This window comes from Photinus pyralis, unplaced genomic scaffold (assembly GCF_008802855.1).
Source record: "Photinus pyralis isolate 1611_PpyrPB1 unplaced genomic scaffold, Ppyr1.3 Ppyr1.4_unclustered_Scaffold19, whole genome shotgun sequence".
Classification (NCBI taxonomy): domain Eukaryota; kingdom Metazoa; phylum Arthropoda; class Insecta; order Coleoptera; family Lampyridae; genus Photinus; species Photinus pyralis.
The window spans coordinates 8,988-149,552 of NW_022171100.1; the positions used below are offsets into that span (position 1 = coordinate 8,988).

Genomic DNA, 140,565 nt, shown 5'->3' on the forward strand with positions numbered 1-140,565 from the left:
ATATTTGACAATTTTTCCGTATCTCGCCAAATACAAGATATATTGATGTGACTCTCTTATCCGGAACGCACTGTAGGTATACTACCTAGGAAGTACTATGCGATCAAAAATGAGTTGCTGTGGAGTCACCTTTGGAATTTTTGTTTCTGAACTTCCAAAGGCGACTCGACAGCAACTTTTTTTTAATCGCCCGTTACTGTTGCTTATTCATGTAGGTACCATACATCAATATCCCCTGTACTGGCTAGCGAGACTTAGAAGGTAGACAGTAGTAGCACAGATCTAGAGTGTTTAGATCTGTGGTAGTAGTGTAGAAAACTTAATGCCATTTAAACAGTCCTTTTAAGCAGTACCATTGAATTTAATGGCAGTACTAGACTAGGTACATGGTACTAGCTTCCAAATAAGTAACAATTTTTTTACTCAAACTGTACTACAGAGTACTGATGTACTGGCTACCTTTACGCACGCTTGTACATGGAAGCGTCAAATATGGAGTTCTTATATAATTTCTTTCTAATTGAACTTGTTGCAAACTCTCCATCGTTTCTTTTTTAGCGAATTTTTTAAGAATAAAAAAATGTGTTATTGTTTGTCCGTCCGTCCGGACCCACTTCTGCCGTTTCGAACTACTTCTAGGGGAACTAAAGTCCTGGAATTTTTTGCAATAGGAAAGGGGGGGGGGGTAAACACACGTTCTATCCTTCATGGTATTCTAATGAAAGGTCTCATCGAAATAAATTGGTTTGTACAAACTATAACTTTCTCGTACGACTCTTTTTCAAGATCAGTGAGCGACGGGGTCTTGGGGGGGGGGGGGTTAAAAATGAATTGTATCTCTCATTGTATTCTAATTAAAGGTCTCAACGAAAGGAACCGTTTTCTACCAACTACTACCCTTCTTTCTGTCCTTTTATAAAAGTACGAGGGGGAGGGGGGGGAGTGGAACTAGTTTTATCCTTCATGGTACTCTAATGAAAGGTTTCAACGAATTAATTTCTACCAACCATAGCCCTCCTCCTCGGTCTCTTATCGTGATCGGGTACATTCCCTTATACCTCAAGAACGGATTGTCCGGAAGAGGGTACTCACAAAGGACGATTGAGACGTCTTCATGCATTGGTGATGTCAAAACAAAACTAGTTAACAAAAATGCGCTTTATCTGCACAAGAGTTGTGCACAATTTATACTTGTTTTTTCTGTTTTTCATTGGGCTTAATTAATATAGCGGAAATGAAAACCGACAAGCGTATGGAAGAAAATGTATTGTGTGTCTACGCAATCCTAGGAAAAGTAACTAACAATAAATTATCTAGTGCATCTCAATGTTAAAAAAAAACCTCTTTGAAATACCAAAAATGCTTCGAAATTCCTACGAAGTGTACATCTAAAATAGCCTCGTTCTTGTAAAAGGGCTCAATAATCATTTTAATAGTAATACTGAAGCACTAGGTCTCTTAGCCACTGAACGTCGTGCACATGTTTTTCAGCCACCATTGGCTAGTATTTCTACCAATAACGTCTAGTGCTTCAGCTTACGGCAGGGAAGGGATTTTGAGATGTACTCGAGCGCGCCAGATTAAAGTAAGGTGGGTTGACTAGGTGTTGAAAAGTGTGCATTTCAATAATCTGACGATTTGAGCGCGACGTGAGGTCACAAAATGGTTTTAGACACGTTGATCTTCGCCTTTATCTCTGGTTCTGGTAGTAAGATATTGATGGCTGTAATTTTTTTGACTTACAAGTCAACAACTTAGCATAGCTAATAAAATCAAGTCACATGACTTGACTTTCAATTTTCAGACTACTTATTACACCCCTAGTGTACTTATGGGTTTAAGCTATTCACTTTAAGAAGTTTTTCCGTATGTTTACTAGCAAAACCTTTTAGATGAATCTGGCCCCTTTGTTGAAACAGCTCGGAACCCAAGCGGAGCCCCTTGTCAAATTGAACTATCTGTACTACAGTCCCTGCGTTCCAAGAGGATAGTGCAATGCTTATGTGACGCCTGTCCGCAGATGAAAAAGAACGGCGTGATCATCAACATCGAATATCAGCTGACTTTTCTGGAATTTTACGACACCTTGCTCAAGTGCGGGTTTGCCGTCGTCGAATTGAAGAGGAAAAATGAAGAGAGACTTCGCAATAAAGCCGAGTTGCTAAAAAGTATGGAGTCGATCAAATCGGGCTGCATTAAATCTAGTACCAAACTCAAAAAGTCTGTAAAATAATCGATGTATTTGCGTTACAAGTACAAATCTATTTAGTTTTGAGCGCCTCAGTCTCCCTCCACAACCACTGCTTGGCCTCGATCTGGTTTTGTCGGTCGAGAACCTCGCCGATCACCTCCCTGCATTTCTGATGGTACGAGTTAAGCTGCAAGATTTCTTCTTCGGTCAGCAAGCTCACGTCGATCATTTTCGTCTGTTTGGGCACCAAGGATAGAGTTTCAAACGTTAAAAACTCGGTGTGATGGGTGTAGATTGGTGTCGCGGGTACGACGACCACGAGGTCTTCGATTCGTATACCGAACTTGCCATCTTCGTAATATCCGGGCTCGTTTGAGAGGATCATGCCCTCCTCCATGCCGGGGTCGTCCGGGAACGGTTTGTACGAAATTCCGATGGGACCCTCGTGCACGTTTAGGTAGGAACCGACACCGTGGCCGGTACCGTGCCGGTAGTCGAGACCGACGCCCCACAGGAATTCACGTGCAAACGAGTCCAGGTAATTGCCCTTGATCTTTTTGGGAAAGATGCTTCGTGCAAGTTTCAGTTGGCCCTTCAAGATTCTCGTGAAGCATTCCTTTTGGTATTCGGTCGGAGTTCCCATATGAACGGTGCGTGTAATGTCGGTCGTTCCGTCCTTAAACTGGGCGCCGGAGTCGCATAGGTACAGAGTGTCCTTAGTGATTGGCACGTCGCTTTTCGGTTCCGGTTTATAATGCATGATTGCTCCATGCGCCCCGACACCGCTTATCGTTTCAAAGCTGAGCGACATGATAGACTCCTGTTGAGCCCTGAACTGCGCCAACTTATTGGCCCCCGATATTTCTGTGACGGTTCCCGTTTCTACCGCCTTCTCTAACCACGCGAAATAGCAACAGACTGCTGCCGCGTCCTTAATGTGCGCATTTCTCATACCTTGAATCTCGGTGTTATTCTTGATAGTTTTCAGTAGGGCGCAAGGAGTTATTTCCGTTTTTAGTCGCTTGGGGGGGACTATGCTGGTTAGCGAGTAATTGGCATGATCCGAAAACCAGATAAACCCATCAGTGACCTCTTCAACTGCCGTTTTTACAACGTGCCAAGCCGAGCTGTATAAGCCTACTGTGATCTCAATTCCTGGCGCTTCCGCCTTGAAATGCTCGTGAAGGATGGGCGTGTCCTGACTGGGATCTATCAGTACGGCGACTGATTGCGGCAAAATGATTACAAACGAGAAGAAGACTGGATTAAAATCCACGTCGCTTCCACGCAGATTTAGGAGCCACGCAATTTCGTCTAGTGCTGTGAGAACAAGCACGCTGGCGTGCTTTTTCTTCATTTGATCACGGACTTCGCTCAATTTTGTTTTAATCGGTTTACCACTGTACTTCAATTCCAGTGGTACAATGGGATTTCGTACCATCGAAGGTCGGTCCCGTTCATTCCACACCAAGTCGACCAAATTCGTTTCGACCGGCACTAATTTGTGGCCGTGAGCTTCGAGCTCGTCTTGGAGATGCATCCATGTATTGTGACCGATTACCTTTGAGTCGACACCGATGCACGACTTAGGTGGAAGTGCGCTAATCAGCCATTCAGCTGAAAGTATTTTGTTTTATTGCAAAATAAAGAGGTAGGTGCCTAATACCTTGAGTAGGAGTGGAAGGTAGCCCTTCCTTCATTAGGGTCCAGTTGGCGTCCATTTCTTGGGACGCTTGCAGAAAGTAACGTCCGTCCGTCCACATACGGGCATCGTTATCGGTAATAATGGCGCTTCCTACGCTACCAATAAATCCGCTTATAAATCCTCTGCGTTTGTCACATTCCGCAGGATACTCGCTGTTGTGCGAGTCGGTCGAGGGTACAATATACGCGTTCAAAATTTCCGAGCAGTACCTCCCTTCGCTCATAATTGAACGCAGATGTTTCAGGAGATACGTCGTATCCTTCGGGGACATGATTGTCTAAAGAAATATACAAATAGTACCATAAGTTAACACTCCGCTTCCCACTTACGTTTATGTTTAGTGCACTGATTTAATTGAAGTAGATAGGTGATGGCTTTCAATTTTAAATATGTCAGAGACGCTATCAATCAAGTGGTTATATTCGTTCATTCACATTACGTGACACTTGACTCTGTACACATATAGGTGGTAACAAGATAAGAGGATAAGATAGCATTGCATTTTGCTATACATTTACAAAAAAAATAACGTTAAATTATCTCCTTGAAAATCCTCTTGGGGATGCTCTTCTCATGCTATACCTACCACTTATGAATTCGTTTGGCATGAATTCGAAGATTTTATGGCATAAAAGTGAGATGCGCGTAGACTGAAAGATCATCATTTCTCATTGATAACCGCATATTAATGAAGATGACCTTTTAGTCAACCGAGGATAGAAGTAATAAACGAAAAACCGATTTTTAAAAGAAGCAAGGATTGTAGTCTTTGCCTTTACAATCGAGCTACCGGAAAAGACGACCGGTGCAGTGAAAGCTACCCTTAATTAAAGAGTCTCGATTTAATGATGCACTACTTTCAATAAAAATAAATGAAGTGTTTGTTTAAAATATTTTAAAAAAATGTTCTGTCGCACGAGGTGCGTCGCCTATCATTGTATTTCAGCACTTTCATGCTACGACAAAAAATGATAAATTCATTGTAAAACACTTCAATTAAAACAGAATTTTTTAACAACCTAACATCAACCCCAATTAGAGAAACGTGTTAATCATTTTGAGCCCGGAAAAAAATTTTATCATGGAATGTGGCCTGTAGAATCCATAATTTCAAACAGTTCCAAGATTGGGCTACTAGTTCAAAAGTTACAGCCCTTTGAATTTTTTTTCGAAATTGGTTTCTAGTCTATAATTTTTGATTGAGAAGTCTGATCGAAAAAGTACGAATTGTTTTGGATTCTACGCACCAAAATTAATAAGAAAAAGTGTTTTCCCGAGAAATTTTGGTGTTGTCGATTTTTGGTAAAAAAAAAGGAAGGTTATACACTGCCTTTTTTTGAGGCCCGCAACAAAAATTGTCTCAGATCGACCCGGAAAAAAAATTTTCTTATAGAATGTGGCCTGTAGAATCCATAATTTCAAACAGTTCCAAGATTGGGCTACTAGTTCAAAAGTTACAGCCCTTCGAATTTTTTTTCGAAATTGGTTTCTAGTCTATAACTTTTGATTGAGAAGTCTGATCGAAAAAGTACGAATTGATTTGGATTCTACGCACCAAAATTAATAAAAAAAAGTGTTTTCCCGAGAAATTTTGGTGCAGTCGATTTTTGGTAAAAAAGGAAGGTTATACACTGCCTTTTTTTGAAGCCCGCAAAAAAAATTGTCTCAGATCGACCAGGAAAAAAATGTTTCTTATAGAATGTGGCCTGTAGAATCCATAATTTCAAACAGTTCCAAGATTGGGCTACTAGTTCAAAAGTTACAGCCCTTTGAATTTTTTTTCGAAATTGGTTTCTAGTCTATAAATTTTGATTGAGAAGTCTGATCGAAAAAGTACGAATTGATTTGGATTCTACGCACCTAAACTAATAAGAAAAAGTGTTTTCCCGAGAAATTTTGGTGTTGTCGATTTTTGGTAAAAAAGGAAGGTTATACCTACGTTCCTTTTATGTCTAAGAACTGTGTACCAAATTTGGTTTAAATCGCGGTTCAATTGTTTAGCCGGAAATGAGAGTACCGACAGACAGACAGATCGATCGACATCTTCGAAATTTTATTTGTTCGGATTCCTGGTACTTCAAAATATGTATTTTCGTCAAAAAAGTGGAGGGTCATTTTTTACCTCACTGCACCACCTCCCTTACTAACTTGCAGGTAGTAAAAACGGATCGAATGCATGAAATACACGGTGTCCATCTTTCGAGTACCACTATGGGGATCTCACTTATCTTAAAAGATAGAAAGTAGGTTAAATGGGGACAAAGTTGCCAATTTTCGTGCTGAATAAGAATCTGAATAGAAATTTGAAATATCTTCAATAGTTTTGAAGATATCGCAAAAAACGACAATTTCTGATTTTCGTTTTTAATTTCTTTATGATAAACTAATCGTAGTAGACACTTCTAATTAACACATTAGACGGACACTTTTTAATTGAGATTTCAAATATGGCATCCTGTTTTTAATAACTTTCAATATAACGGAGAAACACGTGGCAACGTTAGTTTTTCTCACAGAGTTGTATATAAGTAACAACTCTGTGGTTTTTATTATTGGCGCCATTTTGAATTTTCACATTTTGAGATTACGTCTTTTTTTCTCTTTACAACGATATATCACACACATGGTGGTTCAGTATCATATTTTTCCTAAGAATACCATTTTTAATTTTTTGAGAAGAGCTTGAGAGTGCTTCTCTGACAATGCTGCAACCAGACAGATGGATCAAACTGTCAAACTTTTGTTTACAACAAAAGAACGTTTTGTTTTTCCAAAGCACTCTTCTCAAAAAATTAACAATTGTATTTTTAGAAAAAAATGTGATACTGAACCACCATGTGTGAGATATCGTTGTAAAGAGGAAAAAAAACGTAATCCCAAAATGTCAAAATTCAATATGGCGCCCATAAGAAAAACTAACGTTGCCACGTGTTTCTCCGTCATCTTGAAAGTAATTAAGAACAAGATGCCATATTTGAAATCTCCATTAAAAAGTGCCCGAATAATGTGTCAATTAGAAATGTCTACTACGATTAGTTTATCCAAAAAAAATTAAAAACGAAAATCAGACATTTTCATTTTTTTGCGATATCTTTTAAACTATTGAAGATATTTCAAATTTCTTTTGAGATTTTTATTCAGCACGGAAATTTGCAATTTTGCCCCAATTTAACCAACTTTCTATCTCTTAAGATAAGGGAGATCCCCATAGTGGCACTCGAAAAATGGACACCGTGTAGGTATATTGCTATGATAGGCAACCAACTCTACACGATTTTGTTTTAAATAATAATCTGAGTCTGCTATGGAAACAGTAGGTAACTTGATTATTTAATGTCAAATTGGGGTTAGCCATCGAGGGTTACCTACAGCAATCTATTCCATGCCGTGATACCTTCATGCGTTTGATCCATTTTTACCACGCGGACGTTATAGTAAGGGAGGTATTGCATTAGGGTAAAAAAATGACCCCCCTCCACACTTTTGGACGGAAGTACACGTTTTGAAGCGCCAGGAGTTCAAATCAACCAAAATCTCGATGATGTCGGTCTGTCTGTCGCAGCAAATTTTTTTAAAGTATAGGTACATTAGTCCATGCCCCATCAGTCCAGGCAAATTGGACTCTACAAAAGAAAATTAGTAATGGAACTTTGTCAAGTGGATGTGTTAAAATGGTAAAAAAAATAAATACGTGAGCAGGGTAGGGGGACTAAGTTTGGGGAGGGTGAAAAGGGGCGAAAGTCATATGACGGCCTTTCCGGCAAAAGTTGAGATCAGAGACAAAAGTGTTCAATGGAAAAGTTGTAGATGGTGAAAAACTCTACAATTTTCTTTCTCAGATAAACCTCAAAATAACTGAAAAAATCAAAGAAAACAGTGTTTTTTGTTTTTTATTGTTCGTTTCCGCAAAAACAATTTTCTTTTAACGAGACTTTGTTGAAATATACTTTTTTATGATTCAAATAACTACACATTTTTTCAATATAAAAATTAAGAGGTCAAAAAAAGAAAAAACTCCGAAAACGACTTCAGTAAATTGAATTTTTGAGTATATGTTGATTTGTTCAAAGTTTCGAAATTTGTCAAAAAATGATTTTAGCATTCGATTCTACGCGAAAAAATACAAAGAAAAGTAATTACAATTTGATTGCATCGAAAACCAGTAGGTAAACATTATATGTCAAGGAGTTTTAAACTACAAATCGCAGCGGGCTTTTCGAGCTGAAGAAGGGCGCTTTCTGCCAATATGAGATAGGAAGACAAACAAACAAGACGGGTAGTGAATAGCGCTGCCCATAATATATCCAACATCTGACACGGCGGTAATCGGATATTAAATCTGTAACTAATACTAAAAAAGAATCAATAATTCAAATAACCTTACACTAAAAAAATCCAAAATTTTGATCAACCACGGGTTACCTTTACAACATCTATATAATATAAGCATAAACTAGACGTTAAATTCAAGAAAAGTACTTTACGATGCTGAATAACTAAACTTTTATTGATCTAATCAATTCAAAAAGAAGGGATAACATTAAGTGCAGAAAAGTAGAAAGCGTGTACTCTAGTAACAAGACAAAGAAGTACCATAAGAAACGTATAACACCAGGATAGCCTCTAACGGCAAAACAAAGAACATCGTAAAAGAAACCTATACTAATATAATAACAAATTTACTACAGGAATTAACTTACGCCCAGTGCCCGAAGAGTTTATGATGGGTTTAAAGAAATAAATCTTTCCTCCAGCGTGAATTTGAAGGTAGGTACCTGTACCGACTGAAAATTTTGAATACCTCCGTTACGGCTTGAAGTATATTTGACATAATTGAAAATTAATCTTGATTCCTCCCGTCCATTTTCAATTTAATCTTACTATCTGGCTTAGTATTTTAAAAGAGGACAGACAGACAAAGTAACATCGTTAGTGCTAATAAATTCAAGACCACCAACTATGCAAATGAATTAAACTATGGAAGCGCCATATTGAGGTAGAGGTTATAGTCCAGGCGAGGAGGAGACCTTCCTCCTTTGAGACCTGAAGTTGAAATTGATCTCTTCTTGTTTCTTTCGTTCGACAGTTTTTTTTGAATATCCAACGAAGAATGCAAAATGGGAGATAGGTACAAAAAAGGGCCCAACTGTGGTGTTCAAATTTGGATACTCGAAACCAAAACAAAATAAAACGTCGTGGTAGCCGGAGTATTAAAAAATCAGAGACCAAGAGTTAGCGTGTTTTAGATAACAACGTCTTGGTATTCCTAGCTGTATAAATACCGACAATTTTGGCATTCTGTCAAAGCGGTCGTCTAATATTAGATTTAGCGTGGCCATAGTCATCAAAAGATCGCCGATCGTTGCTCTGGTTGCAAGATAGTGCTCGAAACGATTTTGATGTGCATTTTGGTGTAACCGCTTGCTTTCTCTACCGATCATAAGGATTATATAAATACACACCCGGCAGCAAATGAACGTAAGTTTTTCCCCTCGTGCATATTTTTACGTTTCGGTCGGTCGTAAATTGCGATTGTAAAAATTGGCCAAAATTTTAAAATCCGCGTTAGATCAATATTTACACAAGTGATCACCGACCTCATTACTTAAAGTGCCGTTTTACGACACTTTAAACAAGCATTGGCAAAAAATCAAAATAAAGCGGAAGTAGGTACCCCCCGTAGGCGCAAATGTACCTGATGGTCATATCATGGACCCGAAGGGGGATAGAAGCGCGTGGGCTTAATTTTCAAGGCACAAATTTTAAAACATTTAATAAATGTAAAATAATCATTATATTTAGATACCCAAATATACATTTTTGTGCGGAAGAACTATTTATATACTTACATCAACTACTCTATAAATAACCGGCTTGTAAAACTAATTTAGTTTTAAAATTACGCACTTGAGTTTTTGGAATTTAATTGCAGTTTTTGAAATGCTCTACGTGAGGGCGTCTGGTCTATGTTGACCCAATCAGCATAAGAACTTTCATCTACTCGCTGCTCTTAAGTTGCTGAAACGTTATATTTGATCTAGATTACTTCCTTTCAATATCTATTCCACTCAATAATTTATGAATTCTAAGCTTCTTTGAGAAGGGCTACAAATTAACTACAGTGAGACTCTTTCAGAATTTTTGCACATACTAAACCATTAGGGAAAGCAGAACTAGAGAGACTTGCTACAATGAGTGGCACAAAAGACTCGGAAGCTAGGGAAACGCGAAAAAATAGGTAACGTTTTAGGAAAAATCCTTGCTAAACCCCAGAACTGGACGTGAATTGAATTCATCATTTATAATTTAAAAAAAAGTTCAGTTAATTATTATAAATAGCTGTTTCAGTTCATAATCAAAATAAAAAGCTTAACCTTTTTTGTGTCTGCAACCGAATATGTTTAAAGGATCTACAAGCAAGTCTCGCAATACAATACAAAATCAAGTCTATCTCTTCAACAAATTACATTATATTGAAAACAAAAGAACAGTGATGTTTCTTAATACGTGAAATATTTACAGAAGATGCTCTGTGTGCCCTCCTTCCACTTAAACACAGGCAGTTCAGCTACTTCAGTCAAATGCAGGAAAACAAAAATATTCAAATAAGACACAAAATCAACTCTATCTCTGAAACACTTAGTTTACGGACCTATGATTATTAAGACTTTTTTGTTTCTTTTCATGAGTACTATGCGTGGATAAAATATTGGACTTTTTTTGAAACACCCAGTACCTATACAATTTGACCCCGAATAGCGAATGCCCTAAAAAATGACAGACCACCCAGCAGACACTTTACGTTTAAAAACAGTTGGCGCTTTAAAAGGATAAATTCGGTATTGGTAGTTTGGTATACGTTTTTGTGTAGACCGATTTTATACCTATGCTTAAAATACGATTTTTCTACGTTGATAATACGTATAATCGTTTTTTAGCACTCGTTTTATAAACGTATATAACACCACTTTAATACACGCATATAAATCGTATATTAATGTGAATAGTGCGGGGGTTATAGGTTTCAACCTTGCATTTTGTGATAACTTTATGAAACTTGCTGTGTACGGTATACATTGCAAAACTTTCAGAGGATGTTCTAGACACCCTAAGGTTCAATTTCAGCTATGCCGCCACCCCCCGCAACCCCGGACGGCACTTGCTATAGCGGGTTTCTTAAGTGCAAGGTAGCATTTCAATACCCGCTCATAAAATGGGTCAAAAATGTATATCCAGGGTTTGTTTTGTACTTTCTTACATCTAGGAAGGTTGAAGGGAATTGTCAAATCCCCAGGGAGAATTTATGTAGGGTATTTTAGGTGGTTTACCTATTTTTAAGGCGCTTTTAACAGTGCAAGATAGGGCTCAATAATTTTAGCGCCGTAGATATTGTTAACTTTCCTTTCAGCATTGTAATGTCTCAATAAATACTTTAGAGCATAGTTAACTATATAATATTCAATAGAGCAGCCAAAAGAGGTCTCCGTCACGATTTTACTGTCCGCACTAGCAAAGATCTAGTATGATCTTTGGCACTAGGGAATGCAATACCGGGATTGCGGGATCCCGCAGCATTTTTGCGAGATTAATCCCGCACATAAATCGAGGGATATGCGAGACTGAGGAATTTGTCGACCAAGGTGACGACTCTGTTTACTTTGTTAATGAAACTGATAACGGCGAATTATTTTTTAAATAATTGTTAAACTTTTTTCGTTAAAAATGATTTTTGAGGCACTTTAGAAGACTTTTTGTGCTTTACAGGCAAGGTTTTTTTGAGTTCTAAGTTAGGCCGAAGGTACTTTTTTGTTAAATATTGTGATAATTAGCGATTTATTTTAATACAGAAGTTAACCGCACAGAATTGCTTATTTGCCAATTTATTTAAAGTTTTGCGAGATCCCGCAAATTCCGGGATCCCGCGGGATTAACATCTAACAATCCCGCAAATACCGGGATTGAGATTTTGCTGCGGGATTGCATTCCCTACTAGAAACCAATTTCGAAAGAAAATTCAAAGGGCTGTAACTTTTGAACTAGTAGCCCAATCTAGGAACTGTTTGAAATTATGGATTCTAAGGCCACATTCTATAAGAAAAATTTTTTTCCGGGTCGATTTGAGACAATTTTTTTTTTCGGGCTCAAAAAAAAGGCAGTAAATAAATTCTCCCTGGGTATTTGACAATTCCCTTCAACCTTCCTAGATGTAAGAAAATACAAAACAAACCCTGGACATACATTTTTGACCCATTGTATGGGTGGGTATTGAAATGCTACCCTGCGCTTAAGAAACCCGCTATAGCAAGTGCCGTTCGGGGTTGCGGGGGTGGCGGCATAGCTGAAATTGAACCTTCGGGTGTCTAGAACATCCTCTGAAAATTTCATAAAGTTATCACAAAATGCAAGGTTGAAACCTATTTTGGCTCTTAACCCCTGCACTAGAAATAATAAACGCATAATATTCCTACAAGAATACAGCGAACATTATTATGCGTATTATATACGTAGGGTTTTAAGTCTACAATAAACGCTTTTTATACGGAACTGTGTTGCTAGGGCAACGGCAAATTTGAAGACATCTTTTATCAACAGGCTGTGGGGCAGAATTACATAACACATTGAACTTTTTCTGGCATACAGGCAAAAGAGCAGTAGATAAATTTAAAACTTTGTGGTGCACCAACAATGGGGTGTCTGATCATGGAGTAGTGAATATAGTAGCATGATAATTTTGTAGGTACCTACTTCCACATTATTTTCTAAGCTCTTACTAGACGCATTGTCAGTTTTAATAAATATAATAATAATACAATCTATTTGTGCTTGTTTATATCAATACTTTTAATAGCAATAGATGGCGTCACATGTAACGATATTGTAGAGTCACAGTATATCCTGTGGTAGAGTGGTAATATAAATAAAATGAAATTGTAAACAGAAAGTTCATCTGGCCATAAGATGAAACTAATTAATATGATATAACTACTTTCAATAAATGCACTTCTATTATTTATAATTAAATCAGTTTTGATAAATTACCGGGCCCCAGCGGCGGGCGGGGGAGTTATGCAACAGTCTAACACCACGCTAATGATTAAACCGGAGGGTATCCAGGTATCTTTGGGCCTGTTTTATTCAAATATACCCTATGATTATCTAAATGGCCCACGCCAAGATTGTCAGATGACCTTTATATTGTTTGATCTGCGCCGTTTCATAGAGTGCGCATGCGAAAGAAACATAATGTGATGGACTAAGAACGCATTTTCCGTCATCGCCACAGTCCTCTAAATTTAGCTAGTAGTTTTGTTGGTGCGCCCTGTATAAACACTAATTATCTGACGTCATAAGTCTGTTCATGGATTCTCCGCTTGTTTGAAATATTGAATTTGTTTTGATTGTTCCTGTTCTACTTGGTCACATTGTATTTGTACACGATTTTTCTCACTGTGACCAAAGATCATATACTACACTCTTTGACTGACTCAAAACGTCACTAGACTAAATAAAAATAAATTTGTTTATAGCCGAAATGACGATAATTTATGAAAAAAGTTTGTAAAAATATTTAATATACTAAATATCAAAGACAGTGTATATAAATGAAATTCTAACATCTTGAATTACAGAATAAGGGCGATAACAAGTGGCGCCCAATGGCGATATCGAACCCCTCCACAAAGCTGAGACTTGCGCGCAACATGCCCCAGTGGGTGGTAAGTAAATAAAATTAAATAATACATAAATAATTATTGCGACATCTTTAAATAGAATATATAAATTCATCTTTAATTTACGATTGCTTTCTTGCAAGGAACAGTCGAAAATAATATATATTATACAAAATACTTTACACTATAAAATTTATACTCCTTTAATCACAAACGGTTAGCTCTCGTAATTTAAATTACGGCGATGTATATAATAGCGGTCTAGAGATAAAGATTTGTGATGCTAGAGAGTGTAGGAAAGAACGATAACATAATACTTTTGAGGTTACGATCTAACATGTGTATTATTTACACAATATTAATACAAAACGAAAGCTCTTCTGTAAAATATCTGCATGTCTTATTCTAAATGTTTGTATAAATAAAAATATGGGTATAAAAAAAGTACAAAAGAAGATCTGTGTAAAAAAGCAAGTGTGTTCAAAGAAAGTGTCATGAAAATTTTTTGTAGCATTTTTTGAGGTATATACAGTAATATATCTGTTTTGCCCTGAGGTACGTTACAAAGATTTTGAACACACTACATTTGCAGGTATAAGAACAAATTAATAAATATCTTTGCTATTCTATGTACATCTCGTTTGTCAGTACGTACAAATTCTACGGTGACAATTAAAATAAAATCACCTTCGTTATTTAAAGCTCTAAATTAGTCAGTCCGTACAAGTATTTCATGATGTGCTTGATGTGATGTAAAGATAATGTAATGTCATGGATTCAGTGGTGCAATTTGACCCTTATGATGTAATACTGAATTAAACAATAGCTATAAGTTCAAATAAACAAAATTTTCCAAGACCTGCTTAAGGAAAAAAACATTGATCACCTCTGTGATTAATTACATAAATCGATCATAAATAAGAATACTGTTTCCCATAGTCTCTTTCAATTAGTCACAGCCAATTTGATCTACTTAGCTTGTAAACAATCGAAAGTCGACAATTGCAAATTTGTATGTACTGACTTCATAACCTACTAAGCGGACTTAGAATCTACTTCTACCATTGCATTTAACACTTCTGCGTTTTTGCTCGAATGCGTCTTTCTAATGTGTGCCATTAAATATCGTTTCTTTTTAAATTTGCTAGGGCAAAGCTCGCACGTGTACTTTCGTTCGTTTGCCGGATCCTCCGAATGGCATTTGCTGTGATTATTTAACTCCTGCTCCGCGGAAAACGTCGTATGGCAAATGTTACACGCGTACATGCCGCTGTGCTCGACTAGATGCCTCGAGAGATCGCGCGATTCCTTAAACTCCTCGGGACACAGATGGCACCTGTATGTAATGGTCTTGTCGTGCTCGTGCATGTGCTCGCGCAAATATCGAATTCTTTGAAACGACAGGCCGCAACTGCCGCACTGGGAGAACGCGTTGTTGTCGTGCGCCGCGGTTATGTGAAGTTTCAGGTCGCGGATAATACTGTACTCCTTTAGGCAGGTGCCGCATCGTACGAAGCCGTTGTGCTGTCGCAAGTGTCGCGTTAGTTGGAACGCTTCGTAAAAGGGCGTCTGGCAGAGGTGGCAAACGTACTGGATTGCCTTTAAGTGGATGTTGTTCAGGTGTCTCTTCAGGTCGTGCTTTCTTCTGTATAGCTTGAGACAAAAGACGCACTGCTGCTTTCCGTTCACCAGTTCCGGTTTTATAGGCGGCGGCGGAATCTGAGGCAAAGCCTCACCTGTAATTGATTAATTCTGTGTAGAATATAATTTGAAAGTGAAGAAATAAATGTCATTTCAATGGTACAACCCAGAACATGAGATTAAGTTATTCCGCCCCTAACACATCTTTCATTTTTTTAAACCGGTGAGTTACGATCTTTTGTTTCATGGCTGCTGAGAGCAAAATAAAATTAAAAGAGACACATTTTGAAGCTTGGGGGGGGGGAGGTAACACCCATACTTTTTTATTTGGAAAGCATTTGGTGTCATCTACCTCTCAATTCCATTCTTGCATGTTGCACCCTGTATAATATGTAGGTATCATTTGTCACAAGTCATCAGATGTCGATGTTTTAGATCATGTTAAGAAACTTTTAAAGAATAAAATTGTTTTCCGTTTGTATGTACAGGGTGGTCCAACTTGGGCACTTTCTTTATTTTGAGACCTCAATTTTGAAACAATCGCTGGCGCAAACAGAATTCAGCTATCTTTAATTGTTTGGCCGCTAGAGGGCGTTTTTTCGAAATTTGTCGATTTCTTTAACACCCCATAACTTTCTTACTAAAAATAATTGATTTTGGCAAATTCTTTCCTAGAAGACTTTTATGTAGAATCAATCGCGATACACAGTTTTTATACAGGGTGTTTAGTTTTTTTATACGACCCTAAACTACATTTTTCAGATGGACCGCCCTATATATTTTGGCGTTTTTGAAAAGAGCGTAAAATTATGATATATCACTTGTGATAATTAAATATTATTTGGAATATTGCATTTTATACATTGAAATATGTTTATTGCAGACATCTAGGTTTCCATGGCGAACAAAAGATGGCAGGATTTTTTAAAACCACAATGTCTTGGGCTCTCTGGAAATTTTTATTAGTTCCAAATATTGTTCATTTCAAATAACACATAAACAAAGAACGTGAAAACTTATATGCATAAAACAAATAAGTAATATAATATACAGGGTCGTTATTAAAGATGGAACCAAAGCTCTCACATTCAAACCGTTTGAGACATAAACATGAAAATTAGAATGCTACCATTTGAACCATTTTTTTAACCTTGAAATATTTGAAATAATTTCAAATATTTCAAGGTTAAAAAAATGTTTTGGACGTGGTTTTTGAGTGCGACCGCCATCTTGAATTTTTTTTAATGGCAATATAGGTCATGAGATAAGTCATTAGAAAGCTAATTTTTCTCTTTTTCATACTATCTTAAACATGTATGCTGTTAAATTAGAAAATACTGCATAAAAAATTGACCTTGCCATACGATTAGCTAATGCATTGCAGTTTAAATAAACAGAACGTCAAAAATTAACAAAAAAAAAGCAATCAGTAAGTGACAGAAACACAATATATATGGTTTGCTTCCTTATTACATCAGAAATAAATCTTAATTTTGTAAAATATGAAACATTTGACAGTTTTTCTCCATTATTTCTAATTTAACACCACTCATGATTAAGGTAGTAAGAAAGAAAAAAAATAAGCTTTCTAACCACATGACCTATGTTGCTATTTAAAAAAAATCAAAATGGCTATCGCACTCAAAAACCATGTGGCAAAAAAATTTATAACCTCAAAATATGATAAATAATCTCAAATGGAAGCTTTCTAGAGACTCCCCTCTTTAAAATTCATTTATTAAGATCGGTTCACACGTTTGGTAGATTTGTTCATTCCCATATAGTTGCGATTTCACCTACCACTACTAGACGCTCCCCTTAATCGACGTTGTATCTCTTCCGAGATCCTAATGGGCACTATATGCTTAAATCCAAATTGCTATCACATGTATAGGGTGAGTCAACAATTGCGCGGAGTAACTTGAAGATAAGATTTTTCGATAGTGGTTTTGTATTATGATATGGTTGATTACTCTCCACATTTTAAAATATTTGGAATTATACAGGGTGCGCCTACATAGTAGGGCGCCAAAATGGTACATTTTTTTTAAATGGAACCCTCTGTATTTGAATGCATTTTTGAATTCTACGTGTACGTATTTTTTATTATAATTATGGTTAATATCCGAAAAGCCAGTAGTTTTAAAGATAATTCGGTTTTTAAGAAAAATTGGGCATTTGCAAGCGTTAGTATATTGTCAAAATTATCACTTAAATTTTGATTCCAGGTTTTATATCTTTTATCCTGGATTAAGTAAAAGTACTATAAAACGTTAAAAAAAATAGCTTAAAGAGTGTTTTTGTCTAGATCCAAAGTTACAAAACTTCATATTAAAAATCTCACTGTTTTTAAATGGAACACCCTGTATATTGTTCTGTCATCTTCTAGCTCCTCCAAAAACCTTCAACTTTTGATAATAATGTCCTATACCAGGGGTCGGCAACCTAATGAAACGGACGAGCCAAAAATTACAATTTACAAAATTTCCTAGTTTTGAAAGAGCCACAAAAATTTTTTGATTCAATATTATAGTATTTGGCTATATACAGGGTACCTGGTAAAAAATATTGGTGGTTGCGGATCTACAGAAATTATTTTTGAATGTACAGCGTGTCCCATTTTTACGATGTCAATAAATAACTGATCTTTTTAAATAGAACATCACAAAAGTACCTACTCATTAATTAGTTACGTGTTTATACATCGGAGTAGGCTGCTATAATAAAAAAACATAAGAATGCCAGAAAGTAAACAAGTGTCACGAATTAGATTTCCAAAATTTCCTATATACTTTCAAGATTTCCCCCACACTTCCATGTTTTAGATAACATAATAGAAAAACATACTGTGCAGCGACGTCGGAAGTATGGGTCAGACGCCCCCTCAGTTTTTACACAGGGGGGGCCGCGCCCCCTCTAAGAATGAGTAGATAAATCACTCAAAAGCGACTAACACGTCTTCTACTGCATGATGTGCATGCAGAAATTACAAAAAGTGTAGAAGTAGAGGATATACAGGGTGTTTACGGTCTTCTCTGTATCCTTTTAAGGGGCAGCAGTACAGCTCAAAAGGAATCGACAAACCCCAAAACACCTTAGTAAAAAATAATTTAAGTGGACAATGCTGATTGAGTAGTAAGATTGCTAGATTTGTACGCAGTTGTACAATGTTGTTAATGTAAAATGTTAATGTGAAAAATAAAACAAATATTATCTCGCTTATTAAATAACTTTTACGTACTCTTTGCTTTTACTAAGGTGTGGGGTTTGTCGACTCCTTTTGAGCTGTACTGCCGCCCCTTAAAATGATACAGAGAAGACCGTAAACACCCTGTATTGAAAAGATTTGACAGCAAAACTGCGGAAAAGCGGAAAGTTTTTGGATATATTTAATTTTGTATACTTGCTTTTCTTTACAATGCTCAATAGTGCAATAAATAGAAACAACATTTTTGTAACTTTTCTAGTTCTTCATTATTTTTTAAATAAAATATTAATGATCTATGGCTATGGTTTTCTCAATCGAGTCAAGTGTCTCTAAGTTGCTCATTTGCATATAACTATAGACATCCTCCGACACTTTTTTAAATTTTTTTTAAAACTTTTCCTTCAAAAATACATTATTTGATTGATTAAATAAGCAGGTTTCAGGGTCACTTAAAAAACCCACTGCTTTGCATTAATTCGTACACAACTTTGCATGGGAGGGACCTTTCAGACTCCATGGTCGCTGATTTTTGCCCCCCCCCCTTCCGTTATTCACTTCCGACGTCGCTGATACTGTGTGGTACGTACAGTCATTGACAAACGTAATGATCGCCTAATAGATAAACTCCGCATAAGTAACCAATATGCCTATCAGATCAGGCTCAGTCGGTTTATTCAAGTATTAGCATTATGCGGGTCACTTTGTAATTGGGCAAAAGCCTGTTGAGGGCCCAGAACAAGAGAGGGACAATAAATAAATAAAATTAAAAAAAAATAAATATTGGAAAGACAAGTAGGAATCGTTGTCTATTTAATGTGATTTATTTAGTTTAATTCTCTTTTTTTATGTTATATCATGTTGTTATATTGAGGAATAAAATATATTATTATTATTAAATACCTTAATTTGTTGGGTTGCATTCCCAAGTGGCCCATTGCATTCAAATGGTTGGGTGCGTATGGTGCAGGATTTACATTCGGCGATCATTACTTTTGTCAATGACTGTACATCATTTTAAACATAAAAAATAAATCCTGCTATCCAATTAATTTACAGTCATGCATACTTGTATATCTACGATTGATTCTTAAAATCGCATGGGTCACCCTGTTTCCCCCTTTTAATAACACAATCAATAATTAAATTTGGGAATATTTATTGAATCTTTTTATCCTTGTGTGGATGACTATACGATTTTGGGCGTCTCCTAAGGAGTGGGGGGGGGGGGGTTTTTGAATTGTTTACACGCAACGCTACCTACCTTTCACGCTATCATCACCTGACCCCTGAACTTCCGGTTCACACTCCATATTTACGTCGGTTAAAATATCGCTTTTGCTCGAATCCGCGTCGGACTTGCTTCCGCCTAACTTCAAGTCGGCAACGTCTTCGTCCACTTCCATCGACGTTTCACTAACTACCGGCTCTGAAACCTCTTCGGCCTCCCCTATTTTTTCCACAATCTCGTGCGAATTTTTCAAATTTCTTAAATTAATTTTGATTTTCAATCCCTGTCCTTGGGACGACTTCGCCTCGTCCACGACTTCCTCCACGATTTCATTCGACTCGCCCGACTTATCACAATTTGGGTTGGTTTCCGTTGACTCGTCCTCGTCCGGCTGCGTCTCGGATTGCTCCTGGTTTTTCTCCCCTCCGTCCTCCTGCTTCTCCGTAATGTACTTGTCTTTATTAAACACCTTTAGTCTGTAGTCGTTTTTTCGAAAATGCAACTTGATATGTAACTGTAGATAGGATTGCGTGGAGAATTCTCGATTGCAAATATCACATTTGGCGTTCTTCATCCCCTTAACGAAGTACTTCCTTCGCTGCGGCTGATGTCGTTTAAACTTGTGCCTCGAGAGACCGTGCGAATTGTGAAAGCTTCTCGGGCAGATATCGCACTTGAATTCGAGATTTAAGTTCGGTTCCCCTTCGTCGTCGCTCGCCTCGTGGTTGTTCGGCGACGCCTCGACCGACGCAGGGAATAAAATCGCCTCGTTATGCACCGAGAGATCCTCGAGCGTAATCATATCCTTCGAGAAGGCGTTGCTTTTGTGCGACGCGTGTCGTTTCATATGCGTTTCGTATTGGTTCTGCAACGCGTAGACGGTCGAGCAGTGTTTGCATCTGTACGGAAATTCGCCCGAGTGTATTTGTCGTATGTGAGCGTATAAGGATTTAATCGTGTCGCACATTTGTCCGCAAAGTTCACAGATAACCGATTTCACTTGGGTTTTGTCCGCCATGAAGTGGTCGAGATTTAAAAAGTCGAGATCCGGTAGCATGTAGTTCTTCTTCGGGCGGATGGGTACAAACGTATTTGTTGGAATTACAGGTGGTACAAAGGTCTTCTCGACCTTTACGGAGCTGTCCAGTTTCGTGTCGGGGAGAGGTGCAAATGTCTCAATGGTATCAGTCAGTTTCGCTAGCGAAGGTATCGCTTTCAGTTCAGAATCGGCGTTTACCTCATCACACTCCTTTGGAGTTTTACAGTCGTCTTCACAGTCGAAACACGTCGGATCAATTTCCACACTCAACTCTTCGGTTTTACTGTTCGTTAACAGATTAGATATGTTGACGTCCTCCTGTGTTCTTAGCGGTAATTGCGGAATTGACAGTTTCACATCATTTGTTGGCGATACAATGGGAAGAATCTTATGAAGCGTATTGTTGATATTTACAAACATATTCTGATTTAAATCGTTGGGTGGCAGTTTAGCATTCTTCGTGAAGGGCTTCGCAGCGGGAGGAGGAACTATATTTAAATAAACATTCTGGAATGGATTTGCTTGTGCTACATTCGCTATCTGAGGGTAAAACTGTTGGTACGACTTAACATTTAAAAAAAGTTGCTGTTGAAACTGTTCCAATTCTTTTTGGCGTGATATGTAATCTTCGACGTGTTCCTCGTTTACTTCAAACCCGTCAGATTCCTTTTCAGACTGTTTCAGCTCCTCTATGTAGTTTTCGAACAACTTCGTCGCTTGTAAACACTGGGTTTTGAATTCGTACGCTAAGTTTAAGTTTTGTACACAAACCGGGCACATTAGAATACTGCTGTTTGTTGGCCATTCCTGAAATCTCAGTGACAAAATCTGGGTACGATCTCAAATGCTACATACCACTTCGGACACACATAGCTTGAGTTTATTTATCAGGGGGTCTGATTCTGTGTCGTTCTTGGTGATATCTACGAGAGGATTTTCGTTTTTTAGGCATACTCGACAAAATTCGCTTATATAATACATATTATAATTCAAGTATCGCCTTAAATCCTCATCCATGAGTTAAATTTCATTTTAACCGATGCTATTTTTGTAAAGATTAGTTCTGACATTTTTCTCGTCAAATACCTAACCCAAAAATAAAGATCAATGACCTAACATTGACACCAACCGCTCACTGCTGCCAAATACGAATAAAATGAAATCCCTGCAAAAATTTGAATTTATTTTGGGAAAAAGTGCTATTATTAAAAATCGCTCATAAAAATATTATTTCGCATTCTTTACCAGAACGGTCATTTTTCTTGTTCAATGAATATGCGTGGAGGTATTTAACAACCTTTGGTGCAATTCGAGAGGGTAGCCCCTATGGCCATATACATGAACCTACCATTTATAGTACCATTGATTGTTGTGTGTATAATCAATGATAGTACTAATAGAAATATTCTTACCGATTGTTAACGAAACTCCCCCACAAAAATGATAACAAATTCAAAAATTTGTATAATTTCTACTGCTGTTTGTCACTACAGTTCAATCATTCCCTTTTAATGAACACATATTTTTCTTTTCTTTTTATATCAGAATTTTCAACTGGAGCACACCTGATGTACAGTTCTGTTTTATAGAGACGATGTTCTATATTCTCAGTATTTCGTGTTCTATGCCATTCCTTGCTCTTCGTTTTCGTTATGAGTTCTCTGATGTATACCTAATAAATGGGGTAGCTTGTTGAACAAGTGTTGTGAAGTCCTGAACTGCAGCATCCAATCGTCTGAATTTTTAATGCTTATCCTTAGGTTGACATTTCTTTCCATACCTACATGCACGAAAGGTGCCCTACTGAGTATTTCTTGATGTGGGGAAGTGATTTTTTGCATATCACGAGAGCTAGGGTTGCTAGAGGATTGGTGTATGATCTGAAGAAAGGTCAAAGTTAGATTCAATTTGGATATGATTAAGCCACACACTTTTTAAGGTGGTAAGTCAGGTATCTTGTTGGGCTCGCCTGGCCAATAAGATGGCTCTCCAATCACCGTCTGCGATGAACTTGTATCCTCGTAAGATATAGGGTGTCGTAGAGGACTAATACAGGGATATTCATGTAGAAGTAGACATAGGGATTTCCTATGTCTGCATTTAAACGATAAAGTCTTCTGAAGGACGCCTAATTTTATGCAACCAAAATAACTACCTGCAACAAATGAAGATCTGCCTGTCATATTAATTAATTTGAATATTTTCGCTTTGACTTCCGCATTCTAATTTTCGTTCGTGTGCGATATACACGGTGTCCATTTTTCGAGTGCCACTATGGGGATCTCACTTATCTTAAAAGATAGAAAGTTGGTTAAATGGGGGCAAAGTTGCAAATTTCCGTGATGAATAAGAATCTGAGAAGAAATTTGAAATATCTTCAATAGGTTTGAAGATATCGCAAAAACAGGATGCCATATTTGAAATCTCCATTAAAAAGTGTCCGAATAATGTGTTAATTAGAAATGTCTACTACGATTAGTTTATCATACAAAAATTTCTGATTTTCGTTTTTTTGCGATGTCTTCAAAACTATTGAAGATATTTCAAATTTCAGATTCTTATTCAGTACGAAAATTGGTAACTTTGTCCCCATTTAACCAACTTTCTATCTTTTAAGATAAGTGAGATCCCCATAGTGGCACTCGAAAAATGGACATCCTGTATTCAACTAAAGAAAAGGTTGATATTTCCAATTGGTATAGTGCCGGTAACAGTTAAAGGAGCTTAAGAGATTTATTTTCTGTGAAGCCAAAGCAACAATATTCAAATTAATAATAAAGATGACAGCGAGATATTTATTTGTTTCAAGAAGTTATTTTGGTTGCATAAAATTAGGCGTCCTTTAAAAGTAGGAATTTTAATGTAAAATTCATAACATGCGATTATTGGCTCCCCAAATTATTTTAGAGCAAAAATGTATTAAGGTTTTTTGTAGAAAAAAATTGTTTACGTCAATCAACCGTATTAGTTATCAATTTTTTGCATAATAAAGACGGAAATTGGAAAAATAAGCCCCGCATCTTTTTCAATAATACAAAAACTTCGCCAATATCCGTCATGCCATGGAATGTCTGCTACAAAACAAATTAAATTCTATCAAAAAGTATTATATTATTAGAACAGCAAATTCAACATATAGAAAGACCAAATTACTAAAAACGGTTTCCTAATATAACAATTTACAATAAATGTTCGAATAAGTCACCATTAACTGCAAGACAGTAACCAAGTCGATCATAAAATCCATTTTGAACTGCTGCTAATTGATAACTGGATCTTTTTGTTTTAGAAAATTCCATGGCATCGCAGATTATTGAAAAAGATGCGGGTTTTATTTTTCCAATTTTCCGTCTTTATTATGCAAAAAATTGAAAACTAATACGGTTGATTGACGTAGAAAATTTTTTTCTACAAAAAATCTGAATACATTTTTGCTCTAAAATAATTTGGGGAGCCAATAATCGCATGTTATGAATTTTACATTGTAATCCCTATGATGCGTTACACAAGTCACCACCCTGTATATTTATTTCCTATTATTTTTAAGTGGATGGCGTGTGTTTCTTGAACACGATGGGAATATTTTGAACAACCATTCGAAAAAGGTGGTTAAAAACAAGACTGGTAAATGCCATAAACTTTTCCAAATTGTTTATTGTTCGACCCCCCCCCCCTCTCCAATGTACTGTATTGTATGATACACAATGATATTAATATTCATGTACAGTGATTGAGTAATGATCGTAGAATAGGTAAATCACGCAGGGTACGCAATCAGCATTTGAATACCTTGTGCAGCTTGAAAATGTGAACCAAAAAATTAAGGTATCTCTTCCTTGAATAAACCGATTTGATAGGCATGTTGGTTACTTGTTAGGCAATCATTACTTTTGTTAATGATAGTACGTGCAGTACTATAGGTACATTACAGTGGCAAAATTACATAGAAATTCATGTTGTAAATGAATATGGTGAGAGTAACCTTAGCAATTCCCTTAAAAATGACCTCAGGGTTTCCGCAACCTATCGCCATGTATTAGACATATAGTAGTGAAGGGGAAAGCATAGAACCATAGAGCAACGAGCAGCGTAGAATAAAAGGAAATTAATATATGGCTGCATGCAGAATCCAATTTTGGTCTCGATGCCGGGTATTTTTGTACAGATCGATCGCGTTCGTTTTTTAAAAAAATAGGTACTAGCAAACCCCGGGAACCTCGTACCGCCTTTGGGAAATCACGTTTTTTGGGATAAGACATACACACCCGACGAACAATGGTAAGAAACTACCCACTAAATATACAAAAAAATTTCATAAAAATTGGTCGAGCCGTTTCGGAGTGTCTGTGCCACGAGATTTTTATATACACAGTGTCCATTTTTCGAGTGGCACTATGGGGATATCGCTTATCTTAAGAGATAAAAATTTAGTTAAATTAGGGCAAAGTTGCGCATTTTCGCGCTGAATAATAATCTGAAAAGAAATTTAAAATATCACCATAAACATTTCTTCATGGTAAACTAATCGTACTAGACATTGCTAAATAATACATTATTCAGAGACTTTTTAATGGATATTTCGAATATGGCATCCCGTTTTAAATATCTTTTAAGATGACGGAGACACACGTGGCAACTTTAGTTTTTCTTATGGGCGCCTTCTTGGATTTTGACATTTTGAGATTACGTTTTTTTTCTCTTTACAACGATATATCACACATGGTGGTTCAGTACCCATCACCTTTTTCCTAAAAATACAATTTTCATTTTCTGCGAAGAGTGCTTTGCAAAAACAAAATGTTCTATTGTTGTGAACAAAAGGTTGACTTATTTCAAGTAGTGTCATTAACGTTTGTGCTTCTTTTATTGTGCAAATATTATTTATTCTTATGTATTTTGTTCTAATTTGAATTATAATTGTCTTGCAAAACGATGGTTCAATTCTGTTCAAATGAAAATCGAATTCTCTCAACACAACTAGTTCCCTGTTACCCCGCCCACTCAAAAATAAAGGCAGCTAAATAAATAAATAAATAGCGCTGCAACCAGACAAATGGAAACTGTCAAACCTTTGTTCACAATAAATGAACGTTTTGTTTTTCCAAAGCACTCTTCTCGAAAACCTAAAAATTGTATTTTTAGGAAAAATGTGATACTGAACCACCATGTGTGATAATATATCATTGTAAAGAGAAAAAAAGACGTTATCTCAAAATGTCAAAATTCAAAATGGCTCGCATAAGAAAAACTAAAGTTGGCAGGTGTTTCTCCATCACCTTAAAAGTTATTAAAAACGGGATATCATATTCGAAATCTCCATTAAAAGGTGTCACAAGAAAGTTGGCATTGCGCATGCGCAAAACAACATTTTGAAAATGTTAATTTTACTTATTTACATATTTACATATAAAGTTTCATTTAAATATCTTCATAAATAAAAAAGTTAGCACTGCACATACGCAAAACCAAAAAATATGGGTATGCACGGAATCCCTAGACCAAGCCGTTTCAAATGAGCCCCATATCGCACAAATCGGTTCAGTGGTGTACAAGGAGTACGTGTGACGGACGGACGGACGACAAAATGCAATCAATAGCTATTTTTCACTTTGAGGAAAATACGCTACAAATAGAAAACACTTTCTTATTGCCACTTTTTGACAAGATACCGCTGAGAGATTTTCAATACAAAATTTCATTTCGGAAAAATTATCAACTTTATTTTTTATATGGATCGTAAAAAGTACATACTGCACCTATATTGAGTAGCATTTTTTATTACGAATCCAACGATAAAGGTATGTCATACACAAAAAAACAAAAGTTGGAAATTGTTGGTTTCAACAGGATGGTGCACTCGCGCACAAAGCTCTAATCGTGCAACAATACCCACCTATCGGACAAATTTCCTGCAAAATGAAAAAGTTATCCGATAGGTATTTTGGCACGATTAGAGCGTTATGCGCGGGTGCACCATCCTGTTGAAACCAACAATTTCCAACTTCGAATCCGTCTTTTCTTTAAAAAGTACAAACCCAAATCAAAGAATATGTTATTTATTGGATGAAAATGCTACTTTCTGATTATTCATTCTCATTAGCACTAGAATAAATGTATACAAAACGTTCACCAGGTGCACGAGTTGTCGATTTCATCTTATTCCAATTTGTTTTCAGAACAAAAGCGGTGGTGGTCCAGCGCCGCCGCCGATACCAGTCGATGAAAACAAAATGCACCAGAAATCGCACGATCCAGACTACGAAGTAATCGATTTTCAAAATCAGCAATACTCGAACACGCCGCCTTTACCAACAAAAAATCCACCAAAAGGTAACTGTATGGTTTCACATTAACCAATTAATAGTTGTTAGCCGCAGGTGGAGGACGCCATTGCGAATTGTGCGGCTCGTCGTCGGCCGCAGTCTCCTGCGACCAGTGCCGCCAGATCTTCTGCCCGTCGTGCGACGACATGTACCATCGACATCCGAAACGGCAAACCCACATTCGCAAGGCCGTGAGCATAGCAGATCCCATTCGCCCTCCGCTACCCCCAAAAGGAATACCTTGCCCCCCCGTACCGCCCCCTCGTCGTCATCGTCGCGCCGGTTCCGTCGGTCCCTCCCCATGTCCCAGCCCGATACCGTTTGGTAACAATCAGGTACCGACTTACGCAGTTTGTTTGTTTTCAAAGTGTTCAATGTTGTGAACACAACTACCCCAAATAATTTATTAATGCTTCAAAGCCTTATATAGTATGGTTGTCGAAAGCCCTCGTAAGTGGGCCAAAATCAATAACAATATTTACCCAACTAAAATTTTATCTGTGCCAAAAAGCATCTCGAGAAGTGAAGCGTTAGATTATTTCTCATTGCAGATGCCGACATCGTCGAGGAAGGACACTATTTTTTCGATCAAAGATCGATTTGGTAGTCTTAAGAAGATGATGGGAACCAGACCACTTCCACCGACCCCCAACAATTGTACGTTGACTTTCCGATAGCCAATTTATAATTGTTACCATTGCAGTTTATCCGTCAAATCCTCCACCTACAAGTGATCGATACCGTACACTTGCCAGTCCAAATCTCCAGCAACGATACAGGCAGCACCAAGCCGTTATGAGAGGGATGACTCCGTGTGATATGTCCGATCAGGTAGTTACGGTCATTACGTTGAGAAATCAAAGTCAGTGTGCGTTCTAGGCACTAAGTAGAGATAGTGGGTATCCCGACTGGGAGCAAGAGCGGTGGGGCAATCTGGGTCGGTCAGGAAGTACGTCGGGGTCCGAGGCTGGCCATCCGCGTTTGCAACGCAGAACCAGTCAATTATCTACTGGATCCAGTAGGGGGCATAGCGCGTCAGTCTTCGACTTGAATTCGCCAATGGATCGCCATCGACATTCACACGGGCCCCATATGCAGCAGGTAAAAGTTCATCGGCGAATCTTCCACTGTACAAATAATTATAGGCTCAATCTATGGCACATTTGAATTGCCCATCGTGCATGCAAGGAGCCTGGATGGATCAGTGGGGGAACATGTGCGACTCATCCTGTTCGGGCAGCAACCTCAGCTTGAATATGCCTCCGGGCGGTTACCCGATGTGGATGGGTCCCTGGCATGGTCATCCGCCAGCGGGAATGTATCCGTACCCCGTAGCCATGATGCCGCCTCCGGTGCCCAGAGCGGATTCCCCCCCTCACAGTGTTAAATCTCGCAAGTCGTACAACAGGCGCAAATATCGAGACGAAGACGAAGATACGGACGATGACTTCGACGAGAGAAGATCAATTCGTAGCGACAGGAAGTCACGAGGAAGGCCGCCCAGGGATACCAATTCGATACCGCGCGAGGTAAGACGAAGAGCGCCCGTCGAGAGAGGAGACCGCGTTTCTCTACCACCCAGGGGGAGGCGTAGCGTTCGCGAAACATCCAGCTCCGAGGAGTTTCCGGTTGACAGCCGAAAAGATACAACACCAATGGAAGAGGACGAAGAGGACCCGATCCGCGTGGAGGATTTTTCAGAGCCTGATATTGTCGAAATACCAGTCGATAGATGGGAATGTGAGCACTGCACTTACGTTAACGATGCAGGTACGCGCGTTTGTTCGATCTGTTGCAAAACGCCCACCTCTGCCGACATTAAAATTATACAAAGTAGCCCCAAAGGCAGAAGGAAGCCAATCATTGTAGAGGAAGAGGAGACGGAAGTGAAGACGCTTCAGCGTACCAGATCATGCGACGACCAAATGAAAGATTGTAGCGAAACCGAGTCGGTCTTGAACAAATTTAGCAAACAAGTGAGTTTGGTTGATAAACTCGAGGATATCGACATGATCGAAACGATAGACAGAAAAAAAGGTAGGCTTAATAAAAAGATATCATTTTGGCCGGGAACGAAATAACCGAATGCTTTTGTTCAGTTAATAGTGTCTTAAAATTTACTAAAAATTTGTGTGTGTTATTGGTGTGCGAATAACAAAATAACAAAGTCCTGTTGTTACAGGAAGTGAAACGGAACAGTTTGGAGCTAATTTAACTGTTAACTCACAAAGTGATAAAGTCGAAAGTGAACGCGAAACTGTGATTAATAATCAAAAAGTGTCTACTGCCACCGGGCCTTCTCCTCCTAGAGAAATTGAGCCGATTAAACCAGAAGTTGCGCTATTAACTACTATGTCCACAGGAACTTCACCTCCACCACAAACAATTTCTACTCAAGTAGGTTGTTTGCTGTGGAACGTTATTTTATAGTTTTGCTTTGTAGACGTACGACGTACTACCACTACCCGAAGCGAGGCGAGCTTCGTCACGCTCATCAAAAGTTAGAGCACGATCTTGCAGCCGAAACAGCAGAAGGCAGGAGTTTGTGCGATCTCATTCTTTGCACGCCGGTGGGAATCACGACTGGGGTTCAACCGAGTCGTTAGGTCGACAGTCGTTCTCGAGCGATTCTCAGGTACTCGTCTTGTTGTTGGTGAGACACTCGCTTTGAAGTCAGTTCCAGAGCCTGCCGGGTACTCCACCGAGGGTACTAACACCAGGTCGTTTCGATTACACCACCCACTTTGACCGAGGTTTTACAAAGGAAAAGCCCTACCACTTGGATTACCACAAACCCGACATCAACCGAAGAGCAAGTTACAGTGACCTTCGACACAAGGATTATAGGGTTTGACTATAATTCTTGTTCCATCATCTTCATTTTTTATTTTTTATTTTACATACTATGTAAGGCTTTGGTTTCTCATCACATACCATTAACAAACATCATCCGTTGCACTCTTTGGAAGGATCTAAACTAAAATCTTTTATAGAATGAGTATCACAATCGCATGGATTTTAATCACGACAACCTACAAAGACAAGGGTTCGAGCTGGTGAAACTACTGAGAGTAAGCGAACAATCCCATTTTTTGCTTTGATTAACATTGGAAACATAGGAAGCCGAACACTACAAGTACACAGCCGACGAGCTTCAGGCCGCTCTACTGCATTGCGGTGAACAAAATCCAGTCGACTGGCTTTGCCAAAATTGGCACGCAAAGATAGCGAGCGTTCAAACCCTGTCGACGCAATTAGGTCGCGAAGGTCCGATGAACGTTGTCGGTACGGTTTCTGAAGTTGAAGCCCGAGACGCCCTTTGTTTGCATAAGGGGAGTGTGTGGCCTGCTGTCACCGAGTGCGTCGAGCAAAGGCAAAGGAAGGTAATTATTTAATAACTTTAAATGTACCAATTTGTGTATCTCCCTTTTGTTTTAGTATACCGAGTTGGCTTCCAGAGGAGATTTTAGTCGTGAGGACATTGTGACAGTATTAACGGCACACCATGGCAACGTGGAGGAGGCTTTTTCTGAATTGAGCAAAACTCAAATAAAACCGTTCTTAATGCGAATTTGGGGACCGCCGGTTGGTACAGAGAATGAAGCTGGTAATGAGGGGGCCACCTTGCAACATATACGGGGGGAAGGTACGAAATTTGCTTATAGTAATATTAGTAATAACATCTGCTATTAAAAGAGTTTTTTTAATGCCTTTACTGCAATGGGCATTGTTTATTAATAATGACTTTAATACAGGGTGTTTTTTTGGGAGCTTTAGGTAAATATTTCTGGGAAAGTAAAATAGGTAGGTTTTTGAAAATTTGTACTTAGGAGCTCTGAAGGCCGAATTGATGTAAAATATTTTCAAAATGGCCGCACTTCCTGAAACACCGGAGGTATATGGTAACTTCGTTATTTTAAATGGCAACACCTATTTTTTATTGCATTTTTGGATTCTACGTGAAATTTCAGGTTTTGATACCAACATGTCGATATCTGCCATTTGTGGTTTTTAAGTTATTTTGACTTTAAGAAAAAAAATGGCGGATGCAGATGGTACCTTGATAATTGATTACTTGAAAACGGTTGTAGTCATGGCAACATGTTTTTAGCAGTGCATAGAGAATGAATAGGGCTTTCTCTTAGTGTACTTAAAAAAAAGTTAAGTTGCTTACACCTATGGAGATCCAAATTTAAGGAACTACAAAGACTAAAAACTCAGTTTTTCAAAGTGGAATGACCATGTTCTTACTATTGCATGAGATAGAGAATCTTTAACAGTTTCTGATTTATTTCCATTTCATTGAATTGATCTCGGAATTGATGCCATCTTTTTCGCATTTTCTTTTTAGTAGTTGGCCATGATTTTATAACAATCGAATTTTAAACAAATCAAGGAATGGATTCTTTAGTATCATTGATTCTAGTCTAAATAATTCATTAATAAATAACTAACTTGTTAAGGATATAGGACGGAAAATTTTTGAAAAATCTAGACAGAGTCGTTCAACTGAATTTCTCAAACAACGTATTTGTAAGTCTGGAAATTAAGAGAGGTAATCTGTTCTAGCAACAATTCCATACCAAAAATGTTTCAACGAAGTTTTTTATATTTTGCATTGAATTTATTTTGTTAATCTTGCATTTGCAATTCAATTCATTTTCTAAATATTCTCTTGTAGAGCTTTGTATCACTTGTGCTTCAACGGTTTGTAGTGCATTTGGGGGTACAACATTTCCAAAATTCATACAATTTCGTTACAGTGTTCGAATGAATGTACGGCAAGCACGTGCCGCGATTCTGTCCATTTCACCAAAAATAACAAGTCCAAAATAGGTGAAACCACTGCGAGTCATTTTTCGATTTTTGAAGAACTTATGTTAACCTATAACAGTAGGTGACGGATTAGTGTCACTAGATTTGTTTAAAATTCAATTGTTATAGAATCATGGCCGACTACTAAAAAGAAAATCCGAAAAAAATAGTGTCAATTCAATAAAATGGGAATAAGTCAGAAACTGTTAAAGATAGCTATAGGAACATGTATTGTCAAAATATGCCCATTTCGATTCTCTATCTCATCCAATAGTAATAAAATGGTCATTCCATTTTTAAAAAACTGAGTTTTTAGTCTTTAAAGTTTCATAAATTTGGATCTCCATAGGGATCGTACGCAACTTAACTTTTTTTAAAGTGCACTGAAAGAAAGCCCTATTCATTCTCTATGCACTGCTAAAAATAGGTTGCCATGACTACAACCGTTTTCAAGTAATCAATTATCAAGGTACCATCTGCATCCGCCATTTTTTTTCTTAAAGTCAAAATAACTTAAAAACCACAAATGGCAGATATCGACATGTTGGTATCAAAACAACTGAAATTTCACGTTGAATCCAAAAATGCAATAAAAAATAGGGGTTGCTATTTAAAACAACGAAGTTACTATCTACTTCCGGTGTTTCCGGAAGGGCGGCCATTTTGAAAATGTTTTAGATCGATTCGCTCTTCAGAGTAACTCCTAAGTACAAATTTTTAAAAACCTACCTATTTTACTTTCTCAGAAACGTTTAACTACAGCTCCCAAAAAAACACCCTGTATAGTCGACTACACGCTTTTATAAAGTAGTGGGTGTGTCGGTTTATTTTTACGCTCCTATTTATTTAATAGGTCATATACGCATCATACCAATGCTGATTTAGCACATAGGAATAGATAGGATCCGATAGGGAATACTCCCACACGCTTACCCTTTACCCTATGTATCGACCATACTTGATCAACTTCATGACGTTGCATTTGTTTCCACTACTCATGCTATCTACCTCCCTTAGTGAATTCCGTACGTAGGGTGCACAATTAGCCAGGGGCGGACTGGGTAACTGCGGGCCAGGTGGAATTGCGTAGGGGGGAGGGGAGGGGGGGGTTAGCTCTGAGGTGCACCACAAAAACATTTTAAAGTACTCCTTTCTCGAAAATAAATATACCATACATTTTTTTTTAAATTGCAGCTGATAATTACAAGTAACAAAATATACAATCCACACGAGGTGCGTCGCCTATCATTGTATTTCAGCACTTTCAAAATACCACGACAAAAAATGATAAATTCATTGTAAAACACTTCAATTAAAACAGATTTTTTTAACAACCTATATCAACCCCAATTAGAGAAACGTGTTAATACGAGTAATTCATTAATAGTGCGAGAAACTAAATACAGCACATACTTATAAATTTCCAACGGGCCATTATGATCTACAGGCTAGGTGGCAATCGCCACCCGCCCCACCGTGCCAGTCCGCCCCTGTGTAAGCAACTTAACTTTTTTTTAAGTACACTAAGAGAAAGCCCTATTCTTTCTCTATGCACTGCTAAAAATGGGTTGCCATGACTACAACCGTTTTCAAGTAATCAAAAGGTACCATCTGCATCCGCCATTTTTTTTCTTAAAGTCAAAACAACTTAAAAATCATAAATGGCAGATATTGGGTATCAAAAGAACTGAAATTTCACGTAGAATCCAAAAATGCAATAAAAAAATAGGGGTTGCTATTTAAAATAACGAGGTTACTATCTACTTCCGGTGTTTCCGGAAAATATTTTACATCGATTCGGCCTTCAGAGTAACTCCTAAGTACAAATTTTCAAAAACCTACCTATTTTACTTTCCCAGAAACGTTTAACTAAAGCTCCCAAAAAAACACCCTGTATAGTCGACTACACGCTTTTATAACGTAGTGGGCGTGGCGGTTTATTTTTACGCTCCTATTGATTTAATAGGCATATACGCATCATACCAATGCTAGTCATACCTAATTTAGCACATACCCTCATCTTAGGAATACTCCCAGACGCTTACCCTTTACCCTCTATATCGACCATACTTGATCAACTTCATGACGTTGCATTTGTTTCCACTACTCATGCTATCTACCTCTCTTAGTGAATTCCGTAAGCAGGGTGCACAATTAGCAACAAGTCCCAAATTAACTTGCTAGAATTGCCAGGTAATGGGTCATAATATTTATAATGGGGTCATCCCGCCTTCATTTTTTATTTCTAATCTACAAAGTACATTAAAAATAAAAAGACCCGTGTGTCCTCAATTTTTATTTGCGAGTAAAATAAACCCAAAATAAATTATTGAAAAGCTGTGTTTTTAGTCCGAATTTGAAACGCTTCAGTCTAAATACGTCACAAACCTACAACCAATCACGTAGAAGTGAGCCGGCAACCTTACGCGAGGGTCTGACGTTTGTCAGATTTGACGTTTTAAGAGGGATGTTTAACTGCATCTAACACGAAAGTGAACGACAAGTGACAAGTGCCTGTGACAGATGACGCAAGTTACAAATGACATTCTCCTGCAATATTGCCAAGTCGTTATGTCATCTGAATGGTTCTAGGAGCTGATTGGTTGGGCTTATTACGTCACAGAGCCCGCCACAATCATATCGTTTTGAATAAACCCTTAAAACCGCACATGTTCATTATTTTTTTGCTAATCGGTCTCTATTTTTAAATAAACTTTTACGGTCCAAAAAAATGTTTTATGGTTTCAGGTACACGCTTATTAAATTAGAACTGCGGAATTCAACTATACTGTAAAGTCCCCATCCGAGGAAATTGTTGCGTTATCGCTGCGGAAAAAGCGACTATACTGTCAGAACGTGCTCAAATTGCAATAATCCACTCTATGAGTCTTCAAACTTCAATCACCAGGGAAACGGGACTCGAAGTGTCGCCAGTCGTCTTCTCCCATTATGTCGACGACTTCTTCTTATGAAGGCAGTTCTCGAATTTTGTGACTTCTCATGCCCATGGTGATTAACGACCATATCTAAAAATCTCGATATTGGGCCGTTCTATTTTAGGACCGTTAGATTCTGGTGCAATATAAACGCTTGCTTGCATCCTGAAACTATAATCTGTACTGTAGCTAATGAAACCACCAGTAACAGTACTGGTTGTGTTGATGTTGTCATATAACAATGGAAATAGTGCCCGATGAGGCGAGATGTGGGGCATTTCTCAACAAGTTCAACGCCTATTACTACCCAGTTTCGCCGCAGCATTATTGAACCTTGTCCATGGTCCTCAGTATGCCTAGTTAAAAAAAGACCGACAGCGAAATGCGGAACAAAAAAAGACGCTTACCCTTTACCATATGTATCGACTATATTTGATCAACTTCGGGATGCTAAGTATCTTAGCTCGATCAATATAAAATACGCTTACTGGCAGGTGCCGAACCTTCCCGAGATTATACAGCCTTCACGGTAGAGGTTTGTACAGGTTTTGTAGAATGCTGTTTGGGTTAACCAATGCGCCAGTCAGATGGCAACCCTTATTGATAATGTGTTAGGTGCCGATTTTCAACATTCGGTACTCGTGTATTTAGACGACATTATGATTGTTTCCTCGGAATAAAGTCAGAAAAGGTTTTTTATCGTCTTCGAACAGTCGGCTTAATGGTCAACCAAGACCAACCTATTGCTTAGCGCAATAAAAATATCTGGGTTACCTGGTAAGCAAAGACGGGTTGCGTCCAGATCTCGAAAAGCTATTTTGAAAATTCTTTCACCTCAGAATGTTGCGAAAATTAGACGTTTTGTTGGAATTGCGAGTTGCAGCCAGATTTTAATAATAACCCTTTCATCCTGCAAACAGACGCTTCTGCTTATGGATCAGGTGCAGTTCTTTCCAGGGTGAACGCGTTATTTGTTGCCTTTGGGAAAATCCACTACCGAACGCGAGAGTTAGGGCAGTTATTTGGTCCGTAGAGAAATTACAACACTACTTAGAAGGTGTAGAGTTAACCGTAGTTACAGATCACCATTACCTTCTGTGCTTACAAGATTCTCAACGTCTCGATTAGCAGGGTGGGCACTTCGATTGCCACCACACTAATTTAAGATGACATCCCGTTTGGTCCCCGTTTCTGCCGATTCAATCACACCCCACAAATAGAAAATTCCAGGACATAGGCGGTCGGGCACTGGCGAGTAATCTAAATCAGAATTACGGCACAGGAAAACGGTAGGGATTTCCCAAAGCGGGAACGGAAGCACAAATTATCTAACGAGAGACAAAACAAAGGAAAACAAATCCCTCTTATAATTAACGAAATGAAAATATCGAGGAAAATATCAAACGCTTACCTTTAAAAGTAAGCGGTTCGGTAACATAAATCAAAATTCTTTTGAATACCGACCAATCGGTAAAAATGCAAAATTGACCACTACGACAATATCCAAAAAGATCGAAAGATCCCCTCTAAACCAAGCTCATACCTTTTATAGGAATCCCCAAATACTAGAAGGGAGCTCTTCTCGTCCAAAAACTAAAACTTCTTTATTAATTTCTCGGCTTCAGATCATCATAAAAATCCGGGACCAGCCCCAAAATTCATTCTAATTAAGCGCGCTTCGTTTGACACCAACCACGACTTATTTTGATAACGTTTGCTGCAACACTACGGTTAATTATACTCGCTTAAATAGCCGGACTGAAATTCCGAAACGCGGTAGTTCAGTTAATACCGATTGCGTCCTGGAATTTTGGAATTTTTTGAACATTATTACATAAAGTTTTCATTATTTGTCACACAAACCAAACTACATCTAACATTCAACTTATCATGTATTACAGGTAACGACAAAAATAAGGAAATACATCCACAAGTGATGGAAAATGCTAAAGCGGTGAGTTCACCTATTACTATTAATTTAGGACCGACGGAAGGCAAACAGGACGTACAACTTAATCAAATTTCTATAGATTTAGAAAACGGTGTGCCTCGATTAGATGTAAGTGACAATACAAGTACACCCTTACAAAAATTTCACCAATTAGAAAATGAACTAATAACATCCGTTGCAAATATCGAACTAATCGATAAAACAAATTCTAGTCAAAGTGAAGCGCGACAGGAAAGTGTAGAGGTGCCCGTGAATGAGAAAGAGAATAAAATTATCGTTGAAAAAAGTGGCACGGTTATACACATTATTGAAAATTCAAATAACTCCAATTCCCCCGTTACCGTGGTGAACAAATCGTTTGAGGAGGATACGGAATCGGAGTCGTCGAGTAGCAATGAGGAGTTTATTGACGCTGAGTATACAAACGAAGGTGTAATGATCGCAGAGTCGGCTAGCAAAAATTTAGTTAGCACACTAAATATCGTACTGAGCACAAATAGGGATGATGACGTAATTGTATCCGATGCAAACCCGATCATTAGTGATGATCAACAGTTGATAGTAACCACTAGTGAAGCCGTGCAGGAAAGTTCAACACAACATTCAGTAGATGATGAGATTGAAAGTGGAATTCCAAGTGAAGAGGTTGAAGTAGTTTTAGACAGTGGGACTTCATCCACAAATCCGCCTCCGGTAAACCAGACTGAAATTGCAATCACACCCGAAGAACAGGTTCCAAATTTTTCCCTTGAGACACTCGCCCCCAATGAATTTCACACTGAAAATGAACCGGAAGGATCTCGTAGCTTATCTCTAGAAGTCAATTTGTCCCCAAACCTAACCCCAGTAGAAGTGATTCCGAATCCATTAGAAGAGTTAACACTCGAGAGAAACGACGAGACTCGCAATACTCAGAAGCACTCAGAGAACGAGGAAATCATTCCGAGACGGAAAACGAGAAAGAAAAGACGTCGAGGTTTGTCGAAGACGTTAACAAAAACGGACACGGATCAATTAAAGACCCAACCTTCAAAGGGGGAGGAACAGCCGAAAACCTCCACAAAAATTCAACTGGCCCAAAATTCGCAAATGACCATAACGGCGCGACCGTCGAAAATTCCAATTTCTCGCCAAAGATCGATATCGAAAAACGATTCGAGTAAGTACAGCAAAATTCCGATAAGAACAAAAAGAAACTCGGAGCGAGTCGGGTCTTCGTCCGAGGACGAAAAGCCGAACGAGCAGCGCATCGAGGCGATAGCCGCCGAAATGACTCACGCCGCGAACGCAGTCAAAGAGCTCACCCGGCAACTGAGCAATCCCACCGTTGCGACTAGGAAAGCGAACTTTGTCGCGACAAAAGGCAGCTCGATTGAGTCGACCACAAGCTCCAAGCAGTGCTCGTACACTAAATCCTTGGGAAACGATAGTGAGTCGTCGGTTTCGGACAGTAACATTGAGGATTTACTGTCGGGGAGCAATGAGGACTTCGATGACTACGAAGAAGAGCGAACCCATCACTTTATCGAGGAAACCTGCGAGACCGATCTCATATCGGAAGAGGAAGAGCAACCACCGCCCGTGGCTAATAATGACCCTCAAGTGCATACCGAAATTTTAACCCGTGACTTGCATGTCGAAGTAAAAACTCCAACGGCCCTTGAAGTTATGGAGGTAAGCATTAACTTCCAACGGGGATTACGCTAACCACTTCTTCGTCTAATTTCTGTTTATTATCCCATAAAACAGAGACAGGCCCGAAGACTTCTAGCCGAAGGACAGGTGGCGTCGTACCAACAAGCCGAGCTCGCTGTCTCCTTAATGACGTCGAAATTTTCCACTGAAGAAGCGGTGGAAGCTGTTAGGGAGTGCAACTCGTTGGATTCGGCGATTGCGTACTTGCAGCAAGACTGTGAGCTGTGCACTGGGCGGTACTCAGTGAATCAGGTTCGGACTCTCATTCAACTGGCATTGTTCCCTAAAATTGTATTGCAGATGGTTTCGTTACTCAAGTGCACTCACCGTTGCTGTCGTGACTGTGCCAAAAACTACTTTACAATTCAAGTGACTGATAAAAACGTGATGGATTTGGCCTGTCCATTCTGTAACATGCCCGATTTAAACGGAGACAATGTCACCGAAGATGAGGTCTCCGAGTATTTTTCCAACTTAGATATTTTGCTTAAGGGAATATTAGATTCGAATGTACACGAGCTGTTCCAACGCAAACTGAGAGATAGGACTCTTATGCAGGATCCCAATTTTAAATGGTGCGTTCAGGTGAGTTCAAAATAAACAACGCGCGCTTTTAAGATTTTCTTTCGTGTTGCAGTGTTCGTCGGGTTTTATAGCGAATCCTCGTCAAAAACGTCTTATTTGTCCCGACTGTCGTAGTGTAACCTGTGCTAGTTGTAGACGTCCCGTAAGTATACTTTTGGTGGTGCATTAACTTAGGTATTTGTTTCTCCTGGACAGTGGGAGAAACAGCACGAAGGTATCTCCTGTGAGAAGTTCGCCGAATGGAAAGACGCGAATGACCCGGAATATCAGGCGTCGGCGGTAGCCAAACATTTGGCCGAAAATGGAATTGACTGCCCCAAATGCAAATTTCGATACTCACTGGCGAGGGGCGGTTGTATGCATTTCACGTGTACGCAGTGCAAGCACGAGTTTTGCTACGGCTGTGGTAAACCTTTCATGATGGGGGCGAAGTGCGGCGTTAGCGATTATTGCGCGAAACTGGGACTTCACGCCCACCATCCCAGGAATTGCCTATTCTATCTTCGGGATAAAGAGCCCAACGAATTACAACAACTCCTAAAAGTATGATGAAATGAGAGCGACGACCCGGGTCTAATTTGGTTTATAGGAGCATCAGATACCCTTCGATACAGAGGTCGCAAATGAAAGCTCGACAGCCATCTTGAAATGTGTGGTGTTGTTACAGAAGGAAACACCTGCAGGGCTTGTGGATACGATATGTAGCAATGAAGTTAGTGTAGGGCAAGCGGGACTTTGTCGGTAGGTTTTTTCAGTAGAAAACATCCATCTCTTACTCTATAATTGGCGCACCCATGAAACAGTGTGTCCCAGATCGGGTGAGATTGCATGGGTAACTTTCTTATTGTTAAAGATAGAGAATGGGTTAAATGGACTATGTTTTGCAGTTTTAGATGCTTATTTAAAATTCCCTTATGGGTTACTGTCTTTGATACGCTTCATTTAGAATTGATGTTAAAAAAAATTCAAGATGGCTACTTTTGAGGAACATTTACCAACTTCCTAAAGTTAAATAGGCGCCATATTGGATTTTAGATCATTTGATAGATTTTTTAATTCTGTTTTCAACGAGCTATAAGATTGAAAATAAGATACCAGTTATATCAACGGTTTTTATATTTTAATCAAGTGGGCTGTGATGAATTAAAAAAAAACAAAACCAAATCTATTCAAGGCAACACAACAATGAAAATAATTATCAGAGGGGCGCACTCATGGAAGGGGGGTTTGGGCGTTACAACTCCCTCCAAAATGTTATATAAGTAGGCCTAGAAAAATTTTTAGACTTTTATGACGTCACTTATTGACTATCCTATTATCCGTACTTACATACCTACAAAATGGTGGTATAACTACAAACTATCCCCTCGAAAAAATGTCACGCCAATATCCAGTTAAACACATTTCAAGACACTTCGCTTTACTTTACACAATGATGCCATTGAGGCATTGTCCCCATGTCACATTTTGTAGGTGGTTTATCCGTAAGAATATCGAAACTAACTGCAGTTTCACCAGTTAGAGCTCGAGTTAGAGTATATGGGCAGATGAGTCTAATTTTTCTCTGCGGAGTGTTCAAATCGACATAATGAACATTACTCAGCACAGGAAAACCTACATGTTGCCGAAATGAAGTTATGTAATTGGACCGGCATTATTTACAAATTCTCCAATAAACTTCCTTACAGGATTTTCGAGACAACATATGTTTCACTGGCTGCCCAGGTCACAATTCACGAATTGTGTACATTGTACAGGGTGGCCAACTAAGAATGCGAGGTACTGTATCTGAGAATCTATCCATCGTAGAGGCTTGCTGTAAAAAAGTCGACGATAATCTGAACAATTTTTGTTTGAAAATTTTTCCTGTATCTCTAAAAATGAAGTGGGGGGGGGGGGTATTCAAAGGTTTCCGTAAAGAACACCCTGTATCTCCGAAACGGCTGAGCCGATTTAAACAAACTCGGGTTAGTTCAAAAGAGCTATTCTTCAGCTACAACTATTATACTATTTGAAGTTTTGTTAGTTTCACATATCACCGCTTGAGGGCTTTTTTCGACATTCCGACAGAAATGGTTCATTTTCTCAAAAAAATTAAATGCATTGTTTCGATTTTTTTTTCATGAAAAAGTAGCTAAATGATGCCTAAACAAACTAGCGAAAACAGCATCTTGATATCTTGAGAATCCACCTTAGGGCCACAAATTATATAATAAAAATAATTCCGGAAAAATTAGCTTAAAAAAATAAAATTTTGAGGGTATAAAATTTTCTTTGGCCTAAATTTTAGGTTAGGAACAAGATATCGAGATGCGGTTTTCGCGAGCTTGTTTAGGCATCATTTAGCTACTTTTTCATGAAAAAAAATCAAACCAACGCATTTAATTTTTTTGAGAAAATTAACCATTTCTGTCGGAATGTCGAAAAAAGCCCTCAAGCGGCGATATGTGACACTAACAAAACTTCAAATATTATAATATTTGTAGCCGAAGAATAACTCTTTTTAATTAACCCGAGTTTGTTAAAATCGCCTCAGTCGTTTCGAAGATACAGGGTGTTCTTTGCGGAAACTTTTGAATACCCCTCACCACTTCATTTTTAGAGATACAGGAAAAATTGTCAAACAAAAAAGGTTCAGATTATCGTCGTCTTCAAAGACCGGACTATTTGTTAGGTTAATATAGCGGAATTCACAGAAACATCACTTTTTTAGATTCCAGATTGCATTTACGCCCCCTAGCGGTCATTTCAGAAACTTAAAAATATTTTCTAGATTTTTCTCGTGGCCGTTTTAGTAATGATTTTTTTACCGCAAGCCTCTACGATGGACAGGTTCCCAGGTACACTACCTCGCATTCTTATTTGGCCACCATGTACATTAAAGAATAAAATGGAAGTAGCTACAACTATAATAAAAATAGGTAATAACGTACACAACTGCGCGAAGCCGTTCTAAAGACGTGTTATAGTATCAATGGCAACACGTTGCCTAAAGTAAACTGTCTTGAAGTGTGTTTCACTAATAATGGCCAGTATTTTAAACATCTGATGTAATTATTTTCATTGTTTTGTTGCCTCGAATAGATTTTGTTTTTTTTTATTCATCACAGCCTACTTGATTAAAATATAAAAACCGTGGATATAACTGGTATCTTATTTTCAATCTTATGCTGTGATAGCTCGTTGAAAAGAGAATTAAAAAATCTATCAAATAATCTAAAAATGCAATATGGCGCCTATTTAATTTTACGAAGTTGGTAAATGTTACTCAAAAGCAGCCATTTTGAATTTTTTTTAACATCAATTCTAAATGAAGCGTATCAAATGTATATAAAACTTTTTTTTATATCTCTTATACTTTCTAAGATAATAAGACATTAAAAGAAATGACCAATTTTAGTTTTTTTGAATGTACGTGTTCGACATTTTGAACTTCCACAAGCAAATTTTAAATAAGCATCTAAAACTGCAAAACATTGTCCATTTAACCAATTCTCTATCTTCAATTATAAGAAAGTTACCCATGCAATCCCACGCGATCTGGGACACACTGTATATTAATTTTGTCCTTGACTTTAGAACAGCCAAATTTTGGGCTTCATTTCAAAAATCGAGCCCCAAATTTCGAACCAAAAGTCTCAAGTTTTCCAGCACTTGAATTATACAACTTTTACCGCCCGCACGTGAGTAAGGGAGGTATTGCCATTGAATTTATAGCTCAAATTCAATGGTATTGCATTGAAGTAAAAAAAATAACCTCTCCCTTTTTTGACGGAAGCACACGTTTTGAAGCACCAGAAATCCGAATGAAACAAAATCCCCGGTCTCATGGTGACAGTCACAATTGTAGGGAAATGGTAATTGAATTTTCCTTTGGAATACCTCCCAGGGCTCCCAGACACTCCGCGCCATGTTGCATTGTCTCCCAAAACCGTCTACCTCACCACTTCCTTTTTCGGTAAATTTTCGCGAAATTTGATTATTCAAAGTATCCGGACCAGTCAATTCCGTGTATAATTGGATTATTCACATCCTGAATAATCATATAATTGTCTCACTAGATGCGCTGCGCATCAAATATTAAAAAAAAACATTCTTCCTTGAAATGATATTCTAATTAAAGTTATTTAAACAATAAACTCGCGCAAAGGCAATTCTAACTTTAAATTCCTGATTCCAAGCAAAGAACGGTCAAGATCAAACTCCTTAAACTCCAAAGGGCCACTTAACAAAGTTTGAAAACACTTGAAATGCACTTTTGGCGCGGATCAATAAAACTAATCGTATTTGAGCATGAGATATCTCTCTGAATCGTTAAAGGGATCGAATAAACACACGACTTGCATGATTTTACATATGCAAAATTTTTTATACGGCCACAAATGAAATTAAACATAAATAATAGTTATTTGTACAATTAGAGAAAGAAAATGGAGAGAGAAAACACTTTTTTCACAAGTTTTACACATAATTTTTTCTGAAACTACAAACAAAATTGAATGACTATCGTATGCAATAATGTTTGACAGATTGTTTATTACTTTCCTCACTAGAGAGGAAAATTGCATTTTCTTCACCCTTTTTAGTGAGGAAAGCAGTTGTTTCTAAAGTAGTTTAAGAAAAAACAGTTGTTTTCTGATTAGAAAGCCACATTATCTCTAGACAGTTATTACATTAATCCTTTATCAAATAGACGAAATATCTAATAAATAGGGACCGGATTTATATGCATGAAAACACGTCAAAAATGCACATACATATACACGGTGTCCATTTTTCGAGTACCACTATGGGGATCTCACTTATCTTAAGAGATAGAAAGTTGGTTAAATGGGGGTAAAGTTGCCAATTTTCATGCTGAATAAGAAGCTGAAAAGACATTTCAAATAAATTCAATAGTTTTGAAGATATCTCAAAAAAACAAAAATGTCTGATTTTCGTTTTTATTTTTTTTATGATAAACTAATCGTAGTAGACATTTCTAATTAGCACATTATTCGGACACTTTAATGGAGATTTCAAATATGGCGTCCTGTTTTTAATTACGTTCAAGATGACGGAGAAACACGTGGCAACTTTAGTTTTTCTTATGGGCATGAATTTTGACATTTTGGGATTACGTCTTTTTTTCTCTTTACAACGATATATCACACATAGTGGTTCAGTATCACATTTTTCCTAAAAATACAATTTTTCATTTTTTCAGAAGAGTGCTTTGGAAAAACAAAACGTTCTTTTGTTGTCAACAAAAGTCTGACAGTTTGATCCATCTGTCTGGTTGCAGCGTTGTCAGCGAAGTAGCAATTCGATTTTCACCTCAACCGCTTGCAAAATTGCCTGCTCATATTAATTGGGTCTATCACCATATTGCTGTTTACATCTTTTAAAAGAACCATATTCGCCCAAGTTTTTATGCAGCAAAGAAAAATACCTCAAACTAGGTTGTTGCCCCTCTGGATAACGCTGCAAGTATGTTGCAGCAGTCATGTGGGCATTTCGATGAGAAGAGAAGTGTAGTAAATTTGGATCATATCTCTTTGATCTGCACTTGAAAAAGGCATTTTCGCATTACAACTAGCATAAACCTAAATGACACTACATGAAATAAGTCAACCTTTTGTTCACAACAAAAGAACGTTTTTTTCCAAAGCACTCTTCTCAAATAATTAAAAATTGTATTTTTAGGAAAAATGTGATACTGAATCACCATTGTGATATATCGTTGTAAAGAGAAAAAAAATGTGAAAATGCAAAATGGCGCCCATAAGAAAAACTAAAGTTGCCACGTGTTTCTCCGTCATCTGGAGAGTTATTAAAAACAAGATGCCATATTTGAAATCTCCATTAAAATGTGTCCGAATAATGTGTTAATTAGAAATGTCTACTACGATTAGTTTATCATAAAAAAAAATAAAAACGAAAATCAGAAATTTTTGTTTTTTTGAGATATCTTCAAAACTATTGAAGATATTTGAAATGTCTTTTCAGCTTCTTATTCAGCACAAAAATTAGCAACTTTGCCCCCATTTAACCAACTTTCTATCTCTTAAGATAAGTGAGATCCCCATAGTGGCCCCCATAGTGGCACTCGAAAAATGGACACCGTGTATATGCACAAAAAATATGGCAAAAAAGCATGAAGATATACATGAAAAATTAAATACTTAATGCACAAAAAATTATTGCAACTTTTTTAATTCAAACTATTTAAACATAAGCTGTATTAAAACAATTAATGATTACGTATTCTTCCAAGTGATCCATTTTAAAATTTGTGCGCCTATTACTTAGTACGTGGTTATACACACAGATGCATCTTTCCGCATCGACACGGGTAATTGGAGCGCACTTTAGTTGAGGTATCAGACGAGGTTCTACATTTAAATGTTCAACATTTTCCCCAGCCAACATTCGTCATATCATTTGTTGAACTTGAAAATTTGCTTGCATTATAAATTAATGCTGAATTGAACACCGCTGACGTTTTATTATTTAACAAACTTGGGTGCCATATTTTTTTGTATATCATTTATTTTTTTCCTTTTTTCTTTTTTTTTCTTTTTCTTTTTTTATTGTTTTCTTTTGTTCTGTTTCTATCTTATAATTGTTATTTTATTTGATTTATTATTTGTTTATAATTTATAAATAAAAATATAATTGTTGCAATTAGTACCTACCACTGGAAACTTGTTTTGTAATAAAAGTAGGTCAAAAAATTAATAAAATACTAATATATCTTCAATTTACACAAAAACCCCAAACTATTTTCTTTGCGCCAATATGATTCATTTTTGTTAGTTCGTGTAAATTATTGCTTTATTTTGAGCTGCATACAATATTTACGTAATGCATAAAAGCATGAAACCCGGTCTCTACTAATAAATCAAGTCGGAGCTGTCACAAATGCATTAGCACAACAGAAATTGAGATAAAAATTTGTCTTACCCTCAACAATTCAAAGAAAATACTCTTACTTTTATAATGAAATAAATAAACAAAACATCAGATACACAAATTCCTCTTGTGTTTATTCGTAAATAATCTCCAGAAATTGATTAACATGAGTTGTAATGAGCATTTGATTAATAATTAGACCACCCGCACATCATCCCAAGCGCCTGGATCAGTCTATGGTGGACCTAAACCTCATCAACGTCCCAAACCGAGGTTGTTTACATAGTAATATATCAAAGTGTTCTTAAGTTATCGTGCAAATGGACGGTCGGACATTCAGAATTTATTGACTTAAACTAATTATGTTACTAGATTTCAATCTTCAACTGACTGGATAACTTTTTAAATCTTAACCAATCAAATTTCTTTATTCAGCCGGTTAACTGAACTGAGATAGAACTATTCAGCCCCAAATGCATGAAAACCGAGCTGTGGTTTCTGCACTGTTCAAAACCCTTCCTTTCCCATGGGTGCGCCAGTGCTCTTTCTCTATGGTGAAGATTCTAGAATAATTAATATTTTGGCCCTATCTACCCATGGGGCCGGTATGTTCCAACATCCGAATTTGTTTAATCATTTATCCCTTCTAATTTCATTCAAATACAAATGCAGACGCACTCTGATGTGAAAAAATATCGGAGTTTAAAAACGACAGTTCTGAATGACCAACCAACCTTTTTTTTTTTTTTTAATAAATTGGGGATTTTCAAATACAGGGTGGCGCAAAAAGAACGCATGGATTTTAAATGGCTATAAGTTGGTTAATTTTAATCACACCAAAACAATCATCAAACAACCCAATTTGAGAGTTGGGTGTTAATAATAAAATTATAAAACACTTAACTAATTTTTAAAAATAACATCGGAAAGATGGCGTCCTCCTGCATGAATACACATTACAAGTCTCTCTTCAAAGTTTTCCATAACTTTGTTCAAAGTGTCCTGTGATACAGCGGCAATTTCTTCACTTATTGCAGCCTTCAATTCTTCGAGTGACCGAGGTTTACGACGGTAAACTTTGAATTTCAGGTGCCCCCATAAAATTTTCGTTGAACAGTGATGACAGATTCAGTTGATTTGAAATAGTGTTCAACAGCGAACACTCGATGCTGCACGTTCCACTGCTCCATTGCTACTAAAACTGGATGGAGGACAAAATGGCGTCGCTCGGCGGTCACTGACCGCTCCCCTCCACTGGTACTACGTTACTCAAATCCATGCGTTCTTTTTGCGCCACCTTGTACTTCCGATCAAACAGAAATAGTGGTTGGCCGTTAAGAGCCGTCGTATTTAAATAATACAAGCTTACGTTTGGAATTTTTCAGGATGCACTACTTAGAGTATCTTAGTTTATTAATAAGACAGCACAAATTAGAAACTATATCAATGTTATCCGCCGACGATTTAGAAACTGTAGTACGCCGAGCGGCGAAAAGGTTACCCCCTAACGCGTGGGGTACACCGAGAGAAATGTATCGTAAACGATTACTGCAGGTATCACCTTTTTTTCATCTGGTGTCTCTGTTGTGTATAGGCTTCACTACATCGAATATTTAGTTGGGCTCATTAGCAGATATAAACTGGACCCGGTCACGATTTTAGACTTGGTGGAGGTTAGTCAAGAGATACGAAGACGAGGCAGAGAGTTGCCCGACCGACCCGAAACATGCTCTGATCAGCAGTATTATAACATATGCGCTCAGGTAGGTTGTAGCTATTGTTCGGTCTGTCTGATCTGTTAATGTGCCCAACTAGACGCTTTGTAACTTTCTGCATGAACTTACTCATACCGTTGTGCTGCATGGAGATTAATACTGAAAGTTGAAGACAATGCAACCGATTTCTTCAGTGATCACTCACATTTAAAATGTGCATGGATGAATAAATTTTGGTTAACACAAGCTTGTTTATTGCGTTTCAGATTGTGAAAGATCAAATTCCACTGGAGTAATGCAAGATATGTCGGTCAATTAGTTGAATTCCAAAGTATATACCGGGCTGCTGGATGTGAGATTGCTTTTTTGTTACTGATGTCACTCATCATATAAATAGATGTTAAAATGTATTAACAAAACACTTTTATAGAATGATCTGTTGTACCCTTATAAATTATTACAATAAAAAAATACACAAAAAAGTTCCAGAGGAGACACAGTTGTGATACCCTCCAGTAAATTTTTCATCCCTTTACCCCTTTGTGAAAGAAACCTTTCAAAATTCCTCGCTACCCGTGGAAATTCGAGAGATCATTAGAAATTACTAATGATCCATTGAAATCTCCTTCAATAGGGAATATGCATGTAATTTTTTTAATCGCTGTTAGAACAATTCAATTTAACTTGTAAAATAATATTTAAAACGTTGACTTTATTCGATGTGTTTAAACGCCGCCACATTTTCAGCGGGCCTTGGATGACGTCACAAGCCAAGGCCAGTATTTGTTGCTTTTAGATCTAAGCATACACAGATTGCTAACCTTATGCATTTTTTGGGAAACAAATTTAGGTATACTTGAAGGCGCCCTCTATTGTGGAGCAGTATAAACATGTATCGTTTAAAACTGTAATGTGACGCTTATGGATTTATGCGTTAGATGTTGCTGAAACAAAATTAAAGCGCTAAAGTTTGCACAATTCGAATTCCTTAATATTCGTATTATTACAGTGATATGCAGTTCCAAGATTGGGCTACTAGTTCAAAAGCTACGGCCCTTTGAATTTTCTTTCGAAATTGGTTTCTAGTCTATAACCTTTGATTGAGAAGTCTGATCGAAAAAGTACGAATTGATTTGGATTCTACGCACCAAAATGAATAAGAAAAAGTTTTTTCCCGAGAAATTTTGGTGTAGTCGATTTTTGGTAAAAAAGGAAGGTAATACACTGCCTTTTTTTGAGCCCCGAAAAAAAAATTGTCTCAGATCGATGTATGTGTATGTGTAGATCTGTGCTTTTAGTGTTGATTTATTTAAACAGATTTTCAGTTGTAATAGCTATTCAGACCATGGAAAAAACTAAAAAACCATTTTATAGGTATTGTCTTGTACAAAAGTGCAAAAACACTATTAGAAATATTCCCGATAAAGTGTATTTTGCAGGTCCAAAAGGACGACTCCCAGAGCGTTCTCAATTTTTTTACAGTTAGTGAACCCTAAAACAACCTTTTTCAACAATTGTGCCGTTGATTCTTGCAAATCCACGGACTATGCAATTTTGTTTCAAAATCCGATGAATTTTCTTAGTTAACAAATGGAATAATTTCCAATATACCATAAGAAATTTAATCTATGGTAGGCGAATGGAAAGCCCTCGGAAACACCTACATTAAAAAGATACGTCCAAATCCGAGTTCACGAGAAATCAGCTTTTGACTTCGGACTTGTTTTCGACACAACAAAAAATGATTTTGCAAATCGGATCGCATCGAACGATTCTTTAAAGGGCGAGCTTTTTAATGCTTCTATTTTACCAAAATGTATGATTTTTACTAATCAGAACACCAAGGGCCTATTATAGAGTTACCTTCCTTGTTATATTTCGGGAGTTATTCATTTTGTTAGTTAACTAAACAAAATTCCACAGTGCATCAATTTGCAAGAATCATCGGGACAATTTTTGGAAATGGTTGTCTTAGGATTCCACCATCTGTAAACAAATGTAGAACGCTCTGGGAGTCACCCAGTTTAAAAGACCAAGTATCGTTTTGTAAATTTGTTTATTTAATTATGCAATAACTATATCAAATCTACGGTGATCGGGTTTGTTATATTGTTTTGTTATCAAAAGAAGTGGATACAGATTTTCAAAAAGATCAGATGAATTTTACTTAGTAATAACCAATTGAACATCTTCGGGATTGCTTTTTTATATTTTTCCATAAAAAACAATAACATGTGAAAATGAACGTTTCATACCCATTGTATCTTATAGAAAATTCAATTCTAAACCAATTCATTTCTCTTCATTTTTTCCCTTAGAGTAATAGTTAACGAGATAATTGAAGTCAAATGCGAAAAGAAACGACATCTTGCCATTTTTTCTTCGTTTTTTGTTTATACATAACAATATCTTCCGGGAGTTTTCGGCTAGGGGGGCTATAAATTTCGGATTCAGCGGATCTTTTTAAATAGAAGACACTTGATTTCGTTGAGTGAAATGACAACACCCAGCTCAATCTGCCCAAACTGTAATTTGACTGCACTAAGTACTTATGAATATTGATTGACACAACAAATGCGATCGCGTGGCAATTCCAAGACATGAATGATAAATAAAATAGAAACATAAAATTGATAAAATACATAGAACTGTAATAAAAAAAAACAAATATTGCTTTTTTCTTACAAGTGTTTTAATTCTTTTTTTAATAGCTTATTTAAAAATTTCATGGCACCCATTTTGAGAACCACTGCTTTAGTTAATAATAAATGGCGAGATAAATGGAATAGTTACATAAACAATGAAGTTTGCGAGTGCCAAATTCAAATTTGAATCAAGCAGCTTCAATATAACTTAAAAAACAAAAACTGATAAATTTTGAGTTGAAAATCACTCCTAATTCGAATCCTTAAATAATTTCAAACTGTAGGAAATTTGTTTTATCTCAAAACTCAACTGAGGATTCCAACTGTTGATCCTTAAATCCAATATTTGATCTAACATGGGAGTTCATGATTAAATGTAGAGTTTGAGCGTTAATTCAAACTTTGTCAGTTCAAACCTACAAAGGGACTGAATCGCTCATTATAAAAATAAGTGTATGAACAAAACTTTTATATACATTACCTATTAGAACAAAAGACAGTTAGATGCTATACAAAAATTGCTGCAGAGAGGACTCCGTTTTGATACCGTCGAGTAAATTCTTTAATTTCCTGTTTTTGTGCTTCAGCGATCCACTGTTAGGTTTAAATGCCGCAGTGTTCTTGGCAACTACAATTTTAGGCGCACATTCTTTCTGTTGTACCGATGAGACCGCAACTTCATCGAGTCCGGCAAATTTATCCTTCTTGCGACGTTTTTTATTTCGTATTGGCACAGGAGCAGGCTGTGCACGTTTTTTTGCGGGTTTCTTTATGTCGGTGGTTCGTTTGTTCGTACAAAAGCTACATATTTCGGTCTAAAATGTAAAACACATGAGCCAACAATCACGAAATTGTCCGAACTCACAAATGTGTTAAAACCAAACTGGGTCTTGTTTCGAATACTCCTCAAGTATTGCTTTTGGTACTTTGTCAGCTCCTTGCCGGTCTCGCGTTTTTTCACCAGCTTACGAGCAAACCTCCTAGTGATCCTCGATTTGGCTAGTTCACAGGACTTACCACGGCAGTCATACTCGATAAAGCAATGCGGACATCGTACTCGTGAGTTGGATACATCTGGCAGCTTCATCAGCTCGCGTTTTGATATATCGCAACATCTCGATCTGTACACATTACTAAAGTTTGTTTACAACAAATTTTATTTGACTTACAAATAAAAAGATTCTAAAGTTGATTTTGCGGGTGCAGGTAGCGTATTTAATAAACTGTATAAATATCTAACAGAATTTTCTTGGTGTAAATACGATCTCGACATTATCGTCAATGTGAATAAATGAGGTTAAGTTGCGAGTAGTTCCATTGTCCATTGTAGTTCTAATCCTATTAGTTTATTTGTAAAATTCATAACCTAACAAATTTAAAGTGTCTTTGAAAAAAAAAATGTCAAAACCAATAACATTTGTAACTGGAAATGCAAAAAAATTGGAAGAAGTAATCGCAATACTAGGCCCCTCATTTCCACGAGAGCTAATCCACAAAAAAATCGACCTACCGGAACTGCAAGGTGAACTTTCGGATGTAATCTACAAAAAGTGCCAGGAGGCCGGTCGGATAGTCGGAGGTCCCGTGATTGTCGAAGACTCGGCACTATGTTTCAACGCACTCAAAGGCTTACCCGGTCCGTACATAAAGTGGTTCCTCGAAAAACTGGGCCCCGAAGGTTTATATCAGATGCTGGAGGGTTTCGAGGATAAAACCGCCGACGCTGTTTGCACGTTCGGTTTTTCTCCCGGAGGTTGTGATGAGCAAGTGGTGTTGTTTGAAGGTCGTACTGAAGGGGAAATCGTACGTCCGAGGGGTCCACGAAATTTTGGTTGGGATCCGTGCTTTCAACCGAAGGGATATACGCAAACTTATGCTGAATTGACTAAGGAGGAAAAGAATAAGATTTCGCATAGATATAAAGCTCTTGATAAATTGTTAGGGTATTTTAAATAATTTTAATAAAGAAGAATAATATGTTCATTATTTTGTTAAATGTTAAATATAAGGAGTAGGTATCCCTACACTATAACTCGAATGAAGGTATTATCTTATCATCACTGTCTTCAGAGGGATGGTGGAGGGGGGGGGGTTCAACTAAGATTATGTCGTAAATAAGCGTGTCCATTTGAATTTAACTTGCCTAATATTCATATTAAATTACCTACATGCCTACATATTTTATAGCAGTGAAGGACGATTGAGATTATTGGTAAAACTGCTCTTAGAAATTCAGCCTCATTTTGATTCACGATCAGATTCAAATAGAAATTTTGTATCCCTACAAGAAGATGGCAACGTGATTACACTATCAGTACCCTTAACAACAGACCTTTTAAATGTAGAGCTTATTGCTATAAAGTCTCGAAGGTATAGCGAAGACGACAAGAAATTTATAAAAGAAGAAATACGAAAACTGTTCATGGAAGGGATAATCGAAGAAAGCACCTCTCCCTGGAGAGCTCAAGTTTTAATTACGTAGAATGCAATTCATAAAAAGCGCCAAGTTTTCAAAGAGTTATTGATTGGATCATTAGAGAGGAAGAATTGCAAGGAACATACGTCTATTTGGATGATATAACCATTTGCGGCAAAACTTTACAGGAGCATGACAAGAATCAAAAATCTGTTTGGTGTGTCAATTTAATTTTATTATCTAATTGCAATTGTAACAGATTATTGTTACAATATACAAAGGTTGAACGTACCTACACCTCTTGTTCGTACTACCTATATTTAAAATTGGTTTCCTGCTACAATAACAAATTTTGTCTAAGAAACGTACATCACTTAACCGACAGCTAGCTCCCATGCAAATTCTACAGGCGTTATGAGCCTTTTCTGTTAAGTCTGAAACAAGAAAACTTGGCGCTCTGGTCTGAGTACAGACAAATAAATATAAATTTAAAAGAGTTCGTTATCTTGCTTCCACTCCACTACTCCCCCCCCCCCCCCAGCTTGAGATCGAATCATATTATTTAAAGAAATGCGCTCGTTGTGCGCTGACATGTCACCTATAATAACTTTGCGCCATTATCGATTTTTAGAAATCCAAAAATACATGGGGGGGGGGGGCAAGTATACGTCGCCCCTTCCCCACAACGTATTTTGTAGCTGATACATTTGGTTGTGAGCTTAACATTGCGCCACTTGAATTTAAGCAAGGGCCATCACGGTTAAGTTCTGACAAATTTTCAAAAGGGGGGGGGGGCAGAACTATATACGCTACCGAATACATAAACTATAAAGAATGAACTAAATATCTTGAAAATTGTAGGAGCAGCTAGGGCCTCGAGCGGAAAAAGAATATGGTGAGAAATTTACCAAATAACTTATTCATTTGAAACATTCAAAGTTATTATACCTATACGATATTTCGTACTTTTAGGACACCCTGTATCCAATAAAGGGTTCTTAAAAATGATGTCTATCCAGATGTACCTAGGTGGCATATACCAGCGACGAAATATCTAGAGGGGGAAGCTATGTATACTTGTCCCCCTCCCCCCAACCTCCTATGTATTTTCGGATTTCTGAAAATCGATAATGGCACAAGAGTTTTTATCGGTGCAACGAGCGCAACACTTTATAATAATAAGACTGTCAAATCTCACGAGGGGGGGGGGGGGGCGACAACTTAAGTGCCCGGCGCTCCTGATGTTAGATTTAAAATATTCATAAGACTACCTACTATACTGCGTTCGCACCTCCAGATGCAGTATGGGGCCTTAGGGGCTAAATGCCTCTCTCTCTAAATTTGCGTCATTCTTCGATAACGCTATCCTTGTTCCTCGCCGCAATGTTGCCAAACTGACATATGATTGACGTGAAGTATTAAAAGTTAAAACACAACATAATCTCCTTGTGCCGTCATTGTCACGGAATCACGTACTGTATGTCCATAAGTATCATAATGGACAATACTGCATCTGGAGGTGAAAATGCGCTATAGAATAACTTAATTTTTACCACCCGCACGTTAGTAAAGGAAGTACTTACATTGGAGTAAAAAATGACCCCCCACTTTTTAATGGAAATACACGTTTTGAAGCACCAGGAATCCGAATCAAACAAAATCTCGACGTCGATCGGTCTGTCTGTATGTACTCTCATTTCCGGGTCAATGACCGAACCGATTGGAACCAAATTTTGTCCACATATTCTTAGAAATAAAAGGGCAGAATCGCGCATGCGCAGGATGGTATCTGTGCTAGCCACAGAAAATGTTTTGAATATGTAAGAAAAAAAATTTGTTGTGGCTAGCAGTTCTTTCTTTTATGTCTAAGAATAATATGTACCAAATTTGGTTCAAATTATATTTAATGCACATATACAGGGCGTCCCAAGTCCCGGAGCTGAGCTATAACCTTTGAAACGATCGAAGAAAAAATCTGAACATTTCGGAATCAACAAAAGATCATAAAAACTATATTCGATAGACCGCTGAAAACTTTCTTAAAATGGGGAGGATAATAACCCCAAAATTTTTAAATTATACAACCCTTGTCGGGTTTAACCTTAGACAGTTTTCTAATTTTAGTGTTTGATGAAAGCTGGATATCAATCATATGGGTAGGTGCAACAAGCACAACGATGCCGTGCCCCCCCCCCCCCCCCCCCCCCCCCCCCCCCCCCCCCCATTAAAAAAAAATCAATTTTAAAATCGATAGATGATACAAAACGGTACGACCATGTTGGAAATTATTGCGCCCCAAATGTGAACAATATAAAAACGAAAAATTGGATCTCCCGGGGAAATACTGTTGCAATTTCCTTGACTCGTACGATTACTTTTTATTACTTTGTTGATGAAAGACTCCATAAGTGTTTGAGTGATTGCTTATTGGAAAAATGAACTGAATTGATACTGTTTTTATTATTATTTTTTTTTATTTATTTATTTCATTTTTTTTATTTATTTTTATAATAAAAACTGTTTGAGACTCAATTCACTTCATTTTTCCAATACTTTTTATTATATTCAACAATTCTAGTGGAAGGACTGTACTCTATGCAAACGTGCGCGTCTGTCTCCTTTCCGCCGTATGCTGCCATGCCAAAACAGAACCACTGCAAAACCAAAACCAGCGTCCCTTTTTCACCAATCGCAAGCCCTCACTCTTAATTTGCCTTATTTACGTTACCGCGGATCTCCATATGGAACCGATCCGAACTTGAAGACGCACTTCTATCTTTGTTCAACCTACGCTTTTTAAACGCGCGCGACTATCGGTAATAAACCGACTCGTGACTACAATTCGTATAAAGCGGTACTTATGCAATTTTACACTATAAGTCAAAACTTTTCTCAAAAGGCTACCCTATGAATATCGCATTAACATATTTCACACAGTAGCTTGGTTACTATAATGAGAACCGTACTTTATTTGAAGGATGTCGCGAAAACCCAAAATCCGCTAGGAACCCGGTTCCAAAGCTTGAAAGTAGCTATAAGAGTATAAGGTGAAATCGTTTTGATTTGTGAACTAAAAAAAACACTATTTTGGCATTTGTAAAAAGTTAAATTCAATTTTGTGCGGTCGGTCAGAGAGTATACAACAGTGGTTCTCAACCTTTTAGACATTGAAACGTCTACAATAGTTGTTTTGTGTTTCATTATTAAAGAAATAACTGTAGCAATAATTAATCTCCTTGTACTTCGCGCCTTCCAGAGAGAACCGGTTGAGAACCACTGGGACATTTGTCGACGAGACAAAGACAATGTAATTTACAGAATGTAGAGAGTTACAATAATCCAAATATACAAAAATAAATATGAGAGTAATGTAATAAAGGGTTAATCGACCTCTTCAACCGTAGGTCCCGCTTTACCTCCTGGACCAGCTTGAGCACCTTGATGCAATTTCGTCATAACCGGACTGCAGTCTTTCTGCAATTGTTTCAGCTTATCCTCAAACTCGTCCTTTTCGGCCAATTGATTTCCGTCCAGCCAAGTGAGCACTTCGGAGCATCGGTCCCGTACCAACTTCTTGTCGTCTTCGGTTAGCTTATCGGCTGGAGCATCTTCGGCAGCCTGAAACGATGCTTGTTACGCTTAATAGTTTTGAGTTAGAGGTTGGGTACCTGTTTTGCGTTGAAAATGTAACCTTCCAGCTGGTTACGTGCGATGATTCGCTCGCGCTGCTTCTCGTCTTCAGCCTTGTACTTCTCCGCCTCGGATAACATGCGGTCAATTTCGTCTTTGGACAGTCGTCCCTTGTCGTTTGTGATTGTGATGCGTTCCGATTTGCCGGTGCTGCTGTCCTTCGCCGAAACGTTCAAGATGCCGTTGGCGTCGAGGTCGAAGGTGACTTCGATTTTGGGAACACCGCGTGGCGCGGGTGGTATGCCGGATAGGTTAAAGGTACCCAAAAGGTTGTTATCCTTGGTCATGGCGCGCTCGCCTTCAAACACTTGTATGGTGACGGCGGGTTGGTTGTCGCTGTACGTGGTGAAGGTTTGTTGTTGCTTGCAGGGGATGCGAGAGTTGCGCTCCACGAGCTTGGTCATAACGCCGCCAGCCGTTTCGATGCCCAAAGACAGGGGCGCGACGTCCACTAATAGGACGTCTTGGATTTGCGAGCTGGTGTCCCCAATTAAAATGGCGGCTTGCACTGCCGCACCATACGCAACCGCTTCATCCGGATTTATCGACAAATTCAAGGCTTTGCCGCAGAAGAAGTCTTGCAGCATCTTCTGAATTTTTGGAATTCTCGTCGAGCCACCGACGAGGACGACATCGTGAATTGTGCCCTTGTCGAGTTTCGCATCAGTCAAAGCCCGTTCGACCGGTTGCAGTGTTGAACGGAACAAATCCATGCAAAGCTCCTCAAAACGTGCTCGCGTGACTTTTGAGTAAAAGTCAACGCCATCGTGCAAAGCATCAATCTCCAAACTCGCTTCGGTGCTCGAAGACAGTGTCCTTTTAGCCCGTTCGCAGGCAGTTCTCAGGCGACGCAGGGCTCGCGTATTACCCTTTAAGTCTTTGTGGTGCTTTCGCTTAAACTCCTCAACGAAGTGGTTTACCAGACGATTATCAAAATCTTCGCCCCCCAAGTGAGTGTCGCCCGCCGTCGATTTCACTTCAAACAAAGAACCTTCGTCGATCGTCAAGATGGAAACGTCGAAAGTGCCACCGCCCAAATCGAAAATGAGCACGTGTCTCTCCCCTTTCAAATTCTTATCTAAGCCATAAGCCAAAGCGGCCGCGGTGGGCTCGTTGATAATACGCAAAACGTTCAGGCCGGCAATCGACCCCGCGTCTTTCGTCGCCTGACGTTGCGAGTCATTAAAATAGGCGGGAACGGTGACGACAGCGTCGGTTATTTTACCACCTAGAAACGATTCGGCGATTTCGCGCATTTTGACTAAAACCATGGAGCTAATTTCTTCGGGTGAAAACTTCTTAATCTCCCCCTTGTACTCGACCTGTATTTTAGGTTTACCGCCATCATTGACGACCGTAAACGACCAATGTTTCATATCGTCTTGGATTTTGGGATCGTCGAATTTTCGTCCGATTAATCTTTTGGCGTCAAATACCGTATTTTTAGGGTTCATCGCCACCTGCAACACAACATCATCGTGAAATGTAATTAACCGCCCACGGTGATGTAAAAATAGTCCATAAATTTACTAAGCGTATAGTAAGAATACCATAAACGATTTTCTCGTACTGTTTTAGTCATCAATTGCTCAACCTTGCCTTTTTCGGTGAAGGTTAATAATGTCTCTTGGTAAGTGTCTCACCTGGTTTTTAGCCGCATCCCCGATCAGCCTTTCTGTGTCGTTGAAGGCGACGTAGCTGGGCGTCGTTCGATTTCCTTGATCGTTTGCGATAATTTCCACTTTCCCATGTTGAAAAACACCGACACAGGAGTACGTGGTACCCAAATCGATACCGATCGCAGGTAACTTAACCATTTTTGGTCTTTTGGTGAACGCGCGTCAAAACTGAACTGATCGCGCGTTTTCCTCAACTTCGGTTTATATTAGTAAGAACTCCCACTAATAAGTGGGAATCTAAATATACTTGAGTTATTAAAAGTGGGACACCGTGCTTCATATCTAAAATTATAGTATTGGTGACAGATTATGCGATTTATTCATTCGGTAGGCAAATTTGAAATGATCATTCTCTAACATCTGTTCCTGATTTTATTCCCTCAGACGACTACCCATACTATAGTACTCGCAAGCTCCAAAAATGGTATAAACACTCGTTCTATCTAATGGTTCTTTTTTTCTCAAGATTCTACTATCACAGTACAATGTTACTGAAACATATGCTGTAATTGTAAACTGTAAAAATTGGTTTGCAAATATGTAAAAGTTATAAATTATGATATGAAAGATCGAGTAGAAAATGTACGAACAAACAAAGAAGATACCTAATACAAAAAAGTTTATCTACTTCCCTAGCAATGCACACGAAAAGATACGAAGAATTGCATATTTTCAGTAAGGGAATTTTTTGCCGCTCTGCTCGAATTCGGACCGGACTTTTGATTCGGCTCATATTAAATAGCACTGATCCTTGAACCCGTAGAAATCGATTGGCGAAAGTTTGACATCGCTGTCTCTTTTCGTTCTCGAGTTAGACAAAGAACAGACGGACAGAACTATCACAATAGCTCACCAAACTTCCTTGGAAAATGCGCCAAAAAATATTTCTACAATTAAGAAAGTTGACAATGCGCCTCCCCTGTCCTGCCAGTCATTCTGTGTACTGCCGGGTATGACTAGGTACTGCTAAGTCCTGCCGATGTATTGCAATGTACTAACCAGCCTTGCATGTGTACTGCCCACGAAACGAAGGACCATGTTATTAACATTTTTTAATTAATGCAACACTAAAAGATACTATATGATTAAAGGAACATCTAATTGCCTTATATTTGTTATTTATACAGGGTCATTCAACAGTGCGTCTGTCTGTCCTAGCCCACACCTCGTACAAATGTAAAAAAATCTTATGTGCAAATGTCAACTGTAGAACTATACTATAGAAATTATTTTGGAATGTACAGGGTGTCTCAGTTTAATTGAGTAAATAGATGATTTTTTAAATAGAACACCCTGTATATTTTTAGTTGTTTCGATATCATTTGTTGATCTCTACAATCAATTTGGATTTAGTGATTCAGGGGGTTTACAATGAAAGGGTAAAAGTGCCATAACTATTTTTTTCAAATGGAAGTGGCACTATTTTATTTTATTATTCGATTGTCTTTTGTGTTCTTTTCAACTCTTATAAGGGGTGCCCAGTGTCTATACGTCGTAGTTTTTAGGTTCTTTAATATTTTCCACAAAAGTACCTATCCATTAAGTACATGTTTTTGCACCGGAGTAGGCTGTGATAATAAAAATTTAAAAAATGGCCGACGGTAAATAGTAGCGCAAATTCATCCTTTGCTGCAAGTGTACACCGTATTTCGTAGTATAATAAGAACTACGAGGCTAAGGCAGAGGACGTCTCTTATAAAAATTGAAAAGAAACACAAAAGGCTATAGAATAGTGAAATAAAGTAGTAGTAGTTCTATTTTAAAAAAAAAGTTGGCGCTTTTAAATTCGGAAAATTTACCATTTCATTGTGAACGCCCTGTATCACTAAATCCACTTTCTCATTATCAAAGTGTTGCCCTTTACTCGGATTAACATAATTCTTGCTCAACGATACGATTCACGAAAGTGCGGCTTGCTTATGGGGAATTGCCCGGAAAATATTAATAAGATGGCAACATTTAATATAAAAAAATACAGGGTGTTCTATTTAAAAAAATATTTACACCGTAAAAATGGGACACCCTGTACATTCAACAATAATTTCTATAGATGCGCAACCATCTGACATTTGCACAAAAGGATTTTTTATATTTTTTACCAGGTATGAGCTAGGAAAGACCAACGTACTGTTGCAGGACCATGTATATTAAATCCACAATTACAGTACCAGGAGTGGTGAACTGGTGAGGCATCAATATATGAGATTGCGATGCAGTAGATATGGGGCCAATTATTACAGTCCTCGCTTTTTAAACAAATTACTTAGCGACGTAGTCAGGCTACCATCCAAAATTTTCAAAAATAAAATTAAAACATTTTTAAAAAAACAAAGTTTTTACGACATTAACGAATTTTTGAATTGTCAATGGTCTTCATCCGATTTCAATGTAAATTAGTTATTAAATGTATTTGTCCCTTGTTTTTTATCTTTTCCAAAATTCACGTTTGTAAACAAAATTTTTTTTGTCTTAACAACAATAAAGGTTTATTATTATAGTCGGTGTTTCTTGTGAGAACTCAGGTCTAGCCTGGTTAACTAATCGCACGGATTAAAATCAAGTAACGATTAGTGTCTGTGTCTGTGTCTGGTAAGGTTATGTAGGGTCCTATTATTATTATTATTATTATTATTATATGTTATACGGGGTGTCAATTTTAAAACTTGCAGTCGGCCATATTTTCTAAACTAAAGAAGATATTGAAATCGCGCAAAACTATTTCGGGGGTATCGAGGGGGAAACAGAATGACGTTATAAGTGGCAATCCCCCACTCCCTCTTCCCCCCCTCAGTCCCCCCCCCCTTAAAAAATCCTAAATGGCAACTCCATACTTGTGACATACCGTTGGAAAGCTACTGAAAAACGCTTCCCAGTGGCACCAATAAAGTCAATATTCACTAAGACAATTAATAACAATTAACAAAGAAAACTAAATGTTGACATTGAGGGATTTATGGCAAATTGGCCAAGAACTTCAACCTGAGCTGCTTCATTAAGCAATCTTGGTTGCTTTCTTTTTTTATTCATAACAGATCCCGTTTCTTCGAATTTAGCGATCAAATCTTAAACATAGACATGGTTTAATTTTTATTTTTTTTTGTTGATTATTAAATTTTTGTTAAATTGTCTTAATGAATATTGACTTTATTGGTACCACTGGGAAGCATTTTTCAGTAGCTTTCTAACGATGTGTAACAAGTATGGGGTTGCCGTTTAGGATTTTTAAAGGGGGGGCTGGGGGTAAACGGGGGGGTGGGGGGGTTCACATTGTGCAATTCACCACTCCTGGTACTGTAATTGTGGATTTAATATACATGGTCCTGCAACAGTACGTTGGTCTTTCCTAGCTCATACCTGGTACTCATAAAGTCATTCTGGTTCCCCCTCGATACCCCCGAAACGGTTTTGCGCGATTTTCAATATCCTCTTTAATTCGGAAAATATGGCTGACTGCAAGTTTTAAAATTGACACTATATGTATATATTATGTACCAGATTATTCATTTATCTCGAGGACGATTTAATAACTTTTGGGATCATATTTTTTGGAAAAAAGTGTCATACAACAGATGTATAATTCTAACGGGGCTAATAGTTTAGAGAATATGCGATATGCATGTCTTTACTAGAGGAATATTTTGTTAAAATTAAGAAGATATCTGCAGAGATAAAAAAAGTTCACATTGTGCAATCTGCCTATGCGCATATTTAATTTTTACTATGTGCGATATGCTTGTCTTTGCTAGAAGTAAAATTCCTCCATAAATAATAAAGATGACATTGCGCAGTTTGCGCATGCGCGAATTAATCGTCAAGATTTTTTTGGTTCAGATGCCAGAAAAAGAACGAACTAAATAATTTGAAAACTATAAGAGTAGTTAAAGCTTCGGATGGACGGACGGAGAAAGTTGCCATAATACTTAGCGTCTTCTAACATGAGTTGGGGTGATTTTTCGCATAGCATGGGGAAAACGCCGTGTTTATTTTATTGACATTACGCCACGCCGTGTTAGAAGAAATTTTATTTTTTTATCAAACACAATTTTGACGATGTCGGTCTGTCTGTCTAAACGGCTGAACCGATTGGAACAAATTTTGGTACAAAGATTCTTACGACATAAAAGAAAAAGCTGAAAAGTTCACAGTACGATAAGCGAAAATTTATGATAGCAGATAAAGTGCAGTACGTATAAATGTGAGTGAGGGCAATGAAAAAAAAAAGCATTCGTTAACGGGCTGCCGCAGACGCTGAATTTGCGCCGGTCATCATCCACCAGGGAGGTTTCCGAAGAACGACAATCAAACCTAGAAGAGCGAAATTACGCCGAGAGTCAAATATCATCTCCATAGAGCCGTAGCTGCGATCGGACCAAGATTCCAACAGCATTTTCGATATAAGCGAGGACGTGAATTCTATAATCGGTCCGTGCGCTTCGAACCCTTTTCAGTATTCAAGTCCCGTAGGTGGAACCAATTCATTCTACATCAAAACAGTAATCAAAAAGCATCTAGAGAACTCCTAGTCCAGGTTTCTTTGCCATCCGTCGTAGTATTACGGCCGTTGTAGCTTGCGTCGTAGCCATTTTAGTTCAACGATATCAGTTTATATATAGTAATGTAAAAGTTGTCTTGCGCGTTTTGCCGTCAGTTTTTGAGAGGACAAGAGAACACTGTCACAATTAAGCTATGCCGGTCAAAAGTGCAACGTCGGTCGTGCGTTTTCAAATGTGACATTGTTCTCCCGTCATGGGATGGAACAGAGAAGTGTGATCGAGCTCCTGACATCATCTGCCTCTATCCAAATCTCTTTACCTCCGCTTCACGTGCGGAATACCCGAAATAAACCGATCCTTGCCTTCTGACGACGTTGGTTGCTTACTTTGCTGGGAGTCTCAACGGCCCGCTTTCGAGTGGACCATCGGGTTTTGAACACGAGCGCACCTGGGGGATGGTATGAGTACCATATTGCGGTCACGAAACTGTCTCGCCTTCGCTATTTTGGTTCAATGATGATAATTGTGGGTATGAAAACGCACGTCTACATTGTTACAGCACGAGGCGGAACCGAATGATGGACTATTACGAGCGGTGCAAGCACATGAGTGCGTTACGCCTGTTCAAAAAATTGCGATTCTAATTCTAATTGTTAACAGGCAAAATGTTGCTAAAAGGGGCCATGCCATCAATGCGAATTGTATTGGCTCAATTAGGACGAACCGATTTTGAATGCTAATCTAATCTTACCGCGACGGTATTAAAGCAGTAGATAAACTCAATAGCGATTATAGAATCAATGATAAAAAAGTAAAACCATTACTCATCAGTACACCTACACGTCTTGTTTCTGGCGGAGTATTTATGACAAAAACGGCCTAAAATATGGAAAAGGGAGGATTTGTGGTGGTACGTGATTAAAAAAATGTATAAGTGATAGTCTTTCATTTCCCAACAGGGCGACTACGTATGGATTCGGCCCATTAGTAACGATCCTTTTGAAATACCGACAGGAGGAAAAATCGTATCAGCTGATCCAAAACGGATTCGCGTTCAAGATGACAAGGGCGCGGAAGTATTTATTAACCCCGACCAGATTTTGAAGGCCATGCACGACACGTCCATTTTGGGCGTTGAGGACATGATCAGTTTGGGGGACCTGCAGGAGTATGCAATCTTGAGGAATTTGCAAATTCGCTACTTTAACAGACTGATTTACGTACGTTTCCGAAATGTTGACGCTCGAGATCTTACTCACGTTTTCAGACGTACACGGGGTCAATGCTGATTGCAATGAACCCGTACGAAGTGCTTCCGATTTATACAAACGCGCTAATAAAGCAGTACAGGAATAGGAAAATGGGCGAGCTTCCGCCTCACATTTTCGCAATAGGGGACAGCAGCTACAACAACATGAAGGCGACGCAGGGAAACCAGTGCGTGGTGATTAGGTGAGGCGAGCTTGTAATCTAAACTGGGTAGGTACCTAATAACTATTGCAGTGGAGAAAGTGGCGCGGGCAAAACTGAAAGTACAAAGTTAATCTTGCAATACCTGGCGGCGATTAACGGCCAACATTCTTGGATCGAGCAGCAGATTCTTGAAGCAAACCCAATAATGGAGGCGTTTGGCAACGCAAAAACCGTACGTAACGACAACTCTTCGCGTTTCGGCAGGTACATCGACATCTTCTTCAACAAAGCCAGTACTATCGACGGCGCCAAAATTGAGCAATACCTCCTTGAGAAAAGTCGCATTGTTTCGCAAAGCCAAGGGGAAAGAAACTATCACATCTTCTACAGCATGCTCGCCGGTCTTAGCAAAGAGGAGAAAAAACGTTTGGATCTTGGAAATGCGTCAGATTACACCTACTTGAAGCAAGGGAACACGCTCAAATGCGCCGATAGGAATGAAGTCGCCGAATTTGCAGACATTCGCGCCTCGATGAAGGTGTTGAACTTTTCCGAGCAAGAGTGTTGGGACATCTTCCAACTGCTCGCCGCCATCCTCCACTTGGGAAATATCAAGTTTAAGTCGACCACGATAGCTAATTTAGACGCATCCGCCGTGCACGATCAAAGTTTCGTTGGGAAAGTCGCCACGTTTTTAGGCGTGGAAACGCAGCAGCTCGTAGATGCTGTCACAAAGAAGACAATTTTCGCGCATGGTGACCGAGTCGCGTCCTTGTTAGGTAAAGATCAGGCATCGGAGACGCGGGATGCCTTCGCGAAGGGCCTGTATGGGAAACTCTTCATAACCATAATTGATAATATCAACTCCGCAATTTCAAAGACGAAGGTTTCAGTTAAGAACTCGATCGGCGTCTTGGACATTTTCGGTTTTGAGAGCTTTCAAGTGAACAGTTTCGAGCAGCTTTGTATTAATTACGCGAACGAAAACCTGCAGCAGTTCTTCGTGCAGCATCTCTTCAAAATGGAGCAAGAGTACTACACCAAGGAAGGGATTAGGTGGCAACACATAAGCTTCGTCGACAATAGGCTTGTGGTGGAGATGATCGGTAGCAAACACCTGAATGTTATGTCACTAATCGACGATGAATCGATCTTTCCCAAGGGTACAGATTATACGATGCTCACGAAACTGCACGCGAATCACGCCGATAACGAAGCGTACTCCAAACCGAAATCCGATCTGGTTCCCGGCTTCGGCATTCAGCACTTTGCCGGTTCCGTTTTTTACGACGTTCAAGGCAAGTATACTCTCTGCTAAAAACCACCTGTAACACTCTCCTAGGTTTCTTGGAGAAAAATCGAGACACCTTCAGCCAGGACCTCAAGGAGTTAATACAGCAATCCACAAATGCCTATTTGAAGAAGGTGTTCGAATCGGAGCTTAAGAGTAGTGTCTCGTCGAGGAAGATGGTTACCTTGTCCTTTCAGTTCCGCAACTCCCTCGATACGTTGATGAAGTCGTTAAATGCGTGCTATCCATTTTTTATTAGGTGCATTAAACCGAATGAGACCAAACAGGCTCAGGTAAGGAAATAGCTACCCACTAATTTTAGAACCCCTAATTGTGCGTTTTCATACCCCAAGTATCTAACAATATTTCCTGCAAGTCACGCAGTGCTGCCCTCTCGAAAGGTTGCCTTGAATATTTTGCACTGGCTCGTGGGAAAGAGATGGCGAAACAAACAAAAAGTCCTTTTAATGTTTCAATGACCAAGAGTCTTCGATGATCATGATATGAAAGAATCCGAGTCAGAAATCAATCAAGTGTAGAAAGGCAAGATTGTTGTGAGATTTTATGTTTCGTTGGAATTTTATAAAATGCGAAAAAAAGGGAAAGAATTTTGATTCGGCTCACAAAAGCACCAAAACATCGATAGTCTCTTTTTTAAGTCAAACTCGGCGTATAGGCTGGCAACATTTTAAGACTTCCCTAGCGTGAGTTTATTTCACACAAATTCCGCCGAAAATCGGATTTTTTTTACGTTTGTGTTTTTAGTTTTTCGGCGAAATAGACCTATTCGCTTTTGGATACTGTGCTATTTTATTTCGTTGCATGCGATAGGCGAGATACATACATTTGTTTTAACTGTACAGGGTGGCCAAATAAGAATGCGAGGTACTGTATCTGGGAACCTGTCCATCGTAGAGGCTTGCGGTAAAAAAATTATTACTAAAACGGCCACGAGAAAAACCTAGAAAATATTTTTAAGTTTCTGCAATGGCCGCTAGGGGGCGTAACTGCAATCTGGAATCTAAAAAAGTGATTTTTCTGTAAATTCCGCCATATTAACCTAACAAAAAAATGTCCGGCCTTTGATGTTGACGATAATCTGAACCTTTTTTGTTTGACAATTTTTTCTGTATCTCTAAAAATGAAGTGGTGGGGGGTACTCAAAGGTTTCCGTAAAGAACACCCTGTATCTTCGAAACGACTGAGCCGATTTTAACAAACTCGGGTTAATTGAAAAGAGTTATTCTTCAGCTACAAATATTATAATATTTGAAGTTTTGTTAGTTTCACATATCGCCGCTTGAGGGCTTTTTTAGACATTCCGACAGAAATGGTTAATTTTCTCAAAAAAATTAAATGCGTTGGTTTGATTTTTTTTTCATGAAAAAGTAGCTAAATGATGCCTAAACAAGCTCGCGAAAAGCGCATCTCGATATCTTGTTCCTAACCTAAAATTTAGGCCAAAGAAAATTTTATACCCTCAAAATTTTATTTTTTTAAGCTAATTTTTCCGGAATTATTTTTCTTATATAATTTGTTGCCCTAAGGTGGATCGATTTAAAAAAGGAAGCTTTTAATGCCGCCGTAAATGCTCGAAATGCTGGCCATCACGATATAAAAAAAAATATATATATATATCTCAGATATCGAGATGCTGTTTTCGCGAACTTGTTTAGGCATCATTTAGCTACTTTTTCATGAAAAAAAAATCGAACCAATGCATTTAATTTTTTTGAGAAAATGAACCATTTCTGTCGGAATGTCGAAAAAAGCCCTCAAGCGGTGATATGTGAAACTAACAAAACTTCAAATAGTATAATAGTTGTAGCTGAAGAATAGCTCTTTTGAAACCTAAACCAGTCATTCGAAGATACAGGAGTTGTTCTTAAATCGCTCACAGTCACGTTTCAATCAAGATATTGCAGGGCCCTTTTGTTTTCTCTACGGAAGACAGATTCTCGATAAGTACCCCTCACCCCGCATTCATTCTAACTAGAGATGTCATACATTCGGACTAAAATTCACGCCTCGATCTACTAAAATCAACCTGATCTCAAACGGAATCGGTAACGGACGGACGGACGGACATCGCAAAATTATAAACTCGCTAGGAGCTCGTTAATAAGAAAGTTCCCTATTGCACATGCATTTATAGGCAATTCGATTTTAAAACGCGCCCGACTGTATGTGACCAATGTAAAATTGCAACCTTCTAGTCCTCTGCGTTTACGATAAACCCAAAATATGAAAAAGTGGTATACTACAGCAATTTGGGGGGGTGGGGGGTACATAAACCCTGAATGTAAATACTACCTCTAACGCTTATATAGACCGTTAACACATTTCTCGGCTTCACCTCGCACATTCAAATAGCACCCTCGAACAACGAGGCCAACGCAAACAACCGCAACTCGATATGCTCCCCGTTCCCCCGCTTCGACCTCACCACTTTCCCTCCATGTCGCGGGGTAGAACGGGGAGAAAGTGGGGGTGCGACCTCGGTAAATGGCGTAGTTCCGTTTTCCCATAACGCCTATTCCCGTGGGAAAACCCCCAAAAAGAGAACTTTTTCTCGAAAATTTTCCACGCGCTCCGCTTCGCGCCGCACGCCCCTCCATTCATTCACCAGGCTAATCGCGCGCAACTTACAGTTTTTTCGTATCTCCCCTCCTTTGACCGCTACGAATTTTTAAACTTGGCACTTTGCCTGAAATCGGCCTAGCGAGCACACTTTGCGTCCTCATCCGGGGGAGGAGTCGAGTCGGATCGGAAAAAAAAAGATAAGTGCCGAACCCCGATGGCTACGGATTCCGAAAGTATCCGAAAAGTTGTTTTTCACCTCTTACACCAACCCCCTCCCCGCGGGGGGGGGGGGCAATAAAAAAATTATAGCCTACCCGATACGACGCGTCCATTCTCGATGTTTTCCCTAATCCGCGGCGGCGCGGCGTCCACGTAAATCTTACCGTTTGCCCCTGGGAGGGGATTTTATGGGGAAAACACGAACACGGGGGTGCCTCTGGAGGGGGGGTCAGCGATTTACTTCTACGCGTGGTTTCTTTATTGTATTATGTTAACTTAGCGTAGCGCAGTCTGCGCATGCACACACCTGATGTTAAAAATATGCGATATGTTTGCTTTTACTACGAGAATATTTCTTTAAAATTCCAAAAAAGCCGAAGAAAAAAATCAATTTTCACGACGAAATTGATGTATAAGATCGTTTCAGGTTCTCGATCGCGGTTTGTGCGTCCGTCAGCTACGCTACTCCGGCATGATGGAAACGGCGCGAATTCGAAAGGCCGGCTATCCCATCCGTTATTCCTACGCCGAATTCGTACAAAGATACCGGTTTCTGGGAAGAGGAATACCGCCTGCGAACAGGACCGATTGCAAGGAGGCCTCTAGGACAATTTGCGCGAAGGTCTTCACTGCCGGCGAAGACTACCAGTTCGGAAACACGAAGATATTTCTAAAAGAAGCTCAAAACGAATTCTTGGACAAGGAACGAAGCTTGGTGGTGCAACGAGCCGTTTTGATATTGCAAAAAGCGGTGAAGGGTTGGATATGCAGGCGGAGATATCTCAAGGTAAAAGCTGCAGCGTTGGTGTTCCAAAAGCATTTCCGAGCGCGGGGTTATCGGTCGAGGTACTTGATGATGAGGAACGGATATCAAAGACTGCAGTCGGCAATTCGATCACGCGTGCAAACAAATACGTACCAAAAAATGCGTAGTTGCGTATTAGAATTGCAGAAGTTTTGCAAGGGGTATCACGTTCGACACCATCAGCAATGGGGTAAAATTTACGCCGCGGTCAAATTGAAGAATGAAGAAGCGGTTCTGATGAAAAAAAGCGGAAACAAGAACTACAAACGTTTGGCCGAGGCAAACATGCAGAAGCGCCTAGCTGAGTTGGACAAGGAGTACGTTCTGGTAGAGGAGGAGGTTCGCGACGACGCAGACAGTTTGAATGTTGACGACTTTGTCAATCACGAGTTTAACTTTCTCGACAGAGACTTTCCTGTTTTCGGAATGAGACAGAACAGAAACGAAGTTCTCATGGTAGGTTTAGTGTTGGTGAATACTTTGATTACATCCGCATTTTTAGGGGATGCTCAAAGATGGAGCCGATCACGAATTGCTTCCGGGATACCTCAAGGAGGTGGACGTGGAGGACCTGTCGGCGTATAACTTTAAAATCTTCGCAGCTACTTATTTCGTACGAAACAACAATCCGCAATTCTCAAAGAAACCGCTGAAGGAATCTCTGCTCGAGCTGCCGACCCCTGACGACGTTATTGCGGCCCAAGCCATTTGGATTACTATTTTGCGGTTTATGGGCGATTTGCCGGAGCCTAAGTACGAAACTTCCGTGGAAAAGGGAGAGAATGTGCTGAACCGCTTAAATGAAACAATCAGTAGGGGTTTCGCCAATCGCAAGGAGTTCAAGGTACCTATAGGTCACTAGGTTCCGTGAAGTTAGAGGTACCCCATAAAGATATTCAATCCATCGTGATCCATTTGTGATCATTTTGTGCCAATTTTTGCAGTGCAATGCAAATTTTGTGCTCAAGCCGTAACGGATAGCTCTAGGGCCGTTTTTAGATATAGAGGGGCGTTCGACAATACCACTTTAAACGATTAAAATTGCAATGGAAAACAAGGGAGTACATACTACCGTGTGTAGTATACAGGGTGTTTCATAACTGAATGTCAATAATTAAAGGGGCATTTTAAAAAGAAAACTTCATATGAACCTATGTCCCAAACATCTTAACTTTTGAGATACAGGATGGTAAATTTTTCAAAAATAAATCATTCATTACTAATATCTGTAATACCACTTTAGATATTACAATGAAATTTAGCATGTATGTACAGGGTGGCCAAATAACAATGCGAAGTAGGTACTGTATCTGAGAACCTGCCCATCGTAAAGACTTGCGATAAAAAAAGTTATTACTAAAACGGCCAGTTTCTGAAATGACCGCTGGGGGGCGTAACTGCAATCTGGAATCTAAAAAAGTGATGTTTCTGCGAATGCCGCTATATTTTTTTTCATGAAAAAAAATCGAACCAATGCATTTAATTTTTTTGAGAAAATTAACCATTTCTGTGGGAATGTCGAAAAAAGCCCTCAAGCGGTGTTTTGTGAAACTAAAACCGCAAGCCTCTACGATGGGTAGGTTCTCAGATACAGTACCTCGCATTCTTAGTTGGCCACCCTGTACTATGCATCCCGAGGCATTTTTTAACGTACCACATTTTTTTTAATTTCCACCAGTGGCGTTCGTACGGAATTTCACATGCCCTTTTTGGCAGACATTGTGGTACGCCACTGATTTCTCTGAAAATAAAAATTATGCACGGTTTTCGCTTAAAAAAATAAAAACTCGTCAACATAATAAATTGTGACAGGCGCAGCCTACTACAATGAACCTATGTCCTATGTTTTATTTAGCTAATTAGTTTTGTTAATGTTTTATTGAAAAAGTTCCAAAATTCGATTTTAAAAAGAAAATCTTTTTCGCTGCATGATATTGTCATGATCATGCAGAGAAACGGTTTTTATTTTTTTAAACCAAAAAAACAAAGGGATCAAATTTGCTTAGAAATGATTGGGGATTTCAAGAATAATTTTTTTAGAGAAACCAGTGGCGTACGAACGCCACTGGTGGAAATTAAAAAAAATGTGGTACGTTAAAAAATGCCAAATTTCACTAAAATATCTAAAGTGGTATTACAGATATTAATAATAAATGATATTTTTGAAAACTTTACCTTCCTGTATCTCAAAAGTTAAGACGTTTAGGACATAGGTTCATGTGCCATAATTATGGTTCTCATTTTGTGCAAATTTTACCTATACCTACATAAAATGAAATGATAGCTTTCAGAATTGGTATTTAACTAATTTAGAATGTCTAAGGAATTGAAGCAGATTTGCGATGGCACGAATTTTACAAAGTCGAAAAACTGATGTTAAGTCAATTTTCACTATACAGGGTGTAAACGGACCTAGGGAACGCGATTTTTTTCCGAAGTTATTACAAAAAAATCTTTCAAATAAAATTTTTAGTATTTCTGGTAATCTATATAAATTAATGTAGGTAAATTAGAAAAAAATATTTTTATTTTCGGAGATATACCCATTTTTTAATTTTTTTTAATGGTACGCCCTGTATATTTTTATACTATTTGGTAGGAAATAATTTTTGCTTTAAAAAAGTTTCATAAGTTATACCTTCTAAACTTAATATAATTCGAAATATTAAAGAAAATATTAAAATAATTTTACTGGAAATTAAAGCTGGCTATGGAAAAAAATTTAACATTTGTATTAGTTTATTGTTATAACTTTATGAAGAAGTTTATTGAATTGATAACTTAGATTATTGTTTAGTATCTCCTATGCGAGGTAGCTCTAGGGCCATTTTTAGATATAGAGGGACATTTGACAATACCACTTTAGAAGCGATTAAAATTGCTATGGAAAACAAGGGAGTACATACTACCGTGTGTAGTATACAGGGTGTTTCATAATAGAATGTCAATAATTAAAGGGGCGATTTTTGGGTCCATTTTAAAAAGAAAACTTTATATGATACAGAGTGGTAAAGTTTTCAAAAATAAATCATTTATTATTAATATCTGTAATACCACTTTAGATATTTTAATTAAATTTGGCATGTATGTACTATGTATCCAGAGGCATTTTTTAACGTACCACATTTTTTTAATTTCTACCAGTGGCGTTCGTACGGAATTTAACATGCCCATTTTGGCAGACATCGATTGTACGCCACTGATTTCTCTGAAAATAAAAATTATTCCTGAAATTCCAAATCATTTCTAGGCAAATTTGATCCAGAGGCATTTTTTAACGTACCACATTTTTTTAATTTCTACCAGTGGCGTTCGTACGGAATTTAACATGCCCATTTTGGCAGACATCGATTGTACGCCACTGATTTCTCTGAAAATAAAAATTATTCCTGAAATTCCAAATCATTTCTAGGCAAATTTGATCCCTTTGTTTTTTTTCAATCGGATGCAGGATTATCGCTTAAAAAAATAAGAACTCGTCAACAGAATTAATAATTGTGACAGGCGCAGCCTACTACAGAGGTAAGTAATGCTTCGTTTTTACTTAAGTAGTTTTGTTAATGTTTTATTGAAAAAGTTCCAAAATTCGATTTTAAAAATAAAATCTTTTTCGCTGCATAATATTGTCATGATCATGCAGAGAAACGGTTTTTATTTTTTTAAGCGAAAACCGTGCATCGAAATGAAAAAAACAAAGAGATCAAATTTGCTTTTTTTTCAGAGAAATCAGTGGCGTACCATCAATGTCTGCCAAAATGGGCATGTGAAATTCCGTACGAACGCCACTGGTGAAATTTTTGGTGTACACCAAATTCAAATTAATTTACGTTAATTCACGTTAATTCCTGCAATTGGCACAAAATTATAGCGTATCAATGGATTGAATATCTTTATGCGGTACCTCCAACTTCACGGACCTTTGGTAACTTCTTTACCACGTAAAATCGATTTCCAGGAAATTGTGTTACAAGAGAAAAGGCAGTCTTCCAGTAAGGTAGATCGAGTTAAGCTTATCAATATGACCTTGAAACGCAAAACTAAACTATTGGACGATCTTCGCCGAGGCATGGTCGAGGATAACTCATCAACTGAGTACTACGCGGAGTGGTTAAATTCCCGACGAACAACTAACATAGAGAAACTCCATTTCATCATTGGGCACGGAATTTTACGCTCAGAATTAAGGGACGAGATCTTCTGCCAGATTTGCAAACAACTAACGAACAACCCAACGAAGCCATCTCACGCGCGCGGCTGGATTTTGCTCTCGCTCTGCCTCGGCTGTTTCTCTCCGTCGGAGCGGTTCGTAACTTATCTTCGCTCGTTTATACGCGACGGTCCGCCGGGCTACGCGCCTTACTGCGAAGGACGACTGTATCGCACGTTTAGAAACGGGCTCAGAAGTCAGCCTCCGAGCTGGTTGGAGTTGCAGGCGACCAAAAATAAGGACGCCATCAATTTGAAGGTGAGCTTTATGGATGACGAGGTGCGGACGATCGAGGTCGACTCGGCCAGTACGTCCGCGGAGGTTTGCCACAAAATCGCGCTGAGCATTAACTTGAGGGACGCCTTCGGGTTTTCGCTTTTAATAAGTTTGGGGGATATGGTGATGTCGTTGGGGAGCGGTGCGGATCACATTATGGACGCCATCTCGCAGTGCGAGCAGTACGCCAAAGAGCAGGGGTGCCCCGAACGTGCGGCGAGCTGGAACCTGATTTACCGCAAGGAGATCTTCACACCATGGCACGATCCCGGTGAAGACCCAGTTTCGACCGATTTGATATATCACCAAGTGGTGCGCGGGTTGAAGTATGGCGAATATAGGTGTAACACCGAGGGAGATGTTGCCGCCCTGGTTGCGCAGCAGTACTTCATTGACAACGGTACTGAAATGAACCAAAAGATTCTGCACACGAGGCTCGGGGAGTACTTACCGGGGTACTTGTTGAAACAAGGCGAGAATGTTGAACATTGGGAACGAAACATAATTGACGCGTTTGGGAAAAGCGTGTGCGTAAAGCAGAGGTACCCGGTTATTAAGGTGAAATGCGACATAGTGAGGTATACTAAGGCAGTTTGGCCTATGCTTTTTTCACGATTCTTCGAAGCGATCCAGATTTCCGGGCCGGAACTGCCAAAGAACAAGATGATAATCGCAGTTAACTGGACGGGAGTGTATATGATTGACGATCAGGAGCAGATTCTGCTCGAGTTGCCTTTCGTTGAGATCGTATACGTCGGGTACGAAGAAGCGCAAGGTACCAATTTGCACAAGTTCACACTTAAGACCATAAGGAAAGAAGATTTCGTTTTCCGTTGTCCCGACGCGGCGAATTTAAACAAATTGATTGTGTACCTACTGGATGGTTTAAAGAGCCGATCTACTTATTGTGTGGTCATAGAGGATTATAAACACCCAGGTGAGGCTGCTTCATTTCTGGTTTTGAAGAAAGGCGAGTTGGTCATTTTGAAAGACGGTACCACTGGTGAATCCTTGATGACATCGACCTGGGGTTATGGAGAATGCAATGGACGTTTGGGAGATTTTCCGACGGAAGTTGTACAGTTGTTATCGGTTATAGAAGAACCATCAGAAGACGTTATCGCAACATTTAAAAAGGATGGGGCTTTTGCTAGCCAAGAGGAACCTCCCCAGACAATGTCAACCGTACAGCGAATGAAGGTGCACACTCTCGCTCTTTACGCGGATGAGCACTTCAGAATCGGGAAAAAGTCTACCGCCAAGCAAACTTCGCTCCTTACAGCTGCTAAACGGGGCTCACACGAGGAGTTATGGAAATTCACCAATCAACCCATCCTCCAACCACTCTTGCGCCAACTCACCTCTAACGAAGAGGCCAGCCGAGACGCGTGCAAAGCTTTCAACGCAATCCTCAAGTACATGGGAGACATACCGGCCCCGAAACCCAAAATGAGCAACGAGTTCACCGACGAAATCTTTTCGGCGGCTTTATCAAATGACTTGTTACGCGACGAGGTGTACTGCCAAATTATGAGGCAGCTGACCTACAATCGTTTAGCTCGCAGTGAAGAACACGGGTGGGAGTTGATGTACTTCGCTACCGGTTTGTTCGTGGGTAGTACATCCCTTAACACCGAACTGAACAAGTTCTTAAAATCACGGTCACATCCATTTGTTGAACCGTGCCTATCCCGTCTGCAAAAAACCGAAAAAGTAGGTCCACGAAGATATCCCCCATACACTATCGAAGTAGATGCCATACAGCATAGGAGCATGGAAATTTACCACAAAATTTACTTCCCCGATGACACCGACGAAGCCGTTGAGATAGACTCGTTGACCAAAGCGGGCGATATCTGCTCAGTTTTGGCCAGCCGCCTGCAATTGATTTCTTCTGATGGCTTTAGCCTCTTCGTAATGATCGGCGATAAGGTATTCTCCATTCCACAAGACACCTTTTTCTTTGATTTCCTACACGAGCTCATTGCGTGGATGCGCCAAACCACACCGAGCTGGAACTGTAAGTATCTCAACTTTTTTCAGTGGTTAACACGACACTTTCAGCCGCGGCTCCAATTCAAGCCCAATACCAAGTGTTTTTCATGAAGAAACTGTGGGTCAATACAGTACCTGGTCGCGATCGGAATGCCGACCAGATATTCCACTACCACCAGGAGCTGCCAAAGTATCTACGCGGCTTTCACAAGACCAGCAAGCAAGACGCCATAAAGCTGGCCGCCTTAATCTATCGCACCAAATTCGGCGACCAATTCTCGCAATTGGCCCAACTAAACGCGAACCTCCTCAACGAATTGGTACCATCTTACATAATCAAAGTGAACTCCTCCTCCCAATGGAAAAAGGACATAATCGCCGCCTACCAAAACGACGGTACAATGTCCGCGGAAGACGCCAAAGGTAAATTCTTAGAAACGATCTACCACTGGCCCACCTTCGGCTCGACGTTCTTCGAGGTGAAGCAAACCGTCGACCGCACTTACCCCGAAATCGTCACCGTGGCGATCAACAAGAACGGAGTCAACATCATGCACCCTCAGACAAAGGTAGGCACACGGATATAACTACAACTTCAAGACGCTCTTTTACAGGATATCCTGGTTACGCACGATTTCTCGGAGTTAAACAATTGGTCCTCTGGAAACACGTACTTTCACCTAACCATTGGTAACATGATGAGACCAACGAAATTTTTATGCGAAACTAGTCAAGGGTACAAGATGGACGACCTACTCACGTCTTACACCGAGTATTTGCGTTCTAAAGAAACTTAATAAATGTAATGTTTTTTACGAAATATACCGCTTTAATTTTGTGTTACTAACATACTTTTTCGATTAAATCAAAACACACGCACATTTGATTTTTGCAATATGCGATGTGCTTGTCTTTACTACAGTAGAAAATTTGGTTAAAATTTCAACAAAATGTCTCTATAAACAAGAAAGTTCTCATTGCGCATTCTGCGCATGCGCACATCTGGATTTTGCAATATGCGATAAGCCTGTCTTTAGTAGAAGCATCTGTGGTTAAAATTTCGAAACAATATCTCCGTAAATATGAAAGTTGACACTCATGCGCACACTAATCGTCAAGATTTTTCTTGGTTGAGGTGCCAGAACTATAAGGTACCGAACGAACCAATAATAGCGCCTTCCAATATGAGTTGGAAAATGCACTAAAAAGACACTAGTGAATGAAGATATACATCTAAAATCCCTTAGTTCAAAGTTCAAGACTCAAAATTGTTAAGGAAACATACATATATTTCGTATCAATTCAATTTACTTCTTCTTCTGGTTAATTAAATTCGGTATGGTTCTTGTTATATAATTATTTTAATATGTCTCGGCTGTTCGTCGGTTAATAACCCTGTTCTGGTCTCATGGATAAGGGTAAAGGGATAAATAATACCTTAATAATCTTTATTAAGCGGCAGAGCAAAGCGATGCGAGCTTTATAGGGGAGTCGATGGTGTCCGTCTGTCCGTGAACACGATAACTGTCAAACGCTTGGACCGATTTGGTTTAAACTTTGCACAGTTAACATATATACCACATGTAACAAGCCAATTGAAAATGAGTCAAATCCAATGACTCCGTGGGGTCATACCGAGATGCTTTGCTGCTTTTTTAGTCGCTCTTTATGGGTTTATTAAGGATCCTCAGGTCCTTTATAGTTTTGTATTGTCGTCCGTCCGTCCGTCCGTCCGTCCGTGTGCGCTCTAACTCTTTTTAAAAGTGGCCGATTGTGTTGAAGTTTGGTGTACGGATACTTTGGACATTAAGGACGGACGCTATTGATTTTCAGGAAGCTGGTTCAACACAGGAACAAAAGTTATAGGACTCCGAGTGAATCGGGAACAGGAAAAACTGCGGGCTCAAAATCAAAATATTTCATTCCCTAGGTCATGTATCGAGTTCGGACTTTCGGTACATTATTCCCTATGACTCTTAGATGTGTATCAATGTGGTATAGGTCAAAAGTTTTAGAGCAGAATGTACCCAAAATTATTTTTTACACATGAATTTGGTTTTAAAAGTTTTGAAACGCATCATCTTGATGCTGAAAGAGTACATCACGTGCACATTTGATAACCGCATGTGTGTGATTCAAAGATGTTAAATTATTTTTCTGAGGTCACATGGATTTTGATCAAAATATGTCAAAATCGTTATTTAAGCACCAAGATCGTTGGGAAAAAGACTCTCAATGCCCAATATATGAATTTACTCTTATTCAATTCAATTTTTTGAAAAAAACATAACAATTAGATTAATAACATTAATCCAGATATCCTACATCGGCTACATCAAAATAAAACAAATGAACGTGTACGTTTCTTATTAAACCTTGAAGACAAAACGAAATTAGCAATAAAATGGTTGCCATCGCAATGAATGTTCAATATGTTCACCATTAACTGCCATATACCAAAAATAAAGGCAAAAATAAATAAATAAATAAATATACCTATTACAAAAAAGTTTGAAATAAACATTTATTTCTTCTACACGGGTACTAACGTGTTACGTCATTGAAAATGGAAAAAAATCGCTATCAAATGAGCCTAATGAAGAAGTGCATTGCAATTTAAAAAAATTCAATTGTTTTTCTTTATTCATTTGTTTTCTGAAATAAAAACAATGGAATTGAAAATAGAAAAAAATCGCTTTCAAAGGAGCCTAATGAAAAGGTGCATTGCAATTTAAAAAAATTCAATTGTTTTTCTTTATTCATTTGTTTTCTGAAATAAGAACAATGGAATTGAAAATAGAAAAAAAATCGATATCAAATGAGCGTACTGAAAAGGTGCATTGCCATTTAAAAAAATTCAATTGTTTTTCTTTATTCATTTGTTTCCTGAAATAAGAACAATGGAATTGAAAATAGAAAAAAAATCGATATCAAATGAGCGTACTGAAAAGGTGCATTGCCATTTAAAAAAATTCAATTGTTTTTCTTTATTCATTTGTTTCCTGAAATAAGAACAATGGAATTGAAAATAGAAAAAAAATCGATATCAAATGAGCGTACTGAAAAGGTGCATTGCCATTTAAAAAAATTCAATTGTTTTTCTTTATTCATTTGTTTCCTGAAATAAGAACAATGGAATTGAAAATAGAAAAAAAATCGATATCAAATGAGCGTACTGAAAAGGTGCATTGCCATTTAAAAAAATTCAATTGTTTTTCTTTATTCATTTGTTTCCTGAAATAAAAACAATGGAATTGAAAATAGAAAAAAATCGCTATCAAATGAGCCTAATCAAAAGGTGCATTGCCATTTAAAAAAATTCCTTTGTTTTTCGTTACTCATTTGTTTTCCGAAATAAAAACAATGGAATGCTTCCTTATGGAAAGTAAAATGTTAAACAATTTTCATATAAAAAAATTCTGTATACAGTCGATATTTACCGAGATTGCCGTGTTCATTTCGTCTGGCAGGATGAAATTTACGAACATCCTAATTAATTATGAAATTAACATTTGTAATTAAATTTTATTTATTTGTCTCTGGTCTATATGACGGCACGGAGATTGTTGTCATACGAGAAAGCGGTTAAGGTTGTTTTTGTTTTATTTAACCTAGAATTTCCGGGAATTTTGTTTGCTTTTATCTATTATCAATTGTAAATACTTAATTAAATTGATAGGTGGATGTGATTGATCGCCTTTTCTGTGTAGTTAAGAGAGATGAATTTTTATTTTTCCTAGTATATGTCTCTTAATGTCTGATAAGAAATTGTTTAGTAAAATTATTCGACCTCTATTATTTTGGTCTTTTAATAAGTGAAGGTAAAGAGCTACCTAGGTTATTTTGTTTTGGTGTTTTGTGTACGGTTTTTCTGGCCTATGGATCAGTGCAACCAGCAATATAACGGGCGATCAAAAATGAGTTGCTGTCGAGTCGCCTTTGGAAGTTCAAGTGAAGTACGATTTCCCATGTAAACAAAAATTCCAAAGGTGACTCGACAGCAACTCATTTTTGATCGCATAGTACTATATTCTATACATAATGGGCACCCTGTATAATACTTAAATGACCGTTAGGTGCTACGAGAAAATTAATTATATTTTTCTTCACATTCTGTATATATAGGACACATGATCCTATTTTGGTTGAGACTGGGGTGTATCTCAGCTGTTTTTAATGATAGGCTTGCAGTTTTCACGACCCTGCTATTACCTAACTCGACTCAGTGCCGGATTCAACACCTACCACGGGGATTGCGACACCCGACCCACTATTGATGATATCATCGCTCCTCAAACTCTGTAACCCTGATGAGTTGTGAACAGGCTTTAACGTTTCTAGTAAATCAAACAGTAACGTAAGTTATTGCTCTATATTCACCCAACTTCTACAAGTTTCGCAAGTTTTGCTTAAAATTTCACTATAAAAAACCCCCGCATTGACATAGACAGCCTCCAGGCTCCTATGCGCCAAACCAGTGGCGTTGATCCGAACTTGCAGCGACACGTTCGCGCTCTTTCCCACTTGAACAACATCCAACTTCGCTTCCAACAACAGTTCATCACGGCTAATGTTGTAACTCTTCACCTCTTGCCAAATGTCAGCGATGGGGTTAAAGAATCGCATACCACGTTGCAAATTTTTAGAAATGCGATATTGCCTCGCGACGACAATGTTATATTCATTGTTAGTCCGAGTATACGCCACCTTGCCCTCATTTTGGTAAAACACGGACTCTAAAAGATCCGCTGCTCCCGGGATACCTAAACTGGTACCGAGAGACCTTTGCTTGTACACGTTGTAGTTGATGCGTACCGATTTTGGATCGGTTAAGGTGAAAATCGATTTTATCTTTTTCAAATTGAACAAGTTGCAGCTGGAAATTTGCACCACATGGCAACCTTGTCTGAAGATCAGGTCGAATTTCGCTTCGTGAACATCAGCAATGGTTAGTGAGCGTCCGGAAAACATCGCCTCGTGGGCATAAACCGTGAGAGCATACGGATGCAAACTCGTCATCTGGGAATGGAACTGGAAGTCTAGATACGTGAAGGATCTTAGCGTGATGGTTTTCAGTTTCATTCCACCCGAGTACTCGTAGTAATTGGACAATTCCTGTGCGAAAAGTGATTCGGTATCATTCCTATGCGTCATTGCGAAGTGGGCGGCTCCTCTGATCTCGTATGGTTCGGAGGTATTGGTGAGTACAGACCGAAGTATCTCGTTAATCTCAGATTTGTCACTATCCACTGATGTGACAGCCCAAATCGCTGCCAATCGTAATTTAACTTCGTAACCATCTCCTTGTATGACAGAGATCAAGTGGCGACTGTCGGCCTTGCCCGTGTTTAATATAGCGGTTAAATACAGCAATTGGTTGTCGTAGTCGGTGGAGCTTTGGAATCGTCCAACCAGGTCCTCGACGTAGCTCGAACTGCTGTTTGGGCTTGTCGCGATCATGTTGGAGAAGCAAAGTACGGCAGTCATCTGTAGGTCTTCGCCGAATTCGCTACCGAGGTTCAGCAACGAGCTCAAGTCCTCCAAATCTTGTTCGTTGTGGATCGCTACGTTAAGTGGTAAATGCTTGAGCATTTCTACGGCGGTTTCTTCATCCGTTGCCCTAGTTAGCACTAACTGTACAATTAAAGCAGTTGACGCTCGATTTCCCGTGTACGGGAGTAGCTGGTGAAATATCTCCAGTTGGTTTTTACTATCAAAAGACCACTCCTTGAGCTTCACGTAAAATTTAGCCAGTCCGTCCACGGAAAAGCTTCTAAGTAAACGTAAAATATTTTCGATGGAAACTCCGCGCTTTAACGTTTCTTCCAAAGCGCCGAGACCGTTGCTGTCCATGTCCAGTGAGAGGGATTTAATTTCATTGTAAGTCGACGAAACCGTAGCTTCAAATCCTCGATCGTGGTACTCTTTCGCACCACCGAAAGACGCAAGTTCGTTCACAGTGTGCATTAATGTAGTCTCGGAAAACTCTTGGTGAAGTTGGTAACGCTCTGAGATAGGTTCGATACCGTCCAATGTTAACGTTTGTGTTACGTTGAGCAAGGTTGGAGAGAATGTAATTAGCTCAGTTGCTTCGATCTTTTCCACGAAACCTTCTCCAATGGTGTATTTTTGCTCGTTTTTGTGCACACCGTGACCATCGATCCATTCGTCTATATGGGATTCTTTTCGTATCAGAATTTGATCGCTTGAGTTGGAAACGGTGTATGATACGGTGACTTTTCCAGATATTAAAAATTCCTCCGCCTGGAATTTGCAAGATTCGTTTTTGCTTCTGATGTCGATTTGAAGAATTGAGGCAATCGCCTTTTTAATATTTCGTGCCGGTGTTAACTCTCGCATTTCCGTTGATATACCCGCGACTTGCCCCGTTGCATCGTAATCTATTTGAAAAATACGGAGCAGATCTTCATACTCGGTGGGGATGGGAAGTTCATCCAGAATATCTTCGTACTCCCCCTTCAAAGCACCATTATACAGTTTCATTGTTAAACTTGATAATCGCACGAAAAGTGTATTCGCCATCCGTTGGATGTGCAGTTTTCCGTTCAAAAATGATTGGGAGGCGTAACGGTCGGAGACATTGGTAGTGGCGGAAATTGTCGCGCTATAATCATAGACCAATTCTTTTTCTTCGGAAGCGTAGTTGTAGAAACATTCGCCAAATGGATATGGCCATGGTACTGCAACGAACCAGATTAGCATTGGTCGCATGGTACTTCCAAATATTTGGCAGGTTAGGCAAGGCAGAGTTTGTGTTCCCTCAGTTTTTAGAGTCTTACCTGTCAGAAATATCCAAAGTAGTTTGCCATGATTCATTCTTGGGCTTTCATTAAACCAACGCGATTGTAACTTCATTTGCGTTTGAAGTTAAAAAATCTTGCTGTCGATAACTAATATAATAGGACACTTGTTATTAAACATTTTTTACGAATCGGAAGATAAGGATTAAGTGGATCAGGTCAATTACTTTGGGGTTCAGATACTTTTTTTCAATGAGTGTATTTATATAAGGAAATCGTGTGCGCTATCCTCCTTCAGGATTGTAATCTATGCTTTTAGAGAAATGCCTTTTTACCCTCTCTTTTGCTCTCCGATAAATAACTACATTAGCTCTCCTTTGCGTCACTTCCCTCATATCTCCCTGACGCTCCCTCAATTTCCATCCCCACTCCGTATCAGAATCTCTGCAGAACTTGATTTCTGAAGAACCAGTAAATAAATTATCTGCTGCAAGTGTACTCCCTATTTCATAGTAAAATAGGTAATATTAATTAAAAAGGCGAATTTCGAAAAAGATGAACTAATTTTTATAGATAATCTAATTTTACTACACAAAATAGGGAGTACACTTGCATTAAATAATATTTATTTGTGACACTTGTTTACCTTCTGGCATTCTTTTGTTTTTTATTATCTTGGCCTACTCCAGTGTATAAACATGTAATTAATTAATAGGTATAGGTACTTTTGTGAAAAGTAGGGAATAACCTAAAAACTACGGGCTTTAGGCATAGGACATCCCTTATAAACATTGAAGAACACACAAAAGACGATCGAGTAGAAAAATAAAATAGTGGTAGTTCCATTTGAAAAAAATGAAACTTTGAAACTTGAAACTTTACTGTTAGTTTTTGTGAACACGCTGTATCACTAAATCCAACTTTCTTATTACCAAGGTGTTTCCTTTTATTCAAATTCAAATTATTGATCAAATGTATTTCCTAACTTTAAAATCAAGGTTGCTACGATTTATCAAAGTGGGGCTTACTTATGGGCAATTATTCGGAAAAAAATTTGGTAACATTGACAAAAAACGAAAAAGTGAATAGATTTCCATGCAGAGGTTAAAAATTGACTTCGAAACAACTGAAAATATAGAGGGTTGTTCCATTAAAAAAATCAGCGGTCCATTGACACCGTAAAAATGGGACATGTACAGGGTGTACAGGCTGAGTCAACGATTGCACGGAGTAACATCCTTGAAGATAAGATTTTTCGATAGAATGCTTTTGTATTATATGATATGGTTGAATATTCTCCACATTTTAAAAATATTTGGAATTATACAGGGTGCGCCCACAGAGTAGGGCGCCCAAATAGTACATTTTTTAAATAGAACCCCCTGTATTTGAATGCAATATTGAAATCTACGTGTAATTGTACGTCTTTTTTTATTATATGGTTAATTTCCGAAAAGCTAGTAGTTTTAAAGATAATTCGATTTTTAAGAAAAATTGGGCATTTGCAAGCGTCAGTATATATTGTCAAAATTATTACTTAAATTTTGATTCCAGGTCTTTTATCCTGGGTTAAGCAAAAGTCAAATAAATACATCTACTATCAAACATTAAAAATATACCTTACAGGGTGTTTTTTTGGTAGGTCCTTAGATGCAAAACTTCATTTTAAAAATCTCATTTTTTTAAATGGATCACCCTGTATACTTATCTGTCATCATTTAGCTCCTCTAAAAACCTTCAACATTTGATAATAATGTCCTATACCTATCTCTGATAGTTTTCGAAATATCTTGGTTTTCCTGGGTTTTATATTCTAACCTTAAATATTATATGTAATTTACATAATAATGAGGTGAACATACAAAAAAGGTAATTTTTATCTATCTCGTCTAGAACGAAAATCATATCGATTAATTTATTTTTCAAACAATTTATTTTAAGTCCAAAAACTGGAGAATAAGTAAAAACATTTGACTACAAAGGAAATTTAATTTAACTCCTAATGTCATCCTGTCAGTGATATTAGTTTCATTTTTTTTCATATTCACCTCGTTATTATGTAAATTAGAACTTATTTCAGATTAAAATATAAAAAGTAGAAAAACCAAGATATTTGTTTATGTTTTTACATACAGGGTGTTCCATTTAAAAAAAGTGAGATTTTTTAATATGAAGTTTTGTAACTTTGGACTTACCAAAAAAACCACGCTGTAAGTTATAATTTTAATGTTTTATAGTAGATGTATTTATTTGACTTTTACTTAACCCAAGATAAATCCAGAAATCAAAATTTAAGTAATAATTTTGACAATATATACTGACGCTTGCAAATGTCCAATTTTTCTTAAAAATCGAATTATCTTTAAAACTACTAGCTTTTCGGATATTAACCATATAATAAAAAAGACGTACAATTACATGTAGAATTCAAAAATGCATTCAAATATAGGGGGTTCTATTTAAAAAAATGTAACATTTGGGCGCCCTACTTTGTGGGCGCACCCTGTATAATTCCAGTTATTTTTAAATGTGGAGAATATTCAACCATATCATAATACAAAAGCCTCGACAAAAGCACTCTATCGAAAAATCTTATCTTCAAGGCATTAAGCTACTCCGCGCAATTGTTGACTCACCCTGTACAATCGCTTGAGTATTAAGTTAAAGGCAAAACTTAGAAAAGTAAGAAATGAACAATTTGAGCAATATATAAGTATACCCAAACTAACTAGAAGTGATAATTATATATAGAAACCAATGAAAAACTCCAGGAAGCCTAAACTAAATGTACCACCAATAAGAAAAAATAATGCTGAACCTTGGCGAAGAGTGACAAAGAAAAGGCTAACCTATTCGCAGAGCACCTCACCACCGTTTTTCAACCTCTAGCTAGACAATGAACCAGATCATGAAACTGAAGGAAATATATTCACTCCTTTAGAGCCACATCGATCAATTAAACTATTTACCCCAAAGGAAATAACTGCTGAAATAGAAAACTCAATCCCAAAAAGGCTCCTGGTATTGATCAAATAACAGCCAAAATGCTGAGTGAACTTTCATTATTATTATTATTACTATATAAAATCAAACAAACACTCCCTACAGTCTATTTTAATATACTAAAATCATACCTGAGCGAGAGAACATTCCAAACCAAAGTAAGTGAAGAATCATCAGACCACTTTCACATAAATTCTGGAGTGCCCTAAGGTAGTGTTTTAGGGCCATTGTTCTACATTCTGTACACAGCAGACCTGCCAATGACACAAAACACAACAACAGGAACAATTGCAGACGATACCGCAATCCTATCCAGTCATGAAAACCCTCAAATAGCATCAGATTATATCCAGATTCCCTTGTTTGAACTACAACAATGGCTGAACAAATGGAAAATTAAAGTGAATGAGAACAAATCGGTGCCTGTAACATTTGCCCTCCGTGAACAATTATGTCCAGCAGTTGTGATAAATAATGTGCATCGCATACCACAAATGGAAACAGCAAAATACTTATCAAATCAAATATAAAAAAAAAAGAAACAAAGCAAGAGAACTGGTTAATAGGAAGAAAATCTACACTATCAACAGAAAATAAAATTCTAATATACAAGGCAGTCATCCAACCTATCTAAACCTATGCGAAATAAATAGATATAGAAATAGATGTAGAAAAAAAATAGACCAGAGCGTGCACATCTACACTATAGCAGAAAGCTTTAGTGAAAATTAGAAACCTCTAGCTATTGTAATTGTTGAGATATTAGCCGGACAGCCAGCCAGCCATAACGAATATAATAGTCTATTTTTATTTTAAAATGCGTTAAACCTACGAGGAGAATTTTTAAAGAAGGCGAAAATAAGAATTTTGGCGATGTTGATTGTACAGCGAGCGAGTGGACGGACTTTGGTGTCTAATTTTTGTAAATTAGTTCGGATAATAACCTCCGTTGGGATAATGTGTTTTTGGCTGCCTGTAGCAAATTACACAAAATAAGTTTAATAACTAACTCAAAACCTTTGAGATTTAATCATTCCATTTGGAAAATTCCACCTTTATTATTTGATTGTGACAATTTTCGTCAAAATACTAAAATTTGAACTTCGGGTATTATATAAAGAGGTAATAATTAATGTAGATTATTTCTCTCACAATATTTTTTTTTAATGTGCATTATAAGGTCAGGTTTTGAAGTCGCATAAGCGTAATGAATTAATTCAATGACGTCAAAATCCTTCGTGAAATATTGCTAGATTGTATGTAGATGCCTATTAATTGTAGGTAAGAGTCTGTCGAAACATACGAAAATTTGTTATTTGCATGCATTTGGTGTCGATCCTATTTAAGTAAGGAATAGTTATAAACAAACGCATTTCAAGTGTAAACGTAGCTAGTAGCATTACAATAAGTCATGCTGAATTATACGTTACGGTTGCGGAGGGTGGCCCAGACAATCTGGCTACCTTGCAGATATGCCAGTGAGGCTTTCACAAGGAGGTTCGAAGGAAAAATTGCAGTTCTCACGGCGTCGACTCAAGGGTGAGTAATCGCTAAAGAAACAGCCCAATTGATTGAGGAATGTAGAATTGGACTGGATACAGCAAGAAGATTTGCCTTAGAAGGAGCCAAGGTGCTGATATGCAGTAGAAAGCAAAAAAATGTCGACGAAGCTGTACGAACGTTGGCCAACGAGGGGTTAGATGTGAAGGGGGTTGTGTGTCATGTTGGCAAACAGGAGGAGAGAGATCATCTTCTGAATGAGGTAAGCTCACCTTTTTTACATAAGTTTCATTGCCGAATTTTGTATCGAGAATTGGGATGATTAGGCCCATAGCCTTTTTTAGTAGGAATTGACTAACTGAAGATCTTTTATTAACATTAATCCACAAACAATACCTAATGCCACATTGGAAATCAGAAATTATTATTGCTCCATGCCCTTATCTCAATTATCACTTTAGGCTGCCAAACTGGGAGGGATAGACATATTATTCGCAAATGCGGCGGTGAATCCGGTACCAGGACCGATCGTTGAAGTAAATTTACCATCAAATACGAATTTCGAAAACACTTTCGATTATTTTTAGTGCACCGAAGGCGTCTGGGATAAAATTTTCGACGTAAATTTGAAATCGACATTCTTCCTCGCCAAGGAAAGCTTGCCATTGATGAGGCAACGTCAAGGCGGATCAATAATTTTAATGTCGACACAATCGGCTTACGTACCCGTCCAAAACATTGGCATTTACGGCGTAAGCAAGACCGCCCTGTTGGGTCTAACGAAGACGATGGCAGACGAGCTGGCCGAGTACAACATAAGGGTGAATTGCGTCTCCCCGGGTTATATCGACACCAATTTTGTTCAAATTGTAAGTGCTTGTCGATAATACTAATCAAAAATACTGATGAAGTATTTCAGTTGATGGATGATATGCCAAAGGTTTTGTCGAGAATACCATTGCGAAGGTAATTGGGCGAATCAGCTATCTTGAAGTTTGCTTATAATATTCTTTTTAGGGTTGGACGTCCAAAGGACGTATCGGGAGTCATCACCTTCTTGGCATCGGATGATGCCGATTACATAACGGGAGAAAGTATTATAATAGCAGGTGGGATGACTTCCAGACTGTAAATTTTGTTCAGCACCCTGGATACCTATCATCGTCTAATCCATTCAGACCAAACTTTACTATCTTCGTTCATTTTTATAAATAGAGATAATTGACTGAGGATGTACCCCTTTTATTGCGCTTGCCTATTAGCTCTGATAGAAGGAACTTTTGTAGCCAGTGGTAAACAGAAGGTCTATACAAATACAATTAGTACATTTTATATAAATTTATAATATATAATAATATTATAACAAAATACTTGTATGTATTTTTCTCTATCTCGGAATATATTAGGACAGCAGAGGCTTAAAACTGATCATTAAAAAATGTCACCATTATTTTTAGATTTTATGAATGATGTGAGTATCTTTGAACGTCCTTATAAATATTGGCCCCTTTCTTTAAATATACAGAGTGGCCCAACGAGAAGTATACAGAGGGCTTTTAGGGTATTAAATTTAGAAATTTCGAAAAATCCTCGAACACGTCAATTTTGTATTCGAGGGTGACAACTTTTGGAATACAAATCACGAACCCAAGTTTTCACCCCTCTACGTAGGGAGCTTAACCCCTAAAATTTTAAATGGAATCCTATGGCAAATGGCACGTTATTTGAAATCCAATTTAATCGTGATTACTAATCTGCTTTGCTTTTTAAATTCTATTGATTCGTTTCGGAGATATTCGCATTTGAAATGGTTTTTCGAAATCTCTAAATTTAATACCCTAAAAGCCCTCTGTATACTTCTCGTTGGGCCACTCTGTATCAGTGGAATGGTATATTTTATTTTACCAATTAATAATAATTTATTGTCCTAACAGACTATCCAGTCCAAATTCATGACAAACTTAAATATTGCTCAATAACAGTAGCGCAGGAATATACAAAAATTAACATAAATTGAATTTAATTAGCCGCCCACTGCAAAACATATGTCCTTTTCTTCACAACGGGTTAGATAAGAGATGAAAATATAATAGCATAATTTGAGGACAAATCACAGGCGATCAGATTTGCAATGGACGGCTACCTGCGATGATTGATGTGACTGTTTTTATACTGGAAGAGCAATAATTGTTTGATTATACAGGATGATTCAAATTCGAGGGCCACCATGGGGATCTCGGGAACGGTAAGAGATAGGTACGAAATTTTGCAAATCGTTTTTATTTTTTACTGGTTATTTGAAAAGATATTTCGAAAGAAAAGATACATTATTATAGCCACTTTTGTTTGAATCAGGATCCTGGTATGATCACTATACCAATAATGAGAAGGTCGAAGCTTACCGTAGGAATCACAGCAATCAGGGATTCTGGGGAGAATGGTAGCGGCCAACACATACCGGGTAACCCAATAAGACTGTTCCTCGGCCATATCTCGAGAACCGTTCATCATATGTCTTAGGGGTAAAAAAATTATTGGGTAAATCGGTCATGAAGAATCGTTGGAAAATACTTTCAAATTCTAAAAATGGCCAACAGAAGGCGTAACTGCCATCTTAAGTTTTATTAAATTTATTTAATAAATAAATAATAAACTGAAAATTTTTTTTCACATTTTTAAAGAAAACCAGTTTATCAATCATTTACGTAAAAACAAAAACTCAGTTATTTCAAAAACAAAGATGGTGTGGGGCGTTCAATTGTTTTTGCAATAACCCGCTTTAACTTCTTAACCGTTTGGCCGATTTTAACAAATTTGGTATGGTTGAAAAGAGCATACCTTGGGCAATAATCAACCAATATATAGTTAACTTAGTTGAATCCTACTCCGCCAGGGGGTTAGTTTTGACACTATGACCCCAAATCCTAAAAAAATCAAATGGAGTGATATGACTTTTTTTGTTATGAAAAAGTAGCCAAATATCATCCAAAGAAGGCAATGAAAACCGTTTTTCAAAATCTCGTTCCTAACCTCAAATGCTTAAATTGTATCTTAAATTGACTTTTTACGTATTTCCGGTAGTTGTCGATGGCGCGAAAGGAAAGCACCCTACACTTTTAGGTAGGCCTTTGAAAATTAAACAAATGAAACACGATGCATTATAAAATAATAAAAAGCCGTAATTTGTAAATTATTCTGCTGTGTTTACATTCAGAAAGTGCAGTTTTTTGAATTTGTAATCTTTTCTAAAACGCCGATTTCTAACCAAGAAGCATTTAATATGCTGGCGATATATTTTGAGTATTTTCAAAATGCAACCATCGCTGCCCGCATCTTCTATTTGCGTTATCTGAATCGACCACGAACCATCGCCGCCAGCGTATTAAATGCTTCTTGGTTAGAAATCGGCGTTTTAGAAAAGATTACAAATTCAAAAAACTGCACTTTCTGAAGGTAAACACAGCAGAATAATTTACAAATTACTGCTGTTATTATTTTATAATGCATCGTGTTTCATTTGTTTAATTTTCCAAGGCCTACCTAAAAGTGTAGGGTCCTTTTCCAAACAATCAACGTGAAATAAGATACAATTTAATTAATCAATTAATTAATCTCGTTTTCCCAATATTTGAGGTTAGGAACGAGAAAATATTTTCCAGCGATTCTTCATAACCGATTGACCCAATAATTTTTTTTACCCCTAAGTCATACGACGAACGGTTCCCGAGATATGGCCGAGGAACAGTCTTATTGAATCACCCGGTACAACAGCCAGGTAATGGTTTACGAAGAAGGGTGGAAACGTATCATAAAACCGCGAGCTATAATAGGGACCACACGGCACTGATACATAGTATATACAGACTACAGACCACTATGACAGCGTGGTAAGGACATGATAGGGCAGGTAGAAGAAGAGGAGGAACTCAGGAGAACAAGGGTGCTGGGGGAATACGAGGAAGCGAGAGGAGCTGCCGTCCCTAACGAACATAGTCTGAGCTGAGCGTGGTATCCGGAAGGAATGCCCCGCCGAGGAAAAGCGGAAATCACCAGAATGCAGAAGGATGCAACAGTATATGAGGGTAACCACGTGGAACATGGGGCAAACGACCCAAAGAAAAGTAGCATAGAAATAATTATCACAAACACAGTAGGAGTATGGGTCAGAACAGTAGGATCGGACCACAAAATAGTAAAGGGGAAGGTAAGAGAGGGGGGTCGAGCGAGGAAGAAGGAAAGGACAGAAAGCAAAGCGGGAGAACGGAATGGTGGGATGTGATACTTCTGATAGGGGAGAAGAAAAGTGAGGAGTATAGAAAGGAGAAGGACGAGATCAGGAACAAAAAGGGGGAAGGGAGACCATCTTGGAACAGGATCGCCGAAACGCTCAAGGAAGCAGCAGGGAAAACACTTGGGAGACATAAACCGCCCATGTCATCGAATAGGAAGCAAGCCATGGACAGCAGATCACTGAAGAGGTTTGGGCGAAACGGAAGGCACGAAGGATACTGATGGAAAACAGCAACCTTACAAAAAGGCAGATAAGGGAATTACTGGAAAGAAATACGATCACCGAGACAGAAAATGAGATATTGGGGGCATATAAACAGGAGGAACAAAGACCAAAATCCATAACATTGTTTGGCATATGTCGCGACCCAACGCAATGGAAATAAAAGTGGTGGATATGCATCCCTGTTAGTTAGTTTACTATAAGCGATATGTTTGCCTTTACTAGAAGTATCTGTGGTTAAACTTTGCACAAAATATATAAATAAGTAAAAAAGTTGATATTGCGCATGCGCACATTAATCGTCAGGATTTTTCTTGGTTCGGGTGCCAGAGCTACCCAATTTAAAAAGATCGAATTACATGTATTGCAAACCGTAGGAGTAGTAAAAAGCTCGGACGGACCGACGGGCAGAGAAACTGACTGGAATAGCGCACCCAACTTAGTTGGAAAATGCGCTAAAGATAGGCGATGTTGTTGTGAATGGACAGACTTTAGTGCTTTTGCTGCTCGTAGCAAATTACAAAAATACGTTTAATAAGTAACTCAGGACCTTTGAGATTTAATAGGTCCATTTGAAAAATTGCCTTGTAAACACATTTATTATTTGATTGCGACAATTTTCGTCAAGGTACTAAAATTTTAACTTTGGGTACAAAAAAAGGTAATAATAAATTTCTCTCACATTTGTGTAGGCTAAGGTCAGGTTGTGACGACGCATATGCGTAATTAATTGATTCAACGACGTCAACATCCTTCATGAAATATTACCTATAGATACGTACTGTAGGTAAGGATCTCTCGAAAGATAAGAAACTTTCTCATTTGCATACATTTGGTATCTATTCTATTTAAGAAGGATAAGTTATAATCAAACCTATTTTAAGAGTAAACGTAGCTAGGTAGCGGTTACAAAGTCATGCTGAATTATACGTTACGGTTGCGGAGGGTGGCCCAGACAATCTGGCTACCTTGCAGATATGCCAGTGAGGCTTTCACAAGGAGGTTCGAAGGAAAAATTGCAGTTCTCACGGCGTCGACTCAAGGGTGAGTAATCGCTAAAGAAACAGCCCAATTGATTGAGGAATGTAGAATTGGACTGGATACAGCAAGAAGATTTGCCTTAGAAGGAGCCAAGGTGCTGATATGCAGTAGAAAGCAAAAAAATGTCGACGAAGCTGTACGAACGTTGGCCAACGAGGGGTTAGATGTGAAGGGGGTTGTGTGTCATGTTGGCAAACAGGAGGAGAGAGATCATCTTCTGAACGAGGTAAATTCACCTTTTTTACATAAGCTTCAGTGCCGAATTTTGTATCAAGAATTGGGATGATTAGGCCCATAGCCTTTTTTTAGTAGGAATTGACTAACGAAGATCTTTTATTAACATTAATCCACAAACAATACCTAATGCCACATTGGAAATCAGAAATTATTATTGCCCCATGCCCTTATCTCAATTATCACTTTAGGCTGCCAAACTGGGAGGAATAGACATATTATTCGCAAATGCAGCGGTGAATCCGGTACCAGGACCGATCGTTGAAGTAAATTTACCATCAAATACAAATTGCGAAAAAACTTTCGATCATTTTTAGTGTACCGAAGGCGTCTGGGATAAAATTTTCGACGTAAATTTGAAATCGACCTTCTTCCTCGCCAAGGAAAGCTTGCCATTGATGAGGCAACGTCAAGGCGGTTCAATAATTTTAACGTCGACGTGTGGGGTTTACGCATCCATGCCAAACATTGGCATTTACCGCGTAAGCAAGACCGCCCTGTTGGGTCTAATGAAGACGATGGCAGACGAGCTGGCCGAGTACAACATACGGGTGAATTGTGTCTCTCCGGGTTATATCGACACCAAATTTGTTCAAATTGTAAGTGCTTGTCGATAATACTAATCAAAAATACTGATGAAGTATTTCAGTTGATGGATGATAAGCCAAAGGTTCTATCGACAATACCATTGCGAAGGTAGGTGGGCGAATCAGCTAACTTGAAGTTTGCTTGTAATATTCATTTTAGGGTTGGACGTCCAAAAGACATATCGGGAGTCGTGGCTTTCTTGGCATCGGACGATGCCGATTACATAACGGGAGAGAATATTATAGTAGCAGGTGGTGTGACTTCCAGACTGTAAATTTTGTTCACCTCCTTGCATCTCATCGTCTATTCCATTCAGATCAAACTTTACTATCTGCATTCGTTTTTATAAATAGAAATTGATCCCATATATTGTGGTTGCCTATTAGCTCTGACAGAAGATACGCAATATCAGAAATAAAACCTAAAAAAGGTTTTTGAAATTTTTGTGATTTCTGAAATAAATAGTTACATAGGAATATGAGTTTAATTTAAAGCGCATTTTTCTTGTAAAACATCTTTAATGCTATGGAAGAGTTATAACAAGCGACAATTCGTGATGTGAAGAATAAACCTGTTATAATCCACCAATTTTACATGTAAGTCAATTCCTGTACTAGATTTCTTATTATAATAGTTTTTTGTTTTGCCGTTAGAGATCCTGCCAGTGTTAGAGGTTTTATGTTTTATTCTAGTACACAATTACTTTTCTGATTTCGTTTTATGCTTTTATACCCCGACGATTGTAAGGATAAGCCGTGGTTGATCAAAATTTCGCTTTCGCTAGTGTAAAGTCATTCGAATTATTGATTCGTATTGAGTATTAATTACAGTTTTCATATCCGATTGCCTCCGTGTCAGACGTTAGCATTGCTATTCCGCAATATTTTATGAGCGGCGCGATTCACTACCCCTTTTATTTGTTTATTGTGTTATTGCCTGTTACATATTTGCAGAACGCGCCCTTCTGAATTCAGACGACCGCTACGATCAGAGTTCAAAGGTAAATTTTATTATTTTAACGTTTGTGGTTTTTGATACAATAAAATTGTAATTATTACATTTGCTTGATATTCATTAACGATTATAGCGCCGTTGTTTTCTGCGGAAGCCTGGTTGTATATTAATATTGTCTCTGACTACGTGTTGGTCTCCTTTTTATCAATCTGAATTCAAATATTGACATTGCGAATCTATACAGAGTGCCTGTTTTTCGAGTTCTCCAACATGGGGATCGCGTGGTCATTTGAAGAGATGCCATGTTGTTTAAATTGGGGCAATTTTGCGTATTTTGGTGCCCAATAATATGTCGTTACGAAAATTCGCATGTCTTCAGAGGTTGCCGAGATTAAAAAACCGAAATGTTCAATATTCGAGTTTTATTTCGAAAACGACAAAAAATGTACGTTTTATTTAACTAAAACATTATTAAAGCACTGTTTTATGAGGAATCCAAATATGTTATCGAAAAATGCAAGACACCCTACACTTGGAAGTTACGGTAGAAAGCCCCCCCCCCCTCCCTCATAAATTATTTCCTGAGATACTGTTTTTGAAAGTAAAACGTACCGGGTGACCCAATAACACTGTTCCTCGCCCATATCTCGGGAACCGTTCGTCGTATGACTTGGGGGTAAAAAACATTATTGGGTAAATCGAATATGAAGAAATTTTAAAATTATATTTTCTTTAAATTTCGCATAATAAACTAAACATTCTTTTTTCACATTTTTAAAGAGAACCAGTTTATCTATCATTTTCATAAAAACAAAAACTCAGTTATTTCAAAAACAAAGATGGTGTGGGGTGTTCAATTGTTTTTGTAATAACCTGCTTTAACTTCTTAACCGCTTGACCTATTGTAACAAATTTGGTATCGTTGAAAAGAGCATTCCTTGGGCAACAAGAATCAAATATAGTTAATTTAGTTGACTCCCTCTCCGCCAGGGGGCTAGTTTTGACACTATGATCCAAAATTTTAAAAATATCAAAAAAATCAAATGTGATGATATGACTCTTATGAAAAAGAGGCCAGTGAAAACCGTTTTTCAAAATATCGTTCCTAATCTCAAATATTGGGAAATTGAGATTAATTAATTAATTAATTAATAAAGATGCTTGTATATTATTTGACGTATTTCCGGTATTTGTCGATGGCGCGAAAGATTGTTTGGAAAAGGACCCTACACTTTTAGGTAGGTGGAAAATGAAACAAATGAAACACGATGCATTATAAAATAATAACAGCCGTAATTTGTAAATTATTCTGCTGTGTTTACACGTTCACAAAGTGCAGCTTTTTGAATTTGTAATCTTTTCTAAAATGTCGATTTCTAACCAAGAAGCATAACTAATAAGCATAATAAGCATAATAAGAAATTAATAACGTTCATGACCGATTTACCCAATAATTTTTTTACCGCTAAGTAGAACGGTTCTCGAGATATGGCCTAGGAACAGTCTTATTGGATCACCCGGTACATAACTTTTACATGCGACAATCAATTGGTCTCAGACTTTGCATACGCGTGCCTTTAGTGGTACCAAATAAACTTTTTGAAAATGAGGGGGGGGGGGGGGAGGCTGGAAATGGGGATATACACCCGTTCTACTCTTCGTGGTATTCTAATGAAAGGTATCACCGAAATGAATTGGTTTTCCCAAACTATATTTCCTGCGTGACTTATTTTCGAGATTAGTAGGTGGCTGGGTAGAGGGGCGAGGGGGTAAAAACTAATTTGATCTTTCATGGTATTCTAATTAAAGGTCTCAACAAAACGAATTGTTTTCTGCCAACTACCGCCCATCTTTCTGAATCCTTATCAAAATAATGGGGGGGGGGGCTGTTTCTTTGGACTGCAAGCGAATTCTTTTGAGAAGGAAAGTCATTTTAGAATGGCGGGAAGAAGGATGCTAAGTCAGTCGCTTTGGAGAAGTTTATGCGTGCTATCCTACTATTACATACCAATGTTCATTAAAGTGTTCAGGTTTAAATTTTTGGAACCATTCGCCGTCGAATTTCTCACCGATGTGTTCCAAAAAACGATTACTGAAAGAGAATCTTCTCAAACACGACGAGGGGATTTTATCGATATGCTGATAAAGCTCAGGAACGAAGCTCCTGGACCTGGCAAGTTTGGTATTGACGCAAAATCATGGCCCAGTAGTACCTAATTAGAGTCAGTTGTAGATGATTGTAGTTTAATCGCTCAAGCAGTTACGTTTTTTTCTGCTGGTTTCGAATCGTCAGCTTCGACCCTTGCATTCACCCTTCACGAGCTGGCGGTCCATGGAGACATTCAATGTAGACTACGAGCGGAAGTGGAAGATGTAATTCGTGAACGCGGGGGATTGGACTACGAAGCAGTGAATGACATGCATTATCTAGAAGCCGTTGTAGCTGGTGAGGGTTTCTTTTAGAGAAATTTAATCCACGACGAATAATTTAAAATCGTTAAGAAAGTATCCAAAAACCTCCTTCATACACCGGGAGTGCGTTGAAAATTACGTAGTTCCTGAAACGGGCCTGCTCATAGAAAAGGGAACCCCAATTGTAATCGCTCAATATGGTCTGCATTATAACAGTACTTTTTTCCACAACCCCGATCGTTTTGAGCCTGAAAGGTTTAACAGAGCTAACCTAAGTAATATTAAGCCATGTACGTATTTACCGTTTGGTGACGGTCTACGGAATTGCATAGGTATGTGGCCCTTTTAGTAAATTTATCTTTAACTGCCAGTTTTAGGACAAATGTTCGGTTTGCTTATTGTTAAAATTGGCATAATTCAAATTTTGCGCAATTATGAGGTGATAATGAACGAGAAAAGCGTAGAACCTGTGATCTTGTCACCATTTCCCATCATACAAGCCAAATACAATCTCAACCTAACGTTTCATCGTTTGAATACTGACTAAGATGAATTACAATTATTTAATTACTTAACTTGCAACATTTCCATTTATCATTAATTAAAAACCTTTCGCTTTGTAATAGGGGATGGCTATGATTCCATAGTCATACAATTTAATACAAAGTAAACTTACTGGTGCTGCGAGAGATACCTTTCGAAGAACCATTGCAGTCAATTTTGTGGTACCAAGAAAAACAGAAGATTTCCGATATTCACTTTTAGTTGCACTACACACTTCACTTTTCCCCCACACATATAAAAGAAAAATCCTACCTTTATAAGACTGCTCTTCCAGAATCTGTAACAAGAAAAAATTAAGTTAAAAAAGGCCAAAATGTAAGTATTTAATTTTAAAAAATTATGCTGAGAGGGACTTTAGTTTTGTTTATTTAAGGAGACGACAAAAGTTAGGGCACGTTTTAACGTTGCATTTGCTATTACGTCTTAACAAAGAGGTGAAAATTTACCCTTTAGCCTTATTAATCCGGTTCGTCCTGACGATTCACCATAGGAGTTCACGACCGCGAGCTACTGGCATGGATTCTTCTCGAACGCCATTACCAATAACTGAAAAGTAAAAAAAAAAACGCTATTATGTCTTGTTTTTGTGTAGAACAAAAAATCAGAATTTATATTATTACTTTTAGATTTAGACTAATCTTTGCGGTACAATTCTATTGTTAATAATTTTTTTATACGCTACGTTACGTGTGAAATCATTTACTACTCACCTCGTTTGCGTGAACCATGTGTTGAATTGCTCTGATCCATTGCAAAGGTCGGCCGCAACGCTGGATTAAGGGTGAGACTATGGGGGCTACAGACCTGGAAACCTAGGGGCTCCAAGTAAAACTAATTTTATTCATGACATTAAATTGGAATTTTTTTTATTATATAGGGTGTTCCTAACTATGATGAAAAAAGGCTTTTTTTCTAAAAGTCATAAACATAGATCCCGAAACCCTTCGTTACCGATCTACAGGGTGTTTACAGAGATTATTAAAACCAGGTCCAACTGAACGCTACTTTCATTTACCTAACTACCGAAGTGCTTTTTATCTTTTTCTTGCTAAAGGTCGCAAATGCGAAAAAATTACACGAGACCGAAAAGTGTCCAAACAAACCAGACAATCAATTTTACAATCTACCAGTGGCGCACTGAAGAAAAAGTGTAGGGGTAGAAAATGGAATATCGAATATGACATCTGAAAAACAACACCCTATACCAATGATATAAGCCCTTTAGCATAAGTTTGAGCAAAATATCTCAAAAACTGCTCGAGATTTTGAAATTGTAACACACTATAGATCGGTATCGAGGCGTTTAAGCATACAGGGTGTTTCGAAATTCGCGCGCACGGACTGTGGGAATGGTGTTATACAACGAAAACCGAATAAAAAGTTCCTCTACCAGTTTTTGATCAGACCGGCACTTTTTTTTTCGACGTGCTGAAGCTTGTTTACTAGCAGGCGGCAGACATTTTGAACAACTGTTGTAATTACGTACTCGTCATAATTATAGTTTATTTTGAACCTCCTTTTTTTTTTAAAAAAAGTGTTATTATTAAGTTTAACCAGTGGCGTAGCGTAGGGGGGGCGGAGATTTTTAAAACCGCGGTGAACTTTTTGTTCAGTCTTTGTCGTATAACACCATCCAATAGTCCGTGTGCGCGAATTTCGACACACCCTGTATATGAACTTTTAGTCATAAAGTAAACCAAAGAATTAGCCCCTTTCGCATGTACATCGCATTCAGGAATTCCCCGTATATATATATATATATCAGAGTACGCCCTACTAGGCGTTTCTCCAAGTGGCGGATAGGGGAACCGCCTAAGCGAACGAGCGTAAGTGACAATGGCCGTTTGGCACACCTGCAAGGTATAGGCTACGTACTGCAAAAAATTCCAGGACTATAGGACCGTTTCCCTAGAAGTAGTTCAAAACAACGGAAGAGGTTGGTCTGGACGGACGGACGGAAGGACAAAACGAAAACAATAGCACATTTTTTTATTCTTAAAAAATGCGCTAAAAACCCCAACAAACTACTCTCGAAGCACCTGGTACTGGAAAGCCTATAACTCTCCGGGGCAGCGCGCTGGAAGCTAAAACAAGATGAGACAGGAACCAAGAGCTCTAAGCAACCTGACCTCCGATCTACTGAAGTGGGGCGACCTGGTAACGCGATCGAGACTACACGAAACACTGGGACGCAAAAGCAAATCGGTCTGATGACAACACTCCCAGCTCGGGGGGGGGTAAAGGACACCACAAACAACCTTTAGCAAAGCAGCTCCAGGCTTCAGAATTACTTAGATCCATGAAGACCTGGAAGGAACGTTATCGGAAGAGGAAACAGGGCGAATCAATGCCTGGATCCTTGCTAGAGTAGTAGATGCTTTGTCCATTGGGACGTTTCCCCCAATTTCACGGAATGTCGCCACCGTGAGGGAGCTAGTGAGAGAAGCTCCGTGGGAAGGGACGAAACTTCGACTCGAAGAACCTCCCAAAATTAGTAAGAGCACACGCCTGGAGCCCCAGGGTTCAAGTAGAACTGGAGCAAATCCCGAAAAGTATCGAAATTCAAAATGCTGGAATTACAACACGCAATTAGCGTATGATAGGGGGGGGGGGGACAAACTTTGATTGTCCTTATGGACCAAACGATAATTTTTTTGTACATAAACTAAGCGACCAAAAAGTTTCAACATTTAGTTTCTCGTTGAATTGTTTATTGACAGTCTTGACGATTGATTAAAAGTTTTTGAAAATGACTTTGTATATGTACAGGGTGTCCGAAAAGTATAGAATGCCATATACATCTTTGTAAATATCCATTTTATCCAAAAATGTTTCAAACAAAAGTTACTCGAAAAGTTATTTGGTATCACAACAAATTTTTTATTTTTTTTTTAATCTTTTTAAAACAAAAGCGCAACAAATATATTTTTTTTAAATTCCAATATATGTCTTTTGTTAACTTTTTTGATGGTTTTTTATTCGTTTTTCAAACATTGCACCGGAAAACCGCAAAAAACAACAATGCTCATTAGTCTAGCCACTCATAACTGTTTTATGCTCATCTAGATATTGAAGCAACTGATTGTGCCTTAGATCTGTGAAAGTAGTGCGCGAACTTGGAGTAAAAAGTTACTAATTTAGATTAGTTGTGAGTGAAATACGCTTTTAAAATAAACAGAAATGGCTCATTTATTCGAAAGGCAGCCTATTGAATTTTCATTATGCTGGGATATAAAGAAAGGAGGAGGAGGTACTTTCACTAGTTTCAATATCTACATAAGCATAAACCGGTCATGGGTAACTGTCTTTTTTGCGGTTTTCTCGATTTTTTTAATATTGCACATTTTTGAAAAGGGAATAAAAAACATCTTGTCATTAAAAAAAATTCTGTTGCGCTTTCGTTTTAAAAAAATAAAAAAATCCATGTGAGGAGAAATTAAATACCAAATAACTTATTTGAAACATTTTTCAAAAAATGGATTTTTACAAAGATATACAGGGTGTCTTAAATTGAGTAGGTTAACATGGTCATCTTTGTTATTATTATACTTACAGAATCGGTTAAATTGCAAAAGTGGTGTAGTTTTTTATGCTAATGGATATATCCGATGCCATATTTTGAAAAAAATAAAAGTGAAAAAGTGAAAATCATCATTTTTAAAAAGTTCAAATACTTATTTTAGTAACAAAGAGAGCTATTGAAAAAAGTTTCAAATAAAAGTTGCAAAATTCGATGGAATAAATTGAGTAAGCATAGGAAAAAAAATTTCAAAATGGCGGTTTTCGTGATATTGACATCAACTTCCTTATTTTACATGGACGCCATATTGGATTTTTACGTCACTCGATAGAGAAAAAAATTACAAAACCAGCGATACTAAACGGTTAGGAATTCATTTGGGAATCAACCTTGCATTATTGCCTCGAAGTTTACAATGTATTTCTTATGGTAATAATTCTACGGCCGTGGCGATGGTGACTATGCGAGACAATAAACGAATGAATTTGGTTTCAATCATAATCAGCCACGGAATTATTGCCATAAGAAATACATTGTAAACTTCGAGCCAAAAATGCAAGGTTGATTCCCAAATGAAATACTAAGCGTTTTGCAAAAATCCAATATGGCGTCCATTTAAAATAAGGAAGTTGATATCAATATCTCGAAAACCGCCATTTTGAAATTTTTTCTATACCCTTTGAATTTATCCCATCGAAACTTTTTTCATAATATCGCATCGGAATGTCCATGAGCATCAAAAACTACACAACTTTGCCAATTTAACCGAATCTGTTGTTGTTATCCTACTCAAATTAAGACACTCTGTATACGATATTCCATACTTTTTTCGAACAACCTGTATATCATACGATTCTATTGGCAGATAAAAGGCATACAAATAATAATTTAAAAATTTTCAACATGGCAAAAAATATTTAGTGCAAAAATTTTCTTCTAAATAAACAAAGGAATCAAAAAGTTTGAAAATTTAATTTTTCTTTGACAGTTAAGAAGTAGAGGAGAGGGGGGGGGGGTGTAGGTAGCCCCCTAGCTCAAAAACCTTAACCCGGCACTGGTCGTAGGCGTAATCCGCACCAACAGGTTGAGTGAGTGACGTCGATGGTGCTGTAACAATCGATGAGATTAGTTAGCGAGTATATTTTTTGATTAATGAAGTAATTCATTCATATATTATGAACGCACACTTACCTTTCTCTAAGCTGAACTTCGTGCAATAATAAACGAAGGTGTAACAATCCCCAAAGCCGTTCAGCTTGGAAACGAGGAAAACAGCCCCAATGTTTCTTTAGGCTTATTCGCAGAGAGAATCTGTTCGCTTCACAAAGCTGGTATGGCTGTGAACTCAGTCATACTCATCAATGTGAAGGAAACTGATGGACGTTGCGAAAGAGACTATTCTAAGAACCATATGGCAGTCAATCCTACGTTCCCAAGGTGACAGACAGAGAAGATTGTTGCAACTTGCGTAGGGCTATAGCACGAAACTCACGCGAAGAACAATTGTTGATCTTCTGGTTGTTATAGTCACTATTCACTTTTCCTCCCCATTACAAAAATATGACATGCAATACACCATGCAGAAAAGGAAAAATCCTACCTTTATAAGGCCGCCTGCCTGGAATCTGTAACAAAGAGAAGATTTATGTTGAAAATGAAATGAAAATATTTTGTATTTGAGTTTATAGTAATTATGAATTTTGACTGTGACATTGAAGTATTTGTTTCTGTTTGACCGTTTTCTTAAAGAAATTGACCTAAAAACACTTGCAATAAAAGAAATGAACACTTACCCTTTAGCCTCATTAATTCAGTCCCTCCTAAGAAGAACCATCTAACCCTGATGTAGAGATGAAACACTGCAGACCTTCTCCTAGCCCCTCGTTCGTCATGAACTGAAAAGTGAAATAACATTGAAATAAAGTCAATCGCTTAGTTAACTCAAAATTTTTCTATTATTCAATAAATTGATATTTTTTGAAAAGAATATCATCTGGGCTTGCGCACATTCGATTTCTATAAAATATTGATATCGAATTTTGATAAAGCAATGCCGTTTAGAAAAACAAAAAAAACTACTAAGTCTACACCGGGAAGGAGTTTAAAAATTGCCCTAAGCGTCTGGAACTCTTATTAATTTGTGGCCACCTTTCGCACACCTCATAAGTAGATGGCGATGTAAGCGTGTGAAAATTTTCATTCAGCGCCCCCTGTTATGTAGGACAGATCACTAAATTGGTTTACTAACGTGATGATTTTTTAGTTTTCTCCTATCCGCAAATCCGCATACTTTCCCATCCTTGTCTATTTTGTTTACTTTACCAAGAGCATATATTTTACTCCTTCTATACGTTTTTTTTGGTTATTATTCCTATTAGTGGAAAGAAAATTATATCTCTACGCCACTGAAGTGAGACGCTAATGATAACGGAAGTGGTGTGGTACTTTAATCACAGCTAGAGGCCACTTTTGGTTCCCGTGGTCTACGTCTGGCCAAGCATTTGATTCCCTCCATTAGTTTTCTAACTCAATGGACTAGTCTTGATACACGTACGTCACTGTTTAATTAACATTTATCATACAGTTTATTACTTATACTAGAATTATGATTCATCAATGTTTACTTTTTGAAAAAGCACCTGTGGATACTGAATTGTTGATTTGAAGTGAAAAGGAAATAAATTGTGCCGCAATGAGTAAAAGAATTGAGATGCGAATCCTGGTAACCGGTGTGGGCCCCCATGTCTCATTTTGTGAAACGTTTACGAGAGTAACTTGTTACTTGGTTTTCTTATGACTCGTTCTTCATTTGTCAATACTGTAGGTATCGAAGAATTCACATGTGAACGACAACAATGTTTACGGTTCCTGTTACTTGCCAGCAAGCGGAATGAAAGTAGTAAAATTGGGAAGATTCGTTTACGTTCTGAAATTGAGGCTGATGTGGGGGGAAGATTCCGAATCGGCTCCAAAAAGACAAACCGATGCAGTGGAATTGTTTGTAAAGCTGAGAAACGTAGGTCTAGAGCAAATCGAATGAAGTTTAACGAACTAACAGTCTCGACCGTAAGTACCAGCAGGATTTCAATGAAATTGTCACGATTGTGTTCTGCAAGTCCACTGTATTAACACGTTGGCCGCCACGTGCACAGCCGGCTGGCGTAGTTCATGCTATTTTTGCATGCCATGTGACCATTATGCACCAGCGAGACAGCCGGCTGCCGTAGGAGATAGTATTTCACCATGCCGGTGTGACCGTTTAATGCAAGTGTGACAGCCGACTGACATGCAATAACTGTTGTAGCACCAGCGCTCTGGTGGTTAACATGCTAAAAGACAACTTGAATGCATATATGACATTATAACCTACTTCTTTGGATTAATGTGAAGACGGGTAGCAAGATATTGGAGTGCGGTTATCGTACAGGTGCGTGAAGAAAATTTTCCTTCGTTACTGTTCAGCCTCCCGTTTTGCGGCTGATAAATGAATTGTGACCCTAACGTTTATACCGAATACTTTGAATGAATTGTTACCGTCGATACTAGGTATGTCATATCTTAAGGCTGGCGCAAGCATTATCGTAACCGTTGTTACCATGCAACTTTTAAAGGTCTACAAACTTACCTCAAATCAACATATCCTTGAAATCTTAGGCTTCTTGATTGCAAACACGAAAAAGATGCACAAATAGTTAAGTTTTTAACGCAAACGAACGATTTTAAAATAGGACGCCATTTTGTTCTTAATTTGGTAATCTTCAAACGGCACCGAAATGACCGATTTGCGAACACCTCCCCGTCGGTTTTTATTATTTTAAGGGTTGAATTTAATAACGAAATCAAAATTGACGCGATCGCGTCACGAAATCCAACACGCAAACGCCGGTTTAAATTCGAACCAAAAGTAGGGACGCCATAATTTTTGGTAGTTTAAATTACGTTTAAACACCGATTCACGTATTACGGATCGAAACGAACGACGTCCAACTATTTTCCGCGTCTTTTATTTGCCTTTTTTAAAGTTTATTTTAATATAGCACTTCGCAAATTAATAGAAAACGGAACAAATTCAACACGATCGCGGAACGCTTGCAACGACATCGTTTGTCACGTGACGAAACTGGTATTATGACGTCACGACTATCAGAGTCATTTCGATTGGACCATCTATTCCAAATTATTAACTACTCAATTTTCCATTTATCGCTATACGTATCTTCTATTAGCTACTGGACATGCCCTTTAATCCAAAACACTTTCATATGGAACCAAAATACAGCGCAAACAAACAATAGTTGCCTTAATTCCAACATTTTTCTTTTACGTAGGGCGTAGAAGAGGGACCTTCATATGGACGTTTTATTTTACACTCGATTTTACACCCACACTTTGCAGTCGTGAAATTTGGAACTTTCCCAAATTCTTTAAAAAGTTGATAGGCTTATACTGTCTTCAACGATATTTATAGTCCTAAAGCTGTAGTTACATGGGTCAATGTTTGCGCCCAACGGCTTCCCTGCTCCCCCCTGGCCTTCAGAGTCTTTTTCAGACCTCTCACACCCCAATCGGTTTCTTCCTCCGACTTCTCAATTTTTTCGGTCGTCCTCAGACCATTCTTAGACTTTTCTCCTTTTGTCCGATTCCTCACACTATTGAGCCCATTAAAGATTTATAAATGCGTCTTGATTGTCTTAAAGGCTTCTCAAGGTTCATCTTTCAAACAAGATCTCGAAAGCTTTTTGGAAACTTTTCGAGATTTTTAACGTCTTTCAAGTATTAATAAGCTCAACCTTTGTATGAACACGTTTTTGAAAGCACTTAAGATCTTTAATGGTTCCTCTCTTGAAGAGAAGAGCCCCTTTTGAAGCTCTTGTAGACCCATGTAATTTTTTGTTCCAGAAAAGCTGCTAAAGACGGCCCACAATGTTCTTTCGAGGCTATCTTTAAGACCTACATATTAAGCAAATTAAGCATTACAGATTATGAAGGACAGTCAAATGCTCTACTTCAAAAACTAATTAAAGGTTCTCAAAACGTTTAAAAAACTCTAGACCCAATTTCAGACTCGGAGGCGATTCTAGTATATTCATAAGGGGAGCCCAACCAGGTAGCATGGAAGACTAATTGTGCCTACCCCCTTATACTAGGTTCAGAACCCGCTCCTCTGAATAAAAGGATAGGGCCCTGTTTAGAGTAAGTTGTTCCACCCTCCCCGCTTCCAGAACCCTGTCGCCAAGGAGCTGATGTCCCTCTCTGATCAAAGCGTAACAGTGACAGACCACATGCTCGGTAGTTTCATTTGCCACGTCACATAACCTGTACGGGGGCTCTCCTACAAGCCCAATATGTTAGACAGGTGATAGTTGACCATCCAGAGTGCTCTATGAGGACACATATGATCTTCCTAAGAAGTTTTAGAAGCTTAGAGGACCCAGATTTGCAAAGTCCACACTTTTGTTACCCCATATTCCGCACTGCGCTGGCAGCCAGATCAAGTTCACCCTATTAGACTTATCCAATTGATCTAGAGCCTGCAATCAATCACCGTAGCCGATCTGAACGTGTCTGCTGATAGGGCCCTCAGCGCCACCTGATTGTCACTACCGAGCTCACTGCATATGTATACATACAGTGATATTCACGTAGAAGTAGACCATTAGACATAGGGATTTCCTATATCTACTATCAAATGATAAAAAGTCTTCTAAAGGACGCCTAATTTTATGCAACGAAAATACCTTCTTGAAACAAATAAGGATCTGGCTGTCATATTAATTTGAATATTGTTGCTTGGCTTCACAGAAATAAATCTCAAACTTCTCTAACTGTCTCCGGCACTATACCAATTGGAAATATCAACTTTTTCTTTAGTTGACATCACACACGAACGAATACGGAAGTCAAAGCGATAAGGTTCAAATTAATTAATATGACAGGCAGATCTTCATTTGTTGTAGGTAGTTATTTTGGTTGCATAAGGTTAGGCGTCCTTCAGAAGAATTTTTATCATTTCAAAGTAGACATAGGAAATCCCTATGTCTACTTCTATATGAATATCACTGTATATGCGAGTATACAGGCTGTTTCACGCAAACCGTTACCTAAAAGTATTCAGACTCCCATTAATAATTGAAATTTGAAAATGTGCACACAACATAGTAGTTTTTTATAATCAAATACTATCGAGGGTAGTCTTTGCCATAATCTATAGAAAGAAAATATTATCATCATTGTGTCACTTGGATGTGGATAGGAACTTTCTTATTTTAAATAGGAACACCCTATATTTTATTGTATTTTGGGAATCTACATGAAAATGACGTCGTTTGATAATCACATTTTCCTATACCCAGCATCAAAGGTTTTCAAGCTATTCAGGATTTTTCAAAATCCTTTGACTGCTTTTCTTTAGCGGAGTGTACTATGGCACTGTTGATTTGAATTTCAAAAAGTCTCCCAAAATCAACAATACTGACGTGATGCTACATGCGAATGATTGAAGTTTTGACCGCTCTTCTACAGGGTGTTTTAAAACGTTTTTTTTTTTCAATACTTAATAGCATCCTCTGATTAACTCCGTTAGTCACCTCTCGAATTCCTACTCCATGTCATCAAAAGCTCTTCTCACCCTAACTTCCAGTTCTTCACTGGTGAAAAATTAACTTTGTTTTTTATAAGACCTCACAAGTCTTCAAAAATGTTCAAAAACATAGAAACTTCATGGGTGAATTGAACCGGCGCTCCGTCAAGTTGAAATCAATAGTTTTCCCCAGGTATCGTTTCCATTTTTTTCGACATTTGAAAGTGCAAAAAAAGAAAGCAGGTTTCATCAACTTTTTAAGGTTTGAAGTTATTAAAATTGACCATTATAGTTTTAAAACACCCTGTAGCAGGGCGATCAAAGTCTACATTATTTTCATGTCAGGACCTATTGTTGATTTTGTAAGACCTTTTGAAATTCAGGTCAACGGAGTCATAGGTACAGTACAGGGCCCTAAAGAAAAGCAGTCAAACGTCAAAAATTTGGAATAACTTGAACACTTTTGAATTTTGATGCTGGGTATAGGGAAATGTGGCATCAAACGACGCACATTTTTATGCAGATTTTGAAAATGAAATAAAATACAGGGTGTTCTATTTAAAATAAGAAAGTTGCTATCCACAACCGGTAAAACCAGAAGTGAAACGATCATGAAAAACTATGTCGGTATGCAAATTTTTAGATTCAACTTACCTATTAAGGGAAGTCTGAATACTTTTAGGTAACGGTTTGCGTGAAACAGCCCGTATATGCTTATTACAGTGAGGTTCTCTTGTGCACAGGTCCTGATCTCTACCTGGAACAAGGTGCTACGCTGATCAAGGGTGATGCTGATGTCAGCTCTCGGTCGATCACCATATATATCCATACTCGTTCCCCTTTCCGTTAGCGGTCCGTCTGTAACCACACAAGCCCCTCAGATTTGAGGAACGGGCCATCTAAGTTCAGCCACTGCTTCCTTTTCGGGAGACTGACTTTATAACTCTTTGGTCTTAGTAAGACAGCCTGAATCACGTCCCTTTTCTTGCGAGGAGGGGATCAGATCTGAGGGTTTCCTCCCAGATCTGCCCATGCCCAAGGCTGCCTCCATCTTTTCATTCGTCCCAATCGTTTAGCCATATAAAAACCTTCAGAGCCCCTGCTTTCAGAGCTATGTGTAAAGGCGACTCCCAGACAGACGGGTCTCTGTACTTTACTTAGCTACTTCCTGTAGGTGGCCCAGGACAAGGCAGGTCACTATAAAAGTGTACCGGCATTATCACTACAGTATAAAGCCATAATATACCAATCAAGGGTTCACGCCCCACGTACCGCCGAAAGTCCTTCTACTGGATGCCCATAAACATGCAGTGACCTTTTTGCTTATTCATTCAATGTGCCCTTTCTAGGTCAGACCCTCGAAGAGTGAATCCATCAAGGTTCGCCCTCCTTCTATTCGTAAATGGAACAACCTCGGTCATTTCCGGGTCAATGGAGAGGCCTAAAGTCACTAAATATAGAAAGTACCGCAATCCATTGGGCTCGTGTGTTAGAGAGAGAACGCATGATTTTTGTCCAAAAATGGCGGAAGTTACCAGATTCTAGTAACTTTAATGTTAGGGATTGTTCCACCTGTTTGGAGATATCTGTATATATTTTTCATTGAACTATATACTCTGTAACAATGACATTTTTATAAATCATGACAGTACTATGAAGTTAGGTTATAAAAAATTACAGCTATTCAGATTTTATTTGTCAATTTTTTTAAGTTGGCAGCAAATTTGCCCAAAAATGGCGGATGATTGCGGTACTTTCTATATCAAGTGACTTTAGAGAGGCCATGACTACTGCGCCACCTATTCACCTGTTCAAGAACCCCTGCATGAGATGAAGTTTTTGAACTTCAGGAAGACTCTCTATGTTACCACAGAAGGTCTTCCATGATCCTCGCTTAGACCTTATGGCCCTTATACCTGCGCTGAGCGATCTTAGTCCGCAGGAAGCTTAGTTCGCATCGCCCTATTAAAGAGCCTACCAAGTTTCACCAAAGTGTTCGCTCTTTGTTCCACGAAAGATCTGCAGTTTACAGCTGTTCTCATATCAGGGACCTCCAAGTAGTGATCACGTGAGCTGCTATTGAAATGAAGCCAACGTCCGATCGATAACGTACGGCCTCCGCTCTGTGACGAAGGTGGGGGCTGCTCCCTGATTTACTGAACTGATTTCAAATCCAGTTATTTGCAAGTACTCCAGAAGATGCTGGTCACCCCTTGAGTTCGTATCCGTGTTGCCACCATAAGAGGGATCCCGACATTTCGACAGCCTCTTCCGGGTCATATGGGAGATCCCTGAAACAGAAATCAGCAGCCATTAGATAAGATTCAATTCGTCTATCCACATAAATATAAGCCCTAGGGTTAAGTTAAGGCTATCCCTTTTATAATAAAAAGAGTCCTCCGCCTAGCCTAGACCTCCTACGCGTCCCCTGTAAACCCAAGGTTCGTGTGCCTGTCTGCTTTACAGCAACTTGACGGCTTATTAAACAGGTCATCCCCTTACTGTGCTGCCAATTGCTCTGGAGAAGCCTACCACGCTCCTCATTGCTGAAGAACGTTCTCCATAGGCTCATCGTGAAACCAGGATTTTGTCTCAGAAGGCACTTGGTTGCCTTAGGAACATACTTCTGTACTTTCAGAGACGCGCTATCCCAGGGCCTAATAAGTTCAAGGTCACAACAACTGCATCCAATGCAGCCATAATGCACCTCAACCTAGGCACAGTAACGTCCACCTCCGGGTGCACCACCGGAACAATAGGGGCCATACTTTGCCCATAAGTTTGTAGTGCCACAAGAGTAGGGGGGCTATTCCTCAGGTGCCCTGAGCCAGACACTGGACGGGTTTGTTTGCATCATCCATACAATTCCCACGACTAGTGCGGAAATGCTTTCTCACCTGGGCGGATCCGCTTGCCCAGGGCTTGGTTGCCAGCCCAACGGGCCACCACTCAAAAATCGCCCAGTATCCAAGTAGCATCTTGTAGAGGGGAAAAAAGGGGCCATTATAATGTGCCATTTATTTCGAAATATGTTTTTAAATAACTTCATAAACGATTTTGCAAAATTTCGATTTTTTCCGGACATCGCCGAAAGTAGTCGGAATTTTTTCAGTTTCAAAACTGCATTTTGTTAAGCATCAAAATAAGCAACTTTGCCAAATTTAAACGAACTACCTATTTTTTACAGTTCCCGCATTCCCCATGGTGGCGCTCGAATTTGAATCAGGCTAAATAGCTCTAAAATAATTTATTTTCAAAAAAAATTAGTTACCGGACCGACCGGACCAACCCAGTTTTTTATGCAGTTGGAGTGATTAAAAATTGGAGAAAAATAATTAAAACAGCTGAATTTTTCCGGGAATTGAAAGGGGTGGAAAGTGGAGTTTTGCAAATTGTGGAAAAACTATTAATTTTAGGAGAAAATGTTTAATTTAAAACTTTTAGAGAATAAAAAAATGAATAACTTTTGCATCTGCTCCATTTTCCCATAACCTCAAATTTTCCTAGAAAAACGGGAAAAACTTTTTTTCGTTTTTTTTATTCTTATTTTTGCGAAAAAAAGTCGTAGGGCTTTGAAATTTGGGGAGGAAACATAGCTTATTTTATAATAAAAAAAGAGACAATTTTTTTGGACCCGTAAAGTTGAACCGTTTCCGATTTCTAAAATACTACCTCTTTTTCAAGGGGATCAAAAATCTATTTTTTTTCATCGTGCACAGTTGCTCCAGGTAGCAAAATTTTCGTAAGGACATATTTTAATAACCAAAAATAAAAAAATATTTTTCCAATAGAAAAATTTCAAGAAAAGCGGCAAAAACAGGGGGGGGGGGCAGTTTTAAGATACACACGGTTTTTGACATTGGTAAATAGCTTTTTTTGCAACTAAATTAACGTATTGGATTCCCGCTAATAAAGAGTTTTTGAAATCTGTCAGATAAATATGAAATAATTTTTAAAATATTGCAACAAAAAAAATTTATAAAACAACACGGTAACACAATAAGAACAAACAATTTACATCGAACATGAAGTGGTAAGCATGTCTTCCTCTACGCTATAATAACATTTGTCTAGTAGATATTTCTTTAGTGAGCCTTTGAATTTATCGAGCGACAATTGTTTCAGGGTATTACTTAGATTGTTATATAACAAGACATTTAAAGAATTTTTTCCTGATACACATAGCCTTAACTTAAAGGGCAGTAACAAATTATGATGTCTAGTATTATATTGATGACTACTCCTGTCTGACACTTTACTGTTAGCATTTTTTCGGCGATGTATTTCAATTAGAGTATAGTATAGATATAGGCAGGGTACTGGCATAATTTTATAGGATTTAAAGTAACCTCTACAATGATCTCTCGAACCAATATTGACTAGGATTCTATAAGCGCTTTCTTTTGAAGTCTAAAAACTCTTATAGCCATACAGTGATTCCATAGCTGATTTTCGAATGAAAAAAGGCAAAATAACAATTTAAGAGAACAGATTTGTCAACAGATGTTCTGAGCTTAACTAATAAATAAATACCTACTTGAAGCTAACGTGTTACAAAGTAAATCAAAATGCGGTTCCCAATTCAATTCATTGTCAATGACTATACCGAGCAATTTGGCATGGTTTCTGTTGTGTACCGACTTTTGACTAGTAAATGTTATGATTTGAGTTTTATTAGGATTGTGTTTTAGTTGATTGGAGTCAAGCCAGTTCTGCACTTCTGTAGCGGCTATATCAATGGACTTACTCAGATTGCATGGGTTTGTAGATTTGCAAATTATGGTTGTATCATCCGCAAATTGGACGCATTTCCCTGTATTAACCGCATTCGCTAGGTCGTTAACGTAAACCAGGAACAGAAGTGGACCAAGGGCTGATCCTTGGGGTACGCCAAACAGCGATTGTAGAAGGCAAAGTGCCCATAACACTAGCAGCATTGCTGAATGGCCAGACTGTTCTACCAAGCATTGCATTCAGACTGAATTTCTACTAGGGCAGTTTGAATAGCAAGACAAAAGAGCACGGATCCTTCAGGATCTCCCTGCTGAACTCCCACTTAACGGACAGAATCTTCCCATTACCGAAGGGACAAGTAGGATGCAGTCTGATAATGATTGAGATAAGAATGACATTATAGAGGGTGTGTGTTTTTGAGCTTCTTGAAAAAGAAAACCACGTTCCACTGAGAAATAATGTTATCAGTCGAGTTGTTTTGCTCAATAAAACTGCGAGTTGCATGAACTACAGCTTCGCATCCTCCTTTGCTACCAAGCTGAAAGGACTTAAATAGGTACCAACTGAAACACATATACCATTTTGCAAGCAATTTTTGCACCTAATCTTCTTAAAGTAGTGCCTACAGTTATGGGAAGAATTCCACCATCTTGTTTGTTGAGAGCACAAAGGGAGGCTCCATAGAGGATACACGTTATTTGTTGGTTGACTTGGTCGGACAGTAAATGAAATAAAGGTGTAAAATAATAAAAAATAAAAAATTTTGCAATTAGGTTCATTAATGATCGAGATGCGAAAAGGGCACTGTTACTGTTGAATCAATTCGGCTGAACTTTTGGAATTGGGTATTGTATGACTGGAGCTATGCCTATATTGAATTTCATGCAATTTGGTTCATAAATAGCAGAGATGTGAAAAGGGCCTTCCTTATTTTTGACGTACATTACCAATTCACGAACTCCGATCAACAAATTCAATAAAGAATTCACCTACAAAATTTCATCGTAATCTTTCCATTCGTTATTAAGATATCGTGCTAACGGACGGACGGACAGACACCGCAAAATTATAAACTTGCCAGGAGCTCGTTAATAAATGAAATTAAAACATCTTTATTATTTCTTTCTTCTGTATTTTTACCGCAATAAAAGCATCTCGAATTCTTTTGCTTCCTCAACAATTTGTTTTTGTTCACTATCTCTTCTTTGTGCCTGTTTTACACCTGATGCGATTGCGCTGGGTCTGTTTATCGTTAATTTACAGGAATTATTTATTTATTTATTTATTATCCCTCTCTTGTTCTGGGCCCTCAACAGGCTTGCGCCCAATTCTAGAGTGATCCGCATAATGCTTTTTAGAGGTGCCTCATGAAGTTTATTCCAAGTTATATTTCTCAAATCATTTATTGCTTTGGGCGGTAAAACTAACGTTCCTATTGGGGATTCAACAGGCCCGGCGCAATTACATCAGCTGTAAAACAGGCAGGAAGAAGAGTCAGTGAACAAAAACAAATTATTGAGCAGAAAAAAGAAATAATAAGGATGTTTTAACTATAGAACAGTTGAGCATAAGGAAACAAAAGAGAATATTTTAGCACAAGAGAAGTAAGAAGACAGATTTCGAAAAAATCTTTATTAACATCCTGTTTTTCCAGGTTTTGACGATTTTCTCGGTTTTTCTATAGGAATATTTTTTTAATTTTTGTTTATTAAAATATAAGCCTTCCCAAACATTTTGCTACCCCCCGCGCACCTCTGTACGATGAATAAAAATAGATTTTTCATCTCCTCGAAAAAAAAGGTGTTTTTTTTTCAGAAACCGTGAGATCTCGGGAACGGTTCAACTTTACGGTCCCAAAAAAATTTTCTCCTTTTTTATCATAAAACAAGCTATGTTTCCTCCACATTTTTAACCCCTACGACTTTTTTTCGCAAAAATATGAAAAAAAAGTCAGTTTTTCCGGTTTTTCTAGGAAAATTGGAGGTTATGCGAAAATAGTGCAGATACAAAAGTCGTTCATTTTTTAATTCTCTATAACTTTTATATCGAACATTTTCGCCTAAAATTAATAGTTATGCCACAAATTGCCAAATACCACTTTTCACCCCCGGGATTTCTCCAGCGGAAAAATTGTGCTGATTTAATTATTTTTTCCTAATTTCTAATCATTTCACCTGCATGAAAAACCCGATTTGAAGCTGTAAGTAATTTTTTTTTGGCAAAAAATATTATATACCCTGGACTAATAGGGATAAATGGAAAATTGAGTAGTTAATTTGGAATAGATGGTCCAATCGAAATGACTCTGATAGTCATGACGTCATAATACCAGTTTCGTCACGTGACCAACGATGTCGTTGCAAGCGTTCCGCGATCGTGTTGAATTTGTTCCGTTTTCAATTAATTTGCGAAGTGCTATATTAAAATAAACTTTAAAAAAGGCAAATAAAAGACGCGGAAAATAGTTGGACGTCGTTCGTTTCGATCCGTAATACGTGAATCGGTGTTTAAACGTAATTTAAACTACCAAAAATTATGGCGTCCCTACTTTTGGTTCGAATTTAAACCGGCGTTTGCGTGTTGGATTTGGTGACACGATCGCGTAAATTTTGATTTCGTTATTAAATTCAACCCTTAAAATAATAAAAACCGACGGGGAGGTGTTCGCAAATCGGTAATTTCGGTGCCGTTTGAAGATTATCAAATTAAGAAAAAAATGGCGTCCTATTTTAAATTCGGTCGTTTGCGTTAAAAACTTAACTATTTGTGCATCTTTTTCGTGTTTGGAATCAAGAAGCCTAAGATTTCATGGATATGTTGATTTGAGGTAAGTTTGTAGACCTTTAAAAGTTGCATGGTAACGGTTACGATAATGCTTGCGCCAGCCTTAAGATACGACATGGCTAGTATCGATAGTAACAATTCGTTCAAAGTATTCAGTACATTTCATTTCGGTATAAATGATAGGGTCACAATTCATTTATCATCAGCCGCAAAACGGGAGGCTGAACAGTAACGAAGCAAAATTGTCTTGACGCACCTGCACGATAACCGCACTCCAGTATCTTGCTACCCGCCTTCACATTAATCCGATGAAGTAGGTTATAATGTCATATGCATTCAAGTTGTCGTTTAACACGTTCACCACTAGAGCTGGTGCTACAACAATTATCGCCAGTCAACCGGTTGTCACATGCGTTAAACAGTCATGCCGTGTACCACCAACGTGGTGAAATACCATCTCCTAAGACAGCCGGCTGTGTACCGTTGGCATGGAAAAATAGCATCTCCTACGATAGCCAGCCTTACATGTGGCGGCCAATGTGTTAGTACAGTGAGAATGATCACAGTCCTACGGAACACTACGCTACGATTTGTAACAATTTCATGGAAATCGTGGTACTTACGGTCGAGACTCTATTAATACATTGCACGAGTGCACTCCAGTTTGACGAAATCTTTCCCTCGGCAGCTTGAATTTCAGAACATAAATTTCAAAGTAACGGGTTTGTCGTTCACAACCTGATTCTCCTCCGATACCTGCGATATTGACAAATGAAGATCAAGGTATAAGCAAACTTTAAGTTACGGGATACTTGCCCCTCGTAAACATTTCACAAATTCGACCAAGAGGGGGCCCACGCCGGCTACCAGGATTCGCAACTCAATTCTTTCATCCATTGCAGCACTTCTTCCACAATTCTCTCTTTATTTCCTTTTCACTTCATCAACAGGTGATTAATTTCAAAGTAAACTATCATACACGAATCAGAGAGTATAAGCCTACGAGTTAAAATAAGCGTTGAGTGAAAAATAGTAGTATAAGTAATGAACTGTGGGATAAGATGTAAATGAATTTGTACCAGTGGCGTACCTGTTGTAATTTTGTCATGATTACTCTACGTCTTTGGATTAATCTGAATGCAATTAAAAGAACAAAACAAAAATGATCATTCCTCATATTCAATAACGTAGCTAAGGAGAGATGCAGGGGTGTTTTGTGTTGACATACAGATGACATTGTTTTCAAAAAATATCAATAGATTGAATAATTATTTGATTAACTCGGCGATTGATTGTATTTGAATATATTTCGCTTTTCAGTTCTTGACGATCGAGGAATTCGAGGAAGATCCGCAGTGTTTTCATCTCTTTTTGGTTGATGGTTCCTCCCAGAGAATGAATGAGGCTAAAGGGTAAGTGTTCATTTCTTTTATTGCTTTATTGTTTGTGTTTATACCTCAATTTCTTCATGAAAACGGTCAAACACAAATGCTTCACTGTCCCAGTCAAAATTTATAATTGTTTTAATCCATAAATACTCAAACACAAAATATCATTTCTAACATAAATCTTCTCTTTGTTACAGATTGCAGAAAGGCAGCCTCAGAAAGGTAGGATTTTTCCTTTTACACAGGTGTATTATACAAAAATTTGTCTTTCCCTTTAAAAATTTCTTATCGCGCGTTTATCAAATTCATTAAAGAACTTCTTCATAACAACAATTACAGATTTATTCATTTTTGTTGGAAAAACTGATACCCTAAATTAATTTTATCGTTCTCAATTTGTAATCGGTTCGAAAAGCGTTATCTACGTATAGTATTGACAAAATTAGTTGGTGGTAACCGTAAGCTAGATGGATGCGTTGTGTATGTCGTTTTGTAATTCTTCTCTTTCTTTGATTATGGACCCTAACTGGTATTTGCCTTCAAGACTGGTTCTTCTTCAATGAGGTTTTGGTCAACCATCAATCACCCTGTTGTCTTCTGGTTCTTTCTGCAGTATGATATGAACCGGTTGCAGTATGCTCTGTGACTCTGAGTAACTTTGGTAGCTGAACTTCTTGTTGATTTTCTTGTTTCTAGGTTTGTTGTCGGTGTGTGTGATTTCCATTCCTCGTTTGCGGTCCATTTTCACCATAGTTTGTTTGTTTTTTAGTTTGGACACTGTTGTCTCTCTTGATATTAGGTCAGCGAGGTTGTCATTTGTGCATACGTCCTTCCATTGGGGGTTATGTATAGTTCATGTAGCACCGGTCTCTATACTCCTGAAAGAACGTTATGTACTGCTCGCGTGCTAATGCACTTTTTCTAGCTTCTTTTCCAACTGGTGGACGTAGAACCCGAGGTAGAACCACTGCTACTGGACGCGAACTGTTAACCTCCACCTCCACTTCCTCCATTTCCCAATATTTTAATATATCGGTCTCTCTCTTTTTCAGTTGTTGAGTCAATTCTAATGACTGATGCACCTTTTTAGCGCATTTTTGAAAAAAATACGCTATTATATTCGTTATGGCTGGCTGGCCGGCTGTCCGGCTGAGATCTCAGCAACACAAAATAGCTATAGAGACTTCAAATTTTCACTAAAAGCTTTCTGCTATAGTGTAGCTGTGCTGGGTCTAGTCTATTTCAAGTTAGATTCCTTGTGAGATCGATAATTGAAGAAAATAATTTCGATATCGTTTTCGAAGGTGCTATAATTTTACCGTTAGATAGCGCTACCAGTATAAAAACTTATTATTTACTTTGTGATTTGTTTTACAAAATGAAGACGTACCCTCAATTGAAATTAAATAAAAAGCAGCGCGTAACTCTAACGTTTAGGGTCTTTTTGGGGGGGTATTTTGGATTGGATTTTATGGTTATTTTTAAGGACTTACCTTCTCGACTTAAACTTTTCGTTTTTTTTTATTTTTATAAAAAGGCAGGGCCTTCTTATAATAGCGTATCATTTTCAGCGCGTAACTTGTACGTTTAGGGCCTTTTTGGGAGGTATTTTGGATTGGACTTTATGGTCATTTTTAAGGACTTTCTCGACTTAGACTTTTCGTTTTTTTTTATTTTTATAAAAGGGCAGGGCCTTCTTATAATAGTGTATCATTTTCAGCGCGTAACTCTTACGTTTAGGGCCTTTTTGGGAGGTATTTTGGATTGGACTTTAAGGTCATTTTTAAGGACTTACCTTCTCGACTTAGACTTTTCGTTTTTTTTTTTTTTATAAAAGGGCAGGGCTTTCTTATAATAGTGTATCATTTTCAGCGCGTAACTCTTACGTTTAGGGCCTTTTTGGGAGGTATTTTGGATTGGACTTTATGGTCATTTTTAAGGACTTTCTCGACTTAGACTTTCCGTTTTTTTTTTATTTTTATAAAAGGGCATGTCCTTCTTATAGTAGTGTATCATTTTCAGCGCGTAACTCTGACGTTTAGGGCCTTTTTGGGAGGTATTTTGGATTTGACTTTATGGTCATTTTTAAGGACTTTCTCGACTTAGACTTTCCGTTTTTTTTTATTTTTATAAAAGGGCATGTCCTTCTTATTGTAGTTTATCATTTTAAGCGCGTAACTCTGAGACGTTTAGGGCCTTTTTGGGAGGTATTTTGGGTTTGACTTTATGCTCATTTTTAAGGACTTTCTCGACTTAGACTTTCCGTTTTTTTTGATTTTTATAAAAGGGCATGTCCTTCTTAAAGTAGTTTATCACTTTCAGCGCGTAACTCTGATGTTTAGGGCCTTTTTGGGAGGTATTTTGGATTTGACTTTATGCTCATTTTTAAGGACTTTCTCGACTTAGACTTTCCGTTTTTTTTGATTTTTATAAAAGGGCATGTCCTTCTTATAGTAGTGTATCATTTTCAGCGCGTAACTCTGACGTTTAGGGCCTTTTTGGGAGGTATTTTGGATTTGACTTTATGGTCATTTTTAAGGACTTTCTCGACTTAGACTTTCCGTTTTTTTTGATTTTTATAAAAGGGCATGTCCTTCTTATAGTAGTGTATCATTTTCAGCGCGTAACTCTGACGTTTAGGGCCTTTTTGGGAGGAATTTTGGATTTGACTTTATGGTCATTTTTAAGGACTTTCTCGACTTAGACTTTCCGTTTTTTTTTATTTTTATAAAAGGGCATGTCCTTCTTATTGTAGTTTATCATTTTCAGCGCGTAACTCTGACGTTTAGGGCCTTTTTGGGAGGTATTTTGGATTTGACTTTATGGTCATTTTTAAGGACTTTCTCGACTTAGACTTTCCGTTTTTTTTATTTTTATAAAAGGGCATGTCCTTCTTATTGTAGTGTATCATTTTCAGCGCGTAACTCTGACGTTTAGGGCCTTTTTGGGAGGTATTTTGGATTTGACTTTATGGTCATTTTTAAGGACTTTCTCGACTTAGACTTTCCGTTTTTTTTTATTTTTATAAAAGGGCATGTCCTTCTTATTGTAGTGTATCATTTTCAGCGCGTAACTCTGACGTTTAGGGCCTTTTTGATATCAATTTTGAGTTCGCACAGTTGAACATCGCGCTATTTTTACAGTCATTTTTAAGGACTTTCTCGACTTAGACTTTCCGTTTTTTTTTATTTTTATAAAAGGGCATGTCCTTCTTATAGTAGTGTATCATTTTCAGCGCGTAACTCTGACGTTTAGGGCCTTTTTGATATCAATTTTGAGTTCGCACAGTTGAACATCGCGCTATTTTTACAGTCATTTTTAAGGACTTTCTCGACTTAGACTTTCCGTTTTTTTTTATTTTTATAAAAGGGCATGTCCTTCTTATAGTAGTGTATCATTTTCAGCGCGTAACTCTGACGTTTAGGGCCTTTTTGGGAGGTATTTTGGATTTGACTTTATGGTCATTTTTAAGGACTTTCTCGACTTAGACTTTCCGTTTTTTTTTATTTTTATAAAAGGGCATGTCCTTCTTATTGTAGTGTATCATTTTCAGCGCGTAACTCTGACGTTTAGGGCCTTTTTGATATCAATTTTGAGTTCGCACAGTTGAACATCGCGCTATTTTTACAGTCATTTTTAAGGACTTTCTCGACTTAGACTTTCCGTTTTTTTTTATTTTTATAAAAGGGCATGTCCTTCTTATAGTAGTGTATCATTTTCAGCGCGTAACTCTGACGTTTAGGGCCTTTTTGGGAGGTATTTTGGATTTGACTTTATGGTCATTTTTAAGGACTTTCTCGACTTAGACTTTCCGTTTTTTTTGATTTTTATAAAAGGGCATGTCCTTCTTATTGTAGTTTATCATTTTCAGCGCGTAACTCTGACGTTTAGGGCCTTTTTGATATCAATTTTGAGTTCGCACTGTTGAGCATCCTTTCAAAAGAACAAAACAGAATTGATATCTTCTCATATTCAGGGACGTAGTTATAATAATTGCAGGGGTATTTTGTGTTGTGGACATTTGGCTCATTTCTTTTGTATTTTTAGTGCATTTTTGAGAAGTTTGAAATGTTAGCTCTTCTATATTTTTTTGATATTTTTTTAACACCGATTTTTCTAGTAAAGGCAAACATATTGCGTGAGTAAGAATCGAATGTGCGCATGCCCAGATGGTATTCTTTTCAAAAAATCTCAATACATTGAATAATAATTGAAACATTTTGATTTAGTCAAGCGATTGATTTTATTGGAATATATTTCTCTTTTCAGTTTTTGGCCAATTGGAGGTGCAGTGTTTCATCTTTGCAAGGCTTGATGTTTCTTCCACGGAAAGACTGAATTAATAAGGCTAAAGGGTAAGTGTTCATTCCTTTTATTACAATTTCAATTTCTTAAGAAAACTGTAAAACGCAGACAAATGCTCTACTGTCCCAGTCAAAATTTATAATTGTTTTAAACCATAAATACTCAAAACACAAAATATTTTAATATCATTTCTAACGTAAATCTTCTCTTTGTTACAGATTGCAGAAAGGCGGTCTCATAAGGTAGGATTTTTCCTTTTCTGCATGGTGTATTGCATGTCATATTTTTTTGTAAGGGGGGTAAAAGTGAATAGTGAATATATTAACAAGAAGGAAGATCAACAATTGCTCTTCGCTTGAGCTTCGTTTTAATAACTACGCAAGTTGTAACAATCTTCTTTGTCTGTCACCCTAGTGACATGGTATTGGATTATTATACCTTCGTTTGTTATTGCACTAAGTTCAGCTTAGAGGAAGGTAAGTGCGTGTTCATAATATATTTGTGAATTACTTCATTAACCAAAAAAAAATTGTACTTGAACTCGCTTTACATGGTTACCTAATTACTAATCTCATCGATTGTTACAGTCCCATCGACGCCACTCAACCTGTTGGTGAGGATTACGCCTACCACCAGTGCTGGGTTAAGGGTTTCTGAGCTAGGGGAACCTACAAAAGCCCCCCCCCCCCACTACCTTGTCAACTAAATTTTCAAACTTTTTGATTCCTTTGTTTATTTAGAAAAACAGTCAATATTTTTTGTCACTTTGAAAATTTTAAAATTACCGTTTCTATAACTTTTCTCTGCCAATAGAATCGTGTGCTATACAGGTGGTCCAAAAACTATGGAATATCGTATGGTAAACATCAATATTTTCAAAAATGTTTCAAATAACTTATTTGGTACCTATTTAATTTCTCATCACATGGAATTTTTTATTTTTTAATTTTTTTTTAAACAAAAGCGCAACAGGTAATTTTTTTAATGATCTAACTTAATTGATAGAATTTCTTATTCCCTTTTCAAAAATGTGAAATATTAAAAAAATCAAGCAAACCGCGAAAAACTGCGGGTGGGTGTATTCCAAGAACGTCCAAGAATGCTCATTTATCTTGTTACCCATGATTGTTTTATGCTAATCTGGATATTGAAACAAGTGAACGTCCACCTATCTAAATTAGTAACTTTTCTCTTCAAGTTCACGTACTACTGTCACAATCTAAGGCGCAATCAGTTGTTTCAATATCTAGATGAGCACAAAACGATCATGAGTGACTAGATGAACGTTGTTGAAATACATCTACGCCCACTTTTTCTCGATTTTCTCAAAATTTACACAGCACTATCAAAAAAGTTGGCAAAAGAAGTGTATTGGAATTCAAAAAAAAAATTATCTGTTGCACTTTTGTTATAAAAAAATTAAATTCCATGTGATAAAAAACTAAATAAACAATATTTTATAGGATATTCTATACTTTTCGGACACCGTGTATATATACAAAGTCATTTCAAAAATCTTTAATCAATCGTCAATACTGCCAGCAAACAATTGAACTAGAAACTAAATTTTGAAGCTGTTTGGTCCCTTGGTTTATTTACAAAAAATTATCGTTTTTACCACCCACTCTTTTTCGACATACATATCATTATATTTATTATAGTACTAGGGGTGGTCCCAGTCGGTTCTTTTACTGCGACATTTTGGTCTATTGTGGCTACCCTTCAAAAATCCCTGTGTTTTTAACAAACTCCAGAATTTCGATAGGGCGAACTCTTGTTACTTCCTCTTGTCTAATTTTTTCATTTCCAAGTAGGCGCTCCCTTGCCTCACAATGCAAATGATGTGGTATGGAGTTTCTTCTTCCTCACCACAACCCTTGCATAAAGGGCTGTCAGTCAGTCCTATTTGGTACACATTGTTTGGTCAAACGACAATGGTCTGTGACCATTTCTGACGCAAGTTTTATCTTCATCCTACTTACCTTTAAGATGGACGATGCTAATTTCCCCTTTGGGGTTTTCAGAAAGATCTGGGAACGGTTCTGTCCTGGAAATTTCGACCAATGTCTGCAGTGGGGAATTTTTCGGACTGTGGGGCACTTTTCGAAAAACGATAGGTAGAGGGTTTTAGGTGAGCCTTTGGGCCACCACGGAGCCCTTATCCTCCCCGTGCAAAACTCACTCATTTTAATAAATCAATTTTGAATTGCAACTTGCATTATATTCGTATACCGCGCCATTGACCAAATGAAAGGGAATTTTTCGAACTGTGGGCCACTTTTCGAAAAACGACAGTTAGAGGGTTTTAGGTAAGCCATTGGGCCTCCACGGCGCCCTTAGCCTTCGCGTGCAAAATTCACTCACTCACACACTTGCGCAATTTGTCAACTTCGGGGACGAATTTGTCGAGGTTTAGGGCTCTTTTCCAAAAAGGGGATGAAAATTGATCCCGGTGCCATCACTTTCGAAGGCCGTTGATTAAAAAAAAAACGAATGTAACTTCAGCCCGGTCCTAGTTATTTTTTGTTTCCCCATTTAGGTTGGTACTATCCCAAAAGCGAATGTCCTTAAAAAAAAAGCGAAAGTAACTTCAGGCGTGTCTTTCTTTTCTATCTCCATTTCTGTCTATATCTACTATCTGAACTACCATTGTAGTCGGGCGTTTCACTTAATCTCCTCACCAGTCGGTCTACCACCAATGACCACAGCGGCGGAGAGAGATAACTCCCCCCTGCGAGCATCCTCGTGCAGCCCGAACCACTACAGGGTCATTGTTAAGCGAGGGTGTAATATTTGTGTTCTAGAATGGTATTGTCAAACATCCCCTCTATATCTAAAAACGCCCCAGAGCCACCTCCAGGAGATCGCCCTTTCCGTTACATCCCACTACTCTGTGGATAGCCAGTTCACAGGATTTCCTTGGTTGATAGTCAGGTTTATTGATGGGTTCGGTCATCTCTTATGAGTCACTAAATAAGTTCCCCCATTAGTCTTCACTACCCCCCCCCCCCCCTAAAACCCAATTTCCTCTGTTCCCCCTGAGAGGTGGTTCCAGAGTAATTGGTTCGCCCGCCTCAGGGTCTTTGATCCCGACAAAAAAAAAGGTCTGCTTTGCGGTCTCTGTGTGACCCCCCTCAATTTTCTTCCAGGAACTCATTCTACCCTCTGTTCCTTTTTGTAAGACTCTTGGAGTCTGGCACCTTCCTGGAATTTGTTCAATTTCCTCGCAGCACCTCCTCCACGAGTCACATTTTGCCTTTCTTATGACCTTCGGTGAGTGTTGTTCGGTACCAGCATTTTGGATTTCGATCCTTTTCCGGATCTTCCCCGCTCCTACTTGCGCCCCGTGTGCCCTTACTGGTTTTGGGAGGTTCTTCGCTTCAACAAGTCGAAGTTTCTCCCTCCTTCCACTGGTCTGCTCTCTCTACTTCCGCGACTTCAAACCGTCCACCTACACCTGGTCTGCGCATGCGATCAATAGCGCTCCTCCTTGAACCGAAACCGCCCCAATGGACAAAAATGGTCGACTCTGTCAAGGATCCAAGTTTTGATTCGCCCTGTCTCCTCTTCCGACAGCGTTCCTTCCAGGTCTTCATGGACAAAAAGCCATTCTGAAGTTTCCAGCTGCTTCGCTAAAGGTTCTTGTATCCTTTACGGCCCCAGTTTTTTGCCTTTTTTGGGCTACTTTCCTTGGGAGTGCTGTCATCAGACCGGTGTCCCTGAGGGATTTTTAAAATACTCTGATTTACATACACAGGGTGTTCCTACATATGATGTAAAGGAAGGAGCTAATTCCTTGGCTTCTTTTATGACTAAAAGTTCATGAAAATGTAGGTTCGCAAACGCTTCGTTACCAATCTACAGGGTGTTTAAATTTCAAAATTGTTTAAGTTTTTTCTTTTATATCTTCTGCAATTTTTTAGATATTGTAACGTGATTTATAAATTCGGGTTCGATTTATATCAATATTTATTAAACAAAACTAAAACACTATAAAAACCGTACAATTTATATCGACTATTTATATCACACACTTCGCAATTTATATTTCCGCGCTCGATGTTTCATACGTACTCGATCTCGTTCGGTAGTAAACTGCCTGCGATGTTCGGTCCGCAACCATTTATACACGCAAGCAATGTAAGTCCAGAACACTCGCGTAATTACCGGATAAGTCTGGAATATTCCTATACAAATCACACTATCGCGCGCGTAGAAAATTCCAGAGCGCCAAAGGCGACGTCATGTCTGGAGCGTTTCCGTTACAATATTTTGCTCAAATTTGAAATATAACTTATGCTGAAGGGCTTACATCTTTGGTAGTAAGAATCTACAGGGTGTTCTTTTTCAGGTGTCATGTTCCATTTTCTTCCCCTGAACTTTTTTTCTGTGCGCCCCTCGCAGATTGTAAAATCAAAATTTGATTGTCTGTTTTGTCATGTTTGCGTATTTTCGATTGTTATTGAGAAAAAAAATCAATTTTCATTTTTCATTTTTAAAATGGTCCAGTAAGTTTTTATTAGTTTTGACAGTTTGCATTTGAAATTGTAACTTGTGTTTGCATATGTTTATAACTTAAAGGTTTAATTTGTAAAGTATGCGAAGAAATTATAACACCCTGTACATTTGTAAAGGAGTGGACCTATGTTTATATGAACCTTTAGTCATAAAATAAGCCAAAGAATTAGCCCCTTCCATATTTAGGAACACCCTGTATAATAAAAACCTGAAATTTAATGTCATGCGTAAAATTCGCTGTAGCCCCCATAGTCCCCCCCTTAATCCAGCATTGCCGACGACTTCTGCGATGGATCAGATCGAATTCAAGCCTGGATTATATGGACATGGTTCACGAAAACGAGGTGAGTACCTTAACGGAAATTCCCAAGCCAAATTTTGATTTCATACGTAACGTAGCGTAAAGAAAAAAATTATTGAATGTCGAAAATTAATTATAATTCTAATTGTTTGTTCTACACAAAAACCAGAGGTAATAGCGTTTTTTTTTTAATTTTTCAGTTATTGGTAATGGCGTCCGAAGAGAATCCATGCCAGTAGCCCGCGGTCGTGAACTCCCGGCGCTTCCCGAGTCAGAATTAATAAGGCTAAAGGTAAATTTCCACCTCTTTATTAAGACGTAGTAGCAAATGTAATAACGGCTTCACTTTCTGGCGTCTCCTTCAATAAAGAAAAATTAACCTCTCCCTCCCCCAACATACATTTTTTGATTAATTTTAAATTTTGCAATTATATTAATTCAACTTTCTCTTGTTTCAGATTCTGGAAGAGCAGCCTTATAAAGGTAGGGCGCATGTTTGTATTTTCTTAGTGTATTTAGCAGTGGGGGAAAAGTGAAGTGTATAGTGCAACCAAAAGTGATCTTTAGTGAATTATGGAAATCTCCGTTTGACAACAGAAAATAACTGTAATTATTCTTCGCAAAGTTGCTCTCGTGGGATCAGTCAGTTTGCTTTGTATCAATGTGTATGACTATGGATTCATAGCCATACCGTTTTACAAAGCGAAGTGATTGTTTTCTGCGGATTTAACTTTGAAGAAGGATTGCACTCTTTAACGGAAGGGGAAGTAAATGGGCTTTAATAAGAATTGTCCCACTAATCTATCATTGATTGTTCTCAGACAAGGCACGTGAACTTCAACCACGCTGGTGAGAATTTCTCCGCCAACTTGATCCTGCTCAAACAATGTAAGCACACCACAAGTACACTCAAATCAAATCAATGAGTTTTTGTTAGCAGGATCCCACCCCTGGAACAGGTAACTGGTCTCTCGTGCGGAAAACGTTTTGGTAAAGAAGGGCTTTGCGATTAACCAGTTTTAGGTGTCGTAACGGTTTCTCGTTACAGTTATTCCTATCCTTGAGATTGTCACTTCACGTCGACCATCCAACAAATCAACGGAATTGGACAATTTTCACTTAGGCAGGGGACCAAGACTAAGACTACGGCTTCAAATAAAAGTTAACGGCACTTTGTACGAGCCCAGACGCATATGTATTGGACCACATGAAACGTTGCTTTACCTTTTTGTTTATTTTATAATTATTGCCGTTGATAAAAGTGTTGAATATCTGTTTTGGTCCAATACATATGTGGCTGGGCCCTTATATACTTTTCCCAGTATTGTTAAAAAAAATGTAAAATGTTGTACTTATACCAAACAAATAAATTGTAATGAAAAACAAAAATTACTATTTGAATTAATTATGTGCGTGGTAGGTTCGAATTGGAACCCTTCAACTCGTACAGTTAATTTTCGATGGTTACCAGGAGCACATAAGAAATAAAGGGGCCATTTCAATCCCCAATTTTTGTTTAATCTTCCAAGAACGGTTGGTTCAAGAGAATATAGTCACTTTCTCCTATTATATGAGTGACTGGTTAGCAACAATCCTGGAACTCTTCTCCGGATATCAGAAGAACTAATAAATGAGTAATATCCATTACTGTAACGGGGTATTTCATTTCTGGTTACCCGGAGTCATGTGACTGTCTTCCTGGAGGACTCCCCCCTCCCCTACAATTGACCACCAATGAAATATAGGATCGAATTTTAGCATAGACCTTGAAGGGAAGAGCTCAGATCAACTACTACTATCAATTTCGTGGCCACGGTCTTTGTAAACCTTAATATCAATTATGTTCTACTACAACAAATAAATGTCACCGTACGTCATAGAAGGAATGTCCTCCGGTAGGAAATGCTGTTGAGACAAAATAAACCCGAAACGGTCCTCCTTACGACGACAATGACTCGGAAAATCAAACAATGGGGCTGCAGATTGCAAGAGAGTAGGAAAATTAGACTGTTCCTCAAGAAATCCACGCACTGGAATCCCGCTGAATTGCATTTTTGCAATGCAGACGATGATCTCACAACTTTTGGTAGCAAGATCTTCTGCTATCTACGGCTCGCTGAAACCGGAGACTTCCGAAAGTCATTGTGACAACCACACTCTACAGAATTTAAATTCGCAGAATAAAAAATATGACCGCTAATTTTAATGTGGTTTTCCGTGCACGAGAGTTGTGAGGGCTAAACGTTTTGGGGGAGAACGTAGTACCGGGATACCCCCCAGCTGTAAGGGCGATTTCATGACCCTATCGCAGAAGCAACATGGTAGTTTTTGGGAAAAGATAATCGATTACTTCTGAGTGCCGGAGGGTATTCCATTAATCCATCTTAAGATTGTTGTAAATTTATTGTTAATTAACTAGTTACTGCAATCGGATCTGAAAAGCGTCTAGCATTATTAAATAGAAATAAAAAATTTACATCGTTTTGCCTACCATCTAACAGCTCTTGGGCCGTTTTAGAATCAACGATTACGCTCAATCCATCGATTTCCAGCTCCATTAAATTCTCATTCTGTGATTCACTCACTGGCCCATATGAATAAAAGTAAGCAAATGCTTATACTTGCAAAATTCAAAGTAAATACTCGTAACTGCCCCTTCATACTGGGCGACTTAGCAGCGCTTCTAAACAGAAAGACAGGACGCAGTGCAGCGCTTCTAAACCATGCTAAACAGACCAGTATAAAGGGGCAGTTACGAGTATTTACTTTGAATTTTGCAAGTATAAGCATTTGCTTACTTTTATTCATACGGCCCATTGTCTCAGCTATCTATGAGTAATGGACTACACCTATGCATTTACAGCAAGTTCTGATAATGAAGCGGTTATCTTATAATGTTCCAATATCGATAACCTAATCTTGAATTCTACGAATTTTACTATCTGTTGAGCTTTCGCGGGAATGGCTCCTGGACCGGCTTCCGGTGGCAGAAGAAATACGGAAATGACGTACGCTGCTGCCGAAGTACCTACATGAGCCAAACTCTAGATTATACAGTGGTTCCATTGTCATTTCCAAAAAGAAAACCCATGATAGTACTGAGGATTAGGGAGGAAACGTGGTCTAGTCTTTATCTGTCGGGTGTTTTGAAATCTTCGCCAGGGTTCCATACCCCAGGCCCCCCGGTACTATTTTCTACGGAATACTATTATTCAAAAGGGGATCTGATCATTTTCCCAAAACCTATTATGGATTTCTGGAGGGCTAAACGTTTTTTTTTTTGGGAAAGGGTGCTACCGGGGGGTCTAAATACCCCCCCCCCCTCAGTAGATTATACAGTGGTTCCATTGTCATTTCCAAAAAGAAAACCCATGATAGTACTGAGGATTAGGGAGGAAACGTGGTCTAGTCTTTATCTGTCGGGTGTTTTGAAATCTTCGCCAGGGTTCCATACCCCAGGCCCCCCGGTACTATTTTCTACGGAATACTATTATTCAAAAGGGGATCTGATCATTTTCCCAAAACCTATTATGGATTTCTGGAGGGCTAAACGTTTTTTTTTTTGGGAAAGGGTGCTACCGGGGGGTCTAAATACCCCCCCCCCCTCAGTAGATTATACAGTGGTTCCATTGTCATTTCCAAAAAGAAAACCCATGATAGTACTGAGGATTAGGGAGGAAACGTGGTCTAGTCTTTATCTGTCGGGTGTTTTGAAATCTTCGCCAGGGTTCCATACCCCTCCAGGCCCCCCGTACTATTTCCTACGGAATACTATTACTCAGAAGGGGATCTGATCATTTTCCCAAAACCTATTATGGATTTCTGGAGGGCTAAACGTTTTTTTTAAAAAGGTGCTACCGGGGGGTCTAAATACCCCCCCCCCCCAGAAGATTATACAGTGGTTCCATTGTCATTTCCAAAAAGAAAACCCATGATAGTACTGAGGATTAGGAAGGAAACGTGGTCTAGTCTTTCTCTGTCGGGTGTTTTGAAATCTTCGCCAGGGTTCCATACCACCAGGCCCCCCGGTACTATTTTCTACGGAATACTATTTTGCAGAAGGGGATTTGATGATTTTCCCATAACCTATTATGGATTTCTGGAGGGCTAAAGGTTTTTTTTGGGGAAAAGGTGCTACCGGGGGGGTCTAAATACCCCCCCCCCCAGTAGATTATACAGTGGTTCCATTGTCATTTCCAAAAAGAAAACCCGTGATAGTACTGAGGATTAGGGAGGAAACGTGGTCTAGTCTTTCTCTGTCGGGTGTTTTGAAATCTTAGCCAGGGTTCCAGGCCCCCCCCGTACTATTTCCTACGGAATACTATTATTCAGAAGGGGATCTGATCACTTTCCCAAAACCTATTATGGATTTCTGAAGGGCTAAACGTTTTTTTGGGGAAACCGGGGGTATTCCATATCAATATAGTAGATTATAAGTGGTTCCATTGTCATTTCCAAAAAAAAAGGCGGCAAAAAAAGGGGAGTGGCTAGAGGTGTCATAAGATCAGCGAAACAAAGGAAAGCGTGACGGAGAAAACGGGGAGAGAGAAAACGAAATTGGAAAAGGGGGCGAGTGCATTGATTTGAGGAGAAGAGGAAAACATCAAAAACTAACCGAAGGAGTAAGTAGAGAAACAATAAGGGCGGCAAATGAGATAGACAAAATGAAAGAGAAGATGACGGAAGAAATCGGAGGGTTAAGGGAGGCAATGAAGAGAAGGGAAAAGCATTAGAATAAAGAAAAAGAAAAAGTGATGGAGAAGATAAGAGAGAAAAAAGGAGAAGAAAAGCTACAAGTAGCGGCGAACGTAAAAGTGGCGAAAGCAATTGAAGTAGGGGGAAATAGGTAATAGTTTCGGAAATCACATGGTAAAAGAAGAAGGAAATTGTGAGGAGTAAGAGAGAGTTAAAGGGAAGTAACTGACGAGTTGACGTATAAAGAAAGAAGGAGACAGGGAAGTGGCTGAAAGACGAAAAGGAAAAGGCAAGGAAGTGAGATGGAGGTATAGGAAATTAATTGCAGAAAATGGAGCAACACAGAAAGTGTGAACTGAGTGGACGGGGGCGGGGTTTGACAGACAAATTAACTAAGTATAAAACAGGAAGGAGGGGAACGGGGGTTGAAGAAGGAGGAATGGTTACGTTGAATGGGGTGTCACTGAGGTTCTATGGTCTTCCCAAAATACACAAGGAGAATATACCACTCGGGTCCATTTCTAATTGATAATGGTACAGTGTGGCGACGGGCCGCATGCACACCTGGCAGCAAACTAAAACGTGCTGCACCCTCATTGGTCAAAACGGCCAACCGAGCGTAGTGTTGTCAAATTAAGAGAGTCATAGTTACTCCTCGCCGATCGGGGGTGTAATCTATACGTGGTGGTGGTAGAAAGTGAATTTGTGCGTCTTCCTATTTCTTAGTAATTGTTTAATTATAATCAAAGACAGTACTATGGCCCTTGTACTTCTCCATCGGAGCTTACGAGCTTTTCTTCTCGGATGACGTAGACTTCTTCCTTACAAGCCTAATCAGCGACCTACAGACGAACGCAATCGTCAGTAATGAAAGCGAAAGGCCGAGCAATAACGCCCCGATCACGTCCAGGAGTAGGTACTGGTACCACGGCAAGTCCAAAAGCGGACTTCTGAGGTGCTTCGCTCCCTTGTGCCGTATCACGTACTCCGTCCACCAAATTGCCTTTTCAAGCCCGCTCATTGGCTGATCGCGAGCTAGTTGCGCCAACTTGGTGACAGTATTTCGATACCTAAAACTCCAGGTCATTTGCGCGGGAAGCAACGGTCATGATTCTCTCACTTGGAATTGCCGATGACTTCAACAATCGCCTGCCTAAAGCTCTCCCTCTCCAAATTCTTGTAGTTCAACCCCAACCCGAATCCCCTGTTCACCATCTTCCGCACGTTGAAGGGCTGATCGCCGAAGAACGGAATTCCGAGCATCGGCACGTGCGACTGGATCGCCTCGTCCATGGACTGCTGGCCTCCTTGCGTTATGAACAGCTTAATGTTCGGGTGCCCTGAAACGTAACCCCTCTAGCGATCGAAAATGCAATGCAGGTGACTCACTCAGCACGTCTTCCTGAGGCAACCACTTTGCCACGACAACGTTGCGGGGCTTCCTGGAGATGTTCCCGCCAAATTTCCAAAGTACTGTGAACGGCAGTTCTGCGAAAACACCGAGCATCATATCGATCGTCTTCTCCCCCAGAAACTCGCTCCGAACGTTGGTTCCCAAGCTGAAGTAGATAAAACCGCCGGTAGCGGCGTCCAGCACCAGTTGAATGTCCTGTAAATTAAACGCGTTTAAAACTCGGACGTTGACCCGCGAACCTTACCTGGGGAAGAGGTCGCGGTGGGCTCCTGTGGAAACCGTCGCCGCCGATTTGCACGACGGCCGGCACAAGCGGCCGATTGTGATGGAAGATGGGATCGGCGTTGACGAACAGCAAGCTGATGTTCTCGGCCATCTCCCTGATTGGAGGGTAGTCGCTTCCGAAGTGCTTCTCCACCAATTCCTTTTCGAGCTCCTCCATCTCCAGGTATACGTTGTTGTAACCCAGCTCGTAGAGGAAACTAGACACGCGCTCCGTCAGCGTTGGTCCATCTCCGAAGGGTAGTAAATTGTCCGGGAACAAGCTCGAGTGAATCGGATTGCCGACTTTCTTCAGCATGGCGTTCGGAGCGTCTATCGTCAACATTCCGATGTAGGGACAATTAAATCTGACGGCAAAGGGCAGTATGCTGTTCCAGAGGTGCTCCAGGATTACCAAGTCGAAACGTGCGTCTTTGTCGTCGATCAATTCCCGAACCGGTGGGAATCCCAGTAACTTGTCCACCGTCGGGAGGGCGTTCGTAAACATGTACCTTACTTGACGCGCGAGGTTCGTGTCCCCCAGCTCGACTATCTTATGCATGTGTCCTTGGGTATCATCTGCGAAGGTTCCCAAGTCGATCTCCGTTAAATTCACCAATTTTGCATCTTTGATCGGGTGCGTGGTGATGGTCGTCACTTGATGACCGCGTAGTGATAACTCCCTCCAAAACGGTTTGAAGAACGCCTGGTGGCTGTAGCCTGGCGTCAGCACAACCCCTAAAATCCTAGCTGCACTTGCAACTCCTATTAAAAGGGACAGTTTGACGAGCAGCAACATGACGACGACCCAACGACTCGAAATGAACGGTGGGATCTTTTATCGCTCACGCTATCAAATGCACTCACGCCTATCACTGGATAACAACGTGCCTTGTCCCGAAGGTCGTCCAATTACTATTTATTTAACCGAAAAGTTCGTAATCGGCTGATATTAACGTTTTTGCTACATTCATACCAAAATCAGCAATCATACGTGGAAAAACATCCGTGACTACCTCCTCAAACTCCCCTTCAAAATTTTCCATTTCATTCTATAGGCTCTGTAGGTCTTTTCCTGTGGAGGTGTTTCAACCCTTCATACAAAAAGTATGAGTAAGCACTCTTGTAAAGGTTCTCTGACTATACCAGGACAACAAGATAGAGAAAGAGGTTTTTTCCACAACTAAGACGCTTATTTGCGGTTTCAAAGGATCTCTTACATGGCTTTTACTGACTCTTGGAGGTTTTTGGAAATCCTTAGGACTTTATAAGACTTTTCTTTTTTTTTTCAAGAAAACTACCACGAGGGTACTGTGGATCATAGGAAAAGGTTATCGAGTCCTTTGCTGGGTTGTTTTAAACCTTTGCTGCTTTAAACATCATTTTCAGGAAGTGGTCATAGAACTTCCCTCGCTGGAGGGTTCCATATACCCTGGCATTCTCATTGTAATCTTTGGAAAAAGATAATATCAACTCTTTACGTTTACGGGGGCGGGGGGGGGGGGTTCTTCCATTTTAGCGTTCAACCTTCAGGGCCTCCATAATGATTTTTAGAAAAGGACAGATAAATCTCTGTTTTAGAATCGTATTGCTAAGTTCGATTGTCTTTTCTTTCAAATTATCGTATGTGCTAACACTAGACGTTTTTTTGGGGGTAATATAGCACCGGGGGGTGTGGGGGGTATGGAATACCCCCCAGCAGTACCCTCACCAGAGGAGGACTCGTTAATTCCTTTATCTTTAGTACTCACAGTAATCTTTGGGAGAAGAAAATCAAATCTTCGTATGCTGGGGGGTATTCCATACCCACTAGACCCCCAGGTACTGCTTTCACCCATGCTAACCTTCAGCCTCTTCACCCCTCTTATTATATATTTTAGAAAAGGGCAGACAAATCTCTGTTTTAGAATCGTATTGCCAAGTTCGATGGTCTTTTCTTTCAAATTATTGTATGTGCTAACACTAGACTTTGGGGGGGGGTATAGAATACCCCCCAGCAGTACCCTCACCAGAGGAGGACTCGTTAATTCTTTATATCTCTAGTACCCACAGTAATCTTTGGGAGAAGTAAATCAAATCTTCGCATGCTGGGGGGTATTCCATACCCCTCAGACCCCCCGGTACTGCGTTCTCCCATGCTAACGTTCCCTTTCTTCACCGCTCCATTATAGATTTGAAAAAAGGACAGACAGATCTCTCTTTTAGAATCGTATTGCTAAGTTCGATGGTCTTTTTCCTCAGATTATCGTATGTGCTAACACTAGGCGTTTTTTTTGGGGTAATATAGCACCGGGGGTCTGGGGGGTATGGAATATCCCCCAACAGTATCTTCACCAGACGAGGACTTGTTAGTTCTTTTTATCTCTACCCACAGTAATCTTTAGGAGAAGAAAATCAAATCTTCGTATGCTGGGGGGGTATTCCATACCCCCCAGACTCCCCGGGACTGATTTCTCTCATGATAACGTTCACCCTCTTCACTGCTCTCATAATAGATTTTAGAAAAGGACCGAAAAATCTCTCTTTTAGGATCCTATTGCTAAGTTCGATGGTATTTTTCCTCAAATTATCGTATGTGATAATTCTAGATGTTTTTGGGTGAAAATATACTACTGGGTGGTCTGGGGGGGATTGGAATACCCCCCAGCAGTACCCTTATCAAAGCAGGACTCGTTAATTCTCTTTATCCCTAGTACTCACAGTACTCTTTGGGGGGGAGAAGGAAATGAAATCTTCGTATAATCGTATGCTGGGGGGTATTCCCCCGATACACATATCGTAAGCGCGGAGACCATGTAAAAATGTATTTACGTACGCGTATAGGCAATTTATGGGTCGTAAGGTAAAAATTAATCCCATTTCTGTGGGAAAAGATAACGGTTTTTTGATGGCGTGGGGTTCCCATTTCGAATAGTCCACAATACAACACTCCCCGGCTGTAGGCGGTAAACTTCTCCAGCACGCCACTGGTGGGTCTATTTGTGAATTTTAACGGTTATAATCCGACGTGACTCCCGAAAAATGCTCCTGCATCACTCTGGCGGCTGGCCTGACGATTGATTGGTGAAAATTATTCACAATTTTTGTTTCGGAGGTCAAAAGAAAGCCCTTTGTGTACGGATTTGTTTATTACGTACCTTAAAAGTTAAACTTTCGTAATTTTAAAAATTGCATTTTGCGGGTAACCCAACGCATGCGCATTCTTACGGAGTCACGTCGCATTCTAACTACTAGTGTTGTTTTTGTTTATTGTTAAAATGTGGTTTAAATTTTTTCCATTTGGGGGGGTGGGGTGCATTTTAGCGGATCCTTCACAACGATCTGAACTCTGGAGTAAGAGCAAACATGCGATGGACATTGAAATGGAAAGTCAAAGTCAGATAAAATGTGTTATCAAAGAGTACACGCAGTCCAAATCGTAAATAAACAACCGTGACACAGCTGACACTGACGTTATCAAATTTTTAGGTTAGGTTGTTATCATTATATAAAACGGGCGGCCGGTGGCCATTGGGTCAGTAGAACGCGATGGAGCTGCAGTGCGAGGTGCAGACATACGAGTGGGGCAAATTGGGCCTCGACAGTAAAGTGGCTGTTCTTCACAAGTTGTCGAATCCGACCTTCGAAGTCGGTGAAGATACGCCGTATGCGGAACTGTGGATGGGTACGCACCGCAACGCGCCCTCAAGGGTAAAGGAGACGGGTGAACTACTGTCCGCGGTCATCGAGACCAAACCGGAGTACCTGGGAGAGCCGGTGCGCCTAATGTTCGGGAATGAGCTGCCGTTTTTGCTCAAGATACTCTCCATAAACAAGGCGCTTTCGATTCAAGCTCACCCGTCCAAGGAGATCGCGAGGGAGCTGCACAAGTCCAACCCGGAGGTGTACAAGAATCCCAATCACAAGCCGGAATTCGCGATCGCACTGACACCGTTCGAGGCCCTTTGCGGCTTCCGCCCGATTGCCGAAATTAAAGAGTTCATGAAAAACATCCGGGAGCTCCGCGCGATTGTCGGTGTCGATATATCTGAGAAGTTCATTCTTAGCGACGCCGCAAACGAGAAGGACATGCTAAAGACGTGCTTTCGCAGTTTAATGCTGTGCCCGCAAGACGTCGTTAGCGCCCAGCTAAAGCAGCTACTGTTTAAGTTTTCCGGCCGCGATGAAAAGACGCGCGAGGAGCAGATGGCGCCACTCCTCGAACGTTTATACTCGCAATTCCCCGACGATATTGGCTGTTTCGTCGTGTACTTCCTCAATTACGTTGTGCTACAGCCGAACGAGGCGATTTACTTGGGCGCGAACGAGCCCCACGCCTATCTTTCCGGCGATTGCGTCGAGTGCATGGCCTGCTCAGATAACATCGTACGTGCCGGGCTCACGCCGAAGTACAAGGACGTCGAGACCTTGTGTCGCATACTGACCTACCAGACGAAGCCGGCCCGTGAGCAGCTGCTACGTCCGACCGTCGAGGACGCCTACTGTCAGGCGTTCAAACCTCCCGTTCCCGATTTCGCGGTGATCAAAATTGAGGTACCCGCCGCCGTCGGCGATTACACCTTGAAACCCAGGCAGTCTGCGAGCGTGCTGATCGTAATCGGCGGCGGGGGACGAATGGGTTCGACGCGTCTCAAGGCCGGCACCGTCGTGTTTATACCTGCGAATGAGAAGTACGAAATCGTCGACATTACTCAAGACATCCTCATGTTTCAGGCGATGGCGAACGTTGACATGTTTTAATTTATTTTAATTTAGTGACTAGTGCAGGGCTCTATAAGGTACAGATTGTCTTAATCTAAATCACATAAAATATATCTGTAGTATTAACACTTGGAGTTTTAGGCGAGTAGAAGCGCCGCGACGATCAGTAGAACGTTCACGGCGCACCTGCCGCTCGCGGTGTTCCCCCCGTGCGGATTGACCAGCCCGAGCTGATTGGGCTCGTCCACCTCGTTGCTCAGTTGGTGGCCGGCGGCCGGGTACCAGGTCGTCGACGACGATGTTTGCGTCCTCGACCTTTCCCACTCGAGCGGCTGAACTTCTTTTCTCAACTCTGAAAAACAGAAATCGATTACGCAATTGCCGGTTTGGTAACTCGGTTGACGGGAGCGATCGGGGTGACCTATATTCGGTTGTTTTCTGCTGATAAACTTTCGATCTTTTGTTTATAAAACGTAAAGGTTACCGTTAGGTTATCGTACGAGATAAAACCGTATCAACTTGGACAAAATTATTCCATTAGGGTAGGGAAGGTACACTGGGGCATTTTCATCCCCCCCGTCTCCTATCTTCACTATTTCTGCCATTCATTAGGCATTATCTATCTCTTTAGTTTATATTTTGGGCCTTATTGCATCTTCAGATATGCTTAACCTCCCAGAAATACTCCCCAGCACACTTTGAAATGATTCCTTTTTCCTGGAGGGTATTCCATGCCCCCAGACCCCCCGGTGTTACATTCAACCCCAGAGTTGTTAGGATAATCACCCTGTTAAGATTTTTGTTTTGGGAGTGTCATCATCACACTGTCTTTTTTTTCTGGGGCATAGTACATAATCCACCAGGGGTCTGAGGGATACAGAAAACCCCCCCAGCTCATTTGGAATCGATTCCTATATCCTGGGGGGCATTCCAGACCCCCCCTGTGATGAATTCGCGCCCCCAGAATTTCGTGTATATGTTTGTCATCACACTGCCCTTTCTTGTGGGGCATAATTTAGAATCCACGGTATGGTCTGAGGGGTATGGAATACTCCCCAGCACACTTGGAATTGATTCCTATTTCCTGGGGGGCATTCCATGGCCCCCAGACCCCCCGGTGTTACATTAAACCCCAGAATTTTTAGGATAATCACCATGTTTGTCTTGGGAGTGTCAGTATCACAGTTTTTTTCTTGTGGGGCATAGTACATAATCCACGGTAGGGTCCGAGGGGTATGGAATACCCCCCCCCCACTCATTTGGAATCAATTCCTATTTCCTGGGGGGAATTCCACACCCCCCAGTGATGAATTCTTCCCCATAATTTCGTGTTTATGTTTTATAATGTCACCATTGCGCTGTCTTTTTTTGTAGAGTATAATACATAACCCGCTGGAGGGAATATGGAATACCCCCCCCCCTAGCACACTTGGAATCGATTCCTTTTTACTGGCGGACCCCCCGGTATGAATTCTCTCCCCAGAATTTCGTGCATATGTTTGTCATCACACTGCCCTTTCTTGTGGGGCATCATACATAAGCCACCGGGGTGGCTGTGCGGTATACCTGCGACCAGAAATTTTTCTTGGATGTTTCATACGATTAGTTCCGGCGGCTGCGGCGCCTCACCTCGCTCGAATACATGATAGTTACATAAAAAAAGGGCCTCACCTGGAGACGTACTCAGAACAGTCCACGTCGACGTAGTGACACCTTGACCGGACTGCGACGTCTGAGGTGCTCCCGTACTGACGCTGACCTGCGTATTTTGCGTCGGCGGCGCGTCCGACCAGCTGCTAGCCCGACCGTACGAGGCCGGCCTCGTTCGCGAGCCCAAGCTCTGCGAGGACGCCAGAAAGCTGGAATCCTGCAAAGCGACCTCCACGTACCTATCTCTGGTAAGAATCGTACCGTGAACGTACCTGCGGATCGTCAATCGTCGGCGTGTACAGCGAGACCGTCGGAGTCGGTCTGGGCGACGCCACCCTCGTCGGTGAAATCTCCTTCGCCGCTAAATCGTCGTGCCGCGTGTTCCACGGGTAGATCTCGCTCGGGGACGTCGACAGAGAAACCGCGTCGAACGGTAGAGTGCAATCGCCCGAGTTCGGTATGTAATTGAAGCACTGGTCCTGCAGGAAGCTGAGCGCCTTGTCGATCGTTTGCGCCGAGAAGCGCGAGGCCGGACCGTTGGGCACGCCCCTGTCGCAGGACTCGCGCGCCTCCCGAAGAACGCACTGCTTGAAGCGATCGTGCGAACTGAAATTGTTGTTTTAGTCTCGAATTTCAATTGTTTAAATGAGTTAGGAGGCGGGGGGCGTGTGACGTCACTTGTTTCCTACAATTTTCCCGATGCGAATAGAAGAATAGAAAAAGAAAAATTGCGCAGAAATTGCAAAAAATTCAAAAATTGTTTGGGCGGGGGGGGGGGCACTTGTATGTGAATTCTGGAAAGGGTGAAAAATCCAAGGAATTTGCTTGACTATTGAGTTCGTGGCATTTCTTGAACTCACCAGCACAGAGTGGCCTTAGAGATGACGTCGCCTTGATCGACCTGCTCGACGAGGAAGCGGTAGTGCGAGCCGCAGCGTCCGTCATCGATGACGGTGCCCTTCATGCACGGCGCGTGCTGCAGGTACTCCTTCTGGTAGCGAGGCTGCGTGCACATCTGATGGACAGACTGTATCGGATTCTCGATCGCCTTGTTGAACTGCGACCGCTGCTGATCGGTGAAGCATCGGTCCGTGAACCTCTTCAGGCAGTCGACGAAGTCGTTCCACGTGCGACACACCAGGTGGACGTCGTTCATGTTGTCGGGAAAGATGAGTCGCACCTCCTTGATGAGCGGATCGGCCATCCTCACGCACCTCTCGTACTCCGACTTGGAGCAGTCGTACTGGAGGGCGGCCGAGAGAAGCATCGCGTTCAGGAGGACCAGGGCGTCGATGTACATTTCGCTGGAAAAAAGAAACAAGATGCGATATCTCGTTACGCTTTACGCGCGCGGATGTTAACTAAACAAAAATTGAGCTTTCTCCCCATTATTTCCTGTGGCGCGCATTGTTTGTATTCACGGACTGTGGCAATGACTTTAGGCGGCGAATTTACATTTTCGGACACGAAGCTAAGTGCTCCGACCCTTGGAAAGACGCGCGATTTTCCAGTTATCGGGGGAGGTATCGATTTCCCTCTGAATTCTTAACAAAAGAAAAACGCGCCTTTAATTATCGGGTCGTCGACATTGAATTTTGATGGGGCGAAAATTGCAAATCGCAATTGACGCACTAGGCAGTGGAAAATAGAAGGCCGTCCTTATTTACTGACCGCGGTCAGTTTGCGTGCAAATCCATGAGCGGAACCGGAAACAGTCGACCAGGCAAACCTTTTCCCACAATCACGGCGACTATTCGTAAATTAAAGATTTTTACAAGAGGCTCGCGCGTATTTGGGTCAATTGTTTCCTTTTGTTCTTCGCCTGGTCCTCTTCTGGAAGCTAAAAGTATAATATAAACCTGCATCTCACCTCTTCGTCGCCCGATGTAAATATAGGTAAAGACACTTCGAGAAGAAGAAGAAAGTGATCTTCGTAAACTGGGAAAGTTGGCGCGTTACCACCTACGCGTAAAAAGGCACACCGTACGCGAAGTGCGACCACGACGTACTGATGATCTAACCGCACGCTTTCCACAGAAGGTTATGCATGAAAAACTTTGTAACTATCGATTTTGAGTGAGGTAATGCGCTTTATTGTTCGTCCGCTAATTAGGACCGAGTTGTGTTTGCAAAGTGGTAGGTTCGATGGACGTATACGTTCATTTGTCCAGTTCATGCGAGTTGATTCAAGGATTTGTTACTTAATTTTCGGGAACTCTTTATAGTGTACCACTTCTTCCATGCAGTTTTCCCAACACTGTTCTCCATCAAGACTCTTTTAAAAGAGGAGAGAATTGCAAGAACTGAAAGTAAATTTTAGAAGCTTTTGCTACATTTTTTTTGGTGTCCCCTGTACCTATATCTCTTAATATAAACTGCAAAATAGCGTAATTGTTCTTCAATTTTTTTTAGCTCCGCCGGCTATAATAATATTTAATTTTTAATCGATCGAAGGTGGCTCGACCTTCTACGAATTTTAGAAACAAGACCGTTGACTCTGCTTCATTTTTTAGTAGTTTGTCGACTGTTCCCAATTTTCTTTGAGTTTCGTAAACGTCTCTTTTAACTTTTAAGTCGCATTCGCGATTTGCAAAGTAGCCAAACAGAGAGTCCTGGAGTCCCGAGATGAAACGGGAGACTCGTGTAGGCTTTTGTAAGACCTTTACATAGACTTCTAAAAGGTGCACCACATCATCAGCTAAGCGACATCCCCACTCTCTATCGTTTGGGCCAGATTTTATTGGCTTTGTATGCCACGGTGTGAAGTCGGTTAAGTGAGACCTTAATTTTCGATCTACTTACGAGCAAGCGATAAATGACGGTACTCGAGACCGA

At 38.9% G+C, this 140,565-nt stretch overlaps 16 protein-coding genes and 2 long non-coding RNA genes across 24 annotated transcripts in view; 11 read left to right on the forward strand and 7 right to left on the reverse strand.

Annotated features, from left to right (window-relative positions):
• The window catches only part of LOC116181747 (radial spoke head 10 homolog B2-like), a 10,956-nt gene extending 8,723 nt beyond the window's left edge, over positions 1-2,233 (forward strand). The window contains exon 9 of the mRNA XM_031502167.1: positions 1,893-2,233. Coding sequence (XP_031358027.1) covers positions 1,893-2,233 — 341 coding nt within the window. The remainder of the gene's footprint in view (positions 1-1,892) is intronic.
• Positions 2,222-4,413, reverse strand: LOC116181748 (xaa-Pro aminopeptidase 1-like). Its single transcript, XM_031502168.1, has 3 exons — positions 4,226-4,413; positions 3,858-4,173; positions 2,222-3,808 (listed from the first exon to the last, which is right to left on the reverse strand). The coding sequence occupies exons 2-3, from the start codon at positions 4,165-4,167 to the stop codon at positions 2,262-2,264; spliced, it is 1,857 nt and encodes a 618-aa protein (XP_031358028.1). The 5' UTR covers positions 4,168-4,173; positions 4,226-4,413; the 3' UTR covers positions 2,222-2,261.
• Positions 4,414-9,236: 4,823 nt separating this feature from the next.
• On the forward strand, positions 9,237-48,079 carry LOC116181749. 5 transcript variants are annotated; one of them, XM_031502170.1, is made up of 22 exons: positions 9,237-9,374; positions 13,526-13,612; positions 26,860-27,013; positions 27,055-27,341; positions 27,558-27,663; positions 27,710-27,837; positions 27,886-28,107; positions 28,152-29,043; positions 29,189-29,403; positions 29,450-29,641; positions 29,690-29,854; positions 30,000-30,077; positions 30,126-30,389; positions 30,445-30,652; positions 36,659-38,382; positions 38,458-38,655; positions 38,704-38,988; positions 39,041-39,130; positions 39,184-39,531; positions 39,578-39,729; positions 47,268-47,436; positions 47,864-48,079. In XM_031502170.1, the coding sequence occupies exons 1-22, from the start codon at positions 9,369-9,371 to the stop codon at positions 47,891-47,893; spliced, it is 6,000 nt and encodes a 1,999-aa protein (XP_031358030.1). In that variant the 5' UTR covers positions 9,237-9,368; the 3' UTR covers positions 47,894-48,079. The 5 variants fall into 5 exon arrangements, 3 of the variants coding, with proteins under 3 accessions (XP_031358030.1, XP_031358029.1, XP_031358031.1); XM_031502169.1 differs by lacking the exon at positions 47,268-47,436 and adding an exon at positions 47,477-47,645; XM_031502171.1 differs by lacking the exon at positions 47,268-47,436 and adding an exon at positions 47,477-47,645 and having other exon boundaries at positions 27,061-27,341.
• Positions 13,452-21,921, reverse strand: LOC116181750 (zinc finger protein 728-like). The gene is made up of 3 exons (XM_031502172.1): positions 21,539-21,921; positions 19,678-21,490; positions 13,452-15,303 (listed from the first exon to the last, which is right to left on the reverse strand). The coding sequence occupies exons 1-3, from the start codon at positions 21,698-21,700 to the stop codon at positions 14,603-14,605; spliced, it is 2,676 nt and encodes an 891-aa protein (XP_031358032.1). The 5' UTR covers positions 21,701-21,921; the 3' UTR covers positions 13,452-14,602.
• LOC116181751 lies at positions 35,572-36,189 on the forward strand. The gene is made up of 2 exons (XR_004147327.1): positions 35,572-35,782; positions 35,839-36,189. It is a non-coding gene; the product is annotated as an uncharacterized LOC116181751 (long non-coding RNA).
• Positions 48,080-50,317: 2,238 nt separating the features above from the next.
• Positions 50,318-51,570, reverse strand: LOC116181755. Of its 2 annotated transcripts, XM_031502176.1 has the most exons (4): positions 51,412-51,570; positions 51,108-51,363; positions 50,724-51,057; positions 50,319-50,669 (listed from the first exon to the last, which is right to left on the reverse strand). In XM_031502176.1, the coding sequence occupies exons 1-3, from the start codon at positions 51,513-51,515 to the stop codon at positions 50,743-50,745; spliced, it is 675 nt and encodes a 224-aa protein (XP_031358036.1). In that variant the 5' UTR covers positions 51,516-51,570; the 3' UTR covers positions 50,319-50,669; positions 50,724-50,742. The 2 variants fall into 2 exon arrangements, with proteins under 2 accessions (XP_031358035.1, XP_031358036.1); XM_031502175.1 differs by having other exon boundaries at positions 50,318-51,057.
• Positions 51,571-51,583: 13 nt separating this feature from the next.
• LOC116181756 (inosine triphosphate pyrophosphatase) lies at positions 51,584-52,225 on the forward strand. Its single transcript, XM_031502178.1, has one exon. The coding sequence runs from the start codon at positions 51,641-51,643 to the stop codon at positions 52,196-52,198; it is 558 nt and encodes a 185-aa protein (XP_031358038.1). The 5' UTR covers positions 51,584-51,640; the 3' UTR covers positions 52,199-52,225.
• Positions 52,226-55,762: 3,537 nt separating this feature from the next.
• Positions 55,763-58,220, reverse strand: LOC116181722 (heat shock protein 70 B2-like). The gene is made up of 3 exons (XM_031502141.1): positions 57,992-58,220; positions 56,327-57,808; positions 55,763-56,276 (listed from the first exon to the last, which is right to left on the reverse strand). The coding sequence occupies exons 1-3, from the start codon at positions 58,163-58,165 to the stop codon at positions 56,040-56,042; spliced, it is 1,893 nt and encodes a 630-aa protein (XP_031358001.1). The 5' UTR covers positions 58,166-58,220; the 3' UTR covers positions 55,763-56,039.
• A 5,123-nt stretch (positions 58,221-63,343) lies between these two features.
• On the forward strand, positions 63,344-76,178 carry LOC116181745 (myosin-VIIa-like). The gene is made up of 10 exons (XM_031502164.1): positions 63,344-63,430; positions 63,480-63,740; positions 63,788-63,972; positions 64,024-65,231; positions 65,276-65,517; positions 68,454-69,287; positions 69,334-69,675; positions 72,787-75,334; positions 75,379-75,878; positions 75,924-76,178. The coding sequence occupies exons 1-10, from the start codon at positions 63,407-63,409 to the stop codon at positions 76,104-76,106; spliced, it is 6,327 nt and encodes a 2,108-aa protein (XP_031358024.1). The 5' UTR covers positions 63,344-63,406; the 3' UTR covers positions 76,107-76,178.
• Positions 76,179-79,620: 3,442 nt separating this feature from the next.
• Positions 79,621-82,174, reverse strand: LOC116181746. The gene is made up of 2 exons (XM_031502165.1): positions 82,110-82,174; positions 79,621-82,010 (listed from the first exon to the last, which is right to left on the reverse strand). Exons 1-2 carry the CDS (start codon positions 82,144-82,146, stop codon positions 79,672-79,674), a joined length of 2,376 nt encoding a protein of 791 aa, XP_031358025.1. The 5' UTR covers positions 82,147-82,174; the 3' UTR covers positions 79,621-79,671.
• Positions 82,175-86,279: 4,105 nt separating this feature from the next.
• Positions 86,280-87,943, forward strand: LOC116181758 (dehydrogenase/reductase SDR family member 4-like). The gene is made up of 6 exons (XM_031502180.1): positions 86,280-86,612; positions 86,658-86,835; positions 87,035-87,109; positions 87,161-87,442; positions 87,493-87,539; positions 87,591-87,943. Exons 1-6 carry the CDS (start codon positions 86,485-86,487, stop codon positions 87,703-87,705), a joined length of 825 nt encoding a protein of 274 aa, XP_031358040.1. The 5' UTR covers positions 86,280-86,484; the 3' UTR covers positions 87,706-87,943.
• A 3,860-nt stretch (positions 87,944-91,803) lies between these two features.
• On the forward strand, positions 91,804-93,425 carry LOC116181757 (dehydrogenase/reductase SDR family member 4-like). Its single transcript, XM_031502179.1, has 7 exons — positions 91,804-91,921; positions 91,971-92,130; positions 92,176-92,353; positions 92,553-92,627; positions 92,679-92,960; positions 93,011-93,057; positions 93,109-93,425. Exons 2-7 carry the CDS (start codon positions 92,003-92,005, stop codon positions 93,221-93,223), a joined length of 825 nt encoding a protein of 274 aa, XP_031358039.1. The 5' UTR covers positions 91,804-91,921; positions 91,971-92,002; the 3' UTR covers positions 93,224-93,425.
• A 2,416-nt stretch (positions 93,426-95,841) lies between these two features.
• LOC116181737 (cytochrome P450 6l1-like) lies at positions 95,842-96,862 on the forward strand. Its single transcript, XM_031502158.1, has 4 exons — positions 95,842-96,085; positions 96,137-96,349; positions 96,459-96,647; positions 96,693-96,862. Exons 1-4 carry the CDS (start codon positions 95,842-95,844, stop codon positions 96,860-96,862), a joined length of 816 nt encoding a protein of 271 aa, XP_031358018.1.
• Positions 96,863-103,017: 6,155 nt separating this feature from the next.
• LOC116181738 lies at positions 103,018-116,197 on the forward strand. Its single transcript, XM_031502159.1, has 4 exons — positions 103,018-103,169; positions 103,224-103,415; positions 115,818-115,909; positions 116,083-116,197. The coding sequence occupies exons 1-4, from the start codon at positions 103,092-103,094 to the stop codon at positions 116,195-116,197; spliced, it is 477 nt and encodes a 158-aa protein (XP_031358019.1). The 5' UTR covers positions 103,018-103,091.
• Positions 116,198-124,411: 8,214 nt separating this feature from the next.
• LOC116181744 lies at positions 124,412-126,361 on the forward strand. 2 transcript variants are annotated; one of them, XR_004147324.1, is made up of 5 exons: positions 124,412-125,052; positions 125,210-125,301; positions 125,468-125,897; positions 125,947-125,999; positions 126,058-126,361. It is a non-coding gene; the product is annotated as an uncharacterized LOC116181744 (long non-coding RNA). The 2 variants fall into 2 exon arrangements; XR_004147323.1 differs by having other exon boundaries at positions 125,950-125,999.
• A 4,059-nt stretch (positions 126,362-130,420) lies between these two features.
• LOC116181742 (UDP-glucuronosyltransferase 2B7-like) lies at positions 130,421-132,230 on the reverse strand. The gene is made up of 4 exons (XM_031502163.1): positions 131,363-132,230; positions 131,094-131,313; positions 130,825-131,044; positions 130,421-130,774 (listed from the first exon to the last, which is right to left on the reverse strand). Exons 1-4 carry the CDS (start codon positions 132,176-132,178, stop codon positions 130,489-130,491), a joined length of 1,542 nt encoding a protein of 513 aa, XP_031358023.1. The 5' UTR covers positions 132,179-132,230; the 3' UTR covers positions 130,421-130,488.
• Positions 132,231-134,645: 2,415 nt separating this feature from the next.
• Positions 134,646-136,208, forward strand: LOC116181723 (mannose-6-phosphate isomerase). The gene is made up of 2 exons (XM_031502142.1): positions 134,646-134,797; positions 134,848-136,208. Exon 2 carries the CDS (start codon positions 134,908-134,910, stop codon positions 136,117-136,119), a length of 1,212 nt encoding a protein of 403 aa, XP_031358002.1. The 5' UTR covers positions 134,646-134,797; positions 134,848-134,907; the 3' UTR covers positions 136,120-136,208.
• LOC116181724 lies at positions 136,102-139,795 on the reverse strand. Its single transcript, XM_031502143.1, has 5 exons — positions 139,601-139,795; positions 138,591-139,034; positions 138,003-138,336; positions 137,752-137,947; positions 136,102-136,432 (listed from the first exon to the last, which is right to left on the reverse strand). Exons 2-5 carry the CDS (start codon positions 139,028-139,030, stop codon positions 136,218-136,220), a joined length of 1,185 nt encoding a protein of 394 aa, XP_031358003.1. The 5' UTR covers positions 139,031-139,034; positions 139,601-139,795; the 3' UTR covers positions 136,102-136,217.
• Positions 139,796-140,565: the final 770 nt, after the last annotated feature.

Bases quoted from the DNA above. Each gene is read 5' to 3' on its own strand.
- LOC116181748 (XM_031502168.1), bottom strand. From the start codon at position 4,167: ATGTCCCCGAAGGATACGACGTATCTCCTGAAACATCTGCGTTCAATT. The intron at 3,809-3,857 runs GTATTAGGCACC...AAATACTTTCAG, and splicing joins ACCTTCCACTCCTACTCAAG to CTGAATGGCTGATTAGCGCA.
- LOC116181749 (XM_031502170.1), top strand. The intron at 27,342-27,557 runs GTACCGACTTAC...TTCTCATTGCAG, and splicing joins TACCGTTTGGTAACAATCAG to ATGCCGACATCGTCGAGGAA. The intron at 39,532-39,577 runs GTATGATGAAAT...TTTGGTTTATAG, and splicing joins AATTACAACAACTCCTAAAA to GAGCATCAGATACCCTTCGA.
- LOC116181750 (XM_031502172.1), bottom strand. From the start codon at position 21,700: ATGGATGAGGATTTAAGGCGATACTTGAATTATAATATGTATTATATA. The intron at 21,491-21,538 runs GTATGTAGCATT...CTGAGATTTCAG, and splicing joins AGCTATGTGTGTCCGAAGTG to GAATGGCCAACAAACAGCAG. The intron at 15,304-19,677 runs GTAGGTAGCGTT...AATCAATTACAG, and splicing joins AGGTGATGATAGCGTGAAAG to GTGAGGCTTTGCCTCAGATT.
- LOC116181755 (XM_031502175.1), bottom strand. From the start codon at position 51,515: ATGTCGAGATCGTATTTACACCAAGAAAATTCTGTTAGATATTTATAC. The intron at 51,364-51,411 runs GTAAGTCAAATA...TAATGTGTACAG, and splicing joins ACTTTAGAATCTTTTTATTT to ATCGAGATGTTGCGATATAT. The intron at 51,058-51,107 runs GTGAGTTCGGAC...TTTACATTTTAG, and splicing joins AGTTTGGTTTTAACACATTT to ACCGAAATATGTAGCTTTTG.
- LOC116181756 (XM_031502178.1), top strand. From the start codon at position 51,641: ATGTCAAAACCAATAACATTTGTAACTGGAAATGCAAAAAAATTGGAA.
- LOC116181722 (XM_031502141.1), bottom strand. From the start codon at position 58,165: ATGGTTAAGTTACCTGCGATCGGTATCGATTTGGGTACCACGTACTCC. The intron at 57,809-57,991 runs GTGAGACACTTA...GTTGTGTTGCAG, and splicing joins GGGATGCGGCTAAAAACCAG to GTGGCGATGAACCCTAAAAA. The intron at 56,277-56,326 runs GTACCCAACCTC...GCATCGTTTCAG, and splicing joins ACATTTTCAACGCAAAACAG to GCTGCCGAAGATGCTCCAGC.
- LOC116181745 (XM_031502164.1), top strand. From the start codon at position 63,407: ATGGAAAAGGGAGGATTTGTGGTG. The intron at 63,741-63,787 runs GTACGTTTCCGA...TCACGTTTTCAG, and splicing joins ACTTTAACAGACTGATTTAC to ACGTACACGGGGTCAATGCT. The intron at 75,879-75,923 runs GTAGGCACACGG...GCTCTTTTACAG, and splicing joins TCATGCACCCTCAGACAAAG to GATATCCTGGTTACGCACGA.
- LOC116181746 (XM_031502165.1), bottom strand. From the start codon at position 82,146: ATGAATCATGGCAAACTACTTTGGATATTTCTGACAG. The intron at 82,011-82,109 runs GTAAGACTCTAA...GGTTCGTTGCAG, and splicing joins ACTTTGGATATTTCTGACAG to TACCATGGCCATATCCATTT.
- LOC116181758 (XM_031502180.1), top strand. From the start codon at position 86,485: ATGCTGAATTATACGTTACGGTTGCGGAGGGTGGCCCAGACAATCTGG. The intron at 87,110-87,160 runs GTAAATTTACCA...GATTATTTTTAG, and splicing joins TACCAGGACCGATCGTTGAA to TGCACCGAAGGCGTCTGGGA. The intron at 87,443-87,492 runs GTAAGTGCTTGT...GAAGTATTTCAG, and splicing joins ACACCAATTTTGTTCAAATT to TTGATGGATGATATGCCAAA.
- LOC116181757 (XM_031502179.1), top strand. From the start codon at position 92,003: ATGCTGAATTATACGTTACGGTTGCGGAGGGTGGCCCAGACAATCTGG. The intron at 92,131-92,175 runs GTGAGTAATCGC...TGAGGAATGTAG, and splicing joins CTCACGGCGTCGACTCAAGG to AATTGGACTGGATACAGCAA. The intron at 92,354-92,552 runs GTAAATTCACCT...TTATCACTTTAG, and splicing joins GAGATCATCTTCTGAACGAG to GCTGCCAAACTGGGAGGAAT.
- LOC116181737 (XM_031502158.1), top strand. From the start codon at position 95,842: ATGGCGGGAAGAAGGATGCTAAGTCAGTCGCTTTGGAGAAGTTTATGC. The intron at 96,086-96,136 runs GTATTGACGCAA...AGTCAGTTGTAG, and splicing joins TCCTGGACCTGGCAAGTTTG to ATGATTGTAGTTTAATCGCT. The intron at 96,350-96,458 runs GTGAGGGTTTCT...AAAATTACGTAG, and splicing joins TCTAGAAGCCGTTGTAGCTG to TTCCTGAAACGGGCCTGCTC.
- LOC116181738 (XM_031502159.1), top strand. From the start codon at position 103,092: ATGAGTAAAAGAATTGAGATGCGAATCCTGGTAACCGGTGTGGGCCCC. The intron at 103,170-103,223 runs GTAACTTGTTAC...TCAATACTGTAG, and splicing joins TTTGTGAAACGTTTACGAGA to GTATCGAAGAATTCACATGT. The intron at 115,910-116,082 runs GTAAGTGTTCAT...TCTTTGTTACAG, and splicing joins AGAATGAATGAGGCTAAAGG to ATTGCAGAAAGGCAGCCTCA.
- LOC116181742 (XM_031502163.1), bottom strand. From the start codon at position 132,178: ATGTTGCTGCTCGTCAAACTGTCCCTTTTAATAGGAGTTGCAAGTGCA. The intron at 131,045-131,093 runs GTGAGTCACCTG...GTTACGTTTCAG, and splicing joins GCCTCAGGAAGACGTGCTGA to GGCACCCGAACATTAAGCTG. The intron at 130,775-130,824 runs GTGAGAGAATCA...CTGGAGTTTTAG, and splicing joins GAAGTCATCGGCAATTCCAA to GTATCGAAATACTGTCACCA.
- LOC116181723 (XM_031502142.1), top strand. From the start codon at position 134,908: ATGGAGCTGCAGTGCGAGGTGCAGACATACGAGTGGGGCAAATTGGGC.
- LOC116181724 (XM_031502143.1), bottom strand. From the start codon at position 139,030: ATGTACATCGACGCCCTGGTCCTCCTGAACGCGATGCTTCTCTCGGCC. The intron at 137,948-138,002 runs GTACGTTCACGG...GTCGCTTTGCAG, and splicing joins CGACGATTGACGATCCGCAG to GATTCCAGCTTTCTGGCGTC. The intron at 136,433-137,751 runs GTGAGGCCCTTT...TCTGTTTTTCAG, and splicing joins TGTTCTGAGTACGTCTCCAG to AGTTGAGAAAAGAAGTTCAG.